At 45.0% G+C, this 144,179-nt stretch overlaps 1 protein-coding gene across 5 annotated transcripts; it reads left to right on the top strand.

Moving 5' to 3' along the window:
* Nucleotides 1-50,085: 50,085 nt before the first annotated feature.
* MVB12B (multivesicular body subunit 12B) lies at nucleotides 50,086-141,541 on the top strand. Of its 5 annotated transcripts, none has more exons than XM_035113350.2 (10): nucleotides 50,086-50,184; nucleotides 63,009-63,131; nucleotides 75,920-76,027; nucleotides 78,130-78,226; nucleotides 79,116-79,245; nucleotides 79,440-79,562; nucleotides 88,672-88,769; nucleotides 123,409-123,464; nucleotides 126,745-126,804; nucleotides 140,520-141,541. In XM_035113350.2, exons 2-10 carry the CDS (start codon nucleotides 63,021-63,023, stop codon nucleotides 140,604-140,606), a joined length of 870 nt encoding a protein of 289 aa, XP_034969241.1. In that variant the 5' UTR covers nucleotides 50,086-50,184; nucleotides 63,009-63,020; the 3' UTR covers nucleotides 140,607-141,541. The 5 variants fall into 5 exon arrangements, with proteins under 5 accessions (XP_034969241.1, XP_034969240.1, XP_034969239.1 ...); XM_035113349.2 differs by lacking the exon at nucleotides 50,086-50,184 and adding an exon at nucleotides 50,215-50,331; XM_035113348.2 differs by lacking the exon at nucleotides 50,086-50,184 and adding an exon at nucleotides 50,459-50,692.
* Nucleotides 141,542-144,179: the final 2,638 nt, after the last annotated feature.

The following is a 144,179-nucleotide window of genomic DNA, read 5'->3' as shown; positions in this document are numbered from 1 at the left end:
TCATGTCTATTGGCCTATGGGCTTGCTGCAGCAAGGGGAGAGGTTGCTTAAAATCTTTACTTCCCCCCCGTTGACTCTAATGCATTCCTTTTCTCCCAGGCTTTTGGCTACTTACTATGGCCTTTTAAACTGGGGTGGGTGGGTATTGTTTTCGTTTGCCATTCTGTTATATCTTTTTGAGTTTTTATATTGTTAACTGCCCTATGATCCTCATTTGAAGGGTGGTGTAGAAATTTAATAAATAGCAATAGGGTTGATGATAATTACAATGTACATTTATTTATATTTGCGAAAATTTCTATGCTACCAACCTCAAGCACTGAACAGTATCAAACTCTCTCTCCCTCCCTCTTTCTTACATTCTTTAAAAAAATGCAGAATACAGAATACATGGGTGGTATAGATTTGGAGCAATTTTGTGGGCATGTCAAAGGAATGAGGGAGCTCCAGATCTTGCTGAACCACAAGAGCGCAAGAAGATCATGTTTGATCAGGCCAGTGGCCCATCTAGTTCAGCATCCTGTTCTCAACAGTGGCTTCTGACAATGGAGGCAGAACATTATAAATCAGAGTTAGTAGCCACTGATAGACCTATCCTCTATGATTTTGGACTCACAGCTGTCCATGGAGGCGCAGGTCAGTTCTGTGTCCAGGGCAGCTGTTTATCAGCTCCATCTGGTACGCAGGCTGAGACCCTACCTGCCCGCAGACTGTCTTGCCAGAGTGGTGCATGCTCTAGTTATCTCTTGCTTGGACTACTGCAATGTGTTCTATGTGGGGCTGCCTTTGAAGGTGACCTGGAAACTATAACTAATCCAGAATGCGGCAGCTAGACTGGGGACTGGGGACGACCACATAACACCGGTCTTGAAAGACCTACACTGGCTCCCAGTACATTTCCGAGCACAATTCAAAGTGTTGGTGCTGACCTTTAAAGCCCTAAACAGTCTCGGTCCAGTATACCTGAAGGAACGTCTCCACCCCAATCGTTCTGCCTGGACATTGAGGTCCAGTGCCGAGGGCCTTCTGGCGGTTCCCTCACTGCGAGAAGCCAAGTTACAGGGAACCAGGCAGAGGGCCTTCTCGGTAGTGGTGCCCGCACTGTGGAATGTCCTCTCATCAGGTGTCAAAGAGAAAAACAACTACCAGACTTTTAGAAGACATCTGAAGGCAGCCCTCTTTAGGGAAGCTTTTAATGTTTAATAGATTATTGTATTTTAATATTCTGTTGGAAGTTGCCCAGAGTGGGTGGGGTATAAATAAATTATTATTATTATTATTATTATTATTATTATTATTAAGAATTTGTCTAAACCTGTTTTAAAGCCATCCGAGTTGCTGGCCATCCCTGACTGTTGTCATACCACTTCAACAGCCACCGAAAATACAGGGAACTGTAGTTCATTATGGTGCTGGGAACTGTAGCTCTGTGAGGTCAGTATCCTTAACAAGCAACAGTTCTCAGGATTCTCCAGGAGAATTAAAGTGGTACAACATTGCTTTCAATGGGTGGTGCAGATGTGACCACGTTTTTGTATGGAGAAGCCATCCCTCGTTTCAGCCACAGCCTCACTGAGAGCAAGGCCTCTGCATTGCTTTCCTGCTTTCTTTGTTCTCCCACCTCCCCATTCCCAATCCATTAGCAATATCTTCACCCTTTTGGTGACAAGGGCATTCTGACATCACCCAGCACATTGCAGCAGGCATTCTACATTATTTATCTCCATAAAAGTCCTCCTCTCCTTGTGTTTCATACTGTTTTGAGGTCAGACAGGGTTTGCAGCTTTAGAAAGTTCTGGTTTCAAGTTCTTGAAAAAAATAAAAAAATGATAATGTACAAATGGAAGCCAAGGAAAGTTGGGAGAAAGGCTTGGAAAGAAACTCCCAAATGGGTGAGTTGAAAGTTGGAGAAGGGCTGTAGTTCAGTGGCAGAGCATCTGCTTTGCATGCAAAAGGAGGGTCCCAGATTCAACCCCCTGCAGCCTCTCCAAGTAGGGCTGGGAGAGACCCCTGCCTGAAACCCCGGAAAGCTGCTGCCAGGAACAGACCAGTAATGTTTTATAATACGGCTACCTGTGGGAGGGCAAAATTTGGTGTTGCGTGTGGAGACCTTTTAGCCACCCCCAAGAAATAAATTCAGACAAGACTCAAATTTTAGGTTTGGTTTTTTGCAGAATTTAGGCCACAACTTTATTGATTACGATCAAGTGAGTGGTTGCATAGGCTCTGGTTTGACTAGCTGCCTGCAAGGGCTACAACCATAGGTAAGCCTCGGGTGAACACCTGGGGCAGTGGAAAGCAGGAGCCCTGCTGGTCCTCCACCCAGACTCAGGCTCAGGGCACACTCCTCACAGGGAAGACCAACCATGAGTCCGTGGATTCCTTTAGCGGAATACCCAACGCATAGGAATGGCTAGGCATCCTGCCACCCCTATCCACCTGAACCAGAGCCTATCCGCAACCTTACAAGTTGTGACGATTTGCTATGCAGCAGGCGAAACCCAAGTGGCACTAGCCAATCAGCCAATTGGGGAAAATTCCTGCCGCGCCCCTGTCCCAACGACAGGCGACACACAATGGCATAGCAAGGTCAAGCCCTAAATATAGGGAGAGGTGGGTGGGTGTTCCGATGCACAGAGCCAAAAGAGGAAGCTCAGGGACATCGTGCATGGGCTTAAATAGAGGTCCCCCAATCGCTTTGACTGATGTCCCTCTGGCCCAGTTGCACCATGATCGAGGGACCACCAATAGGGTGTTGTGGCTATCCAAACGTACCTACCCACAACACTGGGTCTGGTTGCCATGTCGCACCGCAACACGTGCCCTCTTGTTAGGGAGGACCCGATTTCCCAAATGGATCTTAATTATGGATCTTCTCAATTTTGTGCCCCCTCAGCTGGTGCCGCCCAAACCAGAGCCCACCCACCCTCCAATAAAAAAACCCAAACTCAGGACATTTCCTTTAAAATGTAAAAATCTACACAGATGGGCATGTTGGCCCCCCAAAACAGGACATGTCCGGGCCTTCCCGGACGTATTACAACCCTAGTCCTATCTACTTCTTCTTTCTGGTTCCCAGCAGCCCTTGTAGGAAACAACTTCTCCCCTTCTGTCTCCAGAATTCACTCCACCCCTCCAGTCACGCTGGCAACCTCTGTTTCTCAAGCCCATCGCAAAAGGCACTTTTTCCTGTTGCTTCCATTTGGCCAATTGTAACCTTACCATTATTAAACAAGCCAAACCATTATTAGTTTTTTTGCAGTGCTATTTTTCTAGGAAAAGAGGTGCCAGAACTCACCACCAATGCCTCCCTTGTTTTCTTATAATGACAATGGCACCCACCTGAGAGGTGCCAGAACTGAGTTCCAATGAGTTCCGGCTGGGTTGGGGTTTTTTGTTTGTTTCTTCAACAGCCCATCTCTAGTGAGCCATTGCCAGGCTGGCCTCATGAGCAAACTAGTGGGCATTATTTCCATTCCTGGCTAAATTCATTTATTTATGAGTTTGCTCAAATTCTAAGCATTCCCTGAATGTAGCAACTGTGGGGGTGGGGTCTGTCCCCCCAACTCTTAACATCATGTTTGTCAGCCACATTTTTGTACTCGCCATTTCTCCCTCCCCTTCCAGTTGTCTGCTTTGTGTAACATCTCACCTGGTGCACGCCCCCTAGAGAACTTTGAGCTTGATGTTTCTGTTGGCCCTAATAAGCTGTGGATTTTGGGAGTTTTTACTATCAGCAAGATGGAAGAAAATGCCATTTTGATTTTCTTCCCACAATGCAGTAACACACCAGAAGAATCAAAACAGCACAGAAAGAAAAGACGTGTGTGTGTGTGTGTGTGTGTGTGTGTGTGTGTGTGTGTGTTTAACCCACAGACCAGCTGATTAAAATTACCCTCTCTGATTAAAATGAATCTGCCTCCCCCACCATGGGTTAATCAATGAATCCTTTAAGACTGCCATTCTCTGCAAACTTTCTGTGGAATAATTCTTATTGTATAAGACACTGCTGTTTGCTGATTTAGCTGCAGATTTTAAAAGATCTAAACTTGCAGTCCTGAATGGAACAGATTGCATGGAAATTGCTTAGGGTAAGGTCAGTCATTAGGCAGAGGACTGGTAGGCTATAGAACAGGCATCCCCAAACTCGGCCCTCCAGATGTTTTGGGACTACGATTCCCATCATCCCTGACCACTGGTCCTGTTAGCTAGGGATGATGGGAGTTGTAGTCCCAAAACATCTGGAGGGCCGAGTTTGGAGGTGCCTGCTATAGAAGATACAGATGGAAGAGATTGTCCTGGCCTTCTGTATGAGCCTCCCTGAGATTCTCCTGAAGTCTTTGTCCAGTCCTCTGAAAATCTGGGCCTTCTGAACCAAATTCTTAGAGCAAATGTGAAAAGATACCTCACAAATCACATTAGGATTCCCTATTCCCAGTTCTCAGCTCTGGATTAAATAATAGTTATCAGCATTATGCTTGAAAGATTGAGTCTCCAACAAGCCAAATAGCTGCCCCCCCCCATTATTCTTTTGATTCTAAGTATTTGTTGTAACATCTTATTCATCTGGAAAATAATTTTAAACAGCCCTGAAAATAGCGGATTCCTCTTGGTTAAAATGATCGTGGGCGCCAGGGCGGCTGACATATAGTAACATGATTCACTTGGACAGTTAGTGACTGAACATCCAATTCATTTCTTTTCTGGAGCACCAAGTTATTATCTGAAATGCACAAGGTGTCTGGGGCTAACGTATGATCAGCCAGGGACGCTTCTGACGGCTTGAAGAGCAATCAATAAAAATTGTCTCCAGCAGTTTTGTAGACTATGGAAGTTGGTGGGGAAATGAAGTGATGGAGATTAACTAGTGGAAGTCGATGCCCCAGTGCTGTGAACCCTGCTTTTTAATTAAAGATCCAACACTGCTTTGTACTGGAATGGTGATTCCTCCCCCCGCCCCCTGCTTCCTTCAGTTCCAAGAAATTCTCTGGTAATGGATAATTTCCTTTCACAAAAACACACACACACACAACTGTGAATGTTGATAAAACACTTGCCACAATGCATGTAATCTGAGGGTCAATTCACACATGATGCTTTGTAACTGCACACGCTAGATGTTTTAAGTGCAAACCCAGGTATCCAATAGGACTTGGGCTCCAACTTCAGAGGGGTAATATAGGGCATTGTGTGGGGAAACAATTCCACCTAAACATTAGGAAGAACTTCCTGACAGTAAGAGCTGTTCGACAATGGAATTTGCTGCCAAGGAGTGTGGTGGAGTCTCCTTCTTTGGAGGTCTTCAAGCGGAGACTTGACAGCCATCTGTCAAGAATGCTTTGATGGTGTTTCCTGCTTGGCAGGGGGTTGGACTGGATGGCCCTTGTGGTCTCTCTCTATGATTCTGTGAAACAGAGCAGGAACATTGATGCCATCTGCCAGGGTAACTGACAGATCCTTTTTGCTTTGGCAAGAGAAAGAGGAAATAATGAGACTTTCAATTTTTAACTACTGTATTGTTTGTGAGATTCTCATAGATGAGCAAAGAATTGGGAATAAAATCAAGCAGAGGCTGGATACATCTCTCATTTTATATTGTGGTGTTCCTATTTCACACTAGCAGTTTAAAAATGGTGACTTCTTGGCAAGAGGGTTTGCCTTTCCGATTAAAAGCTAAAGGTTACATTCCAGCTGAATAAAGATCTTTTGTTAACCCTTGGGGTATTTTATAAATTGAACATATGTAATCTGAAGCAAGCACTGCTGTGTTTAATGCAGCTTACATCCACGAAACTATGCATAGGATTTGCAGTCATGCTGATTGAAATAAACGGTATATTATGCCAAGCATCTCACAACTCCTCCTTCCCTCCTCCTTACACTGTTGCAATCAAGCTGTGAAAAGAAGGGGATCACCAAGCAAAAGGAGGAGGATAAAAAAAGAGAGCTGTAGAGCAAACCAAACCCCAGGGGCGGGGGGGGGGGAGAGAACTGCAGAAGTGGTTGTCCCAATGTGTTTCAAGAAGCAACTTCAGTGCTTCTTGGGGGGGGGGGGAGAAGCAGCCCTGCAAGGGAATGCCTTCTCTTACCTATCACCTAGCAGAAAGTTCCACAAACTTAAGAAACTCCTAAGGAAATCCCTCAATAGACATTGGTTCTTGAAATGCAGCTGTGGAGGGGAGTCTGCCCCTGAATACCAGTTACTGAGTACTGAGTACTGCGAGTGAGGAGAGTAGCTGCTACACTCGGGTCCTGCATACAGGCTTCCTATTGGAGCAGGGCCGGCCCTACGGCAAGGCTGGGTGGCGCAGGGCTGCCAGGGGGACGCCGCGCTGCTGTGCCCGCGGCAGCCATGCTGTGTGCTGCGTCCGCCAGACAGCTGCGCTGGGAAACGGGGCAGGGGGCGTCGGAGGGATCTTTGCACCACGGCGCCAGATATGCTTAAGACGGCCCTGTATTGGAGCATCTGGTTGGTTATTGTGAGAACAGGATGCTGGACTAGGTAGTTGACCGGCCTGATCCAGCAGGGCTCTTCCATAGTTCATACTGAGGTATATACGACTTGGTGGGTCATGAGAAGGTGCAGACAAATCTATCTACTTCTCTCTGTTTCTCATTTCCCCAATCATAAGTTCAGCTAATCACATTCCCACATCAGCTAGAAACCCTTATTAAAAAAAGAAGGTGTTCCTAAAAACCTTTTTAATTTGCTTTTCTCCTAATATACACATTTTTTTCCTGCGCATTTTTGCCTCAACTATACATTTATGAAAGCATATAATGCAAGTTTGGGGTGAGTTCACTTCCCTTTGATGTTATATAAAGTACACATGTTATATACATACGTATTTGGATGGAGAACTGAACCATGAAATCCAAGAAAGCATGAATTTCAAGGATAGCTAGCTGTGTTTCAATTTGCATATGGTGTCAGTTAAGGAGGTTGGCACCCAAACGCATGAACCGAACCAAATTTATTCCGCATTCCTTGCCAGCCCATGTGGCCAAGATTTTAAAAGTATGTTGAAGTAGTGAACTGGTCACAAATAGGTTACATGGAGTCTGAAACATCAAGTTTCCAAATGCACAGGTGGCCTGGGGAAATGACTGAATGGGGTTGGAGAGGAGCGAGGGAGGGCCATAGTTCAGTGGCAGGTCATCCCCAGGTATGGTTTAGGTGATATCCCTCAATACAAATCTGAGGTTCTGCCCCCCCCCAACAAAATCCTGTCCCCATAACAAAAATCCTGAATACATCCATGCTCCCCGTCCTACTGGTAGAATGGTAGCTATTTAAATGTTTTGTTTGTACATAGAACATGTTTTATTTATAATTTTTTATAATTTATACAAAATACAATTACATAAAATGATGGGAACATAATGAAATATTGTTGAATCAGGGGGGAAAGCATAGAATTATAGAGCTGGAAGGGGCCCCAAGGGTCATCTTTCTAGTGCAACCCCCTGCAATATTTCCCTCTGTGGCCCCCTAGCCTTGTGCTGTGGCCCCTCCATTTACACATTTTTTAACCTGTGGCCCCCTTGGAATATCCTGCTCCTCCCCCCCCCAGAAGGCCATATGGCCCCCAGCTGGGAAACACTGGCATAATGCATAAAGATATGTAATGAAGGTGCCAAGTGAGCCTCCCTGGGGAGAGTATCCCAGAGAGCCACTGCAGAAAAGATCCATTCTCATGTTGCCACCCTCTGGCACAAAGAAGGGCCTCAGAGGATTATCACAGGGTCTGAGTCTATTCATATGGGAAGAGGCGGTCCTTGAGGTATTGCAGTCCTGAGCCGTTTAAGGCTTTATAGGTCAAAACCAGCACTTTGAATTGGACCTGGAATCTAATTGGCCACTAGTGCAGTTGGGCAAGGATTGGTGCAATATGTTCAAATCATCTTGCCCTGAATTCTGCACCAGCTAATTCCCTGAACGGTCTTCAGAGACAGCCCCACATACAACACATTGCAGTAATCTGAATCGGCAGGTAGAGCTGTGATGGACCTCTGTCAATTTGTAAGCCCAGGGCTGTGGTGGGATCTAAACCCCAGTGCCTGTACATAGCACATTAAAAAACACACCTCCCTTTCTCTGTGCCAGCCCCCATTTGCTCACTGGGCATCTTTGGCCTGTCCCACATCTCCCTCTCACATCTGACACACATTCCACTCAAGCGCCATGTGCTGTCATTGTGGGAGACAAGATCCTGAAGTAGACAGAGCATGGGACTGCGCCCATCTGACAATCCCCATGTTCTAATGGAAAAAATCGAGTCGAGTCAGTGAACTGGGGAAGATAGAATGCCGGTGTAGAGCAGACACCTCACAAATCTCCCCCACTATGTCCCTCACTTGCAAGCAGTCATCTTCTGAGTGAATCACCAAGTCTCCTCGAAGGAAGGCACGGAAAGCTGTTCAATGGAACATTAACCTCACATTTCACATGCTTGCAATAATCCAGCGGGAAGACGCCTCCTCCTCCTCCTCCTCTTCACCCCTCCTTCTTTTCATATCGTGATCTACCCCACTTGCCTTAATAAGAAATGTCTCCAAATAATAAAAATGGATATTATTATATTTCACACCCCACCCCAAAAGCATCTGTCTCACAATTCCCTGTTAGTCTTGGTATCGTTCTTGTGGGACATAAGCACAACACATTAACAGTAATTTAAAGTTGCACTGCGCATTGATTATTTATACCCTTACATAAAAAAGAGGGGGAAAGGCAGGTTTTCAGCAGAGCGCACGGGTCTTGATAAACTGTGCATGTTAAATCAAAATCTTCCAGATATGTGGGCTGAATCTCTAGGTGGATATTGCCAGGGTGTGTGTGTGTGTGTGTGTGCGCACACACACACACACACACACACACACACACAGAGATTACTGCACCTTGCTAGTGACTGTCTTGATTCAAATACCTCTCTAAATCATGCCGCACATATAAATAATAAATAAGGAAAAGAATTGCATCCTTAATATTATTCTTGTGTCTTATTAAACTAATATTTCAAGAAACTTACAGCGTTGGGTGCATTCTCTGCATGTGCATTTGTGTAGCATAAAACAAAAGGCAAGAATCAAAGCGGTGAGAGCAATAAGAATAAGAATAATAAGAAAATAGAGCTCTGTCTGATAAAACCGAAACTGTCCTCATAAAAACAGAAGTATGAATGATTATTCTAATTGCTGAGGGATACCTTTAGAGAGATCGGATAATTAAATGGTACAATGGTTAAGACCTCTGGATAGAGTTTCTCTCCGTGCCTTAACCCCACCCTACATTAGCAGGAGAAGCAAGAAAGGCATTATTTTCTGCAAAGATTATTTCAGTCTATTCCAACACCACCACCCAGATTTCATAACAAGAAGGTTCTTATTCCAGTCCTTGATGTGAAACTCCCCCCCCCCCTTCTCACATGTTTCCCATTGGCTCCAGAGCATGTAAGTTTCACTTGGGAATGTGAAACAGACACATTGCTTTTGGTTTGAGGTTATTGGCTTTGAGATAATGCAGTGGCCTTAAGAAAAGATGCTGTTTTAAGTCAGAACCGCATTTAGACATTAAACTGGGGCTGGAGATCTTTCTCAGTCTGAGGGCTGCATTCCATTCTGGGCAGCTTTCTGAAGACCACATGCCAGAGCAGGGCGGGACTAGAGGCAAAAGTGGGCAGAACAATGAATGTCCGGTCACATTCATTGTTGTGTCACACCACACCCACTGGTGTGGATAAAATTTAGTGTGATATGCCAGGTCCCCGTCCCCCCCACCAAATAAAATTTGCACACTATTTGATTGTTGTTGGGTTTGTTTGTTTTTTGTTTTTGTTTTAAACCAAACCAAACAAACCCTCAAAGCAGTATATCAGTCAAAAGGTCACAGTTTCATAATGTGACAGGTGCTGCAAGGCAAAAGGAACATTAGAAAATTGGACTGAAGCACTAGCATTATAATCCGGAAAACCAATGCAGTATTCACTACATGTGAATGCATGCAATGGGTGACTCTTGTTTATTGTATCTCAAGCCCGAGGTGCTGGATTCTATTGATTGATTGATTGTTGCATTTTTCTCTAAGGAACTCAAGGTGGCCTACCTGGCTCACCCCTCCTCTTTTAATCCCTACAACAACCCTGTGAGGTAGGTTAGGCTAAGAGGCAGTGACTGTCCCAAGGTCACCCAGCGAACTTCAGGGCCTAGTAGAATTTGATACCCTGGTTTCCCAGGTCCTAATCCAACACACTGTCTGAGAGTCCTCACTCTCCCTCACATTGGTATTCCCTGGTCTGCAGGTATTCACAGAATGATGGCAGAGAGTTGTCATTTTCTGGGAAATCCTAGAGAGTTTGGGGTCCTTGGGCAATTGGGCAGAACAGTTGGAGGCAGAGATGATCCACATAACACTTGCCTCTGTTGTGTGGTAGCTTTTTGGATTGTGCTTCCATCTAGGGAACCAGACTGTGGCTGGTCAGCTGTGTCATCCGTGACTGCATCTTCTCATCGCGAAGCTTCTCAATATATATTTTTTTGCAAAAAATGATTGCCAAAAAGCCCTGGGTGGAAGGTCGTAATTACGCCAGTCCAAAACTGCAATAAATGTGATGCATCAAAATTTACTGAGAATTAAAATCTGAAACATCTGTGAGGGCAGCAGATATATGGCTCGTTGGGTTGATCAGAAAGAGATTCCCCTGGCCTATTAATTCTTGGCTTGAAGAATTGGTGGCCTACCATGGAACACTACTTTTCAGAATGCAACTCTTGGACAAAGTTCTTTCAAGTTCTATTCTGTCACATTAAAGACTTAAACACAGGGCACTTTTAAATGAACCTTTTTTGGCAGTGACACGCACTTCTCTTTTGTTTTGGTAGGAGGGTATCATTTTGAAAGTATTCTTCTATTCAGGGAACATAGCCCTCACTCTGAATTGACTTTTCCCTCAATGATGTTGGCACATAGCAACATTTCATGATCCCTCCACTGAGCTGAGTATGTATGATTGATCAAGTGCCCTCCCTCGGAATTGGTTTAACCTGCTTTGAGTGAAATGGCCACTTGGCAACCATTAATTACATGGTCCCTGGTATTCTCAGGTACTTGTTCACCGAAGCCCTTGAAATTAGGAGGAGGAATTCAGTTGCAACAGATGAGGGTAAACAATTGCAACCAAGAATGAAAAAAGTGTGCATTCACAATGGGGGGGGGGTAATTTCTTCACCTCAAAATTCCTGAATGTGAACATTCCAGTGTGGGGACAACAATGCAGCCCTGATCAGATATATTAAAAATAATAAGCTCTAAGCCAAAAGGGTGTCTTGCCTGGGATTGATACTCTTTATTAAACACATTTTTCTTTTGTGCAGGCAATAGGGGAACACACACACACACAAACAAACAAAAGAAAATGGAAGAGTGTCCCTTTGGAGGTGAAGTCTAACCATTGGAGAGTTACAGCACCTGCTGTGGCTGTAGAGGCCAATACAGAAGCGCCTTTTTTTGTTGCAGCTGGAACAGATGAAGGTATTCAGCTGTGCTGATGCAGGGGTACTGAAATATACTTGGCGTCCTGCAGTGATTTCATGCCCTTTATTGCAGCTTGTAAAACAGTGGTTGAATTTCCCCGAAAACCTCAGGCTTTTATATACATTATTTACACAATGAGTCCTGTCTGATTGGCTGATTCTGCTTCCCTCCTGGAGCCTGATTGGTCTTTTCCTGCAGGCCAGTCAGTTGTTGCATTCTACGAACCCAGCAACCTAATAGGCTGATTAACTTCCTCCTGGAGCCTGATTGGTCTTCTCCTGCAAGCCAATCAGTTGTTGCATTCTAGGATCCTACCTGCCTATTGTTCTAGGATCCAAGCTTAGTACATAACAAGTACCATGGCATTTCTTCTCTCTGCACTCCTCCCAGTGGTCATTCCTCCTCTGGTCACTGCTGTGGATACACGACCTGCCTGATTGTCTCCAGGCACTGCAGTTGTCTGCAAGGGATTACCACATTGCGGCGTTAATGTTGCAAGCCTTCATGTCCTCTGGCTGGATCGGGATGACATGGGGCGGGCGGGGGCAACTTCCATCTTTCGCTGGGGCCCAATTAGTGTCAGCCCCTTCTGTCAAGAGCTTGGGGGTAACCTTGGATGCCTCCCTTTCCATGGAGGCACAGGTTGCAACCACGGCCAAGGTGGCATTTTTCCATCTCCGCCGCATTAAGCAGTTGGTCCCCTATCTCTCTCAACCTGATCTAGCCACAGTGATCCATGCGATGGTCACCTCTAGGCTTGATTATTGTAACTCGCTCTACGCGGGGCTGCCCTTGAAACTGACCCAGAAACTCCAGCGGGTGCAGAATGCCGCGGCGAGGCTCCTTACGGGGTCCCGGCCGCGGGATCATATTCATCCAGTGCTTTACCAACTGCACTGGCTCCCGGTGGAGTACAGGATCAGGTTCAAGGTGCTGGTTTTGACCTTTAAAGCCTTATGCGGCTTAGGACCCTCGTACCTACGGGACCGCCTCTCCCGGTATGACCCACAGAGGACATTACGGTCCACAAATAATAACATATTGGAGATCCCGAGTCATAAGGTGGCTAGGCTGGCCTCGACCAGGTCCAGGGCCTTCTCAGTACTGGCCCCGACCTGGTGGAACACTCTGTCTCAGGAGACTAGGGCCCTGCGGGATTTGTCATCTTTTCGTAGGGCCTGCAAGACAGAGCTGTTTCATTTGGCCTTCGGACTGACGCAGTCTGACCCCACGGTTACCCTCCCCTAAGGTTTTATTTATAATGGTTTTATCTTATTCGTAGATTTTTAATTTTAAAATTGAATTTTAACATTGTATTATTCTGTTGTTTTAACTGAATTGTTTCTTTTATATTTGTGTTGATATTATTTGTTGTTAGCCGCCCTGAGCCCGGTCTTGACTGGGAAGGGCGGGGTATAAATAAAAATTATTATTATTATTATTATTATTATTATTATTATTATTATGTCACTTTTACAGACATCTCTGTAACACAGAGTTGGCCTGATGCCTGAAGCCAGCTCCTCATAGAGCACATCCTTGGGGATCCTGATTTCTTCCCTGTAGTTATGACCAAGCCAGCATGAACATCACTGAGACAGGAGTGAGAACATGCTAGGAATGTGGGGTTGGGAGAGCACATCTTTGTTTGAGACTCTGTCCTGCCATGTGATGCCCAATACCTTCCTGATGCAGCACATTTGGAAGGCGCCTCTATCACTCGCAATCAGTAGGACTAACACAAGATATAACCAAAGTTTATAAGAATTAACAATTTTGTGGTGAGAGCATCCTTTGAGAAGGGCTGTAACTTAGTGGCAGAGCATCTGCTTTAAATGCAAGAGATTCCAGGTTCAATCCCCAGCATCTCAAGGCTGGTAGAGATTCCCTACCTGGAACCCTGAAGAGCCACTGCCAGTCAGTGTAGACAGTACTGAGCTAGATGGACCAATGGTCTGATCCAGCATAAGACAGATTCCTATGTTCCTAATTCCACAAGGCTAGAACTCAGGGTCGTCCAACACAACAGATGTGAAGCATATTCAAAACACACACATATAAGAAGCTTCATCACACACTGTGACTGCCTTGTTCACTTACAGAACTCACTGCCCCAGGGTAGTTCAGCTGGTAGAGCATGAGGCTCTTAATCTCAGAGTTGTGGGTTTGAGCCCCATGCTGGGTAAAATATTCCCAATTTGCAGGGAGTTGGGCTAGATGGCCCTCACAGTCTTTTCCAGCTCTACAGTTCTATTATTTGTGGTCCTCACAAAGCAGCCAACACAGGGGAATTGTGGGAAATTGCTCAATGGCAGCCACAGTGAAAAGCTCTGCTGCCGCCATTGAATATACGCTCCGTCCCTGTTCCCTTTCTTCCCACAACCCCCACCAATTTCCAAGACATGCACACATACCATATGGCAGGCAAACCCAGGTTCTTGCCTGGCTGGAACTTGTCCTTGACTCCATCCTACAAACAGGGCAGCCTGATCTCAGAGCCATGACATTTAGCTGAGTTGTAGAGGGCCTATAACTCTTTTGATAGAGGGCCAACTTTCCATGCATAAAGTCTTCATTTTGATCCCTGGTGCCTCCAGGTGGCAGCTGAGGAGACAGCCCCTTGTCTAAAACCTTTGAGAGCCGCTGCCTGTCAGAGGAGAGCAGGGATGGGAAACCTCAGGCCCAAGGACTAAATGTGGCCACCCTAGGCCTCTCTATCTGTCCCTGAGACACATCACTCCCTGGCTCTGCTTCGCACCCTCCTTGACTAATTTTGCCTGGCTGGAATATGCCATTGAACCTTCTTCATGCTTCCTGCTTGACTGGATGAAGGACAGAGAGAGGCATGTGTAAGTGCCTATTGTACAAAAGTAACATGGGCATTTGTGACTTCACCCACTTTTGCCTCTGGCCCCACGCACCACCGGCATGGGGCTGCAGGAAGGTTGCCCCAAAAGGAATGCAGCCCTCCATCTGGAAAGGGTTTCCTTCCCCCTGGTTTAGTTCGTATGCAAATTCTTACATCTAAGCTGGTAAGTGATCAGCCTGCACAAAGAACGTCAAAGATATTGTCTGAAAATGAGGCTGGATATATGCGCCTTCAGAGAGGTTTAAATACATAACCCCTTTCCATTACTGGCTTGTCCATTAGCCGATAAATACCTGAAATCACTCCATTAGACACTAATACTCGAACTTGGGTGAATTATTCAAGTGGGATGACCCAACAAACCGGGCAATATGGGAGTATAATTGCCAGCACCTGGCAGTTAAGTTCTGCCAGAGCAAGATAAGGGTGTAAAATGTGCCAGAAAGGTCAATTATTCGATAATCTTAATTCTGTAGGACCCTCTGGCTGTTAGCAAGAGACAGCACCAATTAAAACCCTTTTGTCAATTAGCAAGTGAAAACTTTCAAGATCCTCCACTAAATCTGCTTTTTCTTCTTCTCTCTTTTCCTTTTTGGACCCTTCTTAGCAAGGATAGCTTTAAGAGTTTCAGGACGGCTTTGTTATTTATGGGCTTGGATAAACCAGGGCTTTGAAGGATTTATTTCGTTATCATTAAGAATAATAAAAGATCATCTGTATTGCAGTGCTCTTAGGGATTTGGTGGTGGCGAAACCTCTGGCAGTGATTGGCTGAGCTTTCTTGATATCATAGAAGGATGGGGCAGGCAGAAGGGGCTCTGGACTCCCATTGGTGGAATTTCTCCCATCCTAGAGCAGTGGTGGAGAGCCTCAGGCCTGTGCCAGGTACAGACCTCTAGAGACCTCCCTATATGGCCCTTGGGACTCTCCTCAGGCCAAACCCCCTCTCAAGCTACACCCATTCACTGACCCTGCTTCACACCCTCCTTGAGTGTTTCTGCCTGTCCAGAATCTGCCCCTGAACTGATAGAACTTGGATAGAGGATGGTGACGAATGAATGGGAGCAGAAACCAGCCTCGTGTACAAATTTACATTTGTTGTGGCACTCATTTTTGCTTCTGGATGTCCTAGTGGCCCTAGAAAGTTGCCCCCAGAAGGGAATATGGCCCTGGAGTTGAAAAATGTTGCTTACCTCCAGGGGTGCCAGCTTGAATAAAATATAGAGGGGAGGAGGTAAGCTCCACCCCACAAAATCCATCATAAGACATAGCACACACATCATTTGAATGGCAATTCCCATCACCTTTGGGGAGGCCAGCCCCCTCAAATATTTTGGGATGGGGGCAAAGGCACCTCAGCCCCTAGGGGTTGACTCTTATGCTTATCCCTGTCATAGAGAGAAGCAAGCAGCGCCTTGACAGCAGTTTAAAGGAAGGATGGGGGAAAGGATTGTGCTGCTGGCTAATTTTGGCTTTTTAAAAGAAACTCTGGCACCTGAAGACATAATGAAGTTAAGCAGGGTTTTTTATTTTGCAACCAAACTGGTAAAACAAAAGGTGTATCAAGATACAGGATTATTTCATGCAGCCTGAGGAAGTATCATCCACCCTGGGGCTGCCCATAAAAAGCAAGTCTAGAGTAAGAAACTAGGGTGATGTCTGCTGTTTCCAGGCTCTCTTTTTCATTGTGAGACTTTTGCGGGTGAGTCAAGTTTGTTGGACCCTGGAAGGACCCAGAAGAAAAACGAATTGGTTTTATTTATATATATATTAGTGGCTTTGCATTGATATAACATTTTTATATGTAACTGTGCATTATTGTAATATTTTGTTATTGATTCAGTTTTTTTGTACACCACTTAGAAATATTTTAAAGCTGGTAAGTGGTATGGAAATATATCCATCCGGAGGGTTGCTACGTGTTCTCTGGCTTGGCTAGTGTGGAAAACTAGCATACTGGGCTGAGCGGGCCTTTTGGTTTGATACAGAAGGGCTCTTCTGATCCCTACAAAATGAATATAGTTGTTTGTCGCCTGGCTTCAAGAGCCTGGTCCATTAGAATGAATGGGGCACTGTCCCACTAACCTCATTCTGCCCACAGCCAACCCTCACACCTGCCTTCCTGCTTCCTTACAACCAGTCCAGCCCTGGCTATCATCTTCCTCCTACTTAGTCTCAGTGATACCCTTGAAGAACTCAGCAGGGAGAAGGATGGGGGACAAACTAGAATAAGTTAGCTCCCCCTCTTATTGACTCTGGCCCTTACCAGTCATTGGCTCTGGCTCTACTTGCTGTTGGTCTCTGTCTTCTCCCCCACCAGTCCCAATGGGCAAGAGCCACCATTTGTTCTGTCCTTCTCTGCTTCCTAATGCTCTCATTAAAAGCTCATGCAACAAGAAAGCCCTTCCTGTTGAATCAAAATGTAATCTATGGTCAGAAGCAGTAATGCTTCTGAATGCCAGCTGCTGGAGACTGCAGGAGAGGAGGCTGCTCTTGCGCTCAGGTCCTGCTTGTAGGTTTCCCATAACGAGCATCTGGCTGGCCACTGTGGAACAGGATGCTGGACTAGATGAGCCATTGGCCTCGCCCAGCAGGCTCTCCTTATGCTCTTACAATCTCAAACATCACTGGTTCCTATGAATGCTTGGACTACCAAATCTCTTGTTCTCTCACCCCCACCCCCACACACTATCTGTACCAGCACGGTGTTTGCTGTCTCCAACCATGACAGGACTACAATACTTTATGTAAATACCTTCCAAGTGGAGCTCCTCATTATTAATGCAGACAGTTTCCGAAGGCAGAGGCAAACAGCGTTTGGCAGTGAAGCCTTTTTAATGAGGATGTCATTAAGGAATTCAGCTTGCAAACCACGGTCCGATTCCCCATGCTCCTCCTCTCCCTCTCCTGTTCACATAACATTTTTTAAGCCTATTTATTTTTTACAAACCTAGAAATATGGACATTATCTTCTGAGTCGCCCACCTTTTTTTTTAATTAACCAATTTATTAGTGGGACACATTCAGTCAGCTGGATCATGAGAACGCTGGCTTTTGACCCTCTTCCCCATTTCCCCTGCAGTTGAATGTGCAATAGGACTCATTATTTATCATCTTCGACCTCCAGGGTTGCTATAAATTCAGCCCTCTCCCTTCCAAAATTCTGGCACTCTGGGCAGAGTCAATAGGTGGGATTGGAATGAAAGAGGAGCTCCAGAAGGTTGGCCCTCAAATGAGTGGTCTGGAGGCAGTCTGGAAGCAGAGGCACAGAAGGCCACAGTCTACTGCAAACCTTTGTTAGAGCAAATTGCTCAATCTGTGGTCCTCTTTCCCCATGAGTTCTGGCATTCGAGCAGGACATGACTCCACCACCATTTCACTAGCCATTTCACCAAAACCAAGGAAGGACCCCCACATTCTCAGAGAAGGCCTCCATTACTTGATCTTCTTGAGCAGTTATGGGGAACCTGTCGCCCTCCAGCTTTCACTGGACTCTCAATTTCCATCAGGCCCAGCCTATGGTCAGGGATAATGGAAGCTGTAGTCCAGCAACATCTGGAAGGCCACCAGTTTGCTACCCCTGTTTCCCGAGCATCACTATTTATGTTTCGGTTAGAGATGGGTCCCAGGTCTGAAAAAAAGTTGAAGACTGCTGTTCTGGAGGACAATGGCCATATGAGATAACTATTGATATAACTCCCCCAGGTCTGACTTATCTACTGGGCTGCAGTCAAGTCCAGTGGAAAAAAATAATGTTTCTGGCTGAATCAGCTGGGAGAGAGTGGCCTTCTGGATGTGACAAGAAGCCTCCTGCTAACTAGCAAGAAGTTTCAGGATCCTAGGAACCAGATTAGGGCTGTGGTGGTTGTGTGTGTGTTCAGCTAGCCCTAAGTGCCTTACTCCCTGTGCCATTGTGGCAGAAGACCACCTGCTTTTCCTCTATGCTTCTCCCTCAACTGGTCAGGAGGGGTGTTGCAGTTGTCAGGTGACCTGTGTGACCAATAGTCTTTTACTAAGCCTTACAAAGGTTTGAATTGCCTGGACTGGTTTAGGTTCAGCACTTGTCCAGATGACATCTGGCCTTCTGTCTTCCTGACTTGGAGAAAGAAATCTGAGGCACTGAGTTATAACTAACTAAATTATGCTCAGAGTAGGCCTATTGGAATCAATGGACCCAAGTTAGCTTATTAATGTCCATTAATTTCAATGGGTCTGCTCCAAGTATAACTACCACTGGGGACACTCCATTGTATTCTGCCACACACAACCATGCATAGCCCATCCTTTGTGCAAGTCTGGCACAGAACGTTTGCAACGTGTAAAGGATCCTAATCTTCTTGTTTATTTATTTACTTTATTACACTTCTATCCCACCTTTCCTCAGAGGCACTCAAGGTGGTGTACATAATTCTCCTCCTACTCCACATTTGATCCCCACAACAACCCTGTGAGGTAGGTCAGGAGAGACTGTGACTAGCCCAGACTGTGAGCTTGCCAAGTCTGGATTTGAACCCTGGTCTCCTGCATCCTAGTTTGACACTCTAACCACTACACTACATTGGCTCCTGCAATACCTCTTGTCAGGTCTTGCTTTTTGATCCTCTATTGCTACTCCCCAAAATGTCTCCTCTCCTCTCCTCTGTTAGGAAAACTCCCATCCAGCCACTCAGGCTGTTCGTCCCTCTAGCTCAGGCACGTCCAACAGGTAGATCATGATCTACCGGTAGATCACTGGTAGACGACTGGCTCCCCCCAAAGAAGCTCAAAAATGTTGGCTCCCCTTTAAAAAGGTCAACATTTTCGCCCTGCACCCCCCCAAAAAATAAAAATAAATGGGGCTTTCCTCCTCCCTAAAAAACGGGTAATATTGTCTGTGACTGTCTTTGTTCACTGGAATATAGCTTTCAAATTCTGCCTCGACTTTACACTCTTCCCATTTCCATACCATTTTGTGCTGCTCACTGTTCAACCAGTGCTAGAAAGTTTGCAGCCACCTCGACTGCTTTTGTAAGGTGTCAACAGCTCCACTGTGTGGTGAAAGGACAATATGCAGTTCCAAAACAGGCATCTTCTTGGTCTGTTACAGCCTTCCTAAGCCTATTGCTGTCTAGGTGTTTTGGACCACAACTCCCATCAGCCCCCAGCCAGAGCAGTCACATGGAGGGTTCCAGATTGAAAATGTCTGGTCACTTACCATGGCTTTCAAAACGTGCTTTGGAGCACTTTGGTGGTCCTCAGGAGCTTATTGGGGGATCCTCAATGAGAAAATCAGAAATGGTGGACTCATTTCCCCATGGCCTGCCAGTGTGATATAGTGATTAGAGTGTCGGGCTAGTACCTGGGAGACCAGGGTTCAAATTCCAACTTAGCCATGAAGCTGGGTGACCTTGGGCTAATCACTGACTCTCAGTCTGACTTATTTTGCAGGTTTTTGTAAGGAGAAAATGAGAAGAGGAGAAGCATTTTGAGAGCTGGTGAGGTGAGATTAAGACCCCTAAGACTAGAGTTAAAATCCCCTTTCAGCTGTGAAGCTCTCTAGTGATCTCTGACTGGCCAGTTACTCTCAGCTTAAACTACCTACACGGTTGCTGTGAGGGTAAAATGGGGAATACGACTATATATGGCACCCTGAGCTATTTGGAGGAAAAGTGGGATAGATATGTGATAGAGAAAGAAAGAAAGAAAGAAAGAAAGAAAGAAAGAAAGAAAGAAAGAAAGAAAGAAAGAAAGAAAGAAAGAAAGAAAGAAAGAAAGAAAGAAAGAACAGTTTGCCTGCTTCCTCTCCTCTCTTGCCAAGGAGTCTTAGATGATTTTATATGAATTTTTGGAAGCACCTGTACACTATTGAACAAAATATTCTCCTAGGTATACTCCCAGAATCCTCTGCACTATTGTGGGTTCCATAGAAGACACCCAGCAGTCTATGTCAAAAGGAACCCTCTAGGTGGTATAAGGTTTGAAAATCACATATTTATGATAAAAAAAATCCTCTGTGAAATTTTGTGTGTGCTGAAACCAACCAGTGTTTGTTTTTTAAAAAAGTGTAAGAGCTATGCGGGAAGGACCATCCCATAGCACAATGAAAGAACATCTGCCTTGTAAGCAGAAGGTTTCAGGTTCAAACCCCAGCATCTCCAGATGCGGCTGGGAAAGGCTGCCTGTCTGAAACTCTGGAGGGATGCTGCCAGACAGTGTAGACAACACTGAGCTAGATGGACTTAGTATAAGGCAGATTCCTATGCTCCTTAGATCTTTGGGGTTAAACAGACCTCCTCCTCAGAGTAAATGCTCAAAATTAAAAAGGAACATTCGATACATCTGTGCAAAAGCATGGCTTTATGTCCTTTAAATTTTGTTTTAATTGTTTTCAAATAATAAAAATTAAAAGTTCATAATAATAATGATGATAAACCTATTATAAAAGATGAATGCCAAAGATTAAATCAAATTAAATCCTGTGGTTCCTGTATTAAGTAAGTCCATCACATTGTCAGGACGTCCATCGGTGCTCATTCCTGGGGGTCTCAATCGATTCCAAAATGGTACAAATAAAGTCCAATTTCCCCGAAAAGTCTCTAATGAGGTAGTTCTTCCCAGCAGTGCTTACAAATAGTTATCTTGTTCATTAACATGATATTTCTCATTGTTCCCCCTCCATAGTCCCACAGATGCTAAGTGCTCTGCCTTCAGTGATTTTGCTAACAATAGATGTTCAAATTAAAGGGGGAAGGATTGATATGTCTGGGCAAAGAAACAGTTTTAAGTCCTTGGCTATGAATTGTCCCAGTCTTGCAACTACAAATTTCCTGCAGATAGGGTTGCCAGACTCAATAGAGGACAGGACATCTGTGCCTTTAATTGCCCTGTTCTCTTTTGAGTCTGGAAACCTTAAAGAGAAACCAGCAGACCCTTTGTTTAATTTCCAAGCAAAGGGTCTGCTGGTTTCTCTTTAAGGTTTCAGCAGCGCCACGGCACCGGAAGTCACTTCTATGCACTTCCGGACATGCGTAGAAGCGACTTCTGGCGCTGCGGACATTTTGGAAATGGGCAGAGTGGCATCAGAAGTCGCTTCTACGCATGTCCGGAAGTGCGTAGAAGTGACTTCCAGTGCCAGTGCGGCACCAGAAGAACATGGCCGCCGGCAGGAGCTCCGTAATCTGAGGGAATATGGGGTATTTTGCCATTTGGGACACCTGCGGAAAACGGTAAGAAAATACGGGGGTTTCCCGGGGAAAACGGGGTGCTTGGCATTTATGCAACAGATTGCTCACAACATACTCTAGCACTAGGAATAACCCCACTCAGTGACTTCATTTAGATGTTAAACAGCCTAGAGGATAAAACTGAACCTTGAGGAACCCCACACTGAAGGCTCCACAAGGCCAAAGAACACTCCCCTAGCATCACCCTCTCAAAATAACCATCCAAGTAGAACTGGAAAGGTGCTGAAAGCCCAAATCTCATCTGGTAGTGATCTGACCCTGACAAAGGGCTGGTGTCAACACCCCCCACTTTCAGATCACCCTCTTCCTGCATAGTTGAGAAAACAAGGTCCAGAATGTGGCCTGCCTGCCACATGGGTTGGATTGGTGACATGTTCGGACAGTCCTATGGTCGTCATGGCAGCCATGAAATCCCGAGCCACCCTAGAGCCAATTGCCTTAGCATGGATGTTTAAGTCCCACAAAACCAGCAGCCTCCCAAACCGGCTGCCAGCTCAGGCTAGGAGACTGCTGGGCAGCAAGGCGGGTGGTAAACCAGCAGAATCCCTGATCTGTCCCAACTGCCCAATGCCAGGAACACACGCTCTACAGATGGAATCTACAGGCCACAGCAACTGCCCCTCCCTGACCCTCAAGTCTGCCCTGATGCTGCACCAAGTACCCAGGTGGGCATAGCTGGGTGAGACCAACTCCGCCCTGCTCTCCCACCCAGGTCTCAATGATACAGGCCGAATCGGCTTCCTCATCTACAACCAGGTCATGGATGAGGGAGGTCTTACTCTGGGCCCACCTGACACTCATCAACAGCATCCACAGACCCGAGGGCTGGCTGATAGGACAACCGCAATTCCCCAGGTCAGAGGAGGGGCTGCCACACAGCACAGTCGCCAGCTGCCTGTGCTGCGTGCCCCCTACCTGGCCTGGTCTGCCCCACCTCCCACACCTCCCACACCATACCTCCCCTTGCATTGAGCCACTGCGATTGGGCCATCCCACTGCTCTCTGCACTTCTTCTCTTCACAGGCACATATTCCACACCTTAATTTAAACAAACAAACAAAACTCCAAATTTAAAAAATGCACAAGTTAAAAAAACAGTTTAAAACAAGTTAAAATATTTGCTCATTGAGGGTGCAGGGGTGGGCAAAGACTACCTGTTATTGGAGAAAATTCCCTCCCTTCAGTACTGAAAAGAGTTAAGCCACTGTGAGAGATTCTGAAGGCCCTTATGAAACACAGATACACACAGAGAACCAGAAATGAAGTAAGCAGCAGTAGTTTATGTTCAGCATCTATAGCATTAATTTACAGATTTCTTGGAAGGCTGTAGTAATGCGGCACATTGATAAAGGAAGCATGACATCAAAGCTCGCATGCATTCTTTTCTTTTAAAGCCATCAGCTTTAAGAAAGAAGAAGGCTTCATTGCACCAGCTCTGTTTTCTCAAGATCTATTTAACATTATTTGAAATGCCCCTCCCCTCCTCAAATAATGCATGTTTGAAAAACTGGTGTGATCTCCCACCCACCCCCACCCCATATCCTCCCTGTGTTTCTAGAACGTTTTCCTCTAAATCTGCCAGCGTCAACATGAAGATTCTACCCCAAATTAATCGGGATGCTACATTCCCTCTGCAGAATACATCTGATGAACACCTCTGGAGAACAGCCCACTTTCTATTCAAAGAACACCAAAGAGAAGCACACACGATCACCCAATCTTTATTCCTACCCCCACCCCACCCCGCTTTCTCGGCAAAGATAATTGCATATTGTCAAGTATGACGGCACCTGAATTTTTTTTATTAATCTCAGAGGCATTGATACTGAGAAGTGTGTGTGTGTGTGTGTGTGTGTGTGTGTGTCTTTGTTGAAAATGTTTGCTTTTAATAAAAGCACAGCGAAGGGTCGCTTCTTACTGATAGACCAGCTAATGCATGCACATTCCTCACTTCAAGACTGCAATGCCAGAGACCTTTTCAGATGGCAGTCATGGGAGGCTGATATGAAGTCCTGTCAGGTGGGTGCACATTGGATGACGCCATCCCCACCCTGCATTGAAAGCTACCAACTCTGATTGCTTATGGTGTCCCTCCGTTGTTGAAGGCAGGAATGCCCCTGAATGCCAGCTGCTGGAAACCACAGGAGGGGAGAGTGCTATGCTGCTCAGGTCCTGCTTGTGGACTTCCCACTGGGGCATTTGGTTGGCCTCTGTGAAACTAGGATGTTTGACTATCTGGGCCTTTGGCCTGATCTACATGAGGGCTCTTCTCATGTTCTCATGTTTTGTAGCAACTGTCTGATTCACATCCTCTGATAGAGAGAAGTTCCCACATAACAAAAACTAAATGTTGGAATATTCACAGGGTGCACACCCCAACAAGCTGGGGAAATCAGAGTTTCACTGGCACCAGACAGGTGTCAACTCAGTATTCATATAGCCAGGGCTTGGAATATAGGAATCTGCTTTGTACTGGGTCGGACCCTCTGGTCCATAGCTCAGTATTGTCTACTCTGACTGGCAGTGGCTCTCCGGGCCCTGCCTGGAGATGTCACTGGGACCTTTTGAACCTGGGACCTTTTGCTTACAAGGCAGATGCTCTATCATTGAGCTGTGGATGACCCTTCCTCATAGCTCTTGTGCTCTGCCACTGCGACTCTTGCCCTTGCATCCTAACCCATCCTGATGGAACTGATTCAGTCAAAGAACTTGGAGAAGGGAGGCCTCATGTGCTCAGCCTCCTGACAGAGTCAGGATTTACTCACTGGGTGACCTTGGGACAATCACTCACCCTTAGCCTAACCTACCTCACAGGGTTGCTGTGAGGATAAAATGGACAGAGATACCGTAGAGAACTATGTAGACCACTTTGAACTCCTTGGAAGAAAGGTAGAATATAAATGCAACACATAAAAATGAATTAATATTTTTGCTTGTGATTCAGGATGTAAACAGGGGTGGGAAGCCTCTGGCCCATGGGCCTAATTAGGACCACCAGCCTTCCCTGTTTGGCCCACAAGATCTTTTTGACCCAGCCACCCTCACCTGCCCTATACCTACCATCATATACTGCATCAGGGGTGAGGCAGCTAAAGATGGAGCTGGGTCAAAGGCACTTTGCACTTGCAAATTCTTGTGCATGCTGCTTTGTAAGCTCCAATGACCTGCATGTGCAAAAGCGGGTCATCTGTTGTCATTGTGACATAAAGTTATAGACAGGTAAATGGACTCATCCACCTGTCAAACTTGGCCAGTATGGTGTGGGGGAGCTAAGGATCTGACCTGCTGGTTGGGTTTAGTTTCCCCACCTCTTCTGTGCTATATGGGCATGTGGCAAGATATGCATGTCTGAGGATCTAATAGTGGTGTGTCCTTTACAGCAGCTGTCTTGAACTCCCCAGTATGGGGCGGGGGCCTCTTCTTGCTCCCAGGGTCTACAGATGGCCTCTGCCCCCTCTTCTGAGAAGGTCCTGTCCCATCTGATTCAGGATCTCTGGGAGCTGCCAGGTCCTGACATTTCTTCACCGTGAAATATACGTTCCCAAAGGCAGATGAGGATCATTGCCATGCCATTGCAGAAATTACCTGATGGGAATTCTGGTGCAGGGAGATGTGTCGGAGGCCCCATGGCAAATGAATGCGACCTTCTGAGTACCCCTCCCCTGCTCCGAAGGCTTGATGGGGCTAACATGGAACGGCGCTCCCAGGATCTGCCGTGTCCCCGGCGACACCTCTGAATGACAGCCAACAACCGGCGTCTCTGCACGGCAGGAGGCAGAGCGCGGCTTTTGACAAACACTCACAGGGAAATAATAAAGTGGCAAACTAATTTTGCATCGGACACACTTACCAGAGCATAAAGAGCCTCTGAAAAGGAGACATCTTGTGCCATCTATCTTCCTTAAACACCCAAGCTGTGACAAAGTGGAAAGCAAAATTATGATGAATGATGGGACATATTTCCGCCGGTACCTGGGCGCTTTAACCTGGCGGAATGGGTGCTAATGAAAGACAGAACTTCTGCCGGTGTTGCGGGGGGAGATCTACTTGCAACACACACACATACACACAAGTCTGTATTATAAATTGGTGCTTCGTTTTCATCAAAAGCGCATAATGAAGGAGCATCTCGTGACATAAATTAAAACCGGCAAGTGATGGGTCAGCATTGCGCCATGTTGCGCGAAGACAAATGGCCGTCGATCCCTTGACAGTGGCTGTATCTCATTTACAATATTTTTCTCTCTCCCCGTGTGTGTGAGTGTGCGAGTACATTTCCCGATTGCAAAGGGGAACATGGCGAGGTTTTGTTCGTCAATGGCGTCAGCGTCATTTATTTTACTGCCTCATTTGAATATGATGAATACCAGAGTCCTTTATTTGTTCACAACAACCAAATAATTGTAGATCCACCAGTTTAGCTGCAATTAATCATGAGATGGGTTCTCCCCCTCCTGCCACCCTTCTCCCCCAACAATCCGCTATAAACATGACATTGAACAATAAAAACATTAACCTCTGCTTGCAACAACGGAAATGTGTGTGTGTGTGTGTATGTGTACACACACACACAAATATGCACATATACCTATGTATAGACACATGTGAGCACACACACACACCAAAAATCTATCTGGCTGTTCAAACCTCTTGCAAGGTTAGTGGTCCATAGTCAATATATTTCCAGATGTGGCAACTCAAATTTATTATGTAATTAGCTTCAACTCTCTTCCTTTTCCACAAGCTTGCGGGGTGGGGGTGGTTAACAATGGCTAAAAATAAAACCACACAGAATGCAATTCCTATTTTTATCTCTGATAAGGAGCTTCATGCTGACGAGCTGCTCAGAGCTCAACCTAGATGGGTGCAAGAAGACCACAGCTCAGTTCTGGGGGGCCTGATTTGAATGCAGAAGCTCCCCAGTTTGATTCCTGCCATCTCCAAAGAAAAGCGATTAGATGACACAGAGCTTTGTGAACTGGTTTCTTTTCCCCTGCCCCCACCAGTGCTTTGTATTTTGATAATGTGGATGTTCACTACAAGCCACTTTGGGCACAAGGTATATAAACTAAGTCAATTAAATTATCAATAAATCATCAAATCCCCTTCTTTATGTGCCCACTCTAAGACAGGCCTGGAGACTGACAACAAGGAAGAGAGGGTCTTTTCAGTGGTGGTTCCCCTGCCTGTGGAATGCTCTCCCAGGTAAGGCCTGTTTGGTTAACAACATTGGCATCTTTTCATGAATTTGATGGAATTTGAGAAGTCTCTAAACTTGATAGTGAGTAGAGCCTGCCCTGTGTTAAACAGCTCAGAAGTTGGGACCAATGAATAACTAAGGCTGCATGATTTCACCAGAAGTTAGGTGGTAAGCAAACCTCAACTGGAACCTGAAGCCTTCTGATATACTTTTTCCTATCCTGTCCAGGAGGATCTAATGGCTTGGCTAGCTTCAGTCTGTGACCTGAAGGTACTTCACTGGGCACTTGCCATGGTCAGCAGTATGAGGTGGGCAAAGAGGTGGGAACAAGGTGCCACAGGGACCAACCAGTAGTTCTGGACAAAGAAGGAAACAACAAGAGCCAAGAAAAGCCAAAAGCCAGGGCTGATAAATGAATCAGAACTGGTGGTCAAACTAGAAGGAGGGATCAATTAGCTAGCCAGATGTCATGATCAAAGAATAACCAAGGATGCTGGATTGCACCGGAGCTCAAGAATATCTTACTGCTCAAGCAAAGCTCAAGCTGAACATGAAGCCAATGATACTCTACTCTGAGTGGGTGGAGTCCAGGGCATGAAGGTCCTTCACTGAGAAGCTGCCACTTGCAGTTCAATGGTTGGTCACATGGGGCAGCTACACATTGACCCAGCAGCTCCTGACCCCCTACCCTGTTGTGTGCATATGAAGGAGCTGGGCAGGAATCTTTCCCATTTCAATCCCTGGAGATTTTCTGCAGGGATTTTCCACAGGCAAAGAAAGGGGCTCCACTGCTGAGCTTCACCCCTTCCCCAGCAGCTATCTCCTCCTAGCCTGATCTCTTGGTGTCCTGGTTACAGTCAATAAGTATTGAAACATACTGTTGTGTCTTGAGGAAAAAAGCAGTAGGACTACAGACACTTGCTCTTACTTTTTGCATTGCCCTCATTTGCCCTCAGGGATATTGTCATGCACTCCTACCACAGAGTGTTGCCACTCCATTTACTACATGAGTAGGGGTACAGGAGAAATTCGGTTTGGTTCATGTTTCAAGTTTTCCCTAAATAACATGTGAAACGGTAACACAGCTGTCCTTCAAAATTCATACCTTCAAAACTTGATGTTGTCCAATGACGTTTGTTTTGTCACACACCATACCCACTGGTGTGAATGAAATTTATCAATACATGTTCATTTCTGCATTGTATCTGCATTGTATTTCACATGATGTGAAAGGCACTTCTGGAAAACCAGTGGAATATAGTGCAAGTCTGGTGCTCATTTCTGTGTTATTTGATTCAGGGGGGGGCACACATTTTAACCCAGAAAATTTGGGAGTAAAGTGATAGAATTTGGAGGGTGGTATGCTAGCACACAGTTATTTCCTGCTGTTTTCATGGGGGGGATCACAGGGAATAGAAGCACACATGTGCACAAAGGAAGAGGGGGTAGCAATGTTGTCCAATAACATTTGCTATTGGACAAGGGTGGCGCTGTGGGTTAAACCACAGAGCCTAGGGCTTGCCGATCGGAAGGTCGGCGGTTCGAATCCCTGTGACGGGGTGAGCTCCCGTTGCTTGGTCCCTGCTTCTGCCAACCTAGCAGTTCGAAAGCATGTCAAAGTGCAAGTAGATAAATACCGGGTAGGTACCCCTACAACAGGAAAGTAAACGGCGTTTCCATGTGCTGCTCTGGTTTGCCAGAAGCAGCTTTGTCATGCTGGCCACATGACCTGGAAGCTATACGCCAGCTCCTTCGGCCAATAACGTGAGATGAGTGTCGCAACCCCAGAGTTGGTCAGGGACCCCTTTACCTTTACCTTTATGCTAGCACACAGTTATTTCCTGCTGTTTTCATGGGGGGGGGGATCACAGGGAATAGAAGCACACATGTGCACAAAGGAAGAGGGAGTAGCAATGTTGTCCAATAACATTTGCTATTGTGTCATGCCACACAAACTGGTGTGAATGAAATCCAGTGTGACATACTTTCAAACTGTGAAAAAGCTGCTGTTCCATAAAATCACAGGTACTGCAGTGTAAGAGGAATACAGTATAAGAAAATGGGATAGAAGCACTGGCATTATAACTGGGGAAACTAACCCAATATTCCCCATAGCTGGATGCACACTAAGGGTAACTCAGAGTAGACCTACTGAAATTAATGAATATAGGTTAGGTCCATTAATTCTAATAGGTCTACTCTGAGTAAAACATAGTTGCCCACAATCCTAGCCTTAATAATTCTTCACGAAGTCTGCTGCAAAGCTCCATATCCGTACGCTCAGCTGTCCCTGAGCCCCCTCCCATAATCCCTTGCACCTGCTGCTCCCTGACAAAATCCCATGGCACACGTGCAGTGGAGAGTGTTCCTTTTAGCACTCTGATTCCAGCCTGAGGCTCTGGAAAAGAAATGCATCCAAGATGCCCAAATGACAGCGCCTCCGGCAAAAGACACTTTAGCGCTCAGCAGCAGCAAAGTAAAAAGGGAAACAAACTTGCAGGGCATGGGTGACAGCGGGAGATGAATTCCATCGCAGGATCAAATCATTCTGCTTCTGACAGTTAAAGAGGTGGAAGTGAACTAACACAGGTTCCTCTTAAGTCAGGCTTGTTCATCTAGGACAGGGTGGGAAACATTTGGCCATCCAGAGGTTGCTGAGCTAAAACTCCTGGATGCTCTTGGACTACAGTTCCCATTATTCGTGACCACTGGCAAATTGGTAAATAAAAGAGCAGGCAGGCAGCTGAGGAGCTGGCTGAGGTTGGTGGGGCAGTGCCCCTCTAATGCGACAGCCTCTACTGATAAGAAGAGCCTTGTTCAATCAGGCCAAAGGCCCACCTAGTCCAGATCCTGATCTCACAGTTGCCAACCAGAGATGCCCCAAGGGGAGGTTGGCAAGGAGGACCGGAGAATAACAGAACTTATCCAATTTGTGATCCCCCTCTTCCATTTCCACTTCTTCCCCTCTCTTGCACAATTCTATGCCACCAGTAGAGGCTGCTCCATTCTTATGAATGGGGAGCACTGCGCCACCCACCTCAAACCCCCACCACCACCTGCCTGACTTCCTTCCTACTTGCAAGTTAGGTGATGATATATGGACTGGGGAAAGAAGTCTTTTGCCACTTGGCACTGGGCTGCAGATGCCTAAGGAACTGCCCCCATGGCAGTTAGATCAACTCCACTGGCTCCACAGCACCACCTACAGTCCAGGGGGTGGCACTGCAAGTAAACCCTCTTCTTAGTCTCACCATCCCCCCCTTTAGTAACTCAGCAGGAAGGAGGAAGAAAGGGGACAAACCCAAAATTACTCTTACTTGGTTCTTATGGTCCCTGCTTATGATTCCTAGCAGCTGGTACTGGGAGGCATACTGCTTCCGACAGTGGAGGTATAACATAGCCACCGTGGCTAGTCACCGTTTCACAGAATTATAGAATTGCAAAGTTGGGAAGGGACCGCAACTCACGCTCTATGACTGAGCTATTGACAGCTTCCTCCAGACCTCCACCCCGGATTTATCAAATCCTCTCTTAAAGCCATCCCTTATTCTGTTCTGTCATGGGCTTCTGGCACCGTAGGTCTCCCGGCCTCCCGCCCTACCAGTTCCAGTGTGGATGCCAGTTACGGCTGCTACTGTACTTGTGTTCTTATCTGCCACTGCTCAACTTCCCCAGGCCATTCATTCTCTAGCCTGGGTGTGTTCCTCAAACAACTGCACGGAGCCTCATAATGCAGAGTTGGCCCCAGCTGACCCAAAGAGGTCGGCAGAGCAGAGCAACAAAGGAATGCAACGCGGGGACATCCTCCCTGCGTAAGGAGTCCTTAGCAGCCCGCAAGAGTTTCCCGTGCGGTGGATGCAGCGAGCACATCTCTCCCCTCCTTTCCCTCCCTCTCCAAATGGATAGTGGCGAAGGCGCACTCCAGCTGCCGGCGCCTCGCTGCCCTTGTGCGGTTCCCTGCCAGTTGTGCGTTGCCGATTGCAATGAGCGCCACCATCTGCCGTGCCACGTGGACATCATAATCTTCCCTTAATTACATTAGCTGTGCAATCAGTTACTGCATTACAAGGCCGACGATGAGCTTTTAAATCTTGGTGGAAATCATAAATAATTGCAATAAGTGCCAGGCGCCAGATGCGAATGCCAACGCCGTGCGCGCTAGATAAATAGTAACCTTACGACGCAGCATTCCGCGGCTGTCCAGCCACCGGGGCCGTTGGGTGCCTTCCCTTTCCCCCGGTCTCCCGCGTTTGTGACCTGTTTGTGATCGTACCATTCTTGCAATGAAAGGGAAGAACAAGAGGAAGTAATGAGAAAATGGGGAAAGAAAACTCGACCAGAGTCAGGCCTTTAAAAAAGAAACTGAGATGTTAGCCTTTTTTTAAAAAAAGTATTCTGGTTTGGTATCACAAACTTTAAGATGCACGTGTGAGGAGGAAAATGGGCCATTCAGAGCGGTCTTTGTTGTGTAAGAGCTGGCACGCTCTCAAAATTACCAGGAATGGTGGGGCAAGAATGGAAACAGACGCTGCGGGGCTGAAAGCCGTTTCTCACAACAAGAAAGAAAGAAAGAAAGAAAGAAAGAAAGAAAGAAAGAAAGAAAGAAAGAAAGAAAGAAAGAAAGAAAGAAAGAAAGAAGAAGGAAGGAAGGAAGGAAGGAAGGAAGGAAGGAAAGAAAGAAAGAAAGAAAGAAAGAAAGAAAGAAAGAAAGAAAGAAAGAAAGAAAGAAAGAAAGAAAGAAAGAAAGAAAGAAAGAAAGAAAGAAAGAAAGAAGTGGTAATTGATAGCAGAAGCAGTTAAGGAAGGACCTCTTTCCTGAATCCAAGCTGCAGGTAGAGATTTTGCAAGTCAAGCCAGTCTTCTCTGTGTCCTGCTCTTATTACAAAAAATAAAAATAAAAATCATCCATGGATGTATCATAAATGGTACTTCACACAAACACATACATGGAATGGATGGAGGGGTGCAGTGTGTGGGGGATTTAATTATTTTCACTTTCTGAAACAAGACATAAACTGAAATGCACTTAGCCTTCCCTGAATTGTGCAGTTCAGTGCTCCAACCAAATCATGTTTACAAAAAGTTATACAGTAGGATGGAATGAATACAAAAATGTATATAGCAGAAGAAATCTGCACTAAAATTCTGCCAGGTTATTTGCATTGACTTTTAAGAAAAAAACAGCAAGGTGGAGAACTGGGCTTATGACTGGGGGAAAAAAATGACAGATTCATTTTTCCCAAATGCATCCTATAGATATAAAAATGCATCAGATAGATAGATAGATAGATAGATAGATAGATGATAGATAGATCTCCTTATTATAATTCAAAGGCTCTGAAATGTTAATGGATATTTGGCAATCTCTGGTTGAACAATAGTGGTGCTTCTTCATGCACACATGAGTTACTTCTGCAACAGATCTAAAAGCATGGACAGAATTTCTGGATCACCTCAAACACAACACTTTTCGCACATTTGGCTGTCACTTTTCATTCCTATCATCAGCTGCTGGTGCATGGTGTAAGGTCCCGGGGGGGGGGGGTAGGCCTCTTGAACAGGGGACTCTGGGAGCAACGCCCCAGGCAAGCACCTTTCTTCCTCTGCCCACAGGTCTGTTCCTGGACTGTCCAAGGAAGTTTCCAACCTACCCACTGTGCTGGAATGGTCAAGGACACTAGTGTATCTCATCAGCCCAGCTGCACCAGGTGACTGGAGGAATTAATTGGGGCCTCAGTTTATCATCCTCAGCCAGAGCAATTTGTCCACCCGGAAAGGTGCTAATCAGTTTTGCCTTCTTTGGAAACAGGTCACCAGTCCAACTTAGTCCATTTGCCACAATACTTTTCTCTGCCTCTTCTAGAGCCTGGCTACCAGCTTGTTTAGACCACCATAACATTTCTTTCTTTCTCTCTTTAATATTTCACCCTACTGGACAGCTGCTGCCAGTCAGTGCAGACAGTACTGAGCTAGATGGACCAATGGTTTCTCTCTGTAGAAGGCAGCCTCTAGCAGCATTCCTATCTGAATCAGTCCCTTATTCATTTAATTTATAGCTTGCCTTTCCTCTCCAATGAGCCCAGGGGGACTAACAGGCACACAATTCAAAAACAAAGCAAAATCATTATAAAACTGATTAGAACATGCTAAAAACAATCTCAGGGATGTTAGGGACAGTACTCTTCGGCCACCGAATGCCTGGGTAAAGAGGAATGTTTTCAAATTCCTCCTGAAAGTTAGTAACAATGGAGACAGGAACATTCCATAATTGGGAAACCACCACTGAAAAGGCCCTGTCACAGGTAAGTGCCAACCTGTCCACCCCCGGTGGTAGCACCACCAGCTGCGAATTGTAGGGTCTGAGATGGTTAGCACTGGGTCCAAACTACTTGGGTCCAAAGCCATTTAGGCAGGGCTGTCTCAAGCATATGCGGCGTCGGGGTGCAAAAATCCGCTCAGCGCCCTCCCGCCTTCTGGATGGAGCTGCTGCAGCCACAGCTCAGTCGGATGCCAAGTGTTGGTGACAGGGAAGGGGTTGCAAATCAAATAAAATGGCCAGGGACTCCACCGAGCCGATTTCTCTGTCGCCTGCATTACCTTCCCTGCTCACATGTTGCCCTCCGTCTCCAGCAAGGGGCCTAAAATTTGGGAGGCAGAAAAAGGGAAGGAGGAAAGTTAAGGTTGGTACCCGCCGGGCACCTAAGCGGCAAGCCTCTGCGGGCGACTCACGAAAGCCCCTCTAGGGCAGTGTTTCCCAACCAGTGTGCCTCCAGATGTTTTGGGACTACAACTCCCATCATTCCTGACCACTGGTCTTGCTAGCTAGGGATGATGGGAGTTGTAGTCCCAAAACATCTGGAGGCACACTGGTTGGGAAACACTGCTCTAGGGGCCCGGAGCTTTGGTCCTGCGGCGCCATGGCACCTTAAGACTTTGACAACGACTCTGCCGTCAGATGCTGGGCAGGAGGGCAGGGGGTTGGGGTGGAGAGCTGCCTGCAGCTGAAGAGCCCACCGGGGCACTTCGACAGACGGACAGGCTCTTCTCCGGACTCAACTGTCAGGCCCCAGACTCTCGGCCTAACATCCCTGAGAGCCCAGAGCCCAGGTGCCCAGGTGCCCCACACTCCTAGCGCCTATGGGTAAGACGGCCCTGCATTTAGGGCTCTAAATCAGGCATAGGCAACCTTGGCTCTCCAGATGTTTTGGAACTACAACTCCCATGATCCCTGACCACTGGCCCTGTTACCTAGCTAGGGATCATGGGAGTTGTAGTTCCAAAACATCTGGAGAGCCAAGGTTGCCTAAGCCTGCTCTAAATGCTAGTGCTAACACCTTGAATTGTGCCTGGTAGCTCACTGGCAGCTGGTGCAGTGCTTTCAGGACTGGGGTCATTGGGCTGCCCCGCTTAACCTAGCAGCCACATTCTGCACTAGCTGCAGCCTCTGAACAGTCTTCAAGGCCAACCCATGCAGAACACATTACAGTAGTCAAAGTAGTCCTAAGAGCCACTGAGCCTCACCACGTGTCAGCTCAGCAAATCTGCTGATATGCACCACCTCAAATGTGATGCCTTTCATCCCATTCACAACTGTAAGCCACCCCTGAATTTGCAGTCATCAGAGCATACCCTCCAACATTTCTCCGATGAAAATAGGGACGTCTCATTCCATATTACAGGTAGGTAGCCGTGTTGGTCTGAGTCGAAGCAAAATAAAAAAATTCCTTCAGTAGCACCTTAAAGACCAACTAAGTTTATATTTTGGTATGAGCTTTCGTGTGCATGCACAAGGAAGTGTGTATCTGAGGAAGTGTGCATGCACACGAAAGCTCATACCAAAATATAAACTTAGTTGGTCTTTAAGGTGCTACTGAAGGAATTTTTTTATTTTTCATTCCATATTGATAATTTTAATGTTTATACCCCCCACATCTTATTGGGTTGCCCCAGCACTCTGGGCAGCTTCCAACATTTATAAAAACATAATAAAAAATTAAGCATTAAAAAAAAACTTCCCTATACAGGATTGCCTTCAGGTGGCTCAGGGGGGGGGGGGTCAGATAATTCAATACTCTCCAACATTTCTAATGGAAATAGGGACATCCTAAGGAAAAGTGGGACATTCTGAGATCAAATCAGAAACTGGAACGACTTCTGTAAATCAGGGGTGTCCCTGGAAAATAGGGACACTTGGAAGGTCTGTCAAAGTGTTTAGCAACTCTGCCTTCAAAGGCAGAATACTTCCATTCACCAGATGCTGGGGACAAACAGTTCAGCGTACCACCGTGGAGGAGGAAAGGAGTTCAAACAACACCGGGTGTCCTCAGAGAAAAGAACTTTTATTTTTGCTTTATTTATTTGGGCTTTACCACCATAAAGCCCAGGGAACCCAGGTGGCGCTGTGGGTTAAACCACAGAGTCTAGGGCCTGCTGATCAGAAGGTTGGCGGTTTGAATCCCTGCAACGGGGTGAGCTCCCGTTGCTCGGTCCCAGCTCCTGCCCACCTAGCAGTTCGAAAGCACATCAAAGTGCAAGTAGACAAATAGGGACCGCTCTGCGGGTAGGTAAACGGCGTTTCCGTGCGCTGCTCTGGTTCGCCAGAAGCAGCTTTGTCATGCTGGCCACGTGACCCGGAAGCTGTCTGCGGATAAACACCAGCTCCCTCAGCCTATAGAGCGAGATGAGCGCTGCAACCCCAGAGTTGGACACGACTGGATCTGATGGTCAGGAGCCCCTTTACCCTTTACCCTTTACCATAAAGGCCACTATTTGTGATGTTCAGGCATTTGGCATCCATATATAGCCAAAACAGCACTACCCCAGGCAGAGGAAGTAGGGAAGGAAGCTTAGCAGAGCCAGGAGGTTTTCAAAAAGGCACTGGCGGAGGAAGGGGTTGCGGGAGTTACGGCCCACCCCGGGTGTCATCCCTGAGAGGGGGTGACACTCAGGCCCGTCTTAACCACATTGAGCGCCGTGGCGCAAAGGTCCCTCCGCCCCCCCCCCCCCGGACTCACTGGGGACGCAGAGGAGGGAAATGGCACAGGCGGGCCAGGCACCAAGGGTGGGCCGGGCTGCCTGGTCATCCTCCAGGGCAGCGCTGCCTCTTCCTCCGGCGCGGAGGCCTCTGCTGGGGGGGGGGTGCCGCTCAGCACCCGACCTCTCGTCCTCCTCATGCCCCTGACCCGACCCGCCAGGCCGAGGCTGGGACTCGAACCCACGACGGGCAGGTGGGAGGGAGGCAAGGAGCAGGGCGGGCGGGCAGGAGGACAGCGGCGGCGGTGCCGCCTGAGGGGCGGCCCACCGAGAGGCGTGCCGGGGACCCGCGCCGCCACGCAGCCAATCGCCACGCCCAGCTGGCACAGGAGGGAAAGGGCCAGGCCGGCCAGGCCAGGAGAGAGAAAGGGCACTCTGCGCAAGCTCAGGTGCCCCCTCACACGCCCCACTGCACGCCCGGCGCGCCGCCTCCGAGCCATGGCCCCTGGACCACTTCCTTGGCGCCCTCCAGCGCCCGGCGCCATGGTTCGCCGCGCCACTAGCCTCTATGGCTAGGACAGGCCTGGTGACACTACAGCGCTGCCCCCCTGGGACGTTAGCCTCACCCCTGGGTGCACAGCATGTGCACCTCTCCAGGTGCCAGAGCAGCTAGCTCCGCCTCTGCAAAATGGACAAGATAAATCTATAGGAAAAAGGAAAGCCTAAAAGGGGGCATCTTTAGAATACAGTACTGACTAACTTGGAGTGGGGAGATGGAAAACGAGGATGAAGAATGGAATCAAGAGGTTGGAATCCTAAAGTTAGCGTTTTATAAATCACAGAATTGTAAAGTTCGAAGAGACCACGAGGGTGATCTAGTCCAACCCCCTGCAGCCCAGGAATCTTTTGTCCAACGTGGGGGTTGAACCCACAATCCTGTGCACAGAAGTTCCTTTTAGCTATTTTGCTAAAGCAATTACTCTGTAAAATGCAGTTCCTGTACCTGTTATTTATTAATGGCTTCTAAGCAATTTAGAAGTGCAAAAAGTATGAAACCCATACATTATTAAAACACAAAACAATACTATCAAAACATTAGGATGGGGGGAAAAAACCAATGATTAAAATTTACAATAAAAGAAGCCAGTTATAAACTATGCAAACTAAAACTGTTATAACAAGGATTAACACAATCAGAATCTGGAAGTTCAGGTTCAGGGCGAAGCTTGCTAAAACAAGAGCTGGCAGAATGCCAATATGAATGATACCTCTCATATTTCTGCAGAAGGAGCATTCCAGAACCCAGGTGCTCCCAGTGAAAAAACCCTCCTCTGTGTTAGCACCAAATGACTGTCATCAGGCTGTGGCAAAACTATCATCTATGGCTATGCTAATATCCATCAATGTATCTTGAGGCAGTGAGTTCCATAAGTGTACAATGGGTGGCATGCAACCTCCAGAGACCATTTTGGTTGTGACTCCTGAAAGATCTGCTCCCTGCCTTGCAGGTGTTTTCCACATGGCCTACGTAGGAGAATGGGGCCCTGACTGACTCCAGCTACAAAAGCTGAGACTGCTTGGGCTGGGGTGTTGTTTAAGGGTTTTTGTTGAAAAGGAGGGGTTGGTTGGTGCTGTCACTAATATTCATTTTTTGTATCTTTATTTTTAGTTCTTACTAGGGTTTATGTGGAAATTGTTCTGATGGGTTTTATTGTTTATGACTGCTTTTGTTATGTATCTAACTGTGTAAATATTTTATTTGTTATAAGCCACCTTGAACACAATTTTAAACTATGGAAAGGCAGCATACAAATGTATTTTATGTTGATGATGGTGTTGATGAACTCTAAGCAGAAGGGTGGGCTGCTTGTGGGCCAGTGTGGTGTAGTGGTTAAGAGTGGTAGACTCATAATATGGGGAACTGGGTTTGTCTCCGCTCCTCCACATGCAGCTGCTGGGTGACCTTGGGCTAGTCACACTTCTCTGAAGTCTCTCAGCCCCACTCACCTCACAGAGTGTTTGTTGTGGGGGAGGAAGGGAAAAGAGAATGTTAGCCGCTTTGAGACTCCTTTGGGTAGTGATAAAGTGGGATATCAAATCCAAACTCTTCTTCTTCTCCTAGAAATGTATTCATTCATTCATTCTATTTATATACTGTCCTTCATCAAAAGATCTCAAGGCAGTTCACCAGATAACCAATTAATCAAAAATAAATAAATTCCTAAGCAACATACATTAAAAACCAATTTATTGTGGCCAGCCTTAGCCCTACTCAGAGCAAACTTAGCCCTACTCAGAGCAGACAAGCTGGAACATGTCCAGAGGAGGGCAACCAAAATGGTCAAAGGCCTGGAAGCAATGCCTTATTGGCTTAGGGAGCTGGGTATGTTTAGCCTGGAGAAGAGAAGGTTAAGGGGTGATATGATAGCCATGTTCAAATATATAAAAGGATGTCATATTGAAGAGGGAGAAAGGTTGTTTTCTGCTGCTCTAGAGAAGCGGACACGGAGCAATGGATTCAAACTACAAGAAAGAAGATTCCACCTAAACATTAGGAAGAATTTCCTGACAGTAAGAGCTGTTCGGCAGTGGAATTTGCTGCCAAGGAGTGTGGTGGAGTCTCCTTCTTTGGAGGTCTTTAAGCAGAGGCTTGACAGGCATATGTCAAGAACGTTTTGATGGTGTTTCCTGCTTGGCAGGGGGTTGGACTGGATGGCCCTTCTGGTCTCTTCCAACTCTATGATTCTATGATTTAAATTGATGGACATGACTAACTTAGGCCTGTTCATTGCAGAGGATCTACTCTGAGTAAAACCTACTTGAACAAAACCCAAAATTTGCTTGGCCTTCTTGGAGACAGGTTACTGGGTTTGATGCCCCCTTTCATTTTCCAAATGCGGCCAATTTACACATTCAAGCATATTACAACTCTGAACACAATTTACTCACCGGAGGGCTTTGATGGACTTACTAAGCAAAATCATGCCACCTGATAACAACTGCCAGTAAATAAGCTACAGTGACTCCTTCAGGCCAGCTACAGAAAGGGGGTAACCTGACAATGGTAGATAGCAGGACAGCGGCTCCCTCTTCAGGTTAGTTATGATACTGCCACACAATTAAAATGTTTGGAAGTTTTTTCTTTGAGACCTCTCAGCTGCAAGTCAGTGAAATGGGCACCCCCAGCTTCCTTCAAATCAGAAAATGTCCCCTTATGAAAGGTTTCCGCGCAGATGGCATCGTTACCAATTTATGCGCCTTGCTGGATTCAGGCAAGAAGGCAACTTCCTAACTCATAAATGCTTTTGTCTTTCCCTTTGATGAGTTAATGAATACATTGCTGTGTTGAAAAAAACCAACACCAAAGCACCACCATTAATAGGCTGAGAGGAATCTCTAATTTCATTTGCCAACCCATAAGGGAAGTGAAAAATCTGTCCAAGAGTTTCTCCATTGCTCTTCAAAATAAGTAAAGAGAAATAACAAAACTCCTTAATGACGGAATTTATCACCCCCTCCCCAATTGCCACCAAAATGAAACTCATTTTTCCCCACACTTCCCATCTTCCAGATTTCTCAACAGCTGAGATTAAAAAAAAATTCAGCTGTTATATTTGTCAGTGCAACAGAACAACAGAGAGCAAGAGTAGTCTTATTCGTGTTCAATCAGAACACATTGTTGGAGGCAAGACCTCTTTAGTGCTCCTTACACATATGTTTGACTTCACCCCTGGAGGTGCACTCCATTGTCTCATGAGACAGATGCCCACAATATATTTACAAAAACTATTAAAAAAATACTTCACATGCCTAGCTTTGATCTGTTAATTTCAGTGGGTCTACTCTGAGTAGAACTTAGTTGGAGAAACCCATAGTTTATATCAGTATCTTTTATGATACGCTTTAAATTGTGTTATATAAATGCCTTAGAGGGCTTGATGATTATATGAACCCCACTAAATACCGTAAATCTATATACCATATATAAAAATGTAAAGGGTCCATGGTTGGGACTTTCCACTATTCTAAACCGCTTGACCGATTGTGTTCAAATTTGGACACAGCGTCCAGTACCAATACACAAGTGCCAACATAACCTTAGATTCCACACATGCCAAACCTTTGGCAGGTAAAAATGGAATTTTCTCAAAAAATAAAAAAATAAAAATAGCGCCCTCCACTGGACAACAAGAGAACAGACACCATATCCTTTTGCAGCTAGAAAAACTTCGCCCTCTATCACCGGCTACACTGGGACTTCAGCTAGAAAACCTTCCCTCTCCACAGCAGCTCAGCTCGCCTTTACAGACTAGGCCGAATGGAGGCGGGGACTTGCTTGGGTGGGTGTTGGGGGAGAGGAGGGGACGGAATAGGTCATGGGTCATGACAGGGTGGGGGAAATCACAGGGATGATTCGGGGTGGGGGGGAGGCAGGATAGGTCATGGATCGGGACAGGGTGGGGGGAAACACAGGGATGAGCCACAGCAACACGTGGCTGGGCCAGCTAATGCATAAATAAAATAAAGGTATTACAGTGCGGCAACACCTACACTTTGCAACTCCCTGCCTATTGATAGCTGACAGGCACCTTTGCTGCACTCATTTTAGTGCCTGCTAAGAACATTTTTGTTTTGACTAGCCTACCCAGAGACCTAATAAATGATGTGAATTTTAATCTGTTTTTAGTTTATCCCCCCCCATTTTAAAGTCTCAAATTATTGTTATTAATTCTAGATATTGATAATATTATTTCTTTATCTTTTTTGCAAAACCTCTAAGGGTTGTTTTTTTTTAAAAAAAATACAATCAGTGTAGAAACTTTATTAAATAAAATAAATAAAATTTTGATGAAGACACTGCATGAAACCTGCATGTGTGAGCATCCTCGAATCCATGGCACTCTTTTTCCAGCAAGTCAGGATAGGGCCTGGACTCATTTCTCTTTTATAATTGTCATTGGAAAGTTACTTTGGACTGGTTCAAGCACTTTATTTATATAGAAGACTTTGTTGTTGTTGTTGTTGTTTAGTCATTTAGTCGTGTCCAACTCTTCGTGACCCCATGGACCAGAGCACGCCAGGCACTCCTGTCTTGCACTGCCTCCCGCAGTTTGGTCAAACTCATGTTCGTAGTTTCGAGAACACTGTCCGACCATCTCGTCCTCTGTCGTCCCCTTCTCCTAGTGCCCTCCATCTTTCCCAACATCAGGGTCTTTTCCAGGGAGTCTTCTCTTCTCATGAGGTGGCCAAAGTATTGGAGCTTCAGCTTCAGGATCTGTCCTTCCAGTGAGCACTCAGGGCTGATTTCCTTCAGAATGGATAGGTTTGATCTTCTTGCAGTCCATGGGACTCTCAAGAGTCTCCTCCAGCACCATAATTCAGCCTTCTGTATGGTCCAGCTCTCACTTCCATACATCACTACCGGGAAAACCATAGCTTTAACTATACAGACCTTTGTCGGCAAGGTGATGTCTCTGCTTTTTAAGATGCTATCTAGGTTTGTCATTGCTTTTCTCCCAAGAAGCAGGCGTCTTTTAATTTTGTGACTGATGTCACCATCTGCAGTGATCATGGAACCCAAGAAAGTAAAATCTCTCACTGCCTCCATTTCTTCCCCTTCTATTTGCCAGTCCTCTGGGACCAGAAGACTTAGAAGCTGCTTAATCAAAGAAGCTCTCTTAAGTGGCACTGTAATTAAAACACAGCTAAAAAGCCACACTTTTAGAAAGATTTAGAAAGCATTATCAGTAACACAAGAGATAAAGTTATATAGGTGACTAAATTATGCATGTTGCTAGGCTTGCTGACTTTTCCTTTTTTTTAAATGCAACAACCTGAGCAGTATTTAGCTAAGAGGAGGTAGGTGATGGCTAGTACCCTTGGAACTGGTAGGGTGGAAGGCAGGGAGCCCAACAGAACCAGACACAATGACAGGCAGTACCCACTCATTCTAGTTTTGTCCCTATCCACCTCTCTGCAGAAATCCACAAGGGCAACATTAAGATTTCAGAAGAGGAAGCTAACTGGGTGTAAGTAAAAAGGGAGGTGGCAAGAGGGGACAACTGAGAGCAGACTGATGTCGGAGAGGCTGTGCCCATTTGCCCAAGCAAACCAGTCACTCCCCACTAGCACAGCCTTGAACACTACCCATAGGCAGAAAGAGGAAGCACATGTTACTTTTTTTTTTTTTTTGCATGGAAAGTAGCTAGTCCCTATGAGGCAGGAAGAGATTGTTGTGGACGATGCCTCCATCCTGAAAAAAATTTAAAGCCACCACCATATGTTTGCAATATACACAGCAATGTTTTCTGGCTACTAAGTACCAATTAGATGCTTCCTTGGGAAGCCATGGGTGCCCCCTTGCTGCCGGATCTTATTGAAACGCAAGGTTTATAAAAAATATTATTACACTAAAGATTGTCTCAGTAACAGCAGATCCATGGGGAAGCATTAACACTTCAAAATGTGTGCCAGTTTTTTCAGTTTGAGGAATCTTCTTGCATTTGTTAATGGGGCGTTGGGGGCATCTATTATGTATGGGGCGAATATTCCGCCTGCCAAACAACGTTGCTATCTTAAAATTATTCTCCATTCGAAAGCAAAGCGGGGGGTGGGGGGTGGGGCAGCCAGATAGGGCATTGTATTTCTGATAGCCTTAAGACCCTGAAATGAAAGGAAGCGCAATAGCAAATTCATATATCCAAGCTAGATCCGGACATTATGAGCCATACTTATATTCCATAGCTTCTGGATTGGCTAGGGGAATGGCCACAGCTCTGTGGTACAGCATGTGCCTTGCATGCAGATGGTCCTTGACATCTCCAGGTAGGACCAGGAAAGACAATAAAATAAATACTGCACTCAACAGACCATTGGCCTGATTCTGTATAGGTGGCTCTCCCGTGTTTCATGCAAGGGTTTTTTTTGGCCTTACCTGGAGATGCAGTAATTCAAGGCACCAGAAAGGGAGGCTGGCCTTAAAGGAAGGCAACAATGGAGGACCAAGGAGGGCAGTGGAGGGATTGGGTGGTTTGCAGAGGAGAACTGGAAAGCATTTGGAACGTGTTCAGCTCCCAGTAAATCACTGGGATTGTGACAGCCTTAAGAATTTTCCATGGCCCAAAATTTGTGGCGGGTAAAAGGTATCACAAATCAAACCAAGAGGCATTGTCTTGTGACTTGGATATTTTCTAGAAAGACAGGATAAGCACTGTGATAATAGATAGGTAAAATAAACAAATGAACATTGTTATCTATTTGTGTGTGTGTGTGTGTGTGTGTGTGTGTGTGTGTGTGTGTGTGTATCACCATTCAGCCTTAACAACTTTCTGAGGCAGCTTTAGTAGTAGTAGTAGTAGTAGTAATAATAATAATAATAATAATAATAATAATAATAATAATAATAATATATTTATACCCCACCCATCTGGCTGGGCTTCCCCAGCCACTCTGAGTGGCTTCCAACAAAATATTAAAATACAGTAATCCATCAAACATTAAAAGCTTCCCTAAACAGGGAAACTGTGAAAACTGTTAAAGGTTTTTTTTTGGGGGGGGGGTCATTCAGAATGATATCTGTGGGCCCCCTCAAGGCCTATGATTCCATGAGGTGTCAGGAGCTGGAGTCAGGTGTAAGTCAGTAGTAAAAATAACAAGGTGTCAGTGAAAACTCTTTATTCAAAGAAGCCAAAACAGTGCAGACCTAGTGATCACAGCAACTCTTTCCAGTAGGTCTTCCCCCAACGATGCAGTTGTGAGGACTGAACGTCTCTGCCTCCCCACAGCTACCTAAGTCCCCGACCTCCAAGGTTCCCCCCTCAAGCAATCAGAAACTGTGTTTGTGCGCAACCAATCTCTGCTCTGCTCTTTCCATTTCTCTGCATGTTCTGCGAGACCAGGGGGGAGCGTAGCTGGTCACAGCAGGAGGGAGACTCCCGGGGCTCTTCAGCAGCTGGCGACATCTCTGTCTCTTGGCCCACCTCCTCTTCTGCCTCTGAGCCTGGAATGCTCTGAGCCTGGAATGTATCTTTATATTGCAAGCTGCCCAGAGTAGCTGTGGCAACCCAGTAAGATGTGTGGGGTATAAATAGTAAAATTATCATTATGGAATGGGACGTTCCTATTTCCATCAGAGAAATGTTGGAGGGTATGGGTTCCCTAGCTGGTGCCTTCCACCAGTCCACTGAATCCAGCCATTCCGTCTAGTCAAGAGGCTGCTAAACTGGTCATAAAAGTCTGTTTATAAGATAATCGCCTTAGCTGGCTGGTCAGGTACAGTACTGACATTTACATGTCCAAAGATGTTGCCCCATTGCTGTGGAGACAAATAGGTGGGTCTTTCCCCCACCTCACCTACTTGGATGCCACCGTCACCCTAGCCCAGGGGTCAGCAACCACTTTCAGCCGTGGGCCAGTCTACCATCCCTCAGACCAGGTGGGGGGCCGGACTATATTTTTTTTGGGGGGGGGGAATGAACGAATTCCTATGCCTACACATTCTACTCATGTAAAAACACGCTGATTCCCGGACCGTCCGTGGGCCGGATTGAGAAGGCGATTGGGCCGGATCTGCCCCCCTGGGCCTTAGGTTGCCTACCCCTGGCCTAGGAAGAAGCACAATAGGTCAAAAGGATGTGGTTTGTGTGTGCGTTTTGGCTGATGTCGGAAGCTGACACCTATTACAAAACCATATAACATAACAATCAAAAGGTATGTTGTTTTGTTTTGTTTGGCTTATAGTAAAATTAATAAAAATTATTTGAAAAAAACAAACAAAAAGGCAACAGGCTAAAAATAAATTAAGCAGAGCATGTGACCAGAAGCAGTGTGCAGGTTCTGATTATATTATATTATAATCTTATTTATACCCCGTCCATCCAGCCGAGTCTCCCCAGCCACTCTGGGCGGCTCCCAATTGAATATTAAAACAATACAGCATTAAAATGTTAAAAGCTTCCCTAAAACAGTCATTACATCCAGTTACTAAGAATTGGAAGATGAAAAGCTCTGGCAAACAGGACCTTCATTTGATGGCAAACGGAAGAGATCACAGAACCAGGGAAACACCACTAAGAAGGCTCCTTGCCCACCTTGTGATAGAAAGCTGCTTTAACACATTCTGGTGATTACTGGTTCATCTTATTATTGCAACAGTGGGGAGCCTCAGACTTGGAAACCAATTGCAGCCATCTAGGTATCTGACTGGCCCTTGGGATGCTTCTCTGACTGCAGCCCCTATTTTGGCTGTCTCTTACTGCAGACCCAGGTCACTGATCCTGAGCTTCCACAGCCGCTGCCTGCCATTAACCACCCTTGTGTTGCAAACATAACAATCTGACAATCCAAAAGCAACACAGTAGGCTAATAATGCACATAAGGGACCCCTGACCATTAGGTCCAGTCGTGACCGACTCTGGGGTTGCGCGCTCATCTCGCATTATTGGCCGAGGGAGCCGGCGTATAGCTTCCAGATCATGTGGCCAGCATGACAAAGCCGCTTCTGGCAAACCAGAGCAGCACATGGAAACGCCGTTTACCTTCCCGCTGTAGCGGTTCCTATTTATCTACTTGCATTTTGATGTGCTTTCGAACTGCTAGGTTGGCAGGAGCTGGGACCAAACAACGGGAGCTCACCCCGTCACAGGGATTCGAACCGCCGACCTTCTGATCAGCAAGCCCTAGGCTCAGTGGTTTAACCACAGCGCCACCTGGGTCCCAATAATGCACATACAATACTTTTATAACACTACTGAATTACGTCTTAATTTACAATCAGATAATGTACAATATTACATGGTGACACCTGTGTTTGGAGCTCACTCCCTGAGAAACACTTACCTTGGAAGTCATGTTGCCTCAAGCTTGAGTGATTCTTCGTGATGTTATACTAGCCTAAAAATCCCTCACTTTGGGACATTTTCTTAACTCATATTAGTTGGTGTCACCATGTATATGTTGTACGTTATCTGATTGTAAATTAAGACATAATCCAGTAGTGATATAAAAGTATTGTTAAGTCTATTACTAGCCTACCATTTTGCTTTTGGATTGTCAAGAGTAACCACTCCCTTGGCAGGATTGGCAGCAGCAGCAGCAATCTTCTATGCTTATGACAATGTTTTATTCTTTTGCTAATTGTGGTGTTTTAAACGTGCATTATATATTTGACGTCCTTTAGTAATGTTTTCCTTTGAAATCTTTATGATAATATTTTAGTTTCTTGTTAATCATGTTGCTTTGAATGTATACTTCATACCTGACTTTCTTCAGTAATGTTTTATTCTGGATTGTTTTATTCGATGCTTTAAGGGAGGTTGCAAAACAGTTTTGAGAATTTTTAAATAAATAAATAAAGCGGTATAGAAATTAAATTAATAATAGCAGCAGCAGCAGCAACAACAAATCACCCAGACTACAGCCAGTGTTCTTGCTCCATGCCCTCCTTGAGAGCTATTCCACTCATTCACATCCGGAATTCTTTGCTGCAGGACAAAGTAATAGTTGCCATTTCAGATTACTTTACCTAGGAACATAGGAACCAGTCTCGTTCCGAGTCAGAGCCATTGGTCCATCCAGCTCAGCACTGCCTATACTGACTGGCAGAGACTCTCCAGGGTTTCAGGGAGAGGGGTCTCTCCCAGCCCTGTCTGGAGATGCAAAGGAAACTTTTTAATGTAAACCAGGGAGTTTTTACTGTATATGTGAAGCAGATGCTCTGCTCTCCGAGTTACAACCACTTTATGAGCAATAGATCAGGCACGTCCAACAGGTAGATCGTGGTCTACTGGTAGATCACGGGACGTCTGTGGTAGATAACTGGCTCCCCCCAAAGAAGCTCAACAACTTTGGCTCCACCCCAAAAGGCTCAAAACTTTAACTCACCTCCCAAAAATAGGGTTTTCCTCCTGCTTCAAAAAATCTCAACAACTTTGACCTGAACCCCTAAGAAAGGGGGTAGAATCATTGCCAGTTTTTAACTCTGTGAGTAGATCACAGTCTCTTGGGAGTTGGCCACCCCTGCAATAGATCTATGGTCCAGGGGCCCAATACCTTTGAAGCTTCTGTAGGAAGAAACCAATGAAACATTATGAGATTTCTTTCAGAGGCTATGGGCACAGGACCCCACGTAGTGGGGACCCAACAGTGTTGATTGTGATCACCCCTACTTTTTTCAATGTGTTTGGGTTCCCTGAATGTAATGCTGCTCCTCTGAGCTGTCTCCAACTAAGTTCTACTTAAGGAAAGCCCTCTGAAATCAATGCACCTACATTAGGCATGTCCATCCGTTTGAATAGGTCAACTCTGAGTTGGGCTAACATTGGATGCAACTTTTTAAATTTTGGTTTTAGAACTGTACAATGTTGCCACTGATGCATTTTCAGCTACTGATGACTCACTGTTTTGCCAATTAACACTGCAGGTTCTTTGGTAGTCAATATCTGAGGAAAATTACATTTTCATTTGAACAGAATAGGAAAACCTCCTCAAACAGCAACAGCGCCCCCCCCCCCACAGTAAACCTCAAATGGTAAATGAGAAATAACCCCAAGGAAACAATTCCCCCCACCAGACCTTCACCCACATACAACAGAATCAATGGTGAGAAGCCTCAGCAGTGTTTGGTCCATCGTCTTCTTACACATTGCCCTGCACTATTTGTACCTGCCTCAACCAGACGAGGCTGGATGTCTCCACGGCTGCCACCTGTGCTGATTAGCGCTCCTATTAATATTGACAGGGAGGGTTGGCTGCAAACCTACACCTCCTCAGTTTTTCTTCCACATTTTCCACTACACTCATCACCCGTATTTGGGATTAATTACTGAGAGGTTTTATCTGAATGTGGATTTTTTTAAAGCTAAAGATTAGTGTTTTTCCATCTTTAAGGAAAATCTGTACTTGCTAATAGGTACAAATTTAAATATTATGATATACGCTTGATATTTTTAGGATTGCTATTTTGAGTCAAAATGGTCTGTACTTTTAAACTGTTTTAAATTATGGAATCTGTTATGCTCTTTCTTTAAAAGGCACATTCTTTGTGCATTCATATTATGTGCCCACCCCAGCTGTGATTGTCTTAGTAACCTTGTATTACAGTATATCGGATATTTATTGTCTGCAAACCAACTAAACTACTATTTGTTTTATTTATTTGCTTACATTTATGAACAGCTTCCCATAAAAACTCTGTAAAAGATGTTTGACAATGAAACAGACTACCTCAGGTGATGAACTCTCCTCTGTTGGAAGCTTTTAAACAGAGGTTGCAAGACCACCTGTCAGGGATTCTTTAGCTTAGATTCCTGCATTGCAGGGGGTTGGACTAGATGGCCCTTGGTGATCCCTTCCAACTCTACAATTCTATGGTTCTATGAAATACCTTTCCAGTAAAAACTCAAAATCAAAAATAACAGCAATAAAAACAATTCCACATTTAAAAACAATTCAAAACAATTCCGTATGATATATAATTGAAAACAATTAATAGAATAATAGAATTGTAGAGTTGGGATCCCAAGGGTCATCTAGTCCAACCCCCTGAAATGCTAAGCATCCATGACATGGTGATCCAACCAAAGCACACACACCCCAAAAAATCAGTCAGAACTATAACATCAAACATCGATTAAACTGCCTCCTGGAATAAAAATAAAAAGTTTTCAGTAGGCATCAGATGTTCAACAGGGAAGGGGCCTGTCTGGGGCCTGTCTGATCTCAATTGGGAGGAGTTTCACCAAACCAAGCCCATAATACTGAATGCACAGCTCCTGGTGGATCCAAGGGGTGCATCTGAGGCATGGGACACCACTAATATTGACTCCCCCAAAGTCCTCAGTGGCGAGGGATATAAGGGATCAGGCGGTCCTTGAAGTATCCTGGATCCAAATCAGAAGGTTGGCGGTTCGAATCCCCGCAACAGGGTGAGCTCCCGTTGCTCAGTCCCTGCTCCTGCCAAACTAGCAGTTTGAAAGCACGTCAAAGTGCAAGTAGATAAATAGGTACCACTACAGCGGAAGGTAAACGGCATTTCTGTGTGCTGCTCTGGTTCGCCAGAAGCGGCTTTGTCATGCTGGCCACATGACCTGGAAGCTGTACGCTGGTTCCCTCGGCCAATAATGCGAGATGAGCGCCGCAACTCGAGAGTCGTCCATGACTGGACCTAACGGTCAGGGGTCCCTTTACCTTTAAATGCAGTAATGTAAGGGTGTTTTTTAAAAATTATATATGCGGTGAGGTTTTTTCCGGCGGTCCTCAAGGGTACACAGTACTGGCACTTCTCCCCCCCCCCAATATTAAAAGTGTGTCACCAACCACGGCCCCACAGGCAGCGTGCCACATCCCCAGAACGCGCACCACGCCCTCGCGGGTGACTTACCACACCCCCAGGATGCGTGCCGTGCCTCCAGGGGTGCCAGCCACGCCACCTGCTCACCGCCCCCGGTAGCGGAGCATGCAGCTTTGCCACTGTATAGATATGTTTGTGCGAGCCACTTTGAGAATAATTTGGAAACATGGCAAATGCTGATGGTACAGTAATGGCACCCTATGGAACTCACTGTTACAAGATGCAGTGACATTTGCTGATGATACAAAACTGGGATGACAATGAACTCCAAAAGGATCTCTCCAAACTGGGTGAAAAGGGAACAAAAAGGCAAATGCAATTTGATGCCAAAGCGAGTGAAAACTGATGCACACTGGGGCAGTGTTGTGTAACGGTGAAGTGTGTTGGACCAGGACCTGGGAGACAAAGGATCGAATACCCACACAGTCATGTGGATTCTCTGGATGAATTAGGGCCGGTCACTGGCCTAACCCTCTTCAGGGGACTTTTGTGAGGATAAAATGGGGGAGAACCACACAAACCACCTTGAGCTAACTGGAGGGAAAGGTGGGATATAAATGCAATAAACAAATAATTCCTAATTCCATATATGCAACAACTAGAGTCTGAAATCGAGATGACGGCCCAAGGAGGACTGGAGATTGCAGTGGATCGCTCAATGAAGATGCGCAGCAGCCTTGAGAAAGGCCAAAGGCCCGTCTAATCTGGCATCCTGTACTCACAGGCTAATGGAACGTCTGAAAGCGGGGCCCGCGCGCAACAGCGACTCTCTCCGCTCGCGGTGCCCAGCAGCTGCTATTCAGAAGCATTACTGCCTCCTGCGCTGGGAAGCTGTATATGCGCTCCTGAGCCAAAGCTGCATAGGATTGCAGCAGAAGAGGCACCTCTAGTTCTCGTGTTCGCCAGGTGCCACCGTGGGGATCTTCTTCCCCACCACCAGGAGACGCCTAGGGTCCAACCACGTGCACGCCGTGCGTAGGGAAGCGAGAACAAGGCGTTCGGCTAGGGGCACCTCGCCCTATCGGGAGCCTCCCCCAAGGTAGTACAGCAGTACAGAGGGCGGGCGTGATTTTTAATTTTATTTTTAAACGGCAACTCTACGGGAGGCCTCGGCTTGGTGGAGACGACGAGGCCAAAGGATTCCATTTGGGAAGGGCTGCCTGGGCGTGCGCCCTGGGCGCAAAGCGTAAGTCTCCGAGGGGCCCCTCGTGGTTGTGCTTGGGACGCAGGAGGCTCGTTCGGGGCGGGGGCCAGGCTCGCCCATTCATTCTCCCTGGGCCGGTCAGCGGTGCTAGGGAGGTGAATCGAGAAAGCAGAGCGAGCGGCAGTGCGGGCTCCGGGAGGCAGGGGGCTCTGTGCTTGCGCCGCGGCACCGGTGTCTTCTCCTCCTCGTCGGAGCGCCTCAGAGGCGGCGCCAGGCTCGACTCGGCCGCCTTCCTCCGCCCTCGCCCATGGCTCCCGCCGGCGGCCTCGGCTCCTGATGGGCTCCTGCGCTCGGTGCAACGGGCTGTTGGGGAGCGGGGGCTCGGTCTAGCGCGCCCGCCCGGGTAAGGATCGCCGCCGCCGCCTGCGGGCCCTGAGAGGGCCGCCTCTCCTTCCCACTTGCCGCTGCTTCTCCGCTTCTCCTCCTCCTCCTGTTCCTGCCTCCGCTCCCCGCCCTGCCGGGCAATGAGAAGCTGCTTCTGCTTGAAACGGGGGAGCCGGGATCAGCCGCCGCCAGCGCCCCGGGCAACAGTTAAGTGTCTCCCCTCCAAGGAGCCTTCGGGGCCAGGCCCGGCTGGCCCACCCACCCCCTTTACCCCCCACTCCAGACTGGGCCCTGCGCCTTCTCCTTTCCTCCCTGGGGGTGAGGGCTTTGCATTGCTTCCTTTCTCCCCCTCCCCACCTCATCCTTTGGTTTTGTGACCTCCCCCATCTCCAGACCCTACACACACCTTGTGTGGCAGGGGTGTCTTTTGTTGTAAACGGGGCTTCCTCCGCAATAGATCGGATGCTTCTCCTGACTAAACTGGATGGGGGGGGTACTCAAAACAAGCCAACAAACAAACAACAAAACCTGCTCTAGGGTGGCTAGTGATGGTGGGGGCATCCCACAGACGCTTCCTTTCATTGTGTGGACACAGCTTTCCCATGTTCGAAATCCTCTGGGAGGCTGAGAATGGGTCTTGGTTTAAGGAAGAAATAAGTGATTTCCTGGTAGGGATTCATAACAATGGACTGGCCTCGTCTTCAGCCTAAATATCTCTTCCCATCCTTTGTCCATCTCCTGATTCAGGGGAAACTATAAGTATATATGGATCTCCCAAACAATCAGTAGATTCCAACCAATCAGTGGAAATCCAACCAGGCACATGCCATTGGGTCTACTCTGAGTAGGCCTAGCATTGGATACAACAGCCCATGTTATTTATCATGTCACATGCTGCTTTGGCTGGGTATTTACAATCCTCTGGCTACCAGCTGGTACCAACCTGCCATTTGTCGACTTTCTGAAGCACCATTGTATACTGGGTTGGACTGTTGACTGCTTGGCCTTGGCTGGTGCTCCCTACTTTGATTGGCAGCTGATACCCCAGTCCTTTGATGAGAATCTCTCTACACACACGATGACAGGTTTAACACAAGGGTTAAACCTGCCACCCACTGCCTTCTTGGTAGGGTGTGTTTCTGTCTCTCTGGGCAGAGCCACAGCATATATTCCAAGCACATTTAACAGAGAGCCCTGGGGACTGTAGTTTTCCCATCAAGATTCCCAGAACTCTTGACAAACTACAGTTCCTAGGATCCTTTGAGGGGGATGTCACAGGCTTTGAATGTGCTTTAAATGTATGGTGTGTTTCTTCCTTTTTTAAAAAAGGTGACAGTGTTAGCCCATAAGACAGGTCCATAGGACAATACATTTATGAGGTGAATACAAAAGTCACACCCTTGTGAGTGAGCTCTTGAGTTCTCCAGGCGAGGTCATGGTTTGGAGAATTTGTAGTCCTCTAGATGTTGCTGGACTCCAGCTACCATCAGTCCCAGACAACATTGCCAAGGGTCAGGGAGTAATGGGTATTGGAGTCCACCTGGAGGGTCACAGGTTCCTTATCCATGAGCTAGTTGTCAAGCAAAGTAGGGAGGGAGGCCAGAGGGAACCAACTACCTTAGTGTTAAGACCATCAAGTCTGCATTGAAGTGGAATGTTGGAAGATTCAGGACGGATAAAAGCAAGCGCTTTTTCGTGTTTTTTCATGCAGCACATAGTTAAACTAGGGAACTTGCTCCCACTGGAGGCACCGATGACCATTAGCATGGATGGACCAAGACAGTAGCTAAATTCCCCTACTTGATCTTTTGCCGCCGAAGTACATTACAGGACCCTGCCCTTGTTGGAGACCCACAGAGGTGAAATAGATTCTTGGCCCCTCTTCCCTTTGGCAAGTGACTGTACTGATGACATGGCAACGAGATCGTACTGGCCTATTTACTTTGAAGGTTTGTAAGTGATGCCAATAAAGGTTTTGATACTGATACTCATTACCTTGGATGGCTTTAAGAAGGTTGGACATATTCATAGAGAATAAGACTGCCAATGAGTTCTGCTTCCACAGTCAGAGGCAGAGCAGTGCTTCTGAATACTGGTTTCTGGAAACCACGGGAGAGGAGAAGCTGTTGTGATTGGGTTCTGCTTGAGTGTTTTCCATTGGGGCATCTGGACGACTGCTGTACAAACGGTGCTGGACTAGATAGGCTGTTGGCCTAATCCAGCAGGCTCTTCTTACAGTCTTATGAATATGGATTTTTTTTCTCTTGTTCTTTTTTAAAAAACAAAAAACCTGTGCAATTTTTCATCTCTTTCCACCCCCCTCTTAGTTACCACTTCAGGTAGGGTGATTTCTACAACACCCAGCCCTAGTTAACGTGAGCCGTTTTAAAAACACATTGCAGTGAGATATATCAATTTTCTTTAATACCGAAAGTGTGCAATCTTGTAATGAACAGGACTTTGCACTTTGAAAGGGAAGCTTTATCATTTTTTTGAAGATAGAGTCACAGAGCTGTGGAACTCCTTGCTGCATGAATACAAAGGGTATTATTATTAAGAGATATCACTGTAGCATTTTGGGGTTGAGAGCTCTGCCCTAAGAGCACTTTAAACAAAGTGATAAGCCTTGCAGGAAATGAAAACAGCACCTTTGTTGGGGTGGCTGGTGTTGTGATTGCTCCATCTCGGCTGTAAAAATGAACAGCAATGTGCGGCTCCAGATTGTCAAGGGGTTAGAGCACTGTACTCGCAAATACAGTAAAGGGTCACTTTTTAGTTTAGAACAGGGTTGGCTAAGCTGTGGAGCTCCACATGTTTCTGAACTACAACTCCCATCAGCTGCAACCAGTGTGATCAATATTTGGGGCCCATGGAAGCTGTTGTTCAGCAACATCTAGAAAGGGCACAGGTTCCTCATCCCTGGTTTAGAAAAAAATGATAATGGAAAGAGGGCGTGCCACATAAGTTCACAGAAATACAAACAGTTGTGTGTGCGCTTGTGCACACATACATACAGAGCAACATTCCTTTTATAAATCTAAAACTCAGGATCATTTGAATGAGTTCAGGGCTCTCAAAACTTAGCCTACTTTTTTCACACAAGGCATAATTGACAGTACGATTCTAAGCATGTTCATTCAGAAGCAAGTGTTGTTTTTGTTAGTGGGAGTCAGTGGCCACTAGTTTAAAGGGATTATATAGGAATTAAAAGTCCAGGCAGCCACATTCTGCATTAATTGAACTTCCCGAGGGGTCTTCAAAATACTGTATCACAGTAATCCAATGGTTGCCAGACCATGAGAACATACCTGTCCAGAAATGGTGACACAGCCAAAGCTAGAAAATCAGACCTTCTGTGACAGTCCACCTGGGCTTCTAGTGGCAATGCTGCATCCGTGGTACATACACCTGAGCTGGCATGTCTGTTGATAGCAGGCCTCTTCCACCCAGCTGTATTGGTCACATTAAACAGATTCTCAAAGAGAAAATGGCCTTTTAATGGATGGGGCTGTAGCTTAGCTGAGCTGTGCATTTTTGCATCCAAAGGTCCAAGCTTCAACCCCAGGCATTTCCAGGTAGGACTGGGAAAGAATCTTTCCTGAAACCTTGGAAAGTTGCAGGCAATGAGTTTGGGCAATTCTGAGCTAGATGTTTGCAGGGAGCAGATATAATTGTTGCCGGAGGGTGGTGGGCGCACAAACAATTAGCATACCACATTGTCCTTGTTCTGATGTTTCCTTAGGTCACATTCTTAGATCTTATGTTTAAAACACCATTATATTACTTTTTAAAAACACCTGTGGCTTCCTCCGTAAAATGCTGGGGACAGAAGTTTGCTAAGCGTGCTGAGAGCTGTTAGACTTCTAACAGAGCTTCAGTTCCCAACACCTTAATCTCCAGGTCCCAGGATTCTTGGGAGAAGCAGTGACTGTTGGAAGTGGCATAAAAGTGCTTTAAATATATGGTGTGGATGTGACCTGTATTAGATTCCTGTGGCTCAGGGAGTGGCAGAATACTCGAGCCAAAAATTTTAACATCTTAAAAAGTAGGGAAGGAGAAGCAGGGTGTCATCCAGGTTGAAGGCAATGTGTGTGACTTCCAAGGTGGATTGACCATGAGAAGAGTTTGGATTTGATATCCCAAAGGAGTCTCAAAGCGGCTAACATTCTCCTTTCCTTTCCTCCCCCACAACAAACACTCTGTGAGGTGAGTGGGGCTGAGAGATTCCAAAGAAGTGTGACTAGCCCAAGGTCACCCAGCAGCTGAATGTGGAGGAGCGGAGACGCGAACCCAGTTCCCCAGATTACGAGTCTACCGCTCTTAACCACTACACCACACTGGCTCTATGAGAGTGACATTTGATGCTGCTTCTTGTCACTCTTGCAACAAGTATGCCAGTTTGTATTGCAACATGAATTCTGCTGCTCGGTCCTCTTTGCTCCTTGCTGAGATACCAGCCATAGAACAGCTGGGTTTCTTTGGAGGATGTAGCCGAGTGCATCTGGTGTGGTTTTGTGTCATTGCAGGAAGACTTATTTCCTGGTGCAAATATGGGTGAGCAGAGTATTTTGAGGGCGCTGAAACTGCATTTCCTTTGCTCTCGCTCCAGGAAGCTTCACAGGAGGGCTTAAAGCTTCTGTCTGTGCACGGCTGAGTGACATGCTTCCTGTTTGATAACAATGCTGGTATCAGGTGTGAAGGAAATGATCGGTTTTCCTTTCCCCATTGCTGCATCTCCTTCAGCTCAAAGCAGAATTGACCTTGCAACATGCCTGTGGTGGGGCTGAACTGCTTGGAGATTTTCCAGGACCTGTTGAGTGGGGAAAGTGTCGTGGCTTAGGGAGCAGAGCATCTGGTCTGGCTCAGCCTAATGCAGCTTCCTGTGCCCCTGTATCTGGAAAGGAGCATAGCTCAGTGGTAGAGCATCTGCTTTGCATGCTGATGGTCTCGGGTTCAGTCTCCAGGAACAGCTGGGAATGTCGTGATACCTGGAGAGCCACTGCCAGTCTAGCTCAGTTTTGACTGGGCATAAAGGCAACCAGAATGATCTGTGATGGAGTGACTCCCATGTGAGGAAGGGTTGCACTATTTGGGACTCTGGTTTAACAGAAATGCTAGCAAGAGGCTACATGATAGAAGTTCATTAGAAATAAGCATGGTTGTGGAGAAAGTGGGTAAGGGTCAAAGACAGTAATGCTTCTGAATCCAATTTGCTGGAAACCACAGGATGTTGCTCAAGAGCTGAAAAGACATGTATTCTCCCGACCGGGTAGACATGCCATTTTGCTATCCTACTTCCACCGCAGCAACTTCCAAAGCTAGGAAATCCATTCCTGGTTGCTCCTATCCTATGACAGTCATGGCAGCTTGCTATCAGTTGGATACGCAAGGAATTCAAGGACCCAGGAGCCCACCAGCCATGGCAAGGGTCTGCAGTATTTTGGCCTGCTGACTAGTTTGACTGCAGTCATCATAGCAGGGCTTAAGGACCAAAGGAGGGTTTTCCCCCCATTGCAGTAATGCATGGCTTTGCTTTTCTTTTTAAAGAAAAGTCATCCTGAAGTTGTGTATTAGACACAGTAAGGTCGAGACCCCTGACCATTAGGTCCAGTCGTGACCGACTCTGGGGTTGCGCGCTCATCTCACATTATTGGCTGAAGGAGCCGGCGTATAGCTTCCAGGTCATGTGGCCAGCATGACAAAGCCGCTTCTGGCAAACCAGAGCAGCACATGGAAATGCTGTTTACCTTCCCGCTGTAGCGGTTCCTATTTATCTACTTGCATTTTGACGTGCTTTCGAACTGCTAGGTTGGCAGGAGCTGGGACCAAGCAACGGGAGCTCACCCCGTCACAGGGATTCAAACCGCCTACCTTCTGATCAGCAAGCCCTAGGCTCAGTGGTTTAACCACAGCGCCACCTGGGTGACTATTAGACACAGTACCCAGTGGCAAGTTCAAAAGATGGTAAATATTAAAATAAAACAAAAAACAAAACAGGTGGGGTGTTCAGGGGACCCAGCCAGCTGCTTCCTCTGATACCAAAATCTAACGGTCTGTGTAAAGTTCAGAACAATATTTATCTAAATCTCTGTGATATCCGGTCTCTTTTTAGGTCTGATTTGGACACATCCTGTAGGCAGAATAATAATGCCCTTAAAGAGGCAGCTAGCAACAAGACAAAACAGCTTGTTTGGATCAATGGAAAAGCACCGTGTAGCAAGGAACAGTTCTTCGTGTTTGGGGTGTGTGTATTCTGAAACACAGGGTTTCTATGAGGCTGGATTTTCTTTTTTTTCTTCTTTTGCATTTTGTCTTTCTTGTGTACAATGGGTTAATGTTTTGCTGAGATTTTGAGCCATTCCTTTCAGGCCGGGAAAGAGCAGCAATTCTGAAACCTTTCAACACCTAGGGCCTTCTTGAGATGACTGAAAATTACTGCCTCTTCCTATTGGGGCACCTGGTCGGCCACTGTGAGAACAGGATGCTTAACCATATGGGCCATTGGCCTGACATAGCAGGCATTTCTTTCCTTCTAGGGAGTCTACCCTGCTACCAGGTCTGGCTGCTTGCCCTTCTGCCCCAGTATTGGCTTCTCTTGTCCGGCAGTGGTCCTACAGGGTCATAGGCAAAGAGAAGAGGCAATGTTTCCCATCGCCTGTTACCCAGTCCTTTTAATTGAAGATGCCAGGGATTGAATCTGAGACCCTTTGCCTGCAAAGAGAGGCCTCTGGAAATAAAGACATAAGAAGCTCTCTTCCAATTATGTGAACATTCTAACATCTTAAAGCCATCATAATAACCTTTTGATAATCTTTCTGGGAGCTTGCATAGCTTTGTGTTTATGCTAAGCCATGGTTAGTTCATGCTAAGCTGCCACCTCTCTGTCCCATTAGCACCAGAAGCCCATTTGGTTGGTGACAGGAGAGAGAGTCCCTTCTGTGGCTGCTCCCCTAGATAGGTAGGATTCCCTCCCAAGAGAGGTCAGATGACCTCCCTCCCTGTTATCCTTCTGACAGGCCTTTGGAAACTAAGGAACAGACAGTGCTGACCACTGGGCTATCGTCAGGGCAAACTGTATTTTACTTGCTGGTTCTAAATGTGTTCCAGTGTATTTCAATTAGCTTGTTCTTATAACTTGATATTTTATAATAGATTTTTTAAATGTTGAAGCCCGCCTTGATCCCCAGCTTCAGAGAAAAGTAGAATATAAATACATTTGATATAGAAAAATAGAGGTGGTTGGCTTTTTGCTGCGTAACTCCCCAAGGGACTGAGTCCCTAAGTCTATGATCGGTCAAAGATGAATGGATGGAGGCAGGATGCAGCAAAAGCAAGGCAGATCTTTATTTTTCTGTTGCAACAGAGCACCCTCCCCTCCTAGCAAGGAGGCAAGAGAGACCCAGAACCAAGAAGAAGCATCTCTTTTAAGGGTTTGCATTTTGGCGTGGAGAAGAGGGACATCTCTACAAACAGAAATTACATCACACATAAAGTGGGGTTACTATGGCTCAAGCAGGCGAGCTTGTGATATTCCTGAGCTCTGTTGCAACAGAAAAATAAAGATTTGCCTTGCTTTCACTGCATCCTGCCTCCATCCATTCATTTCTGCCCGATCACGGACTTGGGGGGACTCAGTTCCTTGGGGAGTTGGGCGGCAAAAGCCAACCGCCCCTATTTTTCTATATCACATTTAATAATAAAAATAATGGTTATGATTATGGTTGGGCTTAGTGTTAGATATGAGCTGAGTCAGTGTGCTCGAATGGACCCAATGGCCTGACTGGGCATGTCAGTTTCCTAGGTGTGCTGTTCCCGTGAGAGATAGTGCCTCTCTCTTACTGTTCACCATGCTGGAGATAATAAGTGATAATACTATACATATGCAAATAGGTAAGCCGGTCCAAAGGGTCTAAGCAATAGGAAACCCAGAGGATTTGTTTGGGGGTGGGAGATGGGAGAGAGAAGGGGAGGGGGAAATGGGGCAAAGTAAGTGTGTGGGAAAGGCACGTTGCTAGTTAGCATGCAAGAACTTCACTCATCAGCATTAATTAGACACTGGCGTCTTTCCGCCACAAGTTGACTCCCCAAAGTGGAGAAAAACAGAATGCACAGTGGATGTAGATTTGAGTGTTCAGCGGCACCTGATATTTCCTCTGCTGGAAAGTGTGGGGTGGGCCCTGTTATTTGCTCCTCTATTGCACCCTCTAAGAAAGAGGATAGTTGCCCCCGCCTAGTACAGAAGGGCCTGAATTTTCTCCCTTTCCTCCCCCCTCCTCCTCCATCTATTCCTTTTATAAAATGGGTCTTTGTGCGCCCAACGACAAAGTCCGAATTGATGCTGGGTTTCCTGCCCGTCCCCTGCCGCTTGCTCTGAGTCACACACCCACAAGAAGGCTTTTGTGCTTCCAAGCCGACAATGGCTTAGCTCTTTCTCTCTTTTTTTACTGCGTGCCCCCCCCCGCCCCCACCGGAACCCAAAGACAGATTATTGTTGGCATCTTCTAACAGGGGTGGGAGAACGTAGTTCTTTCTGCCAAAGTACATCCAGGAATGCCTGACTTGGTCACTTGGCAAACACTGCCCTTTTTCTGAAAGATGGCCACTATTCCACTAGGCTGCTCTTTATCATTATTTTAATTTATTAAATTATTTCCATACCACCTTTTACCTGAGGATCACAGGATAGTTTACCATGTGAAAACACAAAAATACATAACATGATAAGCAACAACAACAACAAAAAACCTCCCCCTGTTTAAAAGGCCATAGATGGTTTAATTAGCCAAAGGCCTGGGAGAGGAGGAATGTTTTTGCCTGGTCCTAATGAGGTGGCGCTGTGGTTAAACCACTGAGCTTAGGGCTTGCTGATCAGAAAGTCGGCGGTTTGAATCCCTGTGACGGGGTGAGCTCCCGTTGCTCGGTCCCAGCTCCTGCCAACCTAGCAGTTCGAAAGCACGTCAAAATGCAAGTAGATAAATAGGAACTGCTACAGCGGGAAGGTAAACGGCGTTTCCATGTGCTGCTCTGGTTTGCCAGAAGCGGCTTTGTCATGCTGGCCACATGACCTGGAAGCTGTACGCTGGCTCCCTCGGCCAATAATGCGAGATGAGCGCGCAACCCCAGAGTCGGTCACGACTGGACCTAATGGTCAGGGGTCCCTTTACTTTTAATGATGTATAATGAAGGTGTCAGGTGAGCCTTCCTGGGGAGAGCATTCCACAAATGGGGAGCTGCTGCAGAAAAGGACTGCTGTCTTTTTGCCACCCACCAGCACATGAAGAAGGGCCTCAGCTGATGATACCGGTAGTTGCAGGGTTCAGGTTAGTTCACTTAGCCTAAAAAATGTGTGTGTGTGTGTTTGTTTGTTTTAAAATGAGGAGTCTTCAGCCTTGACCACCGCCTTGTAAGTCTCTCCGCCTGACTGTTAACCCAAAGTGTTCTTTGTCCCTAGATATATAGTGACTGGTCGATCACGTAGTAAGAGGGAACACTCTGTGGATCAGGGGTGCGGAGCAGTTTTCAGCCATAATTACACCTGGGGGCTTCATGCCAAGGGTGGTCAGGACAGAGGTGAAAGTGGATGGGGCTACACACGTTAATTTGTACTGTTGTATTAAAGGCTGCATCACAGCAGCCAGGCACACACCAGTGGTTTCCACACACCATGTCTCTATCCTGGCAGGGAAAATGAGCCATCACAGTTCAAGGACACACTCCAGCCAGTTGCCAGCACTCAGGGTGAGGTTTGTAGCCTGGGTGGGGAGAGATCCTTGGGGATTGGATTGGGAGAATTTGAGGGCCTCACTTCACCTCCTGGTCCGAGATTCTCTACCCCTGCCATAGTTCTATGCGCTTTCAAGAGATGTTCCACTCACTATCCTTCATTCATAGTTGGGCAAGACAGGGAGAAGCCACCCACTAAGCCAGGGGTGAGGCCCTCCTGATGTTGCACTGAAGCTTTGCTGGGGCTGATGAGAGTTGTAGTCCACAGCTTCTGGAGGACATCACATTGACAGGCCTGTGATAATCCCTGACTATGTGTGGCACCTGGACCAGCCTTCTTCAACCCAGACTTTGTTGGAACTACAATTTGCATCATCTCCAGCCTGCTCAGCCCAGTGGCAAAGGATGATGGGAGCTGTAGTCCAACAACAATACCTGGGGACCCAAGATTGAAAGAACACCGTATTACAGGAGATACCATTGAACTTGCACTTGAATTAATTTTTGCTTTCTATGTTTATGGGACATAATAGGGATATCAAGACCAAGGACTTCACTTCGCATTTCCTAAATGCAACATCATACAGCAGTGAAAAACTCTGGATGGCCTAAACCTATCAGCTTGGTACCGAACAATTTGGACTTTAGCAATAATGGGAGAAAATCACATGTAAAATATGGGTTAGTCAAGGAAAAAGGTTACCATACTAATTTTACGCCACCCAGCAGAACTTTATTACATATGCATGCAGCAAAGACTAACAAAAACACAGAACAATGGCAGTTATGGACATTTGGCAACACTGGGATTTTTCATCGCCTGAGGACATCATTGATATGCCATGTGTGTTGCACGTGTCTTTTTACTGTACAGTCATACCTCGGGTTGCGTCTGCTGTGGGTTGCGTTTTTTCATGATGCGAACATGGTGTACCCAGAAGTGTTTACTTCCGGGTTCCGCCGCGTGCGCAGAAGCATTCTGCGCACTTCACGCATGCGGAGAAGCGCTCTAGCGCGCTTTCGTGCATGCGTGAAAGCACCGCTCGGGTTGCAGACTTTTTGGGGTGTGAACAGCACCCTGGAACAGATTGGGTCCACAACCTGAGGTACCACTGTAATTCCCCCATTTTTTGGAGTGTTATATTGTATTGCTTCTTTTTTAAAAATGTATTTTTTCTTTTTTGGATATATACATTTGTGGGTGCGGGGCTGCCTTTGGGTCACATCCCCAAGCTATATTTAAAGCCCATGGCTTGAGCCTCTAAGAATCTGAGAACTGTAGTTTGTTTTAAGGGTACTTAGGATTGGAGCTCTGTGAGGTGTAGACTACAGTTCCTAGCGTTCTTTGGGGAAAGGAAAATGCTTTAAATAGATGGTGTTGATTTGAACTTTAAATCTAAGAGAACCTGCGTTCCACTTTTGAATCCTTTTTATTTCTTCCTTGCATTAGTACAGGCATCCCCAAACTGCGGCCCTCCAGATGTTTTGGCCTACAACTCCCATGATCCCTAGCTAACAGGATCAGTGGTCAGGGATGATGGGAATTGTAGTCCAAAACATCTGGAGGGCCGAAGTTTGGGGATGCCTGCATTAGTATCATGCATCATCACTTTATTGCCTGATTTGTCTCTTGTTAAGATCTGTGAGATTACGATCCCCCCCACCCGTGGGTCTGATCCTAGTCACCTGAACGCAGCTCAGTGCTTTAGGTGAACTATTCTGTGCTATTTGCTTTAGCCACTGAGAGAGGGCCCAATGCAGGTGCTCATTGTGCACCTGGGGTCACTTGTCTCCTTAAATGGAGGCCCTTGCAATGTTAGCATGCTGTATAATGTGGGTGTAGCTTTCTGAGTCTCCAACCACATGGAAATGATTGCATAACATGCTGCTTTGGAACTGAAGCCCTTAGGCCAGGGCTGCAGGACCTCTGCTGTCCTTCACCTAAATTGGAGCACTAGGAAAAATTATTTATTGCTGTTTTCTCCTGCTCCACATTCTTTGCTAGATTTAATTGCCCCCCCCCTCCCTCGGGCTTTGTCACACAGCTGCAACCCCTTCTCCTATGATATCCTCCCCTGGAACTCCCACCTACTTGATTGTTCTCCTGGTACTTGCAGGGGTTGCAATCTTGTGTACCACTGAATGTTTCCACTCTGCTTTGAGGTCTGAAGCCTGTCGGTCTTGTTCTGCCTCCTTCAGGTGTGAGCTTTTGGGGGACTATTCCTTAAGGACTCTAGTCCTTAAGGTTTTCAGTCGGTAAACCCATTATTTGCAAATGGGGTGATATGCAGACCCGGGTGCTGTTTCCTTCTCCTTTTTATAAAGTAGGCTACCACCCTTGGGCGTCCTTTGCCTCTCTTGGATGAAGACCTCCCTGGGTTAAACGTTCCTCAGGCAGAGTGATCCTTAGACGAACCTAGTTGAAAGCCTATAAGAAAAGGGAGTCAGTTCAAGTGAGTCTTTATCAGCTGCAAATGCCACTTGATGAGTTAGGTGTGCCCAGCCCAGGGTGTTTATTTTGGCAGCCTCTTGTTATGCTGTGTGATAGGGCAGCCCATTGGCTTTTTGCCCGCTGACCTTGCCCTCCCTCTCAATCTTCTTCACTCTTTCAGGAACAGTCCACGATGCCTGAGGTTAGAGAACTTGCTGATGCCTTGCCCGATGTGCCCATGGACCCAATCACTGGAGTCGGGGTTGTTGCTTCCCGGAACCGAGCTCCTACAAATTACGATGTCGTAAGTAGGAAATGAGTTGTCTTGTATTCCCCCCCCCCAATACAAAATCATAAACCTCTCTCCCTCTCTGAGTTTTCATGGCACTGAATCTGAATTATGTGGGTGTCGGAATTCTTTTTAATTTCGTGCACAGAAATCTGCAGGCATCCTGATGACTTGTCTCTAGTTGCTTCCGTAAGCACTGCTTGCTTGCTTACTTACTGACTCACTAACTTACTTCCTCGTATCCTACTAAGTAGTAGTTTTATAGCGTATGAGATTTTTAGTTGCAAGGCTCCCATCTTTTGCTCCGAGGTCTAGAGCTGTGGGGCCACATTCCCTTCTGGACAACTTCCCTGGGGGCCAAGTGCCATAGTGAGTGGGGCAGGTTGTCCCTGGCTTCCATGAGCGCACATGTACACCTTTCTGTTTTCCATCCAGCAATTAGAGTTCAAGTTTGCCTTCCTGCCAGGCAAAAATGGTTGGGTTGAGTGAGGGATATGGCCTTGGGAAGAAGAAGAAGAAGAAGAAGAGGAGGAGGAGGAGTTTGGATTTGATATCCTGCTTTATCACTACCCGAAGGAGTCTCAAAGCGGCTAACATTCTCCTTTCCCCTCCTCCCCCACCACAAACACTCTGTTAGGTGAGTGGGGCTGAGAGACTTCAGAGAAGTGTGACTAGCCCAAGGTCACCCAGCAGCTGCTTGTGGAGAAGTGGAGATGCGAACCCGGTTCCCCAGATTACGAATCTACTGCTCTTAACCACTACACCACGGAAGAGTTCTAAGAGCCACATGGAAAGGCCCGGAATGCTGCAATCAACCCCAGGCCTGAGGTTCACCACCCCCTGGACTAGAAACTTGGGGGTGGTGAAGTAAAAGGAAGTTTTTTGAATGCTTATATTGATATTTTTGAGCTTGGTTACATATTCCTTTAATACAGAGCGAAACACAGGCTACCACATTTTGGTCTCCTTTCCTGCTATTGCATGGGGATCTGCCTGGGTTAAATATTTTTCTGTTTGTTCTGCCAACAAGTCTTGCTACGTAGCGATAGGCCTGTTGGATTCCTGCCCACTGACCTCGGTTCATGTTACACACTTTGCTATGCAGAAAGCGCCTTCTGGAGATTTGCCCTCCAGTGGCTGCCATAACCTGGAGGGCTATTCATGCCTGTCATTAATTTCTTTTTGTTCTGCTTGTGTTATTTAGGTACTGCTTAATCATTTGCAATCTGAGCAGTGAGCATATAAATAAACTACACAGAGAATAAAAAATCTGTCGCAAAAGCAAAGGCTGACCAGCAGGCGTTTTCTGCTGTAGTGAGGAAGACTTTGTCATGTGCCTGAAATTCAGCATAGAATCATGTGCCTGTCTCAAAGAATTGTAAGGTACCCTAAGGGTCATCTAGTCCAACCCCCTGCAATGCAGGAATCAGAGCTAAAGCATCCATGACAGATGGCCACCCAACTTCTGCTCAAACACCTCCAATGAAGCAGAGTTCACAACCTCCCGAGAGAGTCTGTTCCACTGTTGAACAGCTCTTACACTCAGAAAGCTCTTCCTGATGTTTAGTTGGAATCTTCTTTCTTGTAACTGGAATACGTTTGTTGGAGTCCTACCCTCCGGAGCAGGAGAAAACAAGCTTAGTCCATCTTCCATGTGGCAGCCTTTAAGATATTTGAAGGTGGCTGTCATATCTCCTCTCAGTCTCCTCTTCTCCAGGCTAAACATACCCAGCTCCCTCAACCATTCCTCATAAGGCTTGGTTTCCAGACCTTGACCATGTTGGATGTTCTCCTCTGTTCACTCCTGTGTCATATTCCTCCAGGGGTTCGTCTCTTGGAATGGGCGGTCTCCCTCCTCCTAGGGCAGGCACCCCCAAACTGCGGCCCTCCAGATGTTTTGGCCTACAACTCCCATGATCCCTAGCTAACAGGACCAGTGGTCGGGGAAGATGGGAATTGTAGTCCAAAACATCTGGAGGGCCGAAGTTTGGGGATGCCTGCCCTAGGGGCACCCCACCTGTCTTGCTCTTCCAGTGCAGTTCACTCAGCTGTATCGAGAAACTCTGCATCTTGTCCTGTAGCTTGGAAGTGTGGCCGGGTGGGCCTCAAGTTGCTGCACCTTCTCTTCCAGCAAGGCAACCAGTTTGCACTTGCTACAAATATACTCTTGCACGCTCTGTAGCAGGAAAACAAATATGGCACAGGTGTTGCAGGTCACAGCAGCAGCTCCATCACCCAGAAGAAGAAGAAGAAGAAGAAGAAGAAGAAGAAGAAGAAGAAGAAGAAGAAGAAGAAGAAGAAGAAGAAGAAGAAGAAGAAATTTATTATTGGGTTTCCCCAGCCACTCTGGGTGGCTCCCAATAGACTATTAAAAACTTGGTAAAATATCAAACATGTCTCGTCTCTGGTGGGTGGGAGTTCCACAGGCTTGAGCCCACTGAATGGATGACTTTTGTAGTTAACAAACCATGCACCTGGGCCATTGGGGGCCACCAGCAAAGACCCCCCACCCCAGAGATTTCAGGGATTGGGAAGGGTCTAAAGGATCAGGTGGTCCTTAAGGTATTCTGGACCCAACTTGTTAAGAGCCTTGCAATTGGATACAATCTGCCACAGAATGTATGGCTCCACATGAAAGCATGCATTGTTTCAGGCTTCAGAGCAGCACTGCCCACTCAAATCACATCCCTCTGCGGAAGTGGCGCTCATGCAAGTGTCACATAATGTTTGTTTCGAACTTGCGAGAAATCTATATTTTCGTGTGACAGCACCTACTCTCTGGAACTTCATGCCTGTTGGGATGCCGTGCATACATTCCAGCCAGTGGAGGGGAAGTGGCTGGGAAGGGAAAGTGACCTAGGGAAGAGTCTGGCCTGAAGCTCCCCTCCTGAAGCTCCCCTCCCCAGGCCTGAAGCTCCCTTCCTGTGTATTGTTAAGGATACAGGTGGCAGATGCTGGGAGGGGAGCTTAAGAAAGTCAGCCAGAGCAGATGCTTCTGAGTTAGGTTGACTGGTGATCTCCCTATATATGAGCTTGGATTTGGGAAGGGATGTGTTTTCTGGGGACGGGGAATCTGAAACCAGCCAGCTGGAGGTATGTAGCGAAAAAAACAGATGCATGAACCTGATCCTTGGTTGGCTGGGGGCTGGGGGAGAATGCGGATGTTGATGAACTGTTGTTGAACAAGTGTGTGAAGTCTCCCCGGAGCTCAGCTGGGTTTTTGGTTCTTGTCTTAGAGAATGTATTCTGATTGCTAAAAAGGATGCCTAACCTATGATGGAGCGTTCTTAGCAGGACGGCACAAATTCAGCCGTGAACAATGCTAGCCGTGAACAATGCTAACATAAAAAATTATTTTTTGGGGGGGGGGGAGATACAACTCTTTTCTTCTACCTACATTCCTCAGAATCCTGCAAAAGATTATAAGCACGGGATGAGATGGGAAGGAGGTGATATGGAGGCTGCATCAATAGGAGTATAGCGTCTAGATCAAGGGAAGTAATAGTACCACTGTATTCTGCTCTGGTCAGACCTCACCTGGAATACTGTGTCCAGTGATATTGTACCCTCTTGCTTGTCGGGATAGAGGTTGGAATGTGGTGTGTGCCTGGTCTCACCCACTTTTGGTCACACCCACCTCTTGCATGTGGCCCTGGAAGGTTGTCTGTGAGGAAATAATGATGCAGCAGCTAAAAAAGCCAATGCAATTCTGGGCTGCATCAATAGGAGTATAACATCTAGATCAAGGGAAGTAATTCTGCTCTGGTCAGACCTCACCTGGAGTACTGTGTCCAGTTCTGGGCACCACAGTTCAAGAAGGATACAGACAAGCTGGAACGTGTCCAGAGGAGGGCAACCAAAATGGTCAAAGGCCTGGAAAAGATGCCTTATGAGGAACGGCTTAGGGAGCTGGGTATGTTTAGCCTGGGGAAGAGAAGGTTAAGGGGTGATATGATAGCCATGTTCAAATATATAAAAGGATGTCATATAGAGGAGGGAGAAAGGTTATTTTCTGCTGCTCCAGAGCAGCGGACACAGAGCAATGGATTCAAGCTACAAGAAAGAAGATTCCACCTAAACATTAGGAAGAACTTCCTGACAGTAAGAGCTGTTCGACAGTGGAATTTGCTGCCAAGGAGTATGGTGGAGTCTCCTTCTTTGGAGGTCTTTAAGCAGAGGCTTGACAGCCATATGTCAAGAATGCTTTGATGGTGTTCCCTGCTTGGCAGGGGGTTGAACTGGATGGCGCTTGTGGTCTCTTCCAACTCTATGATTCTATGATAGATTTGGGGAATCCAGGGTAGTGCCTTTTAATTTATCACTAATTGGAACATTAGGCATTTACCTGGGAGTTAGGCCAGTTTGAATTCAAAAGTAGACATGGGTTGTGACAGTTTTTAGAATCATAGCATTGTAGAGTTGGAAGGGACCCCTAGGGTCATTTAGACCAACCCCTGGTAATTCAGGAATCTCAAATAAAGCTGATCTGTGAGGGTTTCTGACTGGCAAAAACAAAATCACTTTCCACCTGATCAAGGAAGCTGAAATGAAGAGAGCACATCAGAAGATTTGTGCATAAAAGTACAATGACCTACAAAATGACTTTTCGTACCCCGAAAAGTCCGCAACCCGAGTGGCGCTTTTGCGCATGTGCGAAGTGCGCAGAACGATTCTGCACATGCGTGCATGGCGAAACCCGGAAGTAAACACTTCCAGGTCCGCCGCATTCGTAACCTGGAAAAACGCAACCCGCAGCGGATGCAACATGAGGTATGACTACCTGCATGTCAATGGATTTGTTTTCCTAGTGTTTTGATTCTGTTATAGTTTAATTACTTTTTAACTCTTACATTTTATATATTTTTAGCTTTCTGTAGTTTATCCATGTTGTTTTAATTTTTGTAAGTCTTCTTGAATCCTGGCCAGGGGAAAGGCCAGGATATAAATAATGCTAATAATAATGATGAGAGATAAGAGTTACCTGCTCCTGTGGAGGAATAATAATAGGGATAATAATATATTTCTTATACCGCACTCATTTGACTGGGTTACCCCAGCCACCCTGGACGGTTTCCAGCAAAATATAAAGGGACAAAACAAAACATCAAAAGCTTCCTGAAACAGGGTTGACTTCAGATGTCTACAAAAAAGTCATATAATTGTTTAACTCCTTGACATCTGACGAAAGGGCATTCCATAGGGAGAGCTCAACTACCGAGAAGGCCCTCTGCCTGGTTCCATGTAACTTCACTTATTGCAATGAGGGAACCACTGTGGATCATAGCTGCCAAGTTATCCCTTTTTTAAAGGGATTTTCCATTATGCTGAATAGGCTTCCTTGCGAGAAAAGGGAAAACTTGGCAGCTATGCTGTGGATACATGGATGGGGAATTTGCGCAGTTGGAAAATCTGCTTTTAAAAACAAACAAAAACCTGATCACTACTATACAATTCAATCAAAATCATAGGAGATTGCTCGACTGGAATTCCCTCGCCGATCTGGGGAATGGCAGTGTGCTGTAAAAAGTTGCCTGACAAGTCGGTGGAGAAAGTAGTTAGATGAGCAAAAAGCTCTGTTGATTCACTGATGCGTGATATTCCAACCCACCCTTTCCCCCGGGCGCAACACAAGTTCCATAGCTGCAGAAACGGATACAAGTGAAAAAGTTCTTCTCTTGTGAAATGCAAATGCTATGCCCTGAATTGCTGTGACCTGCCCTAATATTTGGCGCATCGAAGAGGCCTGCAGATTTTTGTGGCATTCTTAGTGATAGGTTGGAGGATATCAGGTAGCATTCCCTGAGTGGGGGCCATGCTTTAGAACAGGGGTTCCCAACAAAATTTTCTCTAGGACCCCTCATCGAGCCGCTATTGTGACAAGGACCCCCATTAATTCCTAATCCTAAAATTAAAAAGTGAGAGCCAAATTAAGAGTCTTTTTATATTTTATATTTATACTTTTTTACAGTTACAACAGAGTACTCCATCAGTATACAGTTAGTTTTAATTTTCAGTTCTTAATGAGATGAACCACTTTTTAACCAACGGTCCATTTTTAACTACGCAAACTGTAGCTTCCGCGAAAAACAACGCTTTGTTTACAAACACTACTGTTTTGCAAAGAGGCGGCGCGCACCAGGGAGGAGGGAGGGGAATGGAGAAGACAGGGTACCTGCGCAGTAGTGCACAAATGAAGCCGACGCGCGCAAAGCATCTTGGGGAGGTGAGCGTTAGTAGAATGCGCGCGCTGCCTCTTTGCAAAACAGTAGTGTTTGTAAAGCGCCACCTAACGGCATACAGCAGAACTACTGCCTCTATCTAATTCTAGTTTTGCGCTAGACTCTGCTCATGCAGGAAGTGGCTAAAACAAAAAATCTGTTATCATACGAAATATATTTAATATATTTTTTTATTCTAATAGCATCTTGTGGACCCCTCTGGCATAGCTCGCGGACCCCTGGGGGTCCGCGGACCACCTGTTGGGAACCACTGCTTTAGAATTATATCGGTGCTTCTTTCAGGATAAAAAATGAGGTTTTGGTACTCCTGATAAAAATGCTGTGATTGCCAGCACAAAATGGCTGCCCATAGGCAGCAAAAACGGGTGACAGTAGTATGTACCAGCTAGTTCCAGCACAAAAACAGCACCATTTTAAATATCCAGAAGAGAGAATGGCTGCAGAGTGAGACCTTTTATCCAAGGAGCTCAAGCTTGATGTACACACTACTTCCCCTCTCCATTTTATCCTTGCAACAACCACGTGAGGTTAGTTGGGATCAGAGACAGAAACTGACCCAAGATCATCCAATGGGCTCTGTGGCTGAGAGGGAATTTGAACCCTGCTCTCCCAAGTCCTAGTCCCACACTTTGACCACAGCACCACACAGGCTGGAGCTGGAATGTAACCTGGAGGTACTTTCTAGGGTGCCTGGGTCAGTGGGAGCCAATGAAAAGAAGAGACAGAGCTCTCTGTGACCCTGCCAAAATTGATGACTGTTTTCAATGGTCTTCCTCTTCCAATCAAAATCTTCTTTAGACATGGAGTCTTCCATTTACTAGAGAACGGATTGCTTTGCTAAAAGCTATTGGTATTTTGTAGACAGGACCTCCTGCTTTGTGTGTGTGTGTGTGTGTGCATGTTAATTATTTAAATGGCATGTCCTTAAAAACCATTAACAAGTCCCTGAAGATAAATACAGGAGCTTCTTTTCAAGCTATAGCAGGAAATGAAATGACTTGTGGCTTCTGTTAATTATCTCAAATTGTTAGCAAGAAGGGCGGCTCCCTAGAAGCTTTTAATTTTTCTGTTGAACTTGGGGGGAGGGGGCGCTAACAAACATTTTGTGCAGTGGTGGCAGAGGAGGAAATCAGTGTGTCTGTGTACAATTTTCAGCGTACAGATTGCAACTTAACCTGCATGTATCTGTGGTGAGGGAAGTGAGATGGTTTTGACAAGGACTGGTGCAGCTGGGGTTTAAATAGCTTATCTATGTGTGTTTACCTTGCACTTTTATGAACATTTATTCTATATTTGAAACCTTAGAATTCTTAGAACAAGGGGAATAGGGATCCCCTTACAGCTCTCATTACCTTTAATAAACTGCAGCTCCCAGGATGCTTTGGGGGAGCCATGCATGTTTAATGCGGTATAATTGTGCTTTAAATGTGTATTGTGACAGTGGCTGTATTGGTTGTTGTTTAGTCGTGTCCGACTCTTCGTGACCCCATGGACCATAGCACGCCAGGCACTCCTGTCTTGCACTGCCTCCCACAGTTTGGTCAGACTCATGTTCGTAGCTTCGAGAACACTGTCCAACCATCTTGTCCTCTGTCGTCCCCTTCTCCTAGTGCCCTCAATCTTTCCCAACATCAGGGTCTTTTCCAAGGATTCTTCTCTTCTCATGAGGTGGCCAAAGTATTGGAGCCTCAGCTTCACGATCTGTCCTTCCAGGGAGCACTCGGGGCTGATTTCCTTAAGAATGGATAGGTTTGATCTTCTTGCAGTCCATGGGACTCTCAAGAGTCTCCTCCAGCACCATAATTCAAAAGCATCAATTCTTCGGCGATCAGCCTTCTTTATGGTCCAGCTCTCACTTCCATACATCACTACTGGGAAAACCATAGCTTTAACTTCATGGATCACTGCCTTGCCGTGGCGAAGGGGCTTAAATAACTTAGAGAAGTTATGTTTTGACCAAACGTGATCCACCTGGAGAAGGAATTGGCAAGCCACTCCAGTATCCCTGCCAAGAAAACTCTATGGACAAAGACAACAGCTATGGCTGTATTGGTAGCTGTTTGTAATATGGCATATAGAAGGGCCTTGTGAATGTGGCCTCAACCTGTGGGGTGATAAAGAGCTACTTAGACTTGGCTGCTGTTACTCATTTCTTAATTGCTCCTTCTCTCACCTTCTTAGGCTTCTGTTTGCCTTGTGATGAGGTCGCTTTAAGTGTCTTCGTTCAAGCTATCCTGCTCAAGTCCCTTCAAGTAATTAAGTAACACCCCATTTAAAGAGGAAGGAAGGAACTGGGAGTTTAAGGACACAATTATTTCTCCTGGTGCAAACCTTCTGAGTTTAATTTCTCTGACACTTCTTCTGAGGCTGAAACTTCAGCCCTTGGGGCCAAATGTGACCTTCCAGACCTCTCTACCTGGTCCTAGGGATTCTCCCAGCCTATACGTCATCCTCAGCAACACCCCTGTCTGCAGGCCTCTCACTGGCACCAGCTGACTCCATATCTTCCTTTGGAATGTGTCCTTTAAACTTTGATTATGCCCCTTTCATCTCTGGATTGTAGATATAGGTGTGTGTGTGTGTGTGTGTGTGTGTGTGTGTGTGTGTGTGTGTGTGTAAAATCTAGGCTGCTGTAAAATCTGCATTCATTGTTTTTGCCCACATTTGTACCTGGCCCTGTGTACAACTGGCATGTGGCCCCCAGAAGATTGCTCAGGTGGGAATAGGGCAGGATTCCCCCCCCCCCAAAGATATTTTTAAAAAAACTTTCTGAACACCTGAAAGTGTTCCTTTTTCTGTGTGGATGGCACAATTTTGGCTTAATAATAATAATAATAATAATAATAATAATAATAATAATAATAGTTGTTGTTTCATTCCATTCCACTTTTCTCCCAAGTTGAGATTCAAGGTGGCTTCCAACATTTTAAAACATCGTTATAAAATAAAAAGTAATAAAAACAAACTGGTTTAAAAACAATAGTCAAAATGCATCTAAGCGCATTCAGAGCCAGCAACTAGTATCCAGTAGCCCAGTGCCCAGCATTGCCTGCACCTTAATTTTCAAAGGCCTGTCTGAATGGGAAGGATTCCAAAGGCCTGTCTGCCAGTGGAAGGATTCCAAAGAGGGAGCCTGTCTAATGTGTCATGGGAGGAAATCCCACAATGTGGAAGCAGCCAACTGTCACCAACATCTGTGCTCCTGATGCTGATGGGACCAAGAGAAGGTGCTCACCCATGGAGCTTAGCACCCAGGCTAAGCTGGCACACGCAGCCTGAACGTCTGAAATGGAAGAACATAGTAATACATACAGTAAATACATTTTTGGAGGCAGAATGTTGCCATCACGGCTAGTACCCTTTTATAGCTCGATCCTCCATGTTTTTGCTTAACCCTCCTTTCAAACCACCCAGGTTGGTGGCCAGAACTGCCTCTTGTGGAAGCAAATTCCATAGTTTAGCTGTGGAATGTGTGAAGAAATTCTTTCGTCCTGAATCTTCCAACACTCGGCATACTTAATCTGTGTTGGAGTGGTTCTACATTGGCAAATGCCCCTGACTCCTCCTTTACGCTGGATTATTCTAGTTTTGGATTTGGCTACTTCTGTTTTTACAGAATGGACTTTACCCCTTTTATCCAAGGAAGGTGTTTGATCACAAGCTTTATCTGCATAGAAATGTAATTGTGTCACAGACATCTTCTCTTGGCTACATCTTGCAGCAAATATGTTCCCTTCAAAGTAGCTTTAGGGATGAAATTGAGGGGAGGTAGATGAACTTTCTCTTTCACTGGTTTTGTCTTGTTTTGTCTTATTTTGCTTCCTTTTCACTTCCTTGCAACCAGCTTGGGAATTCTCTTCTTTTAACTTCAAATGTTGTAAACCAGGGTTTCCCAAACTTTGGTTTCCAGCTGATTTTGGACTACAATTCCCATCATACCTTACCACTGGTCCTGCTAGGTGGGGATGATGGGAGTTGTAGTTCAACAACAACAAAATTCACAGGAGTGCAATTTCTTTCAGGAAGTGTGAAATAGGTGAGTTCACATGGAAATAAAAGGCACAGACCAGATTTCTCTTGCATTCCAACTCTCATTGGCAGGAGCTCCCCAGGGTTTCAGGCACGGGACGTTCCCAGCTCTACTTGGCGATGCCAGGAATTGAAACCTTTGAACCTTCTGCATGCAAAGCTGTTGCTATTGCTCTGACCTACGTTCATTCCCTGGAATCAAGGGAAATAAATAATCAACTGGGCGCTCGGCATTAAACAAGCAGCAATCAAAACAGGAACCTTCAACTTAGGCTTTTCGAAGTTTGTGTGTGTGTGCGCGCGTGCGCAAAAAGAAAGACTGAGGCTTTAAAAGCCCCTCTCTGAAGGTAGTACAAACAGGATCTTAGGAACATATGCCAGTAATTAGATTAGGCTTTCAGCCCAAACCCTCACATTGATCATGCTGATAACAACATTACTTTTGTAAGAGGATTAAAATAAAAAAAATGTTTTTTAAGAAAATGCAAACCTAGAAGCTAAAAATAGCAAAGTTGTCTAGACATGTCGTTATTTTGTAGGGATTATGTTATCATCTGTGTTAACAAAAAGCAGTGTTTATTAGGCTGGAAGAAATAAGTATTTGCTCTTAAATATTAGTTCTGTCTCTTTAGATTTAAGGTTAGTATAGTAGACAGAATTTGTCAAACAGGAAGAACTTCATCCTCAAAAAAAGAAGATAGAGCTCTGAATAAAGTATGCATCTCTACCTTAGTTTTATAAGCATACTGTAGTTCTCATGGTTGCCAGTAGGCTTGGCGAAAGAACAGGTGAGTGAGCAAATGGAGTGGTGCACAGCCCACATGAGCTACTAAGGAAGGAATGGCATTTAATGGGTGGGGATGCCTCACAGATCTCCCTTAAGAGGAATGAGTCTATAGTGAATAGACTGTTGTTCTTTTTATGTGGGGTGGGGGGGGGGAACCTGAGTTCAGATCCCTACTCTGCCAAGAATCATTCTGGGTGGCTCCAACAGAATCACTTCTTTGGTTCTCATAGAAAGTCTAAATAGTCAGAAGCCTCTATTTGCCTGTAGTAGCTGCCGATTCTGACATGGGATGGTTAGCTAGAGAGTTCTACTGCAACTCCTTGAGGATTGCTACCCCGCTTCCCTACTAGTGAGGCAGGGGTTCTTGCTGCAGCACCAGTGGCTTATAGAGTATGCTGTGAATTCTTCTTTCTTTTCCTGCTATTGCAAAGAAGGAGAAAAGTTTCTTTGAAAAGGAAGGTGGGCATATGAATTGTCTTAAGTGAGAAATCCGAATGAATAAAAGCATGCAAGACAGGCTGGCAAGCATCAGTTGGTGTTCAGAGAGAGAGGCTCAAATGGGGTGAGTCCCTGTCACCATCTTAAGCGATAGCTGCTACTGTTGAACGAAGGCTTCTGACAACTAAGCACGTGTTTGAGTCAAACTTAACAACAGTGCTTCAGATACAGCTCAAACTGGGCAAGCCATGCCTATCAGACAACAGTAACAAATCCACTTCAGTTGCTCCATCCTGTGAAGAAGCCGGTGCTGGAATTTTTATATAGGAGTCAGAGAAGAACACATGACTTTCTCCGGCCTATCACTGACCAGACTCTTCATGCTGGATTTGCACCATATCTTGTCAATGTGTTGTATTTATGAACTCCCCGCGCCCCAGCACCAAATCCTCAAAGGGTTGTCTAAATCGAAGGGTGGGTTAACTGGCTGCCTAGCAGGCAATATTTCTGCCTGCACACCATGTGACCTCCAAACCACCTCAAGAAGTAGTGGTCAAAGGTAGTTTTACCTTGATTAATATTTTATGTGGGGTTCTCTTTCATCAGTTGACTTATAATAATAATACAATAATAATTTATTTTACCCAGCCACTCTGGGCGGCTTCCAACAGAAAAATGAAATAAAATAATCTATTAAACATTAAAAGCCTCCTTAAACAGGGCTGCCTTCAGATGTCTTCTAAAAATCTGGTAACTGTTTTTCTTTTTGACATCTGATGGGAGGGCGTTCCACAGGGCGGGCACCACTACCGGTGACAAAAATACAGGTGACAGTATTTTTTAGGACTGACAACACCCCCCCCCCCACTTTTGATCCTTCTCTCCATTGGAGGAGAGAGACTTAAAGAGGTAATAAAAGCCTCGGGCCAGCGGTAAAGGTAAAGGTACCCCTGACCGTTAAGTCCAGTCACGGACGACTCTGGCGTTGCGGTGCTCATCTTGCTCTATAGGCCGAGGGAGCCGGCGTTTGGCCGCTGACAGTTTTTCCGGGTCACGTGGCAAGCATGACTAAGCTGCTTCTGGCGAACTAGAGCAGCACACAGAAACACTGTTTACCTTCCCGCCAGAACGGTACCTATTTATCTACTTGCACTGTGATGTGCTTTCGAACTACTAGGTTGGCAGGAGCAGGGACCGAGCAATGGGAGCTCACTCCGTCGCGGGGATTCGAACCACCAACCTGTAAAATGCTTCACCTGTCCTCTTTTTCTCTTCCTTCATCAACCCTTGCGTGTTGATATTTTTTCTAGGTTGCACAGACGGCAGATGGCTTGGATGCTGACCTCTGGAAAGATGGCCTCTTTAAATCCAAGGTCACACGATATTTGTGCTTCACACGGACCTTTTCTAAAGAGAATGTGAGTGGCTTGCTTCTTTGTCCCAAACACTGGTTTTCCTAAAAATCAAGTTTGGGTGTTTGTTTCCTGGGCTGGTCAGGGGAAAGGAAAGGTTGTAGTAGAAACAGAACAAACCAAATTTCTATCAAGCTTTCTTTCCTGGTTGCCTTTTGAAGGTTTTTACCTCACCACAGGTGAGCAGGTAAATTTACTGTTCACATGCTGCATTAATGTTTTGATATCCCACTGAAGGAGAAAGTGTCACATAATCTATGGATATTGTTCAAGTGATTTGTTGCTACTTTTCTACCACCTGCTCCATTTTGAGTTAAGATGCGGTCTGTTTGGCATCAGTACCGATTTTCTCACCGATATTCAAACATTCATCTCAGATGTCTTGATGGTGGAATGAAAGCTCACGCGTTTTGCTGCTTAAGAGAGTTTTGCGATTAAGTAGTCTTAAGTGTTTCTTAAAAAAAAACAGTTTGGAAATGTGACTTTTGCAGTACCCCTTTGCATGGGATACTGTTGGAACAGGAGGATCCTAAATACTGACCCACATAGGCAGTTTGGGAAATGCTGGCTCAAAGGCAGTCAAGTGTGCTGCCTTTCAGATGTTCCTGAGCTACAGCTCCCATCATACCTGACTAATTGGCCATGCTGTCTGGAACTTACGGGAATTGCAATCTAGCAACATCTGGAGGGCACCAAATGGCCAACCCCTGTGTTACTTGTAAAGGCTAAAAAGCAGGGTGGAACCTGCAACAACAGTTGCAGTGCAAAATGCTTCTTGTTCAGGAACTGCATTGCATCCCCCCCCTTTGTCCAGTTTCCTATTCCTCCTGCTCATTCCATCAGCATTCCACGGCCATTGACCCCACCCAGTCTTAACTGGGCTGGGCTTGCCTCCCACTCCCTTCTTTGTTCCCCTCCTTGCAATTATTTTTTTGTACTTTTACAGACCTTAGGATTTTTCCCTCAAGCCTGCAGGTTCCTCCCGCTTTCTGTGTATATTCCACCTTTTTGGATACATTAAGGAATGGCACTCACAGCCCAAACATCAGAGGATCTGTTGGTGTGTTCGTGAGGTTTTTCTTTCTCCAGTGTTTGATTAATCAGGGAAGACGTCAGTTTGGATTCCATGTACTATTCCTTGTTCCAGCTGGCTTGCAGATGCTACTCTTCTTTCTTTCCCCCCAGGAACTTTTCTTGTTTTTGGACCTTGCAACGAAATACATGTACAGCTAATTAGCCAGATTCATTACATATGTCTTTGCTCTCCAGATAAGAGCTGTTTGCTGGATATGTTTAAACACCCTGGGTTGTGTCCAATACTAGTCCTTCTCAGAGTAGACCTATTGATATGAATGAATCTAAGGTACAGTGGTGCCTCGACTTACGAATTTAATCCGTTCCGAAGGCACCTTCGTAAGTCGAAAAATTCGTAGGTCGAAAAACGACATTGGAAAAGCGATTTCCCATAGGAATGCATTGGAAACGGGAAAATTCGTAAGTCGAAAAATCCCTATCTAAAACCGCCGCGGTTTCCCCCCGGATGTCGAGACATTCGTAAGCGCGCTGCCATTACCCCCATTCGTAAGTCAAAAAATTCGGTTGTCAAGTTGTTGGTAAGTCGAGGTACCACTGTAGTTGTTTCCAATTAACTTTGGTGGGTCTACTTGATGAGTAGGACTAGCATCAGCTACAACCCTCTCACACTCCCCAAAAGTTTGTTTTATCAAAGTAGGGTTCTTTCAGTGTCACAATGGCCATGTTCACAGAATGAATTTAAATCACATGACTTCACCTCCACCCCACAAAAAAAGAATCCTGGGAGTTGTAGTTTAAGGGTGCTAGGAATTGTAGCACTGTGGGTAGTAAATTACATTTCCCAGCATTCTTTTGGGGAAGTCATGTGGTTTAATTTCATGGTGTGTATTACTAATAATAGTAATAATAAAAGGAATTCAGTTTCTAGTCCTTTTGACTGTGACAAGTTCTTGCTCCATTTGCAAACTGCGTATGTGGGGCAGGTGCATAACTGCACGCTCAGTTCTAAGAATGGTCGTTTTGTTTGGGTTTCATCGCCTCTTGGCCATCACTTTCCTTCTGTCTCCCAACAGAGCCACCTGGGCAATGTCTTGGTCGATATGAAGCTCATAGATATCAAGGACACCTTGCCTGTCGGCTTCATTCCTATCCAAGAGACCATGGACACACGTGAGTTGAGGCTGTTGGTGACCAGATTCTGTGCATACCCTCTTAGAGAAGGTGCTTTGTAGTTGTGACCACTGCTGTGGGAATTCTGTCCATCTTTTGTGTTTCATCCTAGATTTGCTCCCACACTATAATTCGTGTGGCTTGGATTTGGAGGCTGTGCACCGCAGTCAAGTGGGGAAGGGGGGCCGGTGGGCTACCAGATCCCTTTGGTGATGCAGTCCAGGTTCTAGGTTTGTCTCCGCAGAAGGAAAAGAAGAAGAAAGAATTGTACATGGGCTCAGGGGTTGGCCGATGTGGAAAGATGCCAACATAACAAAGTTGACCTGATGATGATTTATGGACCATTTACTATCTGAAGATCTTGAAGCAAGTTACAGCAGGTAAAAATACATGAATCATAGAATTACCAAGTTGGAAGGGACCCTAAGGGACATTTAGTTCAACCCCCTGCAATGCAAGAATACAAGGGGTTGGACTAGATGACCCTTGGATTACCTTCCAACTCCATGATTTTATGATTTGGATATTTTTATGTTTTCTGAACCATTTTGAGATTTTCACATATTGAGCGACCTATAAATCAGCATTAGGGCTACTACATGAGGTTGGTATCTTTACCTGTCAGGTAACCCCTGAGTCCATGTACATGAATATGCATGTAGAGGAAACACAATACGTCAAATGATTTACATAAAAAGCAAATATTTAAAACACCATCAATATCCACTATTGGTATAAAAATCAGGGAGTACTACAAGGTGTTTGGGGGGGGGGCGTGGGGGTGTTCAGAGGACAGCTACACTTAAAGAAGATCTGGGTTTTGTAGAGAGTTTTGGAGTAAGAGAAGAGGGAATCTACCCCTGAACTCTCGCGCTGTGGCGTTTTGCAGAAGAAACTGCTTTCCGGAAGAAGAGGCTCTGCATCAAGTTCATTCCGCGGGATTCTACGGAGGCCGCAATTTGCGATATTCGGATCCTGGGCCGGGGCAAACAAGCCCCTCCGCAGTATACGTTCATTGGGTAAGGGTCCCATCTCCTCCTCACCCTTTAAGTCAGGAATTTTGGAAGTTTTTTTCCAGATAGGAGTCCAGCATTCCCTACTAAAGGAACCCCACGCTGTTTGTTTGCCAAGACCTCCAAGTGCTAGCATATTTGTTACCTTGGCCATTGACTTGAGCTGTGTGGCTGATTGTCTTCTCTTGTCTGCTGCAAAGGGAACTGAACAACATGGGCATATGGTACCGCATGGGCAAAGTACCCAGGAACCATGAATCGTCTCAGCCCACAACACCTTCTCCACAAGCTCCAGCTACAACGCCAGCTGCTAACCTTCCCAGGTGAGGCTCTTCTCGAATTCTCCACTGCCAGTGGGATTTTTATAAGAGTTTTATACACCACTTTACAGTATAAAATAATAATAATAATAATAATAATAATAATAATAATGTAGTTTACTAAAGCATAAAACAATGAAATTGTCAATAAGAATTAATAATTTAAAATGTTCTAAAAGTTAAAATAACAATAGACTAAAAACAGATTAAAACTTGCATAAGCTTTCTAAACATGTTAGCAGGTTTGTCTAAACAAGAATGCTTTTAGCAGGTGGTGAAAAGAGTACAGAGAAGGTGCCTGCCTGATGTCAGTAGGGAAGGAGTTCCCAAGTGTGGGTGCTGCCAGACTAAATAATCAAGTTCTTGCAAATGCAGAACAAGTATTATGGGATACCTGTTAACTGTGAGCATGAGGACATAAAACATGCCTGCTGGGTCAGGCTGGCCTGATGCCTGTGGGAAGCCTGAAAGCTGGGCATTATTATATAAAATATAGTAATAATTGCTACTACTGTATATATTTATTTATGCCCCACCTTTTTCCATGACAGGGACTCAAGACGGCTTACGGATAAAATAAGAACAGCTAAATTAATTGGGGGAACAGCTAAAAACAATTAAACTCTAATAGAATAAAAAGCATTAGCTATATGCTAGCACTAGTCACCATATCCCCACTTAGAGCACTTCAACAAGCAATATAAATGGTTCCTAGCAACTAGTATTCAGAGACATACTGCCCCTGACATTGTGACTAGGACAGGGGTTGGCAACCTAAGGCCCATGGGGGTCATTTAACCAGCCATGGACCCACACCACCTGCTCGGGGACCCCTGCCACCTGGTCGGTTGGCTCCCGTGCACCACACTAAACCGGCACGGAGCAGAGCAGGGACCGCCTTCCACGACGCTGGACGGCTGGAAGCTCCTGCAGCCAATGGGAAGCTGCGCACGCCTCCTCGGTGCCGAAAGGAGTGCCGGAAATAGCGTTTGTGCATGTGTGCGCGTGCACACACACACACACACAGGCCCACTGTGGCATCTGTGGGACTATGAACCAGCCCAAGCCACAAAAGCTTTGCCGACCACTGGACTAGTAGCTATTGATAGCCAATTCCTCCAATAAATTTTCTGATCCTCCTTTAAAGCTATCCAAGTTGGTGGTCATCACTGCCTCCTACGGGAGCACATTCCACAGCTTAGCTATGCTGGGGAAGGAAGTACTTTAAGAGCATAAAGAAAGGTTGCTGGATCAGGCCAATGACCCATCTGGTCCAGCATTCTGTTTTCACAGTGGCCAGCTAGATGCTTGTGGGAACCAGAGGGCAAGACCAACTGATACTTGGAATGATTACCGCCTCCCGCTGTGGAGGCAGAGCATAGCCATCTCGGCAAGTAGCCATCATTAGTTTTCCCCATTTGTCTAATCCTCTTTTAAAGCTATCTAAGTTGGTGGCTATCGCTGCCTCCGGCAGGAGAGCATTCCTCAGTTTAGCTATGTACAGTACTGCATAAAGAAGTACTTCCTTTTATCTGCCCTCTGTAGTCCCAACATTCACCTGCCTTTGGATGTCCACAGGTTCTAGTGTTATGAGAGAAGAAAAACTTTCTCCATGCCATGCATCATTTTATAAACTCCTAACATATCACCTCTTACTCACCTTTTCTCTAAACTAAAAAATTCCAAACATTGCATCTTTCCTCATAGGGGGAAGATAATGAGTTGTGTGCTTGTTTTTTTCTAAACAGAATTAAATCACAAACTGGTACAGAGATTCATGGGAGTGAACTTAACAACTAGGAGGGGAAATTATTAACTTGAAAGAACCAAAAATGGACGCCGTTTACCTTCCCGCTGTAGCGGTTCCTATTTATCTACTTGCATTTTGAAGTGCTTTCGAACTGCTAGGTTTGCAGGAGCTGGGACCAAGCAATGGGAGCTCACCCTGTCACAGGGATTCGAACCGCCGACCTTCTGATCAACAAGCCCTAGGCTCAGTGGTTTAACCACAGCGCCACCTGGGTCCCTTATATAGGGTGGTACCTTATATCAATCCAGGTAATTGCTCCCTCTGGCTCAGTATTATCTACACTTGCTGGCAGTGGTTTTCCAGGGTTTCAGGCAGGAGCTTTCCCCAGCCATCCCTGGAGACAATAGAGCTTGAGCTCAGGACCTTCTACAGGCAAAGCAGGTGTTCTACCACTGAGCTATGGTCATTCTCCTCAAGTCCTTAATACGCTTATCAAACCCAGAATCTATGGAATGCAATTATGGCTCATAAGCAGCAGTCAAAGTAGCAGATGCTTAATTGGATGGATGAGTTTCAAGCCTGGTAGAGGATATCTTCCCATGTCTCTGCTTTCAGGCAAAAGGTCTTAGATTCAACCCAAGGTATTTCCAGTTAAAAGGATAATGTAACAGGCAATGGGGAAAGGGGTTTTTTTATTTGCTCATTACCTTGGAATGCCACTGCCGGCCAAGAGAACGAAATACTGGGCAGAGGGGCAAGCAGCCTGACCTGTTAGCAGGGTTGGCTCCCTAGAACATCAGAAATACCTGCTGGATCATGTCAGTGTCCCATCTGGTCCAGCATCCTTCTCTCACCGTGACCAGCTGGATCCCAAATGGAAAGGATCTAAACACAGTATGGGATCCTACTTGTAGGATCCCCATAAGTAGGATCTGAGCACAGTAGCACTCTTCCTCTTGCAATTCCCATCAAGTGGTATTTGAAAGCCTTATGCCTCCAGCCTTGGAGAGAGAACAGAGCCCAGAGGCTGTTTCCAGAATGTTGTTTAACAGAACCCACACGATTTGCATCTTGCTTGGATGTCAAAGCACATGAAGTGGTTCCAACTCAGTGGGTTTCGTCTCCAGACGAGGGTGAACTGGGGGAGGGGGTGTCTGGCTCTGAGAGTCTCTTAAAGGAGCTGAGGGAGAAGCAGGGGAACTTACGAGCAGCGTGAGCTTATATTTTAATGGGCTTCGGTGAGAGCTTTAAACATTTACAAACGCTTGTAACAGTTGGCCCTCCCTGCAGAGCCCTGCCTGGACGAGAAACTTGAATTACGTTGATGTTGGCTTCAGTTTTGCAAAAGAAGGCATAAGCGTCTAACTCTGGTGGTCTGGCACTAGTGGCTCTTTTTCTTTCCAGTGCATTTTAAAAGCTTGACTTGACATTTGCCTGTGATTTGCCTTCCAAGGGGACCTTCAAAAGCAATCAACCACACCTCATATTAGGATATAAGGAAACTGCCTTATATTGAGTGAGGCCATTATTTTACATTGCCTTTTTGTATTTTTGTGTTGTGAACTGCCCTGTGATCTTCAGATTAAGGAAGGTATACAAATTTAAATAAATAAATATGTTGACTGGCTGCAGGTCTCCAGGGTTTCAGACAGGACATGCCCGGCCCCACCTGGAGCTGCCAGGGATTGAACCTGAGTGTTAGGCTGAGGGCAGACTGAGGTTGGTGGGGCAGTGTACCATTGTCACTAATGGACCACCCTCCAGTGTCTCTCTATATGATGCTTTATGAGACCCTTCATTACAGAAGTGAGAACTTTCTACCAATTTTTGTTGGCAGGGGGATGTTGAAATGAAAGAGAGTGTGGAGGGAGTGGGTGGGTAAGCTACTTAAACACTTTCTCTCTTCAGGGGTGGGTGATAAATTTTGAAGTGGTTCTTTTCCATGGCAGCTGCCATATTTTGTCTTTGAATTGCCCCATGGAGCAATGCTACATTACTGATATAGTGTAATTCCAGAGCATGCTGGGAGAAACAATATGGCAGCTGTTGACTGGATGCGGGGGGGACGGGGACGGGACCCAGTGTGATCCATTCTAAGGCACCTGCTGAGTTCCAACCCCATAAAAAAATAGCCAAAATGGCATTCCCATTTCTGCATTATCATATACTTATTTATGTCCTGCCTTCTTCCCTGACAAAGGGAGATGGCTTACAGATAAAAGCATAGAAAAATCAGTCATTAAAATACTATTAAACATTGATGTAATCAAAACTAAATACATAATATATAATCTGTTTAAAACATGCCAATAATTACAATGAAAACACCATGGCACCGGCACTTTAATTAAAAGCAGTCAGTTCCCAAAGCCTATTGAACAAGAAAGTCTTCACCTGCTTGCATCCTATAGATAGGGTTGTGGAATTTGGGGGAGCGAAGAATTTCACTTCAGCAAAGCTTGAGTGAATGCACTGGGTTTTTTCTAAAGAATAATAATAAAGAACATACCGTGGGAAGAGCCCTGCTGGATCAGGCTAATAGCCCATCGCAACCAGCATCCTGTTCTCACAGTGGCCAACCAGATGCCCCAATGGGTAACCCCCATGCAGGACCCAAGGGCAAGAACACTCTCCTGTTCTGCAGGTTCCAGCAACTGTGGGGACGCACTGTTAGCCCACAAACGGGGGGTACTTGTGGCCCTTCAGGTCCTAGCCAGCATGGGCAGCTATTGAGGATGATGGGTGTTGTAGTCCAGCAACATCTGCGATGGGCAGCCTCTCTGCACCGGGCTAGATGGCCCAGCTATCCAAGGCCAGCTGAGGCTTATTGGCATTCTGGTATTGTTATATTTAGGCATTATTCTGCTTTAGAGACGTTCAGTCATAATCCCAGCATCTCAATGATCACAGGTTCTCCATCTCTCCTTTAGATAATGTACATTCATTGTTAGATTTATTAATTTCTAAGCTACCCTTCAGTATTGCTGCTCACCCAGCAGCTAAGATGTTGGTAAAATGATTTTGAAACTGAAATAAACCTGGTGGTTGTTGTGTGTTGTTTTTTTTTAATGTCAAGGCAGATGAAAGCATAGAATCACAGCAGCCAAATGTAATATAGTAAGAGATCAAGAAGGTCTGTTTAAAAAAGCTTGGTCAAATGAGAAGTCGTTTGCCTAATGCCGGCAAGAAATGAGAGTACTGTAGTTTACAAGTGAGCACAGGACATTAAAATTGAGAACAACAGGCAGGTCGGAAATGTAGGTAAACATGAGTATCAGGAACTTGCTATGAATGAGGAAAGCAATGGAAAAACCAGTGTAGTTTTTATTATTATTATTATTATTTAAAGAGAGGCATTAGAAAGAGTGCAGACTGCTTCAGCTTCCTGTCAGCTTCCTGTGAGTAGATTTTATTCTTTGTTACATGGAGGAAGTGAGAGGGTGGCTTTCTCCTGAATGTTTTTGCTCAGTCCTGAAAGGATGTTTCTGTCTCCTACCTGATCCCCATCTCTTTCATGCCATTTTAATGCTGGTGGGGGTGGGAGATTCTGGCTTTCTAGCAAGTGCACGAGAAATGATAGTAACTGGCACTGGCTCTTATTAATGAGAGAGCTTTCCTCTACCTCCCACCTCTCAGCATTACAAATTCTCCTGAAGTCTTAGCAATTACTGTTAATATCGTTCAGTGGCAACTTTTCACAGGAGCACCGTTGAATGGCTTAGTGCCTGCACACCACACATGCAAATCGGCTCCTGTGCGCACCTAGTGATTTTGTATCCTCACTTCCGTCATGCCGTTTGCCGCAAGTGAAGTTGTAAGCATGTCATGCATCGCCTGTGCGTTCAGCAAGTGTGTCAAAACACAACTTCAATTAATTTGCTCTAATTATGGCTCCAGAGAGAGACTAGGGGCTGTATTGTTCCTCATTAAAAGACATTCTCCCTCCCCATCCCCTTCTTTCTTCCTCATCCGCAGTCTCCCAACGTCGCTTGCTCTTGTGTATCCCATACGGGGAGAATTTCTGAGCAAGAACACTGATTTGCATTTTAGGGACTAAGTAGAGAAAGATTTGGTCTTTGAAAGGCTCCACAACTGCCCATTCAAGTGTTGCATCCAGTAAATGGAGGGGGCGGAAATACCAGAGTGGCCTTAAAATATCTAAGGAGGAACTTCCAGCCCATGGGCCTAGTCCGGTAGGATATAAATCAAATATATCTGTATAGAAATGAAACAATGTTGGAACCAGGGGGAACCTCTCTTGGGAACCATTTTGGAGGTGGGAGAATAGCACAGCCTGGCCGTGCTCTGGCTGCCCACCTTTGATTTCGGGGGGGGGGGGGTTGACTTGGCAGTCTGAGAGAATGGGTAGGGAGACAGAGGGTACAAGTAGCCAGTGTGGTGTCCTCCAGATGATGGTATACTACAACTCCCAGCAACTCCTTGGCCAGCATGGCTAAGGGATGCCGAGAGTTGTCGTCAGGCAACATCTGCAGGGCTACAGGATTCCTTGTTCCTGTTAATAATAATAATAATAATAATAATAATAATAATAATAATAATAATACTGTTCCAGGCAGCCCTAGGATGATTGGCTGGAGGAATGTTCTAAACTTATTTTTTATATATAATTATTTTTATTAAGGATTTTTGGGGGTTACAAAGGTAGTGCAGTGTCTCATGCATCATTTTTACACATCAATTTTACTTGTTGAGACATTATGAGGAGGGGAGAAAGAAGTGGGTGGGATGGGGAGTTGGGTGTGGTGGATTGTCAATGTTTCTGTTTTTCTTGTTATGTGTAGGGGTTCGGCGTCAGCGTCGAACTTATTTTCAGATTATTATTTTTTTTAAAAAAAACAATACATCTGTTCAAACAATACATCTGTTTTGACACCCTGGGGTCCTTTGGGAGGGAGGGTGTTTTAGAAATTATTTAATTTTTACATTGGGCTTGCACTTGCTTATTGATTTGATTGATTGCTTGCCTGCCCTTCACTCCAAGGTCCCAGGGCTGCTTACAGTAGTTAAAGCATAGTATTGAAAGCAGTTTAAAACAACTTACGATCAGAAAAAGGAAAATCCTAAACAGATACACCTAAAGGGTCAAAAGCCAGGGTGTATATATATTTTTAAGGGCCCATCTTATTTTTGTGATGGCAGCCAGTGGTGAGCTTTCAGTCCACGTGATGACACTGTGCCCATTAAAATCCTGGTTAAGTGATCGTGCTAACAGCAGCAAGGAATGGTTGAAAATGAAAATGACCCCTACAGTACCAAATCAAGTCTCTTCCCCCCCCCTCTGTCTGTGCGTCTGTCTTCATTTGAGTGTTCCGCTTCTTCATGTAAGATCAGAGGGGCCCCCACCACCACTCCCAATGCATTTCTAATAAGCCAACTCCAATGATTACTCCTCTTCTGTTTTTTATTTTTGCTAAATGCCTTCCCAGCCACATCGGAATTAGCCCTGCGGTTTTGAACAGGCTCGGTGCAGCTTTTTGGCAGCTTTGATCAAAGGGATTTGGGGGGTTTGAGTTGTGCCTGTTCTCCCTCCTCACGCACACCAGCCCCCCCATCTGCAATAATTTGATGAAGAACTTCGCCCTAATTAAATATTCAAATGCAGGGCCCGCGTCAATATGGCTTCCCGTTGGCTCGGAATGATGATTAATTGTATTCAAAACTCCGGCGGCCGCTGTTCATTTCAACTCTTCCATTGTTTCCAGATTGTTCCTCTCCCTGGCTTGCTGTTTCTCTCCTCCGCTCCACACCTCCATTCTCTCTCTCTCTCTCCCCCCCCCAAACCTGCTTTTGTTCGGGTTGGGTGTGTGCGTGTCTGTGTTTCGGGATTGAAACTAGTAATTGATTTGCCATATGGTGCCAAGCTGCTCACATTTAACAATATGTGTTTAGGAACTTGGGGACTTTTATAAATTGGGCTGTTGTTGGTTTCTCATGTGTAAGTGTAATAGAGAGAGAGAGAATGTTCCACATCTAATTTCCTGTCTATAGAATAAAATGACAAGCAGTTTTAAAGGCATAAGGAAAACACATTTCTGCTGTTGGCTTGCAGGAATAAATAAGTTTATATCCATCCTGGCCAACCAGCAACACTTACTTAAAATAAGGTCCCATCTGTACTATACGTTTAAAGCAGTACCCTATCCTTTTAAACATTCATGGCTCTCCCCTCCTAAGAATCCTGGGAACAGTAGTTTATTAAAGGATGCTGAGAGTTGTTAGGAGCCCACCATATTCCCCTCCCAGAACTACAATTCCCAGAGTCACCTGGGAAGAGGAATTGACTGTTAAACCACTGTGGGAATTGTAGCTCTGTGAAAGGAATAGGATTCAGTTAAACATCAATACTGCATCATTGGTTTGTTAAAAAAGAAAACAAAAAACATACTCATAATCATAATGATTAAGGCCTTAAACGATAATTTTAGGTTGTATTTTAGTAACTAAGTTTTAATTTATACATTTTTATAATTGTTGTTATATCTGTATTGCCCCTGTTATACTTGGTTGCAAGTTCAAATGTATCCCTATCGTGTTTTATGATTTCCTTGATACTGTATGTGGGCTGGAACTGGTCTGTGACCGTAATAATAAATTCATTCATTCATACTGCAAACACCTTTCGAAGCAATATAGTTTTCAGAAGACATCTAAAAGAGGACAGGGACAATTCCTTCCTAATCTCTACTGGCAGGGAGTTCCACAAGGAACCGGCCTGCCCCACTTAAGGCTCAGTTCCTAGTGAAGGCCTGCGGAACCTCGAGAGCATGTGGAACCACCAAAACCATCAGATAATCCCATTGATTGAGGCGGAACATAAAGAATCGGACCAGAAATGTTTAGGGCTTTCTAAATGCAGTCTGCTCGCAGCTCATGTGCATTTAACTTGGGCAAATGTGCTTGTTTGAAAAAAGGGGGAGGAAAGTCAGCAATCCAACCCGCCATTACACTCACCATGGGACAGCATTTGGAGTTGCAGGGAAGAGTGTTCAGCAGGCTTGGGAGACTCTGTGTCCCCTTGGGAGAACACTTGGAGATGAAAGGAAAGTGTGTTTTGACCGTATGCAATTTGACTTATATCCTGTCCCTGGAATGTAGCCCCCATGTAAGTTGAGAGTCGACTGTTCCTTGACCCTGGCCCCAAAGGAAATCAGCAAAGTATTCAAAAGTTTTGGTGTCACCACCAAGAAGCCTGTTTGTCCTACCACCCACCTGTTGACCTCCTAAGAGCAACAAGACCTTTTGAAGCCAATCTCAAGACTTAGACAGGTCATGCTTGGTTCTAGGACCCCTATTGCTGGCGACCTTGAACTTGTAACAACTTGTTTTGTTTTTCCTTGCTAGGCATATATCTCTGACACTTCCGGCCAGTTTTCGAGGGAAAGGGCATGGCACTCGACCAGACTTTGAGTACCAGCACTCCAATTTATATGCCATATCAGGTAAGCCAAAGTTTTAGTTACTCGGGTTTGTTTGTTTTTTAAAACCATGCTAGTTAACTCAGAGCCATCTTTGACTGCCCCAGCAACCCAAACAGTCACCCGCTAGAGTCACTCTACCTTTATAAGAGCATGACGAAGCTCAGAATCTGTTGCAATGCTGCAGAAGGTGATGGGGTGTCATGCTCAGATGTTGTTCTCACAAGTCTTAAAAGGATCCTCCATATCACTAGCAGAAGCTTCAAGTTGTCCACAGAAACAGTTGGTCTGATTGGGTGCCGGGTGCAGGGCTCAGACATGGTTTTTATAAGTCTTAAAAGGAACTGCCCTGTGATCAGAAGCCTCAGTTGCCTGTAGCAGCCATTGGTTCAGTTAGGTGATACAGTCCGTGGGAAAGTCCCATTCCAACCTCATCTCTCTGTGCTGCTGTCAGCTGCCCACTAGTCCTTCCCACTGTTGGGCCCCAGCAACTGGTGTTTAGAGCTGTACCAGCTGCAAGTCCATAGATTTCATATAGCTGTCATGACTAGGTGCTGTTTTTAGACTTTCTACTATGGATTTGTCTAATCTGCTAATTGGCTATGCCAGGGCTGGAGAACCTTAGGCCCAGGGGCCAAATCCAGCCCTCCAGGTTTCTCTGGTTCTCTGGACTCCTCCCAGGCAACACACTTCACTGACCCTTCTCAACCCTTGTCCTTGAGTGCTTTTGTCCAACTGTGATGACTCTTAACTTTTCCCAATGATGCATGTTGGAACCTCTGTTTAAAGCACTCTCCGCATCCCTGCCTCTTGCGGCAGCGAATTCCATAGCTTCATTACGCGCTGAATGAAGGAGGACACCATTTTATCTGACCTGCATCTTCCAACATTCACCACAATAAATACAGTAAATGCAAACCCAGTATAAAAGAGCAGAATATCTCTGAATAAGAGATGCTTGGACAAACTAGTATCTACACCTTCATGAGCTTCCCAGGGCCATCTGGCTGGCCATGAGTAGAATCAAGTGTTTCTAGATGTGATAGAGTTGTACAGTGGTACCTCGCAAGACGAATGCCCTGCAAGACAAATTTTTTGCAAGACAAATGCATCTTGTGATCTGATGGTGACTCGCAAGACGAATTCGTTTTGCGAAAAAATCATCTTGCGAATCGCGGTTTCCCATAGGAATGCATTGAAATTTAATTAATGCGTTCCTATGGGCAAAGAAAAGACATTTCAATGCATTCCTATGGGAAACCGCGATTCGCAAGATGATTTTTTTGCAAAACGAATTGACTCATGGAACGAATTAAATTTGTCTTGCACCACTGTAATCCAGCAAAGTGACCCATTGAATCTGCTGGGAAACTGGGATTTATCTTTTACAAAGGGAAAGGAAGTAACCTGTGAAATTCTGGCAGGGGAGCACTATTGCACTGCAGGAAATGCAAAGGGGGGGGGGAGGTGCTGTCAGCTGGTTTTCCTTCCTTGGCTTTTTTCATGTGTTAATGGTGACTGGCACTTATAACAGAAGAACATGGCATTAACTCATGTACCTTAATGAAGGGGCTGATCAAATGGTAATCCTGGTAGGGCTTTGTTTTTGTTTTTACTCAAGCTGCCGCTGTAGGTTTCTTCCAGAGATGGAATGTAATGGTGGCATAATTCATGTAGGTGTTCATTTCCCCCCACTTCCTCCCTTGTTACTCTGGTGTGGTCTTAATTGGTTTGGAAATGAGGAGAGCGGGAATGCTGCCCTGGCAATGATCCCGGATCGGGGAAGGAGGTTTGGGAGGAAGTCAAGAGATTTTCCTTCCCCACCTCCGTGGAAACCACAGTTCTGCTCAGTTTTGGATGGGCTTTTTTGCCTTGGGGTGGCTTGAGAGGGAACCTGGAGTTTGCATTAAGGACATCGCAGATCGCAAATGCTTGGCTGGATCTGGCTGCAGATCCACCTGGCCCTGCATTCTTTCTTCAACAGTGGACAGTCATAGGGGCATAGGATGTTGCCGTATGCTGAGCCAGACCCTTGTTTCGCCCAGCTTTGCACTGACCTAGCAGCATCTCTCCAGAGTTACAGGCCAGGGATTCTCCCCCAGTCGTACCTGGAGATGCCATTGCGGATTGAACCTTGGACCTTCAGCATGCATGCTTTGCCACTGATTCATTTGAAAAGAAAGGAAAGTCCTTGTCCTCATGAACCCAGGAGCTGAATAAATATGAACATTGGAAGCTGCCTTATACTGAATCAGACCACTGGTCCACATTGCTCAGTATTGTCTACACTGACTTCCAGCAGGGGTTTGAACCCAGCACCTTTTGCATCCAGAGCAGATGCTCTGTTACTGAGCTGCAGCCTTGCCCCAGAAGCCTCTGGGAAGCCCACAACCAAGCCTGAAGGCAGTTCCTAAATTATGGGGGAAGTGAAAGTTGGGGTGGGGAGGTTACTAGAGTACCCAACCGCATTTCTGCCCCTCACTAATTTTAGCCACACCACATCCCCCTCCCTCTAGCCTTCTGAAAACAGTTGTGAGCAGGGCTATCACAAAACAAAAGGGGTCTAGGACATCCGTCTCCTCCCCCACTGGTAATTTGAGCACTGCATAACAGTGATGCTATCCTGCTGCTTGTCCCTGGCATCTGATTCTTCAGGGATGGGGAGCATTTTTCAGGCTGAGGGATGCATCCCCTTCTGGGCTCTCTTCCAAAGGCCACCTGCCAGTGCTGGACAGAGCTAGAGGCAAAACCAAGAGGAACAAAGGATGTGAAACTTCCCCCATTGTACAGTAGTCTGGTTCCTACACACCACTCTCTTCTCCACACAGGCAAGCAAGAGGCATCAGAATCCAGGGACACATTCCAGCCAGGCAAAGGACACTTGAGGATGTCAAAAGAGGGCCAGTGAGGGGTGTGTCCTTGCAGAGAGGGGGTGTGACCTAGAGAAAGGTCCAAATGTTAGGCAGAGAGGCTATATTAGACCCCACCAGGCCAGAGATTCCCCTTCCTTGGAGTATTTGAAAGTCAACACAGGCTGTCTTGGCTAGTAGCTGTCGGCAGATCTATCACTCCTGTGTCATCTGCTCCATGCCTTTATAAGCGTTGCTTGCTCGTTCCTGAAGGCCATGCGTGCTATTAAAAGACCCAGTGGGAAGCCCGGCTGTGTTTTATTTTAAACCTGCTTTCTCTCTCCTATCTGCATGGCCTCGTCTGTACTTCCGTTTCTTGGTCACAATGAAGTGTGACAGACAATGGCGATAACTGGATTGAGTAGTCAGAAACTGGCTTAATTAGGTTATAGATACTGTTTCCGCCCACATACGATATGGCCCATGAGGCGTAATTAAAGGGGGTTGCTTGGACCACACATCTCAGGTCTACTTGCGTAGCATCGTTTGAGCTTCTCGAAACCATGAGGGCAAGCAGAGAGCAAGAGAGCAGCGAAATGACAGAGGCCAAGGAGGGATGTGTATTTACACAGGGGCAACAGATAATAAAGCATGGAAGTGAAGCAGAATCCTGAATGAAGTAGAAGTAGAAGGGGGGGGGAATTATTTATAATAATGGGAGTCAAACAGAAGGGGGAATAAGTCACTTTAAGGGTGCATAAATTTTTACGATGGCGCATAAACAGCCATAGCTTGTCTTGTCTCTCTCCCCGTCTGTCCCCGCCAATAACGAGGGACGGACGGCGCCGAACATAAAGGAGGAATATAATCAGGCAGAGGGAGGGGACGGATGGGAAGGCCTGGTGGATTGATCGCGGAGTGCGTTTGTATATCCCGACGTAAAAGGTTGGAGGCTGACAGGTGGCCGGGTTTTTCCACTGTATAAAGCCATGTGGGGGCTGTCAGCCCCACGCAGGCGGCCTCGTTGCAATTGATGAATTGCCTGCTTTCTTGATTAAACCTTCCGTCACTTAAGAAACAATAAGCCCAGGCGTGGATGGGAAGGGGGGGGGGAACACGTCAAGAAGTGTGCATGCGTGAGGGGTGGGAGTCTGTTTTACCTTTCTGCAGATGTTGGGCACAGAGTACAATGTGTATTATTAAAATGAATGTGGCATTTATATTGTCTTGTTTCTTTTGTGGGAGAGAGGACCTGTAAATTATATGTTAATAATCAGATGGTAGGCCCTTTCCAAGAGAGCGAGAACTGAGGTCTTCAATCAGTTTAATTGGTAGATTAATCAACCAGAGCTTTGGTTGACTAATCAAAGGACTGAGGATTTATTTTTCTGTGGTTACGTTTGTGTATGTTGAAAACCAATACGCCTTTTTTGATACTGGTGTGTTACAGGATTACCAGTGTGTTACTGTAATGCTGAATGAAAAAGGAAATATACGCAATGACTTTTCTGCTAAGAATTTTTTGTGTGGATTCAGTTTTAAGTCTTCATGTGCTTGCTTTGGTATGTGAAAAAGCCATCTATGATTAGATTTTTGAAATAAGGCAAGTGTGTTTAAATTTAAATCAGAGGTAGGTAGCCGTGTTGGTCTGAGTCAAAGCAAAATAAAAAAATTCCTTCAGTAGCACCTTAAAGACCAACTAAGTTTTTATTTGGTCTTTAAGGTGCTACTGAAGGAATTTTTTAAAATTTAAATCAGTGTAGTTTGTTAAAAAGCAGAGTAATCAACTAAAATATCCTTTCCTCAATTGACAGCCTTCTTAGGTTTACAGCACAAAGCATTGTTGATCGTCCGTACAAGCAATGTGTGTGTCTCTTTGCAACAGCAGTGAGCTGGTTGTTTAGGCTTGTTGAATTTACCTGAGTTTCTAGTAGACTCAGAAGATCTTCCTGCAAAATCCAGGTCCTCTTATAGTTGAAAAACAGTGATGTCTCTAAGCATATTCTGACCCTAGAAATTTGTTTTCATCATCTAGGCTGAGCTGAGGTCACTGTCTTTTTATACACAAATCTACTAAAGAGCTTCATTTCAGCCTCCATGTTTAGGTGGAAAAAGTTGGGGGTTTGGGTTTTGTTTGTGGTTTTTTGCTATTGTTAAACAACGCTAGTCAGAAACTGCTAATGATGCTTTGATTGAGATTCTTGCATTGTAGGGGGTTGGACTAGATGACCCTCAGGGTCCCATCACTACAATTCTACCGTATGATTCTATGAAATTTGTTTTTTTTTAATCTGAATTCCTCAAGTGTGACAATGTTCTTTGCTATAGCCTTGAAACAAGGATGTTAAAGGGAAGGTGAGTCCTGAGTCAAAATTATCTGTACAGTGGTACCTCGGTTTACGACCGCAGTCCATTCCGCGGAGGCGGTCGCTTGCCAAAGCAGTTGCTCGCCGAAGGCATGCTTCTACGCGTGCGCAAAGCGCCAATAGAGCCCTTCTGCGCACGCGCTGCGCAGATCGCTTCTGTGCATGCGCGAGCTGTGCAGATCGCATCTGTGCATCCGATGCCGCGGAACCCAGATGTAAGCACTTCCGGGTCCACGGCAGTCGCTCGCCGAGGTAGGTGTAAACCGAGGTTTGGCTGTATATTCAAACTATTTTAAATCATGAATTATGCTCTTATTTTAAAAGGCATAATCTGTGTGAATATCTGTTGGGTTGTGGCTAGTGTAGTGCCTCTGAAATTGATGTGGCTAACTTTTAAGTTCATTAATTTCCATGGGTCTGTTCTGAGTAGAGTAGCGCAGCTAAAAGAAAGCACTTCTTCACGCAGAACATAGTTAACCTATGGAACTCACTCCCACAAGAGGCAGTGAAAGCTACCAACCACAGCTGGAGGCAGTAAAGCTTCTGAAAGCCAGTTGCTGGAAACCATAAGAGGGAGTTCTATTGTGCCCAAATCCTGTTAGAGGGCTTCCCATAATGGGTATTTGGTTTGCTGCTGTGAGAACTGGATGCTGGACTCGATTGGCCATTGACCTAAGCCAGCAGACTCAATGTTATTATGTTATTTTTTTGTGGATACTATCCAATCTGCACGCACACAGGCTGTGCCTTTTAGAATAAGAGCATAACAGAATCCACAGTTTTAAAATAGTTTGAAAGTATTTGTTGTTCTTTTGTCTCTGCTGTGGTTGTTTTAATAACTGCATCTGGTTTTTATGGTCTCCAGACCAAATAGACTAGTACTGCAAAACAAAAAAAGCAAACAAAATAACCCCCTAAGAAATCTGTTTCTAGATCCAGGTATGTTTAATCTCAATCTCCCCCCCCCCTCTCTCTCTCTCCCTCTCCCCCCCCCACCCAATTTGCAGAATACAAAAAGACAGGTCCTTCTTGCCTCGAGTCTAAATTTTGGCATGGTAGAAAATGGAGGCAAGTGGTGGAAATGAAGGAAAGAATAGCTATTCAGTAGTTTGTCATCCTGACCATTGAGTTGCATTAACAATAAAAATAATGAATTAGACTTATGTATTTAAGCAAATTCCAGCCATGGTTAAGTATAAAAAAGGTAAAGGGACCCCTGACCATTAGGTCCAGTCGTGACCGACTCTGGGTTTGCGCGCTCATCTCGCGTTATTGGCCGAGGGAGCCGGCGTATAGCTTCCAGGTCATGTGGCCAGCATGACAAAGCCGCTTCTGGCAAACCAGAGCAGCACATGGAAACGCCGTTTACCTTCCCGCTGTAGCGGTTCCTATTTATCTACTTGCATTTTGACGTGCTTTCGAACTGCTAGGTTGGCAGGAGCTGGGACCAAGCAACGGGAGCTCACCCCGTCACAGGGATTCGAACCGCCGACCTTCTGATCAGCAAGCCCTAGGCTCAGTGGTTTAACCACAGCGCCACCTAGGCATAGGCAAATTCTGGCCCTCCTTATGTTTGGGACTACAATTCCCATCATCCCTAGCTAACAGGACCAGTGGTCAGGGATGATGGGAATTGTAGTCCCAAACATCTGGAGGGCCAGAGTTTGCCTATGCCTGGTTAAGCATATTTTATTTCAATGGGTGAGATGCTGGTATACTAAATTATCCAACTAATATTGAAAGTAGACTGATTTTGGCTACCTCATATATCAATTCATAGTGTGTGTTATTTTAATAAGAGCAATGTACAGTAACAGAAAAATCAAAGGAACTCATTTTAACATTTGTAGTTAATTTGAATTGCAGTATGCTTAATCCTAATTCTTTCTGCGCCATTGATTACAATGGGGCTTAGGTGTTCTGTTCAGCTGGCCACTGGATCACATCCTTTGAAAGATGTCAAATTGAGGAGTGCAAATATTCCATCAAAAGTTTGTGCTAAACGGATCAGCTTTTTAACACCTTGGCAGCTTTTGCAGTGAAGTTAATAAACAGCTTGTTTCAGGACAATATGTTAATGCTCCCCAAAGGGAAGAGGATTGGTCTGGCTTCCCAAAAAAAAGATGTGGGGGGGTTGGGAGGAATTTGGCTGCAAGCAAAAGCTGTTTCAGTTGCAAGATGTTTCTTCTCTACAAACTCAAATGGACAGACAAGCTTTCAGAAAGTTTTACAAATGAATCGTGTGTTACAGACAAATTGGTTGCAGGTGGGGTTTTTTCTGGTACTTTTTTCTGTCGGACTCAACACTTGCAACTATGTCAGCTTAGCCATTTAAATTGTCCTTATTTGGCCTCGGTGATGCCCTCGTTTAGCCAAATCAAATAGGGTCTCTAGTGTTTTGACATATCACTCTGTGTAATGCAAGGATGAGGAGTGTGACTCTTATCAGTGTCGCTAGACTCCAACTCCCATAATCCCTGAGTATTGGGCATAGTGGTTGGAACTGACTGGTGTTGGCATGTAGCAACATCTAGAGGGCTACAAGTTCCCTATCCTTGACATAGCCTTTTACAGGAGTTCCCTGCTTATGTAATTACAAGGAGCAGCTTTGGGATAATTAGCTCTTCCACTCCAATTGTTGTTGTTTAGTCATGTCCGACTCTTCATGACCCCATGGACCATAGCACACCAGGCACTCCTGTCTTGCACTGCCTTCTGCAGTTTGGTCAAACTCATGTTCGTGGCTTCGAGAACACTGTCCAACCATCTCATCCTCTGTCGTCCCCTTCTCCTAGTGCCCTCCATCTTTCCCAACATCAGGATCTTTTCCAGGGAGTCTTCTCTTCTCATGAGGTGGCCAAAGTATTGGAGCCTTAGCTTCAGGATCTGTCCTTCCAGTGAGCACTCAGGGCTGATTTCCTTCAGAATGGATAGGTTTGATCTTCTTGCAACAGCAGTGAGGTCCAGCACCATAATTCAAAAGCATCAATTCTTCAGTGATCAGCCTTCTTTATGGTCCAGCTCTCACTTCCATACATCACTACTGGGAAAACCATAGCTTTAACCATACGGACCTTTGTCGGCAAGGTGATGTCTCTGCTTTTTAAGATGCTGTCTAGGTTTTTTCATTGCTTTTCTCCCAAGAAGCAGGTGTCCTTTTTATTTCGTGACTGCTGTCACCATCTACAGTGATCATGGCTCTGCATGCAGTCTCCCTGCACAATTTAAAAGCCTGCTCCTGCAGGGTTCTAAATCCATTTGGAGAAGCTATGTATGTAGATCAGACTGTCTGTTTCAGACCTTCCCAACCCCAGCATGGATAGCATGGGGTTGAGAGGCATAGCAACATAAGAAGAGGCCTGCTTGATTAGTTGAATTGCACCTCCCCAGTAGCAACCACCTCATGCCATATGACCAACAAGGAAGGCCTTGTTGGTAATGTTGCTACCGAGGGCTGCCTGGTTGGCATTGACCCACGCGGGGGTACTCGGGTAAACCCTACCCTGCATAATTGATCACAAGACGCAACACACACACACTAATTGAATAGCAATACTCATTAACTTTGTGGGGAGCCCAGACCTCAAATATTTTATGGGGAGGGTGCTGAAGGGACCTCATCCCCTAGGAGCTGGCCCCTGTGGATCCACAACAGGGCCATTTCAGTGGTGGTTCCCTGGTAGTGGAATGCCCACCCAAATGAAGGGTACCTGTCTCCATCTTTCAAGAGGGATTTGAAAATATTCCTGTTTATCCAGGCATTTGGTGGCTGAAGAAGACTATTCCTGGCGGCCCCAAGATCACTAGATGGAAGAAAGTTTTAGAGCACTCTTACAACATTTCTTAAAACTGGAACTTGTTTTTATATGTTTTTCCGTTGTAATTGTTTTTGGAATAGGTTTTAGAATGTATGCTTTGTTTTTGTTTTAAATTGTACATTTCTGTGGGGAGGGGTTCAATAAGCAGTAAGCAATAGCTCAGGATCCTCTTCTCACAGTCACCAACCAGATGGGAAGGCAGGCAGGCAGGCAGGACAGGAGCACAACAGCCCTCTTGCATTCTTCGGCAGCAGGTCTCCAGAGCCATAGTGCCTCTGATGCTGGAGGGGTCTATAGCCATCATGACCAGTAGCCATGGACAGCCTTATCCTCCATGAATCGTGTGTAATCCTTTTTTAAAAATATTGTCCAGATTTGGTGGCCATCACTATATGTTGTGATAGCGTACATTTAGCTGTGACTTTTTGCATTGCAAGTCTGCAAGTCTATGATTTTGTATTCTCTGGGCTAATGATGCAAGTACCGTACTTCATTTTTACCCATCCTGACTCCCAGTGTTCAGCTTCATTGGTTGATCTTGAGTTCTAGTATTCTGAGAAAGGGATAAACACCTTAAACTAAGTTCTTTCTCTCAGCCTGACCTGCCTTTATAGACTGTGAGAAGAATGAAGTGTGATTTGGTGGGGGGGGGCAGTGGGCGGGGAGAGAACTAGATACACCACCTGAGCTCTGTGGGTGAAGGGATTGGGGGGACAACATTTTTCTGGCTCCCTGGCTTTTACCGGTAGCCTCAGATTCCCAGAAATTGTAGCTCAGAGGGGAATACAGGTCCCTAACAACTCTCAGCACCCTTAACAAACTCCAGTTTCCCCTTTTTGGTGGGGGGGGAGCATAGTCTGTTTAAAATGGTATCACAGCACTTGAAATGTGTGAGTGTGGCCCATTGACTCAAAGCTCATTGATTGCTGGATAGCAAAACTTGCATCATCTTCTGCCATACCTAGAGCCCCTTTGAAGGCTCTGTACTGGTTTGAGCCAGCTTTGACCCCCGTTTTGAAGGCTTCCTACCGGTTTGTATCCATCTGTGCTTCTCTATTGTCCCCAGGGAGTTGTTGACTTTAAAACAAAAGAGAGTGGCAAAGCTGAAGATGAACATCTTGGCTGCCTTCACTGTAAAGAACATTAGGTCCCATAGATTAGACTTGAGATGGAACAGATCTGTCAGCTCGCTGAAAAGGAGCTCATTATTCCACAGATTTGTCTCCCCATTGTCTACAAGACAATGAATGATGCCAGCCTGAGATCCTTTGTTATCTAGAGAGCTGGGTTTTTTTCCCTCCTCTTCCCCTCAGCCCCCCTTCCTCCTACATGCCTGGGTTGTTTTATGGCATCAAAGATCTAGCGATCCACCGATAACATGGCATTCTCAGTTTTGCGTGAGACACCGATAATTTGACAGCTGCGCCTTCTGCTTCGTCTCATGTCTTGCACCAGGACTTCCAGGCCTTACTCCATCAGGCAGTGCCTTGACATTGTGTGTGCATAGCTGTGTTGTATCCGCATTCCAGAGCTTGACATAGATACACAGGTGGCTTACAAGTCCCTTAACCAGCAGTGTTTGGGCAAGCAAGTTGGGGTGAATGGACCCAAGGAATGGAGGAGCAATCATCCTGCATCATTGTCACCATAAGGTATGAACATAATATAAGAGCCTGCTGGATCTTATGAAGTTTTGTTCTACTGAATCAGATCATTGGTCTGTCTCACTCAGTATTGCCACCACCATCCTTTCTCAACCTTGGGTCCCCAGATGTTGTTGAACTTCAACTCCCATCATCCCTACCTAGCAGCACCAGAGGTCAGGGATGATGGGAGTTGTAGTCCAACAACATCTGGGTACCCAAGGTCTGTACTTATTCAGGGTTTCAGGACATTTTAATCCTCACACAGAGATGCAGGGTGTTGAACCCGGGATCTTCTGCATGCAAAGCAGATGTTCTAACCACTGAGCTACGGTCCTGGATAACATTTTTAGTTCATATTCAGTCTCTTAGCCACTATGCTTCTCTAGCTCTCTCATGGAGTTGCTTTTGCCTACCAGGTGCTGGTCCTCTTAGTAAGTTGCTCTTTGGACTACACAGCAATGACTCTTCTGGAGAGGTCCAAGCTATCACTTGCTCTGCTGCTCCCTTTCTATAGGGCATGGCCATTGCACAGTGATAAGAAATGATGCTTTGCATATTATAGCTTCAAGTTTCATCTCTGGGAAGGATTCCTGCCTGAATCCTAGTAGAGCCACTGCCAGTCAATGTGGACACTAATGAGCTAGATGAACCAGTGGTCTGATCGGTTCCTGTGCACGTCCTGTTTGCTGGAGTCCCAGACTTGTATGGCACAGTTCATTACCATACTTCATATACCACCTAACAACCATATGAGATTGAGAAAGAGGCAACAGCTTGACTAGCTACCTTTTGTGACATAAAGGCTTAGAAAATGGGACATGCTGGGTAACTAAGTCTTGGTGCTATGATTGTAGTGCTTGTAATATGCCACTAGGCGTCACTAATGTGCCTCTTTGTCCCACTTAAGAATATTATCACAGGTATAAAGGTAAAGGGACCCCTGACCATTAGGTCCAGTCGTGACCGACTCTGGGGTTGCGCGCTCATCTCGCATTATTGGCCGAGGGAGCTGGCGTACAGCTTCCAGGTCATGTGGCCAGCATGACAAAGTCGCTTCTGGCAAACCAGAGCAGCACATGGAAACGCTGTTTACCTTCCCGCCGGAGCGGTACCAGTTATCTACTTGCACTTTGACGTGCTTTCGAACTGCTAGGTTGGCAGGAGCTGGGACCAAGCAACGGGAGCTCACCCCGTCACAGGGATTCGAACCGCCGACCTTCTGATCAGCAAGCCCTAGGCTCAGTGGTGTAACTACAGCCCCAGGTATCTCGTGGCAAAATATTTGTGCCATCTGCAATAGATTTCCTACCAATGATGGGGAAATGTCCGAACGTGTTTGGTTGGTTGTCATTATTTAAGTTACTGCAATTCATGGGGGTGATTTTGTTTTATAGTTTGCTGATAGCTTATTATCATAAAATATCAGATGTGATATGGAATCTTGGATTCTGTTACTTTGCTTTTAATTGAAGTTTGAAATGTTATAGGGTGGCAATGTGATTTTTTTATGTTGCATATTTTTGTCAATTTTGTAAACTTCTTTGAGTACAGTAATCTAAAACAGCAGTGTACAAATTAAAAATAAAAAGAAGAAAGCAACTCCTACTCTTGTTACTACATACATAATTTTAACAGATGTGATAAGTACCGTACCTTCATATCACAGACTTCCAAACTGTATGTTGTAATCAGAAAAAGGATCTTAGGAGGAACAAATGTGGTATGGTGGTTAGAGGGTGCAAGATCAGGATTCAAACCCTCATTCATCTACGAAGCTCACTGCCCTTAGGCCAGTCTCAGTCTCTCAGCCTAATATACTTCTCAGGGCTCTTGCGATTAAATGAAGAGGAGGACTTTCACGTAAACTCCATGGAAAAAAGGTGGGATATAACTAATAGTAATAGATAATAATTTACATTTTTCCTCTCTTTTTTTTGTCCTATCACCATGTGCATTTATAAAACATGAACCAACCTTTGGAAAGAAACGCCTTGGCCAGAGTGCTATTGGAAGATGAGGTCCAAATTTTAAGATAGCAGTTGGCGTGGAAAATAAAGCATCCAGCCAATGGTTTGGTAACAGCTTTGTCTCAAGCCTGGGTCTGTTGAAGTACTTTGGCGTTGATTAATGAGCGCTGGTGGCAGCTTGAATAGAAAAAAATGTCCTTTCGCCATTCAGCAGGATGGCTGAAACCTCCAATTCTCTTGCAGAGAGAGGGCGGGAAATTTCATCCCATGTTGCCAAAAAAATGCCTAGTGCTCCCTTCCATGATAACTTTGTGCTCTTCAATGTACGTTAACAGAAATAAAACAAAACCCTGTATCATTTCTTTGTAGGCGATGAGAACATTTTAATCGGGGCTTAGCCATTTATTTTTCACGGGAAAAACTATTGTTTTGATCCATCTCTTCCCCCTCCACCCCTCTCCTCACTTTTCAAAGATAATTAAATAGTTCACTAAGCACAGTGTGGTGGCGCCTTTATTAACATAGGTAATTTTGAAAGGAGGATAAAGAAAAAGAGATGCCATTGTTTTAATTTGCAGTGAAAAGAATTGCTTTCAGCTTCTTCTTGGAACGAACATTAGGAGGTTTTGGCAGTTGTTGCTGCAGTGTTTGTCTGATGTTTGGGCCTGAGGGTCTGTTGCCAATGTTAGGCCTACTCTGAGTAGACCCGGTCAGATTAATAGGCATGACCAGTGTAGGTCCACTGATTAAAGAGGTAAAATAGAAATGATTTCTGAGTAAAAGAAAACCTTAAGGATCATTCATGGCAAGATAAAAGTCTGTAATTTTATCAGGACAAGTTATTTGTTGTTTACTGTTATAACAATTGTTTTCGCAAAATTCATCTTCCGTACCATGAAAATAAATAACAACAGTGGTTTTTTTTTAAGCTTCCCTGCCACGGCTGCCCCATTTGCTATGTAGAAAGTGGTCGTTTTGGTTTTTCAGGAGACGTAGTAGGGTCACAATGGCTTCTCCATTTTCTTCATGCAGCCCACCTTTCTCACACAAACGCACACAGTAGGATTCTTCCACAGAATGATGTTTTGTGATGATTTCACTTCATTCTGAAGGAGGAATTTCTGGGGTGAGGGGGTAGGGAATTGCACTTGTCAGCCATTTTGTTTGGTTTGGTTTTTGTTTATTTTAAAGGTCCTATCACAAATTCTGAAAAGATGTATATATGTATGTTTCATAAAATCTATACACCACTTGATTATTTTTTTAAAAAATCTTACGTTAAAACATACAAAAGTTAAAATATCAAAGCAGATTAAAATTACCTCAGCTTTCTAAGCATCTGGGTAGACAAGAATGTTTTTAGCAGGTGCCAAAAAGAGTAGAGTGTGGGCGCCTGATTGAGCTCAATAGGCAAGGAGTTCCAAAGTACAGGCACTACAATACTAAACAACTGAGTTCTTACACATGCAGAACAGGTGTTATGTGGCACCTATAACAATGGTCACGAAGAGTCGGACACGACTAAACAACAACATAACAATAACAGTGTCTGTTGTGCTGATGAAAGAGATCGAGTGGGCACATGTAGGAGAAGGCAGTCTCATAGTTAAACTTGGTCCCAATATGTTAAGGGCATTATATTCAAGTAACAACTTGAACTCGGCCCAGTAGCAAATCAGCAACCAGTATGTAAAAATTTCTGAGCTCATATTTTTATTTACATTCTGCACCAACTGCAAGTTCCCAGATCAAGCACAAGCCCCACATAGAGCATATCGCAGTCTTGAAGTACCTAGTGCATGAACGGCTGCATTTTCTTGGGTGGTGTTCACGGCTCATTTGCTTCATTTCTAAAGAACATATTTGCCATTGCTGCCTCTGGTGCCAGAACCCGTCCTAGTAAGTCACCCTTTTCTCCTCAAATGTACCCCCAGAATGGCGGTGCATTGTGACGATCAATGCTGATTGCACATAACATCATTCAGTTTCTGTTTTACCAAGTGGGGTGTTTTCTTGAGAGGGAGGGGAGAATTAATTTCTGTGTTGATTGGTTCTGCTCTGTTTGATGGTTTAACAACTTTATGTTGTGTTAGTGATCTTTATTGTACACCACAATTATACACAGAGACATACGACACGCAATGTGGTAGTGGGATTATTGTTTTTGTTCGCCGCTATCTTATGTATTTTGTGTTATGTATTTTTGTGTTTTTATAATCTAAACAGCTTTGTGATCCTTGGATGATATTTAATAATAAAATAACGAGCTGGTGATTTAGAAATCATTTGACACATTAAGTTTAACAAAGTCAGGGAGAGATTAGCTTGTTTGGCTCTGTTCAATGACGTCCTGCCACGAGGGCCAGGGCAGAGGCAAGGTGCTCTTTAAATCACTGGTGGTTGGACTGGTAGGGATTTTTTTTCTTGAGAAACCTTGGCTAGTTTGGGGATAGAAGTAAGGAATAATATGATCTGCATGATAGGGGTGGCCCTCTCAACAGGCCTCTTTTTCTATTGGGATTAAAGGTGTTTAAGAGTCTTTTGCTATTCTGTAAATGAGCAGAACAGAATAATTGTGTGAATGATTTGGGATGGAGGAACCTGGGAGCCAGGTAGTCACATTCAGGAGCTTCAGATGCAAACCAAAGCACATAGTTCCAGATTTTGGAATATATACCAAATTTTACACAAATAAGGTAAAGTTTTCCCTCACCTGTCTCAGCTACTACATCTCAGCTACTACATCTCGGCTGATTTTAAATAAGGTACGTTACCAAGTATCAATATACTTTTTTGCACTGGGATCCCCCCACCCCCCAAAAATCCTCATTTCAGTCTATGACTGCAAATGCTGTAAAAAGAATTGATGTTGGAGAATGTTTTTCATTGAAAAACTCTTCTTCTTCCGAGTTATTGAGTGCTTTAATTTGCACTGTGCACAATCCTATGTTCTTCTTTTTTTAAAAGAAAGAAAGAAAATCCCCCTGCAGGACATTACACCTGTTAGCCGTTCTTTTGTGGTTTTAGCAGGGCCAGCCTCATGAAGAAGAGTTGGGATTTGATATCCCGCTTTATCACTACCCGAAGGAGTCTCAAAGCAGCTAACCTCCTTTCCCTTCCTCTCCCACAACAAACACTCTGTGAGGTGGGTGGGCCTGAGAGACTTCAAAGAAGTGTGACTAGCCCAAGGTGCATGTGGAGGAGCGGAGGCGCGAACCCGGTTCCCCAGATTACGAGTCTACTGCTCTTAACCACTACACCACACTGGCTGAGTGGGTTACAAGGCTCTGTCAACATAGGAAGCTGTTTTATTCAGAGCCAGACCATTGATCCATCCAGCTCAGGATTGCCTTCATGGATTGGCAGCAGCAGCAGACAGGGATATCCTTGGAATTGAACCCTTGGACCATCTGCATGCAAAGCAGGTGCTCTGCCACTGAATTTATGCCCTTTCCCTGCTGCTTTCCACTTTGCTGCTACCTAGAAAAAACTGCTTAGCATGGGCAGGAGATGGAAATTTATTGAGAGCCAAAACCTTTCCTGAGATGTCCAGCCTGGCCTTGCCCCAGTGTTTCTTAAAATAAGAGCTGATAAAGCAGGGAACCTGATCATGAGAACATAAAAAGAGGCGGCAGCATCAGAGCAAAGGCCCATCTAGTCCAGCATCCTGCTTTCACAACAAGCAACCAAATACCTTAATCTGAAGCCTGGAATCCATACCTGAGTGCAACAGTGCTCTCCCCACCTGTGATTCCCATGAGCATACTGAGGCATACCATATTCAGAGGCATTCTGCTGCCTCCGACAGTGGAGAGCATGGCCGTTGGGGCTAGTAGGGGGCTTGTAATTCAAGCAAGCCCCCTTCAGACCTTTGTGGCTTTGGTAGGGGGCAAGCTGAATAATGGAGTTTGTGTACATATGTACCCCTGCCTGCCTGTATACCTTTACCCTCATGTATTCAGGCTGAACACATGAAGAAGACCGAAAGGTGAGGAGTGTCGATTTCGAATTCAATTTAGTTGATTCTCAGCCAGGAACTGCTTCAAGTTTCAGCATCCCATTCTTCCAATACATTTCATACATGCTTATGCGCATCATGTACTAGTTGTGGTAAGAGTCGCCTGCCTTTATCAGGAATCTGCAGTCTATTTGTTTTGCTTGTACATGCCCCGCCGTTTTAATTTTTTTAATAGGAAGCTGCTGCAGCGTTTGGATATTTAAACAGTTATTAAAGGAATGACAATTAACCGATTGCCGACAGAGATTTCCTTGAGTGGGGGGTGGGGGGAGACACCTCCCCGAAAATGGAGTACAGTTTGCAAAAAGTATCGCGGTGCAGTAATGACAATGAATTTTGATTTCCCGGAACTGATATTAGACTCCTTATTAAACTATGTACATCTGCTTTTAATTTAGTCCAAATAATTGGAAAATGCAATGAAGCTTTCCAATTAAAGCGGGGGCTTTATGCTGTTTAATAATACCCCCATAATATTATAGCTTATGAAGTGACAGGTGAGTTGGGTGAATGAATGAATAAAACATAAATGCGGCAATAAGGGACAGGAGAACGGGAGACAGTTGCAGGGGATTTTAAATGCTCAATGTAATTTGCATATATTAATCTCCTCTTTTCAGCCTTATCAAGCATTCTTCAGTATTTGAAGTTAAAATAGCGTTGACAGGCGAGAGCACGCTTAGTTTTTTCGAGGATTTATTACTTGTATAATTTCTGATCTTTAATAAGCAGATATGACTGATCCTCATAGTTCTATAGAAATCGTTTAATTGTTCCAGATGGCGTGTACTGATTATGCAAAATTACTTTTCACACAGTTTTTTTCACCCCCTCTTTTGGTGCTTGTATATGATGTGTGTGATGGAGTTCGGAGTAAAAATTTTTAAAAAATTATAGCCGCCTTATCGTGCTGTTTTATGGTGTGTTAAAACACACACACACATTCAGTTGAATTTAATCTACTGAATTACATTGGCCAACAGCTATTATAATGTAACAGAGAGATCTTTTTTCTTTTTCCACTTGGAGGCTTGATAAAGAATAATATAACACATTCGCTATTGTTCATTACAATATCACACTCACACACACACACACACACACACACACACAGCTTTTCTAGAGAGAGAGAGAAGCCTATGGCTGATGAAAAATGCATAATGCATAATTTGTGCACTTAGATAAAATGCAAAGGAATTGTTCTCTTCGTTTTTGGTGAGCGGATCCATGTGCAGAACAAATGAAATAACCTTGTTGTGACTGCTTTCCTCTCATCAAGAATGATTTTCTTTTAATGATCAGGGTGGCAAATTGTATTTAAATTTTTAGATCACTGGCACGGGCTGTGTCCTGTTGACAGGTGTCATCGCCATCCTCCTTCATGGCTCGTCTAATTCGGATATCTCAATGGTCCCCTATTTGTAATTGAAAAGGCATTTTGTAGTAGAGAGTGGTGGCTGTAATTCAATCTCTTTAAAAAGCTCCCCCACCTCATGCTATGTGTGTGCAAATGTGGTTGTGGGAAGTCCCAGTTGAGAATATATGAGCTTACACTGTGGGTATAGGAAACCATTAGCTCTATGGATGTTGTTGGTCTCCCAAGTCCCCTTATCTCTATCCATTGGCCATGCTGGTTGGGGCTGATGGGAGTTAGAGAAAGTCTGAAGGTCACTGGTAGAGCATCTGCCTAGCATGCAAAAGCTACTAAGTTCATTCCCCAGTGTCTCCAGGTAGGACTGGGAGAAAGTTCTGCCTGAAACCCCGAAGAGCTATTGGAGACTATTCTGAGCTTGATATGTCAGTATATGGCATATGGTTCCATATGGAATACATCACTTTTTCCATCCTTTATTATTTCACCTCTTGAAGGACTCCATTCTGAAGACTATAACATAGGGGTGGAGAATCAGGGACCCTGCAGCTGTTGCTGACTAAATCCCATCATCTCTGAGTTGGACCATTGGCAGTGCTGGCTGGGACTGACGGGAGTCCAACACCTTGTGGAAGGCCTCAGATCTCCATCCTTTTTATGCTACGGTCTTGTACAATGCTGTCTATCTATCGCTGTCACACCAAGGTTTCAGTCTTTCCCATCACTTGCTAACCATTTCCTTTTAACCAGAGTTTCTGGGTATTGAATCTGGGGACCATCCACATGCAAAACGTATGCATGGTTGGTAATGAAAGTTTCAGTTCAAGAGAAGCTGGATGGAGAATGATAATTGGTTATGTTTGTAAAAACACTTTCCTTGTGTCTACATTAGTCAGTATGAAAGGGGAGCTGTTTAGCCACTAGGAATTGTTCTCACCCTTAGGGCTGATCGGAGCCAAACAGTGTAAAAGGAGGTGCATTGCCCACTGAGAATTGGCCCATAGGAGAAGACGTGCAGGAAGAACATCCATGAGTAGTTGTTATTATATTCTGTGTTTTTCCCTGACAGGTGCTCAAGGCAGCTTGCAGCAAAAATAGAAACAGCTAAAAACATAGTGGGGAATGCGATATTATTGGTGTATTTATTTGCGCACATGCACACAAATATACATATATTAGGAGCATGGAAAACAAAAGGTGCTTCATTTTCAAGAGAATTATGTGCCAGTTCTGTGCCCATATGTGTGCACAGAAAATAGTAGATCTGGCTGAAAAGCGATACATGGAGAACTACATTGGCCATTGCAATGCATCCCTAAATAATAATTTTGTATAATGATAGGATTATTGTATAATCTTAGAAAGGGACACGGCTGTGAGAGGGCATGGCTATGACTATCATGAAGGGACCCTGCACTTCTGAATTTGCCACTGCACTACTAGACATGGCTAACATAGGTCCATTATTTTCAGTGGACCTACTCCCAAACCCCAAATGTCCAGCCATACCAACATTAAACAATTGCTAAAGATTCCAAAGTTATTAATTAATTAATTTTTTTAAGGTGCATAGTAGATATGTGTTAAAATACATAAATATTGTAGGCCACTGGGAGGCTTTCCTAACACATTATCAAAATATCTATAGCTCTAATAATATAAATCAGGAATGATTAGAAAAATATTTGTCCTAATGAAGTAATCATTTGGTTGTAATGCATTTCATGACTGTAGCTTTCGGGTGTGTTAACCGGATGGACGTTGTATGGATTTTCTCATTTTCATCTCCAAAACGCTATCTAATGTTTCATTAAGAGTCACATATAATGTATCTTAAGTACAGTCATTAAATATAGTTTAAGGAGATTTATGTTTCAATATTGCTTAAAGATGGTTTAATAGGCCCATTTACTTGGGCAATATTAATGAGCTCTTACTACCTAATTTTAAGGATCTTAATGTGTATGAAGAGTTTGTGGCTGCACAAAACAACTTGGAAATGGCAAGGCAGCGGACAACTCTAGAGTTGCCATTGAAGCAAAGCCTCCCAGTGCAACTCTATTCCTAACCCCATAGCTTTGCTCAGTTGATTTAAAGGGTTGAATCCCTCCACCATTTGGCAAGCCACACGGGTGTCCTTCACCTGCAACATGTTTCCAGTCCTCATGGTGACTGCTGGCATTCCAAACTCATCTTCCCTGTTCCTTTGTGAGACGAGTCTGATCCAGCAAGACAGTTATCTATAAAGGTTCATCTAGGCCAGTGGTTCCCAACAGGTGGTCTGGGGACCCCCAGGGGTCCGCGAGCTATGCCAGAGGGGTCCGCAAGATGCTATTAGAATAAAAAATATATTAAATATATTTCGTATGATAACAGATTTTTTTGTTTTGGCCGCTTCCTGCATGAGCAGAGTCTAGCGCAAAACTAGAATTAGATAGAGGCAGTAGTTCTGCTGTATGCCGTTAGGTGGCGCTTTACAAACACTACTGTTTTGCAAAGAGGCAGCGCGCGCATTCTACTAACGCTCACCTCCCCAAGATGCTTTGCGCGTGTCGGCTTCATTTGTGCGCTACTGCGCAGGTACCCTGTCTTCTCCATTCCCCTCCCTCCACCCTAGCACGTGCTGCCTCTTTGCAAAACAGTAGTGTTTGTAAACAAAGCGTTGTTTTTCGCGGAAGCTACAGTTCGCGTAGTTAAAAATGGACCGTTGGTTAAAAAGTGGTTCGTTAAAACGACAAAGGCCTACAGATGAAGAGGAAGAACTGTAAAAAACGTATAAATATAAAATATAAAAAGACTCTTAATTTGGCTCTCACTTTTTAATTTTAGGATTAGGAATTAATGGGGGTCCTTGTCACAATAGCGGCTCGATGAGGTGTCCTTGAGAAAATTTTGTTGGGAACCCCTGATCTAGGCCAGCTTTCCTCCTTGCCACCACTCCCCGTGGCCAACTGGAGGCATCTGGGAAATTCCCAATCAGAACATCGAAGCAACAGCCCTCCTTTCTTGTAGCAACTGGTATTCAGAGGCGTTCTAATCCTGGATGTGGAAGACCATGACCAAAAGAGTATAGGAAGCTGCCTTTTACTGAGTTGGACCCTTGGTCCATCTAGTACAGTATTGTCTACACTGATTGGCAGTGGTTCCCCAGGCTTTCAGGCAGGAATTTCTCCCTACCCTAGCTGGAGATGCCGGGGATTGAACCTGGGCCTTTCTGCATGCAAAACAGAAGCTCTCCCACTGAGCTTATGGCCCTTCCCTAAACATTGATAGCTCTGTCCGCCTCCTCCTTCCACAAATTCTTCCGGTTTCATTTTAAAGTCATCTAAGCTAATGATCATCACCCCCATCTTGCAGCAGTGAATTCCGTAAGTAGAAAAGGGATGAAAATGGTCCAACTTTGTGCAAAGAAAAGAAAAAGGCTAGCAAGAAAAGTACAACGAATGTACAGTGGAACCTCAGTTTTCGAACAACACCAAAGCAACAATGGAGAAGATAGCAGAACAACACTAAATAGGAGTGGAAAAAGTTACTATTCTCTCAATCAAGAATTTTCTCAGAAAATATTTCTCACATGCTGGAAGTATCACTTCTGCTCCAGAAATTGAACAGAGAGAGAGCATTTGATGCAGTCCAGTTCGTATGATTATGATCTTAAAACCTTTCCTATTGTTTTCTCATTCTCGAATTCCTCAAATCATTTCTTAAACAACGGTCTTCTATCCAGCTGCTATTTCGTTCACCTCTTACTTACATTGTTATGAGATTGTTCTTGTTTATGTCTTCCAGCTTCAGTGATGTTTCAAGCTACTCAGGTGGTTTGTTAGTAGGAGATGATAGCAAATTTCTTATTTTCATAATTGGACATTTCTTCCCTATGGACTCATGTTTAAGATACACATTGGAGGGGGGCTAGAAATCCCCTTTCCTCCCCCCACCTCCATCCCCATAACTAGCTAATAAGTGTTGCATTGTCATCAAGAGAGTAATGGTTTGCTGATTAGCGCAATTAATGACAAATGGTGGTTAGAGCTGGTGGATTGGTTTAGCAGATGATGAATGCCGTGTGGCCCAGGTAGATTCCTGCCAAGAGTGCCTTACCTGGCTGCCTGGCCTTCTGTTCTCAAGCAGGTAGCTCTCATTAGTCACAGGGCATAGGTGCCAGCTTAAATTTGCTGTCATTTCCAGTGGGGGGGAGGGACTTAGGAACACAGGCATGCACTTGTTCTCAGATTCCTTTGAGAGTCGTCTTGATAGCTTTCCTTGTATTGCTGATGTTGCTTTTGTTTTTATCTCTCACAAATGTCTGCTGTCTGTCATAATCTAGTTGGACCGAAAGCTGGCAGTGTGATAGACAGGGTCCAAGGAAGCTGACCCAAAGTAGAAGGCAATCCACAACAGTGAGGAGCAGATAACGGGAACCTGTCAAGCTTACAGGACTTGGAGAGCTCTCAGGGCCAGCAGGATATCAAAGTGGCTCTTTTATATGCCCAAGCAGGGTCAGGTGACCTCCAGAGCCGCACACCTCTGAGTAAGGCATCTGGTGATTTAAAGGAGCGGGATGCTGGCTTGGAGCAGTGGCTGTGATTCCATTAAATGGGCTTTCGGTAATCCCTTTTCCTGCTATTTCTAGTGGAGAACTTTAAAGAAAAGAACAGTTTTGATTGTTGGGTTTATTGTGATTCTTCTCTCCCACGCACCCCAAAGGCTTTTGCTGGATCCATTCTTGGGGTCTAATAACCTTGCCTTGTGGATGTCCAAGGATTATGATGTAACCCTCCCTAGAATTCAGTGGGGATTTGGGGGGGCTGTACAAGAGGGATAACCAGAGGCCTTCCAGAGCTTACCCACACGATTTAGTGATGGCCACCAGCTGTAAAGAAGAAGAGGAGGAGAAGGAGGAGTTTGGATTTGATATCCCGCTTTATCACTACCCGAAGGAGTCTCAAAGCGGCTAACATTCTCCTTTCCCTTCCTCCCCCACAACAAACACTCTGTGAGGTGAGTGGGGCTGAGAGACTTCAGAGAAGTGTGACTAGCCCAAGGTCACCCAGCAGCTGCATGTGGAGGAGCAGGGAATCAAACCCAGTTCACCAGATTACGAGTCCACTGCTCTTAACCACTACACCACACTGGCTCACCACACTGGAGGATTAGACAAATTCATGGAGGACAAGGCTGTCCAATGGCTACAAGCTATGATAGCGGTGTTCTCCCTCCTGTTGGAAGCAGTATGCCTCTGAATACTAGTTGGGAACTGGGGATGAGGAGAATGCTGTTGCACTCAAGAGTCCCCTGGGGAAAGAGAATGGTTGTTAAACCACTCTGGAAATTGTAGGTCTGTGGAGGGAACAAGGATCTCATAACAACTCTTGGCACCCTTAATGAGCTACATTTCCCAGGATTCTTTGGGGGAAGCCATGACTGTTTAAAGTGGTGTGATACAGCTATAAATGTATAGTGTAGATAAGCTGGAAGTCTTCTTTGGTTCATTCAAACTTCTGGTAATGAGTTCTGTTTCAGCTTTAGTTTAGTTGTGGTGTATGCAAGTTCATACTTGGCTTGCCTGCTCAATATTGTCTATCAAGGGCTTCCTGACTGCTGAGTTTGTTAACAGATGCTGTTATCTGTTCTTTCCACACAGTATTGTACTTCTATTCTCTCCCCCCCTTTTTATGCCGACAGGGTTTTTATTAAGCCATCTTTAACTGCTTTGGGCAGAAAGTTGAGACACCAATTATTTAAATAAATGGGGATTCTTCCCACTTCCCCATTGATCTTGCTTCATGAAAAAGAGGACCTCTCCTAATGCTAATATCAGATGCAGTTGTTCCTAGAGGAAAGCCAATATGGTGTAGTAGTTAGAATGTTGGACTAGGATCTGGGAGACCCAAGGTTCAAATTCCCAAGCAGCCATGAAGCCCATTAGGTGAGCATGGGTCAGACACTCTCTCCCAGCCTAGCCTACCTTGCAAGGGAATTAACAAAATGGAAGTAATCAATGCCCTCTTGGTGGATTTTGAACAAAATAATTGAATAATCATTCTTAAGTTGCCTTTGAATGAATAAGTTATAAGCATATTTACCTACTGAATTTTGAAACAGTGATGGGTTTCCTAGGGACCTGTTTTGTCTGGTAGTTCCTCTTTAAGTAAACCTTTTACTAATATGGGTGAAAATCCTTAATTTTGTGTTAGTGAAAGGGGCCTAATAATTATATAGTTAATTGGCATCTGGAAATTAGGACAATCTTAATTACAGAGCACCATTTTCCTAATAGCTACAAGGCTTGGGCATTTGATCTATATGGAGATTGGTGGCTATTATGCAATTAGCAATTACATTAATGGGGGCATCCTATTTTGACGGAATTTGCATATGCAAATAAAACATACCTAATAGAAATAGCATTGCTGCCCTAATGATTCTGATTCCCTTCCCCCCAAAAGACCCCCCCAAATGTTTTTAAATCACTCTCAACCTAATTGCTATCTCTTTTATCTCTTCAGAATGGAACTGCATGCTAAAGATGCCTGTTTAAGGAGGTTGAAGGAACTCATTAAATGAATAAATATAAATTTAATTTCAGTGATATGGAAGCATGGCATGTAGCTATTGCCACATGTAATTTGGGGGGGGGTGTCTTTGCATGTGCTGGCACCACCGTTAAAAGACCACAATCAACAACAACAACAACAATTTATTTATACCCCTCACATCTGGCTGGGTTGCCCTAGCCACTCTGGGCGACTTCCAACACGTATAAAAATATACTATGAAAATCAAGCATTAAAAACTTCCCAATGCAGGACTGCCTTCAGGTGTCTTCTGAAGGTTGTATAGTTATTTATCTCCTTGATATCTGATGTGAGGACATTCCACAGGGTGGTCGTGACTACTGAGAAGGTCCTCTATCTGATTCCCTGTAAGTTCACTTCTCACAGTGAGGAAACCACCAGAAAGCCTTCAGGGTTGGACCTGTGTGTTCAGGCAGAACAATGGGGGTGGAGACAGTCCTTGAGGCATACAGGGCCAAGGTCATTTAGGGTTCTAAAGGTCAGCACCAACACTATACAGTATTTTAAAACAGCACAATTCAAAGTGTTGGTTAGACAGCTATTTAAAATATTCAGAAAATAATTAAAATCAACTAGGGCTGCCATACGTCCAGAATTTCCCGGACATAGCCAGGATTTGTCCATCAAAAAGTGGCATCTGGGCGGAATTTTCAAAAAAATCAGTTAAAATGTCTGGGGAAACCCGGGCATCTTTTTGGTGAATTTCCTTTAAAAATCGCTCCAAACCTTTTCTTTTCTTAAAGATTTTTTTGGGAGGGAAGGCTTTTGTGTCCAGATTTTCATTTTTTTGAAATATGGCAACCCTAAATCAACTATAAGCTAAAAGCAGATTAAAACAAATGTCAGCACATTGCCAGATAGGCTTGTCTAAACAAAAAAACAATTTAGTGGGCATCAAAGAGTGTACAGTAAAGGTGCCTTCCTGATGTCGATAGGCAGGAAGTTCTGAAGGGGGTGGGGCTGCCACGCTAAAAGATTGATTTCTTACAGATTTAAGAAGGCATGCCTTGTAGGGGCAGGTGACAAGTTCTCTGAATTTTGCGGTGTTCTCCAGCCATGTCACATGTACAAAAAACGCATACAGGCAACTCCCCATTTCCATGGGAGCTGCTTTCCAAGGCACTGCACATGTTCGTGGGACACATATAAGCCCATGCCGTTCCACCCTCGCCCTGTTCTGTCCCCTTCTGAAGCTGAAAACTGTGTGCGCATCAGACTTTTCTCAAATGGCACGCAAATGGGTAGTTGCCTGTATACTGTGAGGAAGTGTCCATAAAAACGTATGTATCGGTAAAATTAACATGCAAAAAGCATTATATTAATGGAAATCGCTTTGCAAAAATGTGAACATGAGTTAAAATTACTAATATACAATAGGGCTGCACTAAAACACTGGTGAATTTTCATTGATGGCTTTTAAACAATAATCAGCTTACTAGACAGAACATTTTAGGGGACACGGCGGGGGAAGAAGAGGGGAAGCTCCATTACACAGGAGTGCTTCTGCTGATGGGGTTCATTAGGTGAATCCCCACCCCACCCTATGCATGAAGTGTTTTAGACAGTGCTACTCCTACTCAGTGTAGACCCATTGAGAATAATGGACACGACTCACTTAGATCTGTTAATTTCATTATGTCTTTTATCTGTAGAATCTAGTTGGATACAGCCCATATTTTTCTGCAAATTTAAAAACAAGCAAAATATTACAGATTGATGCGGAAATGGGATGGAATAGATTTCTGAATGAACACAGGCAAATTCCCCCACTCATCCTTTGGGAGGATCCCGTCCTGGATGCTTTGAAGAATAGTTGTCTGGATGTGTGGGACTCCTGGAACCCAGCTGGTTTGGGCTAATCCTCTTGGAAGCAGGATGGCAAGGCAGCCTCTGCTAAGTGTATGACAACAGATGGCAGGTCCAACCCGCAAAATAAACTGCAGTATGTCTTTGCCATGCAAAAGCAGCCTGTTTGTCTTCTCACGGTGTTCTGTTGAGTTGGAGAGTTCGCCTGTTTCATTCATTTTTGCCACCCCATAGCCAGTGTTCCATTCTCCTTTTGTATAGTTCATTATTTGCACCCTACTTTTATTTAAAAATAAGTCTCAAAGCTTGCCGTAAAAGTAAAATGCAGCATAATAGAACAGCAGACTAACTTATTACTATTATTTGTTTGTTTGTTTTATATCCCACCCTTTCCTTCATAAGGAGCCCAGGGAGGCAAACAGATTCACAATTTAAAAGCAAAGGAAAATTGTCCTATAAACAATTTCAATTAAAAACATCTAAAAGCAGTTGCATCATTAAGGGGTATGCGGGCATGGGATGGATCCTTAAATGTTTATCTTTTTTGGTACTTCTATTAAATGTGGAGTTCCCCTGACCATTCTGATACCCCCTTGTTTCTGAGGTTCCATTAAAAACTATTCATTTAAAGCACATAGACTCTAAGAATCCTGAGAACAGCAGTTTGCCTGTACACATCTACAATTCCCAGCACCTTTAATAAATAACAGTTCCCAGGTTTCTTGAGGAGCTGGACGCTTTAAATGTATGGTGTGTACATAGCCTAAGAGGTTTCATTCTGTTTGCAATCCTTTGCACTCAGCAACTGAGTTACTATTAGAAGGATTTAGAAGGATGTAAGAAGCTCCCTGCTAGATCATGTGAAGGGTCCGGCTTCCTGCTTTTAACGGTAGCTAAGCAGATGTCTCTGGAAGCCCTCAGACAAGTCCTGAAGGTAAAAGCTCCACATTTATGCTCCTCAGCAGTAGGTACTGAGAGACATGGTGGCTCTGTAACTTAAGTAATAAAACTTTGCAATAAAGCATACAATGAGGCAGGGGAACTCAGCCTTCATCAAGTCTGTCTGAGTCTCATGCTATGGATGGACCACAAAACAGGTCCTCTGAGGCTTATCTCAAAGGAAGTACGCAATGCACAAGGGTATCCTGTTCCCAAGCCACTTAGGGCTTTGAATGACTCTCTTCAGTATTTTAAGTCAAGCCCAAAAACAAATAGGCTGGACTCAGACAGGGGCCACATGTGGCCCTCTAGACCTCAGAACTCTCCACAGGCCGCACTCCTCACTGGCCCTCCACACCACATGGTTGGAATGTGCTGGTGAAGTCTGATAGTGCCTCTTGTTTACCTAGATGGAGGGTAGAGAGAAGCTCCCCTATTGTACAAAGGTAAATTTTACATTCTTTGCTGTGCCCACTTTTGCCTCTGGAGTATGGCCCACTGGAATATGGCCCTCAGAAAGCTGCCAAAAGGGAGTGTGGCCCTCAAGTTGAAAAGGGTTCCCCTACTCCAGAAATAGGCCACCAATGAAAACAAAAGTTGATTGGAGTTGTAGGCTCTGGGCCTCAGGTTCTAGATTGTCTTGACAGCAGCATTATGTGCTGCTGTCAAGGTTCTAGATTGTCTTGACAGCAGCATTATTTGTGGTTTTAGGCTGACTCCAAAAGCAACCACAGTGCTGGACAGTGGCTATGATAATTGCAGCAACAGCACCGCAAAGTAGATCTTAAAGTGTAGACCAGGCATCCCCAAACTTCGGCCCTCCAGATGTAATGGATTACAATTCCCATCTTCCCTGACCACTGGTCCTGCTGCTAGGGATCATGGGAGTTGTAGGCCAAAACATCTGGAGAGCCGCAGTTTGGGGGTGCCTGGTGTAGACAGAAAAGCAGAATGCCCACTCGATGCATTGGGTCTCTGGCTTCCCTTGGCTTTTCCATCTCCCCGTGCTGTGCTGGCGCGTCCTGCAACATAGCAAAGGTCCAACTTGCTTCTTCAGGAGAGCCTAAGTCTGACAATGCCAGCATTTTTCACTTCCCTTATGTCCCCATTAATAAAGCAATGATCCAAAAGCAGCTTTGCTGAGTCTGATCTTTATGCTTCCATCACTCATGACGAGATAATTTCACACAGGATCATTTTTAAATTAAATGACGATGAAGGCGCGCGGGGCTGTTCCCCCCCCCCCCCAGTGTTCTCTAGTTCACGGGAGTCTATCAAGTCATTAATGTGTCGTGACAAACCGCTTGACGGAAACAGGCGTAATTAATTATTTGCATAAATAATGACATGGAGCAGGCTCTTTTCGGCCTTATCTGTGAGGCTGACTGCTGAAGCACTCAAAAAAAGAATGAGGTATTTACATTTGCCTCAAACCATGCTCCAGCTCTGCAGAAAAGGGGGCACAGAAGGGGCTGTCGCTTAGTGGTAGAGCATCTGCATTGCATGCAGGAGGTCCAGGTTCAATCCCTGGCATCTTCAGGTAGTGCTGAAATCATGGACAGCTGCTGCCAGTCAGTGTACTATAGGCAGTACTGAGCTGGATGGAACAAGTGATCTGACTCAGTATAAGATAGCTTCCTATGTTTCCAGAAGATTCAGCTCCTTTATTTTCAACAAAGTTGAGGTGGCAGCAAGGAGGGTCTGTCCCTAGCCCAAATATACATAGCATTCTATGCCATCAAAGACATGGGAGTGTTTATGCAGGCAGTATTTTCTTTTAAAATACGTAGCCCCTACTGCACATATTAAGTCTGGGGAAAGCGTTATCACTTCCCTCAGTTGTATAAAATTTGTTCTCATTGCCATATGTTCAGTGGAGTTGATATGTGTCTCAACTTCTGCTGGATTGTACCTTGCTGTTACTGGGTTGATGGAGCATGAAGCCTGAGTTCCTAGGACTTGGGTTTGAGGAGGGCATCCAACAGGTGAAGGAACAAGAACTAGAGGAAGTAGCACCCTGGCAAGAAAAGTTCAGTGCTGAGCCAGATACTTTTTGTAGTTGGGTGGGGAGAGAATAGTGGACTGTTAGGCTGGCTGGAGCCACTCTGGAGACTCTGTCATCCTGGCAGCTCTCACATCTGCAGCTCAAAGTGACTCATTCTGAGGGACAGCTTATCAGTGATCCAACAGTTCCTGGTTCTACCTATGGCTTAGGGGAAATGTCCCCTTATTTCTCATCTGCTTTGGTGATTATTCATTTGGAAAGGCTGCAAAATGGAGATGAGAATACTTCTTTAGAGTGAAGAGAGAACACCTCTCTAGGGTGAAGAGAGGAGGCATTGCACTCACTCTGATTTGGCTTTGTGACATCACCTAGCCAATTCCGGTTAGCTATGCTGCCCTGTGGAGGGGAAAATAGGTTTTAGTTTGAGGACCCTTATTCTGGTTTTCAAAATTGAATTAGCAGCATGATTTTATAATATTACTGTATTACACTTCCAGATAAGCCTAAACTTAATGCTCTCCTCTTAGGCAAAGATCAAAAGACGGCCTGGATGGTCGCCAGATTCTGCGTGCAGATTTGTAGGCGCGGACCACCCTCCCAGAACAAATTAGTCTGCTGGGAAAACAGTTGAAGTGAGCCTCCAGGATGATAGGGCCAATCTGTATGGTACCTCAAACTTTAAATTTTAGGTTCTCATGTGTCTATGGGTTTAACTTAATTTTAATTCTTAAGCTGTTTGCTGTATATTGTTTTAAATGCATATTTTATTCTTGTGAAAGCTGTCCTAGATGTGCCTTTCGAGCTGGTCTATAACCATAATAAACAAATGAATGAATATCATTACATGATCCATGTGATCCCTGGTTGTCTGGAATTGCCTCATCAAGACATGAGATAGACACACGCACACACACATTGTGTGTATATTGTAAATGAAAGTGGGGAGGCAACAGAAAAAATGCAAAACAGGTGCATGAACTGGTGTTATTATGTAAGTTTCAACCCCATTAAAACTTCCATAAGCAAAAATTCAGCAGTCCTTACTCTAGCCCCACAGCTCCTGACAGCTATATTTAGCATACCTTTTCCCCCTCACCCACTTTTAGATAATTTTTCTTGAGCTTGTCACATTCTTTGTTCCAGAAAGTTCTTTATTAACATTGATTTGAAAAAAACCCCACCTGATCTTTGAATGAGTCAAAAGAAACAATTGGACGCGTTTTCATAATCACCATGAAATGCTGCAGATATGTATATACATAGGAGATAATAACAGCAATTAGTAGTTAGAATTCCTCCTGTTTCTGATCCCATTGTTTGTTTTTTTCCTTTTGAGAGAACAAGTGCTTATTATTCATGGAAATGTTGTTCTGTTTCAGCTGAAACTCTCTTTCCTCCTGCAACTCAGTATATTTAGCCAATGTGACCAATGGGAGTTCATCGGTGTGTTTAAATTTGGGGTACTGTTGGTAGCCTTTGCTAAAAATATAGCTATTCTGGAGGGAGATGAATTGCCGGTTTGACAATTTGAGGTTGAAGCAGAGGGATATGATGCACACAGAAGAAGAGCAGGCGCATTAGAGTACATAATGCGTCAGTGCCTGGAAAAAGTGTGACAATGCGCTTTCAGATACAATTGTATTCATAGCCCATCTTCTCCAAAGTGTCAGCCCTCTTAACAAAACAATGTAGAAATAGAACACTGCAAATAAGACCTTAGCTAATACATTATGATGTATTTTTAACATGTCAGAGCTGGTCCATGGTAAGCCAGGAGCCTAAGAGCAAGTCAGGGTTGAATGGCAAATCAGGAAGCAGGGACAAATCAGAGCCAAGAGTAAGGCCAAGTCCAGCAGCTTCATAGGGCCAAGTTGGAACCCTTCTGGCCCCTCATCTCATCTGTCCCCTATTGTGCTGATAAATGTAATGCCACCTTTTGATCTTCAGCAACTGGGGCACCAGAGAGCAAGTTAGCAGCTTCCTCCTCCAGCATGGGCTGACAAGGAAAGAAGAACATGAGAACATTCAACATTGCCTTCTCTGAGTCAAACCATTGATATATCTAGCTCAGTATTGTTTACACCGACTGGCTGTCGCTCTCCAGGATTTCAGACAAGGTCCTCTCCCTGCCATACCAGGAGACACTAGAAATTGAACCTGAGACTTTCTGTGCGTCATGGTAGGTGCTCATAGAGCTACAGCCCTTCTCAAAAGTACATTTGAATCTGGAGTCTCTAGTTTAAGATCCCTAGCAAGAAATATGGGGCAAGCAGCAGAAGATATTGCTGGTTATTGGGAAGTGAGCTTCCCACACTGACTGTGGTAAATGGGTCATGGCAATAGTTTGCCAGTACTCTCTCCCTAAGGAGCAGCCATGGAACATGTCCATCTCTCCGGTCTCTCTTTTTCCCGTCCACCCACCTTGATACTTTCCAAAGCATAGACTTCACAAATAATCTCTTGATGACAGACCTTGACAAGACTGATTTTTGCAACTCCGTGCTCACTTCTCTTTTGACACAGCAGCATTAATAACAGTTTGCATTGTGCGTCTTGACATTCTTATTTTTTTATTTTAAAAAAGCACAGCCGTTCTGATAAAGGGCATCTGCTTAATTGCAGGTTTCCTTAATTACAGCTCTGCGGAAGCTCATCTGCTTGGGCAAATCCACATTGTAGCGCTGAGCCGTTTCGGCATATATTTTCTCCCCTTTTCATCTGCTGTGGGTTTCTCCACACATGGCATTGGTGCCTTTCGTAGCCTTTCTCCTTCCTTGAAGGAGCTCAGGACACTCTTCAGTTAATCCTCACAACAACCCTGTGCAAAATCTCCCCATGAGCCCCATAGCAGATGGGCTCTGAACCTGAATCTAATTTTTTATAAATATTTGGGTGCTTCCTGTCTTCTCCAAAGCTTCTAAATTCAAAGAGTAGGTTTGGGGATCTAGTATGGTGTAGTGGTTAGAGGGTTGGACTAGGTTGTGGGAGGCAAAGAGTTCAAATCCTCACTCCTCCATGAAGCTCACTGAGTGACCTAGTCTCTGCCGCTCTTCCTAACCTACCTCACAGGGTTGTTGTGGGCATTAAATGTGGGGGGACGACGACTTGTGCACCACTCTGAGTTCTTTGGAGAGTAAGGGTGGGCCGTAAATGCAATTAAATAAACAAACAGGCTATTTTGCCAGGCTATTGTTCTATGCTCAGTATTTTCTACACACTTACTGGTAGTTGTTCTCTATGTCCTAGCTCCAGTATGAAGAAGTACTGTACTTGAGCTCATATTATGGTTTATGCCTGAAAATTTAATGAACAATTCAGTATATCAACAAAGCAAAAATGAGAGAGAGGCAAGGCAGGTGCAAGGCAGTGACAGTGAGAAACCACACCTGAGGAACACACCTGAGTTCAGAAGGCCTCTTGCTCAAGCAAGTCCCTGCTTATACAGGAAGTCCTATGTACTCCCCTTCCTGCTTACAAGGATCCAGTGACCAGCTCAGGTGGATGGCTGAAATCCAGCTCATGAAATGTATCTCGACTGAGAAGCTGTCATTCAGTAGTTCACCACATGAGGGAACTGCACACAGATCCAGTAGCTTCTGCTGTTTATAGCTCCTTGCTGTTACTTATGAGCCATAGACGTCATAGAAGAAATAAGTCCTGGGGTATAATCGGAAGGCAAATGAAACGGCCACCTTCCTGAAATTAATGTCTTCAGTCCAAGGATGGGAAATGGAGCAGAAACCCGTATGCACTCTGCCATGCATTCCACATACATAAAATAAATGTGATTTTTTAAAAAATCCTCATGAAAGTTCATCAGCATTTTAACATGAATTTCTCATAATGTGTATGCTTTCCCCCCCTCACAATCTTGCCCAACAGACATGCTTTTTTGCAAAACTGTTTTATCTAAAGCATTGTGTGCATTCTTTGGCGGGGGGGAGTGTGAATTCTGAAGGATAGCTGTGTTTCCCTTGATGCATGGCTTCAGACAGCGCAAAATAGGGAGGAAAACTGAACTTAAATGAAAACTGAATTGAATTTCTCCCTCATCTCTAATCCAAGCCCAGGCAGAATGAGGCTGAGAGGTGGGGAGGGAGAGATGTTTTCAGTAGGAAATCCCAAAGTAACATTATTTGGAGGGCATGTCAAAAACTTATGTAGACAAGACCAGCTTGAGTGTAATGGTTGTGCTGTGAGTAGAGGCTGCTATGCTACGGAACTGTAGCTTTTTGACCAAAATATCAACATTCCACACTAAATTTCACTCCCACCAGTGGGTGTGGTGTGACACAAAGAGTGTAATTGAACAATGTCACTGCTTCCCCACCCCTTTCCACACATACGTGCTTCTGTTGCCCCATGATCCCTCCATGAAAATAGCAGGAAATAGCTGAATGCTAGTTTATAATTATAATTATTTATTTATTTATACCCCGCCCATCTGGCTGTGTTTCCCCAGCCATTCTGGGCGGCTTCCAACAGAAAAATAAAACACAGTAATCTATTAAACATTAAAAGCCTCCCTGAACAGGGCTGCCTTCAGATGTCTTCTAAAAGTCTGGTAGTTGTTTTCCTCTTTGACATCTGTTGGGAGAACGTTCCACAGGGCAGGCGCCACCACCGAGAAGGCCCTCTGCCTGGTTCCCTGCAACTTGGCTTCTCGCAACGAGGGAACCGCCAGAAGGCCCTCGGTGCTGGACCTCAGTGTCCGGGCAGAACGATGGGGGTGGAGACGCTCCTTCAGGAGGCCATTTAGGGCTTTAAAGGTCAGCACCAACACTTTGAATTGTGCTCGGAAACGTACTGGGAGCCAATGTAGGTCTTTCAGGACCGGTGTTATGTGGTCTCGGCGGCCGCTCCCAGTCACCAGTCTAGCTGCCGCATTCTGGATTAGTTGTAGTTTCCGAGTCACCTTCAAAGGTAGCCCCACGTAGAGCGCATTGCAGTAGTCCAAGCGGGAGATAACCCCTCCTCACACAATTTTTTCGTTGTGCTCCTCAATTTTGCAGGTTAAGGGGGCTGCAAACAGATTTGTTTTCTGGAATCAAAAAGCACAGCAATAAGCGCTAATTGTGTACTATACTCTCTTACGTTTTCTGGACCTGGCTTTTACGTCGCGTGAAAGCTCAAACGTAATGTGGAAATTAACTGGGGAATGTCAGGGGAATGGAACAGACTGACACATGAATACAGTGTGAGAGAGACGTAGATTTTGGGGACTTGGCTGAAAAATAGTGCTGTGAATCACATCAGCATTGAGTGATGATGGCTAATGGTGCTTTCTTTGTGCTTGTAGCGATGGAAGGGGTGCCTTTTATGATCTCGGAGAAGTTCGCCTGCGCTTCCGAAGGGGTAAGTTCTTTTAAGCCTCCACAGTCACTTATGGACCCATTGTTAAAATCGTGTTTATGGAAGACAATCTTACTCGGCTATGAGTGATCGCCAAAGAAAGAAATAAAGACGATTTTCTCATCGCTCTGGTCATACTTCCTTTTTTCTGCTCCTTTATTTATTTGCAGCATTGGTACTCTGGCCTCTGGCCAAATAAAGGCTCTCGGTGTGGCTTATATAAATCAGTTCTGAGACAGACCCTACATGGCATGTGAGGAAAAAGGAGGAAGAAGCAGGAGGGAAAAAGCAAGCTCAAACACAAGTTTTAAAAAGTTACAGTCGATGGCAGTCCTGGCTATCTTGCCATTGATAAAGAGCAACCTTCCTCCTGAACCACTTTTAACATGCACCCATTCCAAGAGCAGAACTGGTCACAACATCCAGAACAGGAAAATAGGACAGCTCCTGGCACACAAGAAATACACATACTGTACAGTATTAGTTTTCCTTGCCTGGATGGCTCAGATGTAGTGATGGCCAGAAGTTAGGTCTGTATCTATTGATAGATTTATTGGGGAATGACCATGTCCATTCATTTCAATGGGTCTACTCCAAGTAGAATTTAGTTGGGCACAACCCCAAGTGAATCAAATGTCCTCTTTTCCCCTGTGCCTGTGCTGTCAACGCAACCCAACCTTGCACCCGCCGCCCCGACTCCCTATTTCTGGGAGCTGCTTAGACCTTGAAAAATGTAAGCTATTCCGCACATGGAGCGCAAAGTAACTTTAGCTGACCCAACTCCTCTTGGTTGCCGTGGCGACGTTGGCAGGCTCCCAGCTGCCGCAGAGAAGGACAGCCTCGCTGGTCCTGTTTACCAATTCCTCTCTCAGAAGTTGAGAGGTCATTACGTCCTAATGAGGCAGCAGATGGACCTCGGCTGGAGTCCGGGCAGCGGCAACGCAGCCTTAAGAATAACCTCGTCCATCTTCCCTGCTTCTTCTTCCCCCTCTGCCTGGAGAAACACAGTCAGTGACCAAATGTCTGTTCATACAGTAAAAGCTCAGGAATGGGATTACCAGTATATTTTTCCAGACCAAGAGCTGCACTCCCTTCTGGGCAATGTCCCAGGTGCCACATGACAGTAGTGGGCAAGGTGAAAGGCAATAGCAGGCAGAACAACAAATGTAGGTTTTACCTTTGTACAGTAGACTACATAAACTAACACAACCCTTGCTGTCCTCCATCCTGGCAAGCAAGAGGCACCATCAGAGTTCAAGGACACACTCCAGCCAGGCAAAATCACTCAAGGGGGGTGCAAAGCAGGGCCAATGAGGGGTGTGCCTGGGGAGAAGGGGTGTGGCCTCGTGAGAATTCCAAGGGCCAGATAGAGAGGCCTGGAGGACGGCATTTGGCCCCTGGGCCCAAGTTTATGCTCCCTTGCTTTGGGTGGTAATGTGTATTACTTGACAGACTGAGGTGTGTTTAGCCAGCATTGCTGCCGAGCACACTCAACACACCTTATTCTTATTGCTGAGTTGGGTCCTGAGCATCTGCCCTGAAGTCCAACTTAACAGCACCACTCTACCCCATACATGTCCAGTTTGCAAAGCAAAGAAGCTGGCCTGAGGCGACCCCTTTCACTGCCCCAAGAATAACAAGTGGGGCTGGGGTAGTGGAGCGCCCTTCTCCTCCCCATCACATGGGCCATTGCAACAGGCAAACCCAAATCTAATTCTTCCTCCCCTTCCCCCCCCAAAAAAACCACCTCCCTGCCTATTACTCAATTCAAAGGAGTCACTTTTCATTTATTTATTTTATTGTACTTCTATCTTGGCAATTTTCTAAGAAATTTCAGGTAGAATACATGTTTCCTCTCCCAACCTGCACACAAACATACATCATATAGTATTTCCCCAACAACCCTGTAAGGTAGGTTAAGCTGCGGAGTGCTGATTAGCTCAAATTCACCCAGTAAGCTTCCTGGCTGAGGATTTGGACCTGGGTGTCACCCCAACCCTATCACACTGCTGAGACACCTAATACCGCTAAGCCACGCAGTCTTTTCAAATCTTTGAATCCAACCCAACTGAGAGTTCCAGTTCTCATTTCTGGAGCACGAACATCAGGGACTTCTCTCTGTCCCCATATACCTTGATTCTTATTTGACACACAGAAGAGTGAACCCTTGCAGCTGTCACCTGGGAGCCTCTCCCTTTTCCCTCAGCCTCACACCCTGAGGAAACCTCTCTGGCCTGCCCTCTCACTCAGGTTCCCTTATGTGTACATGCTTATCCATCCCAAATGCAAAGACCAAAACATACATGTAAATAGAATTAACATTGAGCAATCGAGAATTAAAAAAAAATCATAGAAAAAGCAAGATAAGAAGAAAAGGAAAAAGAGTGTCTCACGATTCTCTGTCAATTATGTATGTAACAATTATTCAAAATATTTAGGGCATACATTCCAAAATAATTTCTGGCTGTACTAGTATCCAGCTTTTTTCCATTCTGCTAGATGGTATTTTCTGAGTCTTCCCTCCCAGGCATCTCAGATTCAAAACTTTTCTTTAAAGCCACACATGTGAGACATAATTGTCTTTCTTCCTTTAGCAATTAGAAAAAACACACACAATTTTTGGGATGGGGGAGATTGCTAGCATGTGAAGAATCAGAGATGCCACCTGTTCATCCATTAAGCCAACCACATTAATTGGTATGGGGCTGCTCTCAGTACTTTTTAATGGAGTGTAGAGGAGCAGAGCCCTCCATTGTGATAATCAGATATCTGCTTTGGCAAATACGTAAGTGTACTCATAACTGAGACAAGCTAAGTTCTACACAGCTCTCATTGAGGGTGAAGTGGAAAAAAGTTCCAACCCAGTGGTTGCTCTTCTGGACACTGATAGTGTCCTGATGTTAAGCTTAATTTTAAATGGATTGTCCACTTGTTTTTTTCAGGGGAGATACCCACAATGTATTGGGATCTTGTGACGCACTGGACTTTTGTGAGCCTCTTAACTACTGTATATTCCTGCGTATAAGACTACTTCTTAACCCAGGAAAATCTTCTCAAAAGTCGGGGGCTGTCTTATACGCCGGGTCGTATTTCTTACACGGCGATTATATCTCAAACTCTATATTTTAACTGGAAAAGTTGGGGGTCCTCTTATACGCCCAGTCGTCTTATATGCCGGAATAGGTGATCCCTGCACTTGCTAGGAAGCTGGAACATGACATTTGCTGGAATTCTCATTTTTATAAACAGATTGCTGTTATTGTTATTTTGCATTTCCTTATAGATGCAGCCAGTCGATCTCCTGGGCATCACTATTAAATCCTTGGCAGAAATCGAGAAGGAGGTAAGTCCCTTCTGGAATCTTGTCTTTCCTTAATTCACCACCTGAGTGCTTTTGGGAGGCTAGATATGATTTCTTTGCTTTACAAGGCTGCGGGTGAACTTCTGCACCACCATAACCCAAATTCTGCAGCCAGGACAGCTGCATTCTGCAGCGTCTATATTTTGATGCAAATATGCATAACTTTCCCTACTTTACACAATTTATTTTGTACATATGAGATAAAGCTTCAGACCATCACTTAACACAAGCTTGCTGTGGTTCCCTATTGGGATTCAGTTAATCACTAAAGTAATATATACAATATGGTGATTAACAAACAAATTTTATTTCTGCTGCAAAACATTTTGGCTTCCGCCTTTGTCAGCTGCTCTGGTGGGGATATATTTATATTTTGAGACTGGGAGAACCCACACAGGGTGGGATGAAATCTTGATTTTAAAATTTGCAGAAATCTAACTCAGCCTTTCCTCCAGCTTCTGAGGTGGTGGTTGTTGTTGTTGTTGTTTAGAGGCAAAACTGGGTGAGGCAGCAAGTGGTACTCTTACATTTATAAGAAGGGTTCTGCATTCACATTTATCTATTCAGGGAAGCAAGAGGCAGTATCAAAGTTCAAAGACACATTCCAGCCAGACAAGAAGATTGCAGTGCAGAGCTATTGAGGGGTATGGCCTGGGAAGACTTCTGAGGACCAGATAGCAAGTCCTAGAGGGCCACAATTGTTCCCCATCACCCAGACATGTGGAGGGCAGGGGTATGGAGAAAGGGGATAAAAAAAGGTTTTCTCATAACACTAGAACTTGTGGACATCCGATGATGCTGAATGTTGAAAGACTCTGGACAGACAAAAAAAAGTAGGTAGAGTTAAACTATGAAACTTACTCCCACAGGAGGCAGTGATAGCTACCTGCCTGGATGGCTTTCAAATATTAGATAAATTCATACAGGATAAGGCTGTCATTGGCTACTAGCGCTCTCTCTCTCTCTCTATATATATATATATATATGCACACACACACACATTTTTATTTATTTAACATAATTATTACAAAATATAAACAAGATATTTCAAATACACACATACATATATGTTTCAATTAAGCACATATATATGGGGGGAAGGAAGAGAAAGAAAGAAGAAAAGGAAAAAAGGAGGAGGAAAAAGAAAGGAAAAAAGAAAAAAGTTGGAAGAATTTCTTCCAAATTTATTCTACAAATATCTCAATATGAAAATAATAATAAAATTTCATTAATTGACTTCCATCGCTTACACTGCACTTCCTCTATACCGTACATTTTAGGCAAGATTGTATCTCTTATTCCGTGTTTTTTCCATACAGTCTCACACAAATATTTTAGTCAACAAATTTTCTCAATCTCTCACAAATCTATTCTATACACAACCAATACCTTACATTTGATCCTTGTCTACCTAAATAATCATTTAAACATTTCCATTGTTTCTGAATTGTATTTTTTTGTTTTTGTCTCATCAAATCAGTCAACTTTGCTAATTCCAAATATTTGCATAATTTATTCAACCATTCCTCTTTGGTTGGAATATAATTTCCTTTCCAATTATTGGCTATCAACATTCTTGCTGCTGTTGTCGCGTACAGGAAGATATTAGTTTTATCTTTCGGGATGTCCCCATTCAAAATTCCTAATAAATATGATTCTGCTTTTTTATTGTGTGATATTTTTTATCAACTTTTTAATTTCCTCATGTATCATATTCCAATATTTCTTAATTTCCGGACAGGACCACCACATATGGTATAAGGTTCCAATCATTCTATTACACCTCCAACACTTATTATTGCCAGATTTTTTTCATTTTTGCCAGCCTATCTGGCAACATATACCATCTATGATGCGTCTTCATGAAGTTTTCTTTTATTTGATAAGAAGCCGTAAAATTTATATTTTTTGACCAAAATTTAACCCAATCTTTATATTCAATTTCAGAACCTAAATCTTGTTCTCACCTTAACATAGTCTTACTTTTAATTTCTTGGTCTATTTGTATATTATTTAATAATTTATACATTTTTGTAAGTATTTTTTTTTGTTTACTCTGTAAGACTTCTTTATCTAACATCAATATTTTATTTTCAAATCCTCTACTTTTTGAATCTTTTTCAAAAGTCGCTTTCAATTGAAAATATTCCAACCAATTTATTCCCATCTTTTTTATTCTTCATAATCTTTTAATTTTGGTTTTTCATTCATTTCTTCCACTAACTCTTTGTAGATTCGCCACAATTTCCTACTTTGGGTCTGCTCCTTGTTTTGGGATAAGGGCTATCAAAGCTTCTTGCCAAGATTCTGGAATTTCTCCTTCATCTAATATTTCATCCATAATCAATTTAAGTTTGGGGGCCACTATCTCTTCTAATCTTTTATAATAGGTTACTGCTATGCCATTGGGGCCAGGTGATTTCATGAAGATTTAGGGGCGATTTCGTATTTCTTATTACCTCCTTAATTTCTTCTAATTTAATATTTGAATTTAGAGTGGCATATTCCATCTCATTGATTTCTGGTAGTCTATTCTCTAATAAATAATACTATTTCTCTCTCATCCTTCTTCTCCGCTGTATACAATTTTTTATAATATTTCATGAATCTATCCTTAATTTGTTCCAATTCCATAATTTCCTCTTCTTCATCTATAATTTTATTTACCACTCTTTCCATTTGTCTCTCTTTAGCCAGCCAAGCTAACATTCTCTCAGGTTTATTTGCCTGTTCGAAATATCTTTGTTTTGTCCATAAAATTTTCTTTTCCACTTCTCTATTTGATAAATGCAATTGTAAATTTTTTATACTCTGAAGCATTTCTTCACTTTTTGGGGTTTTTTTACCAATTCTTTTTCTCTTTCTCTTATTTGTTTATTTATTTCCATAATATTATTATCCTCATTTTTCTTAATTCTCCCCATTTACTGTATTCCATACCCTCCCATAAAAGCTTTACTCGCATCCCAAATTATTTTCCTATCTGTATTTTTGTTCTCCGAAGAATTGATTCTTTTGAATTATGATGCTGGAGGAGACTCTTGAGAGTCCCATGGGACTGCAAGAAGATCAAACCTATCCATTCTGAAGGAAATCAGCCCTGAGTGCTCACTGGAAGGACAGATCCTGAAGCTGAGGCTCCAATACTTTGGCCACCTCATGAGAAGAAATAGAAGACTCCCTGCAAAAGACCCTGATGTTGGGAAAGATGGAGGGCACTAGGAGAAGGGGAGGATGAGATGGTTGGACAGTGTTCTCGAAGCCACCAACATGAGTCTGACCAAACTGCGGGAGGCAGTGGAAGACAGGAGTGCCTAGCGTGCTATGGTCCATAGAGTCACAAAGATCAGGCACGACTAAACGACTAAACAACAACATTTTGGTTCTCATTTAATTCAAAAAATTCTTTCAAAATTTCTCTCGCTTTACCTACTCTTTGTTCATTTCTCCACACCTCATCATTCATTCTCCACCTACCTTTGGTACGTCTTTTGAATTTCATGTGAATTGCTATGGCTACTAGCTTTGATGACCATACTCTGCCCCCTCAGAGCCTTTAATGCTTCTGAATATCAGTTGCTGGAAACAGCAGGAGGGGAGAGTCTGCAGGTTTTCCATGGGCATCTTGGTTGGCCACTATGAGAACCGGATGCTGGAACTAGAGGGGGCATTGGCCATTCTTATGCTTGAGGTTTCCCATCCCAGGTATAGGAAATGTTCAGCTAAATGGACCACTGGAGTCTGACTGTGTAAGGCAGCTTACAAAGTGCTGATTTCAAGCCCCAGGATCACTAATTGGCTATCCCTGTTTGACAGTAACATGATGCCACAAGTGCATACATTTTAAGATAAATCAGTCTCTCAAGATTCGGCAAGGGAAGTGTTGTTGGCTTTTATGGCTTAATTTCACCATCTCAGCAAAGCCTCTTCAACTGCATTTCAAAGGACTTAATTTTATTCAGATCCTCCCAAGTTGCTGTCTCCCTCCCTCCCTCCCTCCCTCCCCCCCATGCCCCCACTCCTTCTCAGCAGGTCTCCCCTCCTGAGCACAGTCACATGTAATGGTCTTTAAACGAATACACTTGCTAACTGGCAGGAATTCAGGTTTGGTTGTTCATTTGTTTTTTAAATGTTGGTTCCAGCGATTCAGCTTGGGAGTTTTGGTTATTTCTCTCCCCCCCTCACACCCCAATCCCAAATGACTGGAGAAATTCGTCTTGATTATAATTGCTCTTACCCACGCATATCTAATTTGTATCTTTTTAAGTGTTAATTAGTAAACAGTTTGAGCTGACATCTTTATGCATTTGCATCTGTGAAAAATAGCACTTATTGCTGGCTTAGCTGCAGGCCCTTGCTGCTCACTGCAACATTGCGACATTGACATAAAATTAATGAAGACATGGGTGCCAATTTATTTATTTATTTTTTTAGCTGCCTTTAGGAAGATCTCCTCCTTGGCGAGACTCTCCTTCATGCCATTTAATTTATTTTATTTTTTTAAGGAGAGGGAAATGTGTACTCATACATCACTTTCTGTGCAACATCTTTGCTAAGCAGGCGTTCGTATTAATTTTCCGAGAACGTGGTGCACATTTCCCGGTTACCTAGGTAGCAATCGAACTTGCAACCGGGATAATGCCAAAATGTATTCTCCTTTCTTTAAAACTTTCCCCAGCCATTAACTTTCAAGATAACCAGGTGTTGATAATAAAACAATGCAAAAAATAAACAAACAAACTCTGCTCTCTTATAGTCGCACAGTGTCATCTAGTGGTGGCATTAAATATTGCATTGGGAGGGGAAGTACTTGCTCACTGCATTTATATTATTACTTTTTCTTCAAGGAGGCATACATTTAATCCCCACAACAACCATGTGAAGCAGGTGGGGCTGAGATGCAGCAACTGGCCCAAGGCCACCCAGCAAGCTTATTGGCCAAGTGGGAATACAAACCCAGGTCTCCCAAGTCCTAGTCTGACACTCTAACACTACACCACAGTAGGACTCATACACTGAGGTCCAGCACCGAGGGCCTTCTAGCAGTTCCCTCGTTGCAAGAAGCCAAGTTACAGGGAACCAGGCAGAGGGCCTTCTTGGTAGTGGCACCTGCCCTGTGGAACGCCCTCCCATCAGATGTCAGAAACATAGCTGCCAAGTTTTCACTTTTCTCGCGAGGAAGCCTATTCAGCATAAGGGAAAATCCCTGTAAAAAAGGGATAACTTGGCAGCTATGGTCAGAAAAAAACAACTACCAGACTTTTAGAAGACATCTGAAGGCAGCCCTGTTTAGGGAAGCTTTTAATGTTTAATAGATTGTTGTATTTTAATATTCCGTTGGAAGCCACCCAGAGTGGCTGGGGAAACCCAGCCAGATGGACGGGGTATAAATAAGAAATTATTATTGTTATTATTATTATTATTAAGTAAATGGACAGGGCATGTTAACTTGCTCACAAAAATGAAATTGTGACATTATGTTACTGACAGACAGGGATAGCCAATTAGTGATCTGGAGCTAGAAATCTTCCCTCCCCCACGAACATGAATCAATTACAGTCATACCTCGACATCCAAACGCTTCGACTTCCGAAGGTTTCGACTTCCGAAGTCGACAACCCCTGGAAGTCTTTTCTTCGCGTGCGCCCGCGCTCTGCACCTGCACAGAGCGGCGTGCGCGGTCGGGGCATGCGCAGAAGCGCGAAATCGCGCTTCACGCATGTGCCGTAGTGGCGCTTCGACATCCGAAAACCTCGACTTACGAAGACAACCGGGGAACGGATCGTCTTCGTAAGTCGAGGTACCACTGTAGTCCCTGGTGGCTTAATCAAAATAGCAATTGAAGGTGTGGTAAAACATTTCACTCCAAAAGAGAAGGCGTGGATGTCTTTTGGATTTCGTATGCAACAGAACTCTCATTCCAGGTATGACTATGGTTCTGATCTCACTTAAAAACTAATATTGTAGAATTGGGAAAGGTTCTTGAAAACAGTGGCTGAAATGATCAACGGAATGAGGTAACTCCACTTTGAGGAAAGGTTGAAGCATTTTGGGTTTTTTTAGTTTAGAGAAAAGGGAAGGGGTGACATGACAGAAGTGTGTGAAATTATACACAGTGTGGAAATTATACTCCTTCTCTCATAACACTAGAACTTGTGGACGTCCAATGAAGCTGAATGTTGGAAAATTCAGGACAGATAAAATAAAGGATTTCTTCATGCAGCACATAGTTAAACTATGGAACTCATTCTCATAAGAGGTAGTGATGACCACCAGCTGGAATGACTTCAAAACAGGATTAGACAAATTCATGGAGAATAATGCTACCAATGGCTACTGAACACCTGTTTCTAGAAATTGTAGGAAAGGATAATGCTTTTGCATCATTGTAAAACAAAAACATCTTTGCCTGAGGTCAAAATAATCACAGTTGGCACCAAGCCTTCTTCCTAGGGGAGAGCATTCCATAAACAGAAGAACACCTGTTCTCTTTTTACCTCCCGCAGTTCATGACATCAGATTATGATCCTGGGGTTTGGTCACATTCATAGGGGGGAAAGTGTGACTTTGTTTTTTCCCTTCTGGTCACTGCCCATTCCACAACTTAACATGGCTTAGTAACTTCTTAATATTCATTCTATTTGTATACCTCCTATCCTCCCAGCAGCTCATGGTGAGTTACATGGGTTTATCGCTAAAATTAGGAGGAACTTACCTAATGGTAAGTAAGAGCTGTCTCTGGGGAGGATGAATTCTGTGATCATATTTTATCCTCACAACAACCCTATTATGTAGGGCAGGCTGAGAAAGAGAGAAAGAGAATGCCTGTCTAGTCAGGTTGTAAGGCAGGCATCCCCAAACTGCGGTCCTCCAGATGTTTTGGCCTACAACTCCCATGATCCCTAGCTAACAGGACCAGTGATCAGGGATGCCTGTTGTAAGGGGATGCCTGTTGTAAGGGATCATTTCCAACCTGTTATCTCTGAGGATATGGACAGGCTGCTTAGACAAGTTAAACCAACCACCTGTTTTCTTGATCCTTGCCCATCCTGAGCCAGAGAGGGCTGAGCGGTGGGCTCTGAGAGAGCCAGTGTGGTGTAGTAAAGAGCGGTAGACTCGTAATCTGGTGAACCAGGTTCACATCTCCGCTTCTCCACATGCAGCTGCTGGGTGACCTTGGGCTAGTCACACTTCTCTGAAGTCTCTCAGCCCCACTCACCTAACAGAGTGTTTGTTGTGGGAGAGGAAGGGAAAGGAGATTGTTAGCCGCTTTGAGACTAGGGTAGTGATAAAGCGGGATATCAAATCCAAACTTCTCCTCCTCCTCCTCCTCCTCCTCCTCCTCCTCCTCCTCTTCTTCTTCTTCTTCTCCTCCTCCTCCTCCTCCTCCTCCTCCTCCTCCTCCTCCTCCTCCTCCTCCTCCTCCTCTGTGGGATGGTGAATGCTTCTCTCTGTGAGGGAGTCTTCCTGGAACCCCTTAAAGAGGTGGTTATTAAACCGCTTCTTAAAAAACAATCTTTGAAGCCGGCCTAGGGCTTGCCGAGCAGAAGGTCGGTGGTTTGAATCCTCGCGACAGGGTGAGCTCCCATTGCTCGGTCCCAGCTCCTGCCAACCTAGCAGTTCGAAAGCACCTCAAAGTACAAGTAGATAAATAGGTACCGCTGCAGCGGGAAGGTAAACGGTGTCTCCATGTGCTGCTCTGATTCGCCATAAGCGGCTTTGTCATGCTGGCCACATGACCTGGAAGCTGTACACCAGCTCCCTCGGCCAATAACGCGAGATGAGCGCCGCAACCCCAGAGTCGGTCACGACTGGACCTAATGGTCAGGAGTCCCTTTATCTTTACCTTCCTATGGCCAATTATCACCATCTCAAATCTTCCATTCCTCAGCAAGGTGATTGAGTAGGTGGTTGTGGAACAACTCCAGGCACACCTTCCAATAAGGATTCAGGCCCCATCATGGGACTGAAACTGCCTTGGTTGTGCTGGTCAATGATCTCTGGTGGACTAGAGAGAGAGGTGAAAGCTGTTTCCTGGTTCTGCTAGATCTTTCAGCAGTTTTTGACCATGGTATCCTTCTGGACCCTCTAGCAGGGCTGGGAGCTGAGGGAACTGTTATGCAGTGGTTCTGCTCCTTCCTGGGCCATGTCCAGTAAGTGGTATTGGAGGTGAATGCTCAAACCCCTGGAATATCCCCATCTAGCCCCACATAGGATTATAGGAAGCTGCCTTATACTGTGTCAGGCTCTGGGTCCATCTACCTCAGTACTGTAAACACTGACTGGCAGGAGAACTCCAGAGTTTCCAACAGCACGTGTGCCCTGGCCCTACCTAGAGATGCTCTGGATTGAACCTGGGACCTCCTGCATGCAAAACAGATGCTCTACCAGTGATCTACAGCCCTTCCTGGCCAAAAGCGTAGGAAGCTGCCTTATATTGAGTCAGAGCATTGCTCCATTTAGCTCTGCATTGTCTACACTGAATGGCAGCAGCTCTCCAGTTTTCCAGACGGGTAGCTATCTCCCAGCCCCTACCAGGAGATGCTGTGGATTAAACCTGGGACCTTCTGCACACAGGTCAGATGCCCTGCCCTCCATTGCATAACACTCAGCTGGTGAAAAGCCCCAGATGACTCAAAAGGTTGCACATTAGTTTGTGACATCTTGGTGGGCTTTAATGAAGGCTATTGCTCTACTGTGGCTTTTGGTGAACATCAAACCAGGATCAGATTCCCTGCCAGTCAGTGCCCATAGCAAGGGCAGCTAAACAGAGCAGTTTGTGTCATCGGAATCAGGCACTGCTTTGCAGCTTCTCTCTCCAGCAAGGTTTGCTCCAGTTTGGAATGTTCTACAGTTGTACCTTGGTTGTCGAACGGAATCCGTTCCGGAAGTCCTTTCGACTTCCAAAAATGTTCAACAACCAAGGCGCGGCTTCTGATTGGCTGCAGGAGCTTCCTGCACTCACTCGGAAGCAACGTTGGATGTTCGTGTTCCAATGAACCTTCGCAAACTGGAACATTCACTTCCGAGTTTGCAGCGTTCAGGAGCCAAAACGTTCGAGTCGCAAGGCGTTCGACAACCAAGGTATGACTGTACTTGCACTCCTTTTGCATCACACCCTGGCACCAGGCATTTTCTAAGTATGTAAGATTTTTATTAAAGTTTTCCACAATACAATAAAATAACAGCTACCAAGAAATGCAAACACAACAAGGAAAATACAGGGTCTTCTCCTAAAGGTAGTTCTCAGTCCCCAGCTCACTTCCCAGCTCTCGCCGAGGATCCTTTTTCCTTCCAGCCTCTCCCCCTAGGAGATCCACATTTCCTTGTCTCCCACCCAAGGCTCTCCATTAACCATCTACCACCCCCATGAGTACACTATCCCTGGAGCATAATAAAGGTCCCAAACATAGGACTCCAAAGAGAAATGAAAGAGAACGAGAAAGAAACAAGAAGGAAGGAGACAGACAGAGAGAGAGAGAGAGAAGCAAAATGAAATGAAATGAAAAAGACAAAAGGGAAAGTAATGTTAGAGGAAACTGATTTTCTATCTATCATTTAACATTAAAAAGAAAAAAATATTTAAGACATTCAGTCCATGATCTTTCCACTTTCTGTTAAACAATATTTAAGTCAAAGTTTCTCAGAACCATTCATTTATTTTTCCCACAAAAAGACCATGCTTTTTCTTTAATATTTACTTTACCTAGGGCTGCCATATGTCTGGAAATCAGTTAAAATGTCTGGGGAAACCCATGGTTTTGGGGGGTGAATTTCCTTTTAAAAAGCTCCAAAACTACTACTACTTTTTATAGATTTTGCACACACACACACAAAAAAAACCATTTGTGTCCACATTTTCACTTTTTGAAATATGACAACCTTACTTTATCTCCCTTAATTCCCACCACCATTCCTCTGTATTGAGCAATAGTAAATTCTTCCACACTGTCCATGTTAAAATCTCTCTACTGTGATCGCATATTGGAATAATATTCCATATTTCTTTCCGTGTTATATATCATTTAATTCTATCCTACTTCCATACGTTCAAATTCCATTGCCTGTTGTATTTCCATTTCTTGTGTTTAGAACCATTGTGAGGAAACCATTTCCATTTCAATATCTGCTTTCTTTAGTTTAGCTACATTATCCAGTGGGACCAGTCATTTTCCGAGGACCCCAACAAGAGAAGCCTTGGAAGCTGCAAGTTGTCTGTTATGGACAGACAGCTTCTAGAATAAGTGCAGGTTGTAGCTTCACTGAAGGCAGGGTAGTTCTGTGGCACGACTGGATCATCCAATCCCACACAGTTGCAGAGGCAAACCCAAACGCTCAAATTATGCTCCCAAATTCTGGGGATGTCAGAAGCTGCCTTATATAGAGGCAAACCATTGGTCCATCTAGTTTAGTGCTGTTTTTGGGTAGGGAACTTCAAGTCTGAGGGTCAAATGTGGCCTCCCAAGTCTTTCTGCTGTTGTGGAGGCATCCTGGGTGGTGGCTCAAAAGTATGAGGGACAGCAAGGGAGAATTTAGAGCCTGGTTCATTTGTTGAATGTGGCACTGCCCCTCCAACCTCAACCAGCCCCCACCTGCCTGTTGTGGGGTGGGGGGGTGATTAACAAAATCAGTCCTCCTGGCAAACTGGGAATATCCTCTCCCTCGCCCAAGTTTAGGATATTCCACCATTCTTCAGCAGAGTTTCTTTTTCCAGAACAGATTTAGTGGGTGCCTTGGGGGGGTGAGGGGGTGGAGAGCAGTAGCTGGGTCAACTGCAAAGCAGGTGAAACTTTCAATGCAGTCTTCCTGCTTTGCTGTGGCTCCTCGCTGAAGGGAGAGGAGAAACTGGACCATCCCTGGAGGACACTGGACCACCCAGCAGCAGCTGGCTTTGACACTAGACTTATGGGTGGGGTAGGGTGAAGTATTGGAGCCTCAGCTTCAGGATCTGTCCTTCCAGTGAGCACTCAGGGCTGATTTCCTTCAGAATGGATAGGTTTGATCTTCTTGCAGTCCATGGGACTCTCAAGAGTCTCCTCCAGCACCATAATTCAAAAGCATCAATTCTTCAGTGATCAGCCTTCTTTATGGTCCAGCTCTCCTTAGACGGCTTTTAAAAGCAATGCGTGGCTGCTTAGACACATTTATGGAGGCTAGTAGCTGTGATGTTAAATGGGGGCAGTCTGTCTTCAAATGGCAGATCTTTGTTGTGCAGGGAATGACGGGTGGAGGACTCTTTTGACTGGGGGGTTCCAGGGTAGAAACAGCAATGCAAGGCTAGATGAAGATCAAGCTGTTGATACACTAGTGACCTCAGCTGCCTCCTCTTAATCTGGAACCAGCTTTCCCTCTTTAACAGCAAACTTCTGAGGTTCCATGCCAGAATAAATGGCACAAAAATTGGGCTACTGTGAATAAAGCAATGCTTGTTTGATGTGGAACCTAAGATACATAGGCATGCGAAACTATTTTTAAAAAGCCCAAAGGAGACATAGGACCCTAAACCCAGTCCCCTGAGGGACTGAGCATGCTCAGTGGCCTCCAGAAGCCACATAATGTTCAGCATCGGGTGAGATACAAGTGAATTGGTGCCCTCTTATTGTATGCTGCACGAAGGCATGGCTGAGTAGCTGATTGGAGTCTAGAGCAGGAGCACTCTTGTTAGGAGGTGAGAATTCCATTGCAGTAGCTTGTGGGCAGCTCCACTCTCGGGACACCCATACTGGCTTACCCTACAGATTGCAGCATGTGCTTTGAACCCTCAGAAATACGCAGGAGCCTATTAATATTATTATCAGGCTTCCCATGGTCACAGGTAATGCTGGGCTAGATGGATCTCTGTTCTCATCCAGGGGGTTCCCAAACTAAGGCCTGGGGGCCGGATGCGGCCCAATTGCCTTCTAAATCCGGCCCTTGGATGGTACAGGAATCAGCATGTTTTTACATGAGTAGAATGTGTCCTTTTATTTAAAATGCATCTCTGGGTTATTTGTGGGGCATAGGAATTCATATATATATATTTTTCAAAATATAGTGCGGCCCCCCCACAAGGGCTGAGGGTCAGTGGACTGGCCCCCTGCTGAAAAAGTTTGCTGACCCCTGCTCCAGATGTTTTGAGACTACAATTCCCATCATTCCTGACCACTGGTCCTGCTAGCTAGGGATCATGGGAGTTGTAGGCCAAAAACATCTGGAGGGCCAAGTTTGAGGAAGCCTGCAATAGCACCTTAGAGACCAACTAAGTTTGTCATTGGTGTGAGCTTTTGTGTGCATGCACACTTCTTCAGATACCTGAAGAAACACACGAAAGCTCATACCAATGACAAACTTAGTTGGTCTTTAAGGTGCTGCTGGAAGGAATTTTTTTATTTTGTTCCGTAAGAAAACAGTATTTAGTACTCAAATGTTTACTTTTGGTGTTGCACTGTGGTTTGGCCACAAGGTGGCAGTATTTCTACATGTACTGTTCTTCACACTAGGCTTTGGCCCTTAATGCTGATTTAAGTAACAGCTCAATGAAGACACTTCTCTGGTTTAATCCTGTCTGGCAGAAGCCACGGGCTTTTAGGGACATCTGCAAGAAAGGATTATTTGGAATCCTACACACACACCCTCCCCAGCTGAAAGAAATTCCACGTGTTGAGGAGATTGTTGTACTTACTCTGTCATTGCATGTAAAAAAAAGACACCCTTAGGCCAAATAGTTTAATGTGGCCCCCAGGCCTCTCTGTCTGGCTCTCAGAACTTTTCCCCAGACCAATTTAAATGTTAAAGCTTTGTACACTAGCTTGGTTCCTACACATGCTCCTTTCTGTCCTCCATCTAGGGAAGCAGGAGGCAAGAACAGATTTCAGCCAGGAACTGAAGCACTCAAGCAAGAAGGGTGCAAAGCAGAGCCAGTGGGGGATATATACGGTTTGGAGTGAGTGCCAGATAAAAGGGAGGGCCACATTTGGCCCCTGGTCCACAGCTTCCCTACCCCTGAACTCCACACACAAACTCCCCACCCCAAAATCGCTTAAAGAGATTACCTAAATTAGGGATTCTGGTCACATCTACACCTTACACTTAAAGCACATTATCTATTTACAAAGTCATTATATGCACTTCCAAAAAAAAAAAAACAGCAAGGTGGAATGCAGCATATAAGGATAATATGAGCAAGAGATGCATGGAACTATAATTAAAAAGATCAGTAAATGCTGATGGGTTGAAAGGGAAAACAGAGTGATGTAAAGACCTGACTAAACCTTTCTTCCCTCCTGAAGTCATCTTCAGGAAGGGAAGGGTGCTTCGTGATTGGTAAGGGGTTCCACAGGCCAGGGGCTGCCACGTGAAAGACTCGTTCCCTAGAGAAAGTTAACCAAACCTCTGGAACATGGGGAACCACTTGAAGTGGCTTCGCCACCTCCAAAAGAATCTTGGGAACTGTAGTTTAAGGGTGCTTGGGTTTATAGCTCTGTAAGGGGGCGAGCTACATGTCCCAGGATTCTTTGTGGAGAAGCCATGTGCTTTAAATGCATGTGGTGGGTGATGACCTAAGCCTCTCTTTGTTACAAGTCAGGTCAGCTTGGGAAAGACTCTGCTTAAAAATCTCTTGGTGCCCATTCCTCAGCTGCCTTGGCTCTCTTGATGGTTGTGTGGTGTGGCTTATCTGTGAATCCAGTTCAACACATCTCTATTTCTGTTCCCCACAGTACGATTACAGCTTCCGGACAGAGCAGAGCGCTGCAGCCAGGCTCCCCCCGAGCCCCACTCGATGTCCACAGCTCCAGCAGTCCTGAAGCCCCCACCCCTGGGTGCCATGGAGAGGCGAAGCACATGTACTACTGAGAGGGGAGAGTGATCCCCCTCCTCTCCACGTAACCTTTTCCCCAAACCCCTTTATACTCCCCTCCCCCCAAAAGCAGTGTTACTGGAACCCTTTCCAGCAAAGGGAACAATTATCTCTCTTTCTCTTTCTCGTGTCTGATGATTTGTCGCTGTCTTTGTACAAAATAACTGGATAGGATTTATTTCTTCTTTGTTTCTCTCTTTTTATTTTTGATATCTCTTCTTGCTTCGGAGATTTAGATTTGGCTGCGTTAACCCTTTTCATCAACTGCCTTGACCTCCCATATCTCCTTTCAGGGTCCACTCTGCATCATAACCGTGTTAACCAACGTGTTGGATTGGTGGGTGTGTCGGTCCATCGCCTTTTTTATGATGATGTTTGCTTTCTTTTGATAACTGGTTCTGCCAGGTAAAAATCCAGTGGAGGCATCTTTCTCCAAAACGCCTTGCACCATCTAGGAAGCCACAGCCACCTCATCTGTGGCTTTTAACAGTGATCCCCCAGCTTATTCTGGGATACCGCCAATCCAGTACAGTCTTATTGCTCACGTGGGACTCTAAAATCACAGCATATCATTGGTTTCTAAACTTGTACCTCAATCTCTATACAAGGTTGAGGTTTACGTCTGGACTGAACAGAGACAATAAACTGGGTTGTGCATTTGGTTGGCTGGTGTTCTTCCATAACCTGTGACAGTTTCACTCGGCACTGGAGGGGGGAAGAAAGCAAGTAAGAAAAGCCAACAATTTTGCCTTCTTTGCCATCAAAATCCCACACAGCCAATGGTTTGCAGTTGGAAATGAGCTGAAGACCTTTTGTGGCCTGGACTTCCCCTCTGGCTCACGAAGAAGCCTGGAGATCCACTCTCCCAGTCTGACTAGCAAAGCCATTCTTCATCCAAAGATCATGCTATCCACCTTACTTGGTTTCCAAGGCCTGTTGGGGAGGGCGCTTCTTTTTTCCAGTTGAGAAGAAATAGGCCTAGATGTTTGCCTAGAAGCGTGATAATTGCTCTGTGGTGCACTGTCTATCTGTCTCTGAATGCAGACTGCCTGGAAAGATGTCCAGACTACCTTTCTCTCCCCAGAAATACTTGAATGTGGCAGCTAAGAAAACAGCCAATCAAAACGTGCCGGTCGCAGCAGCTGGCCCCTAAAGTCTTTGTCTCCCCTATTGGCTGCTTGATCATGAGAGCTACCACCGTGTGTGCCTCTGGAAGCCTCCTGAGAAGGGAGTTAAGACTTCAGTTCTCAACAAGTCTGGTCCCACTTCGCCAGCCCAAGGACAACTTTAAACTTCAGTCTCCAGCATGCTCACGACATGTGTCTCGTTCGAGACCCAAATGCATGTCTTGGTGAAATCTGTTAAGTGTATTGTTATATTTTGAAGTTATTTTGGAAAGCCTGTGTGATCTCATGTGCTGCTGTTTGAGAGTCCCTGCCAGAGAGAACAAATGCTTTTGAGGGGCAGCAAAGAGGGACAGGATTATTACCACTTCTCCCCACCCACCCCCCTCTTCAGGTGGGAAGGTTCAGCTGTGTAACATGTAAATAATGATTGTCTAACAGTCTTAAAACTAGAACACCGTGGTCCTAGAAAGGCAGCTGCTCTTGTGAGTTGTTTGGCAAGCATGTTCTTTAATTGTTCTTCCGAGGTTAAGTGCATGGATGAAAGTTGATATAGACATGCCATCTTCCTCCTGACGGTGTGGGATGTTCCTAGTACTTTATTACCTGTAGCCCTAATCTCCCATACGGCTACTATTCTACGTGTGACAAAATTCGGATTTTTTCCTATGGTGACGACTTCAATGCTTTTTTGAAATACCAAATGTCAAATTCTTTTTAAAGTGTCTTTTTTTCCTTCTCTGTTTTGGTGCCTCTGCTTTGCTGGTGCCCTAAGCATGTGCTTCGTCTGCCTACAGGCTGACCCAGTACTGCTTCCAACTCCAGGGTTATCAGAATCCTCTCCAGCCCAAGTGGGTGGGCAGATCTGAAGCTTGTTGGTGGACTGAGTTGCTGCTGTTTCACTCACAGTTCACAGCAGTGCTTACTTGATAAGAGTGTTTTCACGGGCCTTTCTCTCCTCCAGGCTTTTGACACATATTGCCCTGCCGTCTTCATCTGGAGAATCCATCTTCTAAAGCAAGGGTGGGGAAGCAGTGGCCCTCCAGTAGCTGTTGGACTACAATTCCCATCATCCCTGACATTGACCATGCTAGCTAGGGGTGATGGGAACAGGAGTGCCAAAGGTTTTCCAGCCCTGATCTGCATGCTGCTGTCTTTGCCGCTGTTCTCCCTCAGCCCTGTTTTCCACTCTGAACCCCCAAAATTACCCGTGGAGCAGGAAAAGCTACGGCTGGAATGTACCACTTGAAACTGCAGATGGGGACTCACATCATTGACTATTCCCCTTCCAACACATACACAAAATCCAACACACACACACACCCCATGTAGAAATCTAGCATGTCAGGGAGAAGTCTAGGTTACCCCCCTTTTGATCTGACGTGCTAGGTGGCGGGATTATTGTTGGCAGTCGGGTCCACAAAAAGGCTTACCACCTCAGCTGAGAACTGGGCCCTATGGATCATTCTTTTAGGTTCGGGGAAAAAAAATAGGTTGTTAGTGCCAGGGTGATTAGTTTGAAGACCAGGGTCCTTTTCTTACAAACCTGGAAAAAGCTGGTACGTTGGAGCCTGCCACTTAATTTTTCCTGTAGGGGGCAGGCTGTACAGGAGAGTGTACAGAAACCACGTGAGTCCCCCCCCCCCTGTTCCTTGTTGAGAGGCCTGCAGACTTTCACAACCAGCTCCTTTATCTACTGGGAAAGCACAGGGTGACCCTTGTCTTCCCCTACTGGAGGTTGCTGGTGTAGCATTCAGTGTGTTCTGAACAGCCTACATTGTTTTGAGTCTTTTTCAAACAATGACAAATGCGTTTCACAGGAAATGCTTTGTCTCAGAAAAAGAAAGTGATGCAAGCTGTCTGTACATTGCCAAATGCAACAATTTGCACACACATCTCTCTTGTTGTGTGCGCACATCTGCAAGTCTCACTGACCTTTTTAAGTGCTTCCTGTGGGTCATTCCAGCAACCGCCATGGGGGGGAAACAAAGGGGTTGGTTCCTTGGCATTGGCCATGTGTTCCTCTAGATCTCAGATACAAACATGCTGGATATAAGTGGTGTTACTCCTGTGGTTTTATGGTGGCTGAAAAAAGTGCGGCTGCAATTCTGGAAATGATTCGCAGCTTTCCTCCGCAATAATGATGTCACAACTGAATGCATTAAAGAGCATCTGATAGTGCAAATTAGTTTAAAATTCACTGGCAGAGCGCCTGCTTTGCATGCAGAAGATCCCAGTTTCAGTTTAGGACATCTTCAGGGCTTGGAGAGACCCTCCTGCCTGAGACCCTGGAGAGCTACTGCAAGTCAGTGTAGACCAGGCATAGGCAACCTTGGCTCTCCAGATATTTTGGAACTACAACTCCCATGATCCCTGACCACTGGCCCTGTTAGGGA

The sequence above is a fragment of the Zootoca vivipara genome, chromosome Z (assembly GCF_963506605.1).
Source record: "Zootoca vivipara chromosome Z, rZooViv1.1, whole genome shotgun sequence".
NCBI lineage: Eukaryota > Metazoa > Chordata > Lepidosauria > Squamata > Lacertidae > Zootoca > Zootoca vivipara.
Note: the sequence above shows the minus strand (reverse complement) of the source record. Positions and strands in the feature narration are given on the sequence as shown.

Coding starts and splice junctions, on each gene's coding strand:
- MVB12B (XM_035113347.2), top strand. CDS start 50,814: ATGAGAAGCTGCTTCTGCTTGAAACGGGGGAGCCGGGATCAGCCGCCG. Junction 50,880..63,008: donor CGCCAGCGCCCCGGGCAACA/GTTAAGTGTCTC, acceptor TCACTCTTTCAG/GAACAGTCCACGATGCCTGA. Junction 78,227..79,115: donor CCAAGAGACCATGGACACAC/GTGAGTTGAGGC, acceptor GGCGTTTTGCAG/AAGAAACTGCTTTCCGGAAG.